The sequence below is a fragment of the Vicia villosa genome, unplaced genomic scaffold, assembly GCF_029867415.1.
Source record: "Vicia villosa cultivar HV-30 ecotype Madison, WI unplaced genomic scaffold, Vvil1.0 ctg.000863F_1_1, whole genome shotgun sequence".
Classification (NCBI taxonomy): Eukaryota; Viridiplantae; Streptophyta; class Magnoliopsida; order Fabales; family Fabaceae; genus Vicia; species Vicia villosa.
In genome coordinates, this window is record NW_026705390.1 from 82,819 (window position 1) to 204,389 (window position 121,571).

A 121,571-nucleotide genomic window follows, 5' to 3' on the forward strand; every position below is an offset into this window, starting at 1 on the left:
TTGGATTGTTTTGGATTTGAACACCCCTAGTAAGAAATAGACTGCAATTATCAAGTAGTGATACAAGAAGAGATTCAAATAATCTAATCTTGTCTTCCAATCGATTTTATTCTCATATTTTTAATTTCCTTCTAAAACCTTCAAATGAATGCTAAGCATGCCCCCTCTCTCCTGTTAGACGCTGGCCTGAGGATCTAGAGGGGGGGTGAATAGATCTCATAGAGTTTTTCGGAATTATTTCGAACTAAAGCGAAAACGGTTCTGAATCGACTTGCGTCTATTCCGGACCGTTATTGCAAGGGTCGTATATGTGACAAAACCACAAGATAATTGATATTAACGATGAAGTGATATGTTATCGAATCAATACGTTTCACAGCTGAAAATCAATTAACTTCTAAATTGACAAACTTTGGTTTGCAATGCAGTAATAATGGAATAAGCAAAAAGACAAACACTTGGTGATAATGTTCAAATTGATGATGATTCAAGATGTGGTGAATTGTGATGTTTATGCAGAACCTTAATTCACAATTTTAACACTTGAATCGTTAATCAATTTAGCAATTATGACCAAATATGAACAGAACGTAAATGAAAAGATAAAAGCGACAAGAACACGATATTTGTTCAGGCAGTTCGTCGATCGTCCTCGCTACGACTACGTCTGCCCCCAATTCCAAATTGAAATTGGGAAATCTTCCATTAATGTTGAAAGTAGTATATACAAAGAAGAAAGCAAAGCGATAAACAATAAACCGAATTTGTCGATCCTTTGAATCTTCTTCCCCCTTAATCTTGAACCAGATCAAGGTGATCCAAGAGCTTCACTTGATCCCTTTTCTGCAGTGTCTTGAATTGCCTTGAACCCTTGTTCTTCAATCTTCACACTCAGATGGATCCTCGATGAAACCTCTTGATAAAAACCCCCAAGAAACACCTATCTTGGAGGACAAAACCCTCGGATTTTATTCACCAAAAACCCCACAAATCTTCACCCACTAGGAATCTTCAATTCCGTTCCATGGACGTTATCGAACTCGATCACTAACCCTCAACGCAAGAATGATTATGTGTAATTGTGTTGGAGATGACGAAGAACGAAGATGAGAAGACTTTGTGTATCTTTCAGTCGTTGGTGTTGTTTTCAATAATTGAACCTTGGACAATATATATGAGAGCTTTTCAGTTGGAGCAGAGAAAACCAGAAATTCTGGTATTTTTGATCAGATAGGTCGACCTCTTGTGATGCTTAGGTCGACCTAACAGAGCTGCATATTCTTTTTGATCAGATAGGTCGACCTCTTGTGGTGCTTAGGTCGACCTAACAGAGCTGCATATCCTTTGGATGTTATTTGTTCCCAGTTAGGTCGACCTGTTAAAGGAGTAGGTCGACCAGAATCCACTTCAGATGCGTTTTGGGGACATTTCCTCAGATTAGGTCGACCTAGTTGATGTGTGGGTCGACCTAGCAGAAGTGTATGAGATTTTCTCCATTTTAGGTCGACCTGGGTTGACAGTAGGTCGACCTAGCTGCTGCTTTTCTGCATTTTTCTTGTTTTGCTTGTGTTGAGTCGACCTATATGCATAGTAGGTCGACCTGCTCTGTCATAAGTGACCAATGCTTGCTTTTCTTTTGAGTTCTTCTGCTTGTGCCTTGTTGCTTGTATGCTTGTTGAGTTTGCCATGAATCAAAAACATCTTTGTGAGTGTGATCTTGTATTCACATACTCCCCCTTTTTGATGATGGCAAACCGGTAGTGGAAGCTTTGGCAATGAGTAGTAAAAGCTCCCCCGTACACTCAGCATCTATTCACTCAGCTGAGCTCCCCCGTACACTCAGCATCTATCTCCCCTGAAGGATAGAAAAACACTTAGAAAGGGGGGGGTTTGAATAAGTGTAGCTTTAAAAAACTTGACAGATAAAAATAAATTGCACAGTTATTTTTATCCTGGTTCGTTGTTAACTAAACTACTCCAGTCCACCCCCGCAGAGATGATTTACCTCAACTGAGGATTTAATCCACTAATCGCACGGATTACAATGGTTTTCCACTTAGTCAGCAACTAAGTCTTCCAGAGTCTTCTGATCACACACTGATCACTCCAGGAACAACTGCTTAGATACCCTCTAAGACTTTTCTAGAGTCTACTGATCAACACGATCACTCTAGTTACAATCTGCTTAGTTCACTCCTAAGACTTCCTAGAGTATTCTGATCAACACGATCACTCTAGTTCCTTACAACTTAATGTAATCAATTATAAGAGTTTACAAATGCTTCTTACAAGCGATAATCACAACTGTGATATTTCTCTTAATCGTTTAAGCTTAATCTCACTAATATATTACAACAGCAATGTAGTGAGCTTTGATGAAGATGAAGATTCTGAGTTTAGATTTGAACAGCGTTTCAGCAAGTTTGATATAAGTTGTTTTGGTGCAGAATCGTTAACCTTGCTTCTCATCAGAACTTCATATTTATAGGCGTTGGAGAAGATGACCGTTGAATGCATTTAATGCTTTGCGTGTTCCGTACAGCATCGCATTTAATGTTATACGCTTTTGTCAACTACCTCGAGCCTTGTTCACGCTGTGTCTACTGACGTAGCCTTTAATAGCTTTTAACGTTCCTTTTGTCAGTCAGCGTAGCTTGCCACTTGTACTTCCTTCTGATCTGATGTTTGTGAATACAACGTTTGAATATCATCAGAGTCAAACAGCTTGGTGCATAGCATCTTCTGATCTTCTGACCTTGAAGTGCTTCTGAGCGTGATACCATCTTCTGAGCTTCAGTGCTTCTGATCTCATGTTCTTCTGATGCTTCCATAGACCCATGTTCTGATTCTGCTTCGACCATCTTCTGATGTCTTGCCAGACCATGTTCTGATGTTGCATGCTGAACCATTTGAGACAAAGCTTCTGAGCGCTGAATTATGCGTACTCTTTATATATATTTCCTGAAAGGGAAATTGCATTGGATTAGAGTACCATATTATCTTAAGCAAAATTCATATTATTGTTATCATCAAAACTAAGATAATTGATCAGAACAAATCTTGTTCTAACAATCTCCCCCTTTTTGATGATGACAAAAACATATATAAATGATATGAATTTGCGATCAGAAAAAATAGAAGGCAAAAGACAAATTACACAGCTATAGCATAAGCATATGAATATGTCTCCCCCTGAGATTAACAATCTCCCCCTGAGATAAATAATCTCCCCCTGAAATAAATACTCGAAGAACTTTAATAAAAGACTTCCCTGATTATTTCGGTAGAGACGATCATATAAGCTTCTTGTCTTCAGAGAATTCATAGCTTCTGACTTCTGCTTCCATAGGACAGCTTCAGAACTAGAATTTCCTTAGATCCTTAGAACACTCACAGCTTCTGATTCCTGCTTCCATCTAGGACAGCTTCAGAACTTGAATTTCTTTGATCTTCTGAACATTCACAGCTTCTGATTTCTGCTTCCATTCAGGACAGCTTCAGAACTTGAATTTCTTTGATCTTCTGAACATTCACAGCTTCTGATTTCTGCTTCCATTCAGGACAGCTTCAGAACTTGAGTTTTCTGGATCTTTAGAACATTCGCAGCTTCTGATTTCTGCTTCCCTCGGATAGCTTCAGAGCTTTGAATTTCTACCAACATCACTTCATGCTAGATTTGTATCAGAACATTGTTGAATGTACCAGAGCATCATCTGAGCATCTCTACATCCTGAAATGTTACAGAACAAAAACTAAACGACAAAAGTCAGCATGAACGAGTTAGAACATAAAATGTATGTTAGAACACATTATATGTATCAGAGCCATAACATTATATGTATCAGAGCAAATAATATATCAGAGCAAATAGAATTTTGTCACATCAAGTAGACAAATATAGATCAAATTCTATTATCAGTGCTTCTGATTCATTCTTCTTTCTTGCTTCTGATTTCTGAAGCTTGACAGCACTCGGCTTGCTTCAGTTTCCATGGTTTTGCTTCTTGTGTTTGCTTTGAAGATTCTCTTCACTTCTTTATACCTGCAAAACACTTAAACCATGTAGAACTTGCAGTTCTTGTTAGTGAATATGTGGGAGCTTTACCCAGCAACTGATAGATTAATCAAATCATTTATCATTTATCTTCTCCCCCTTTTTGTCATAACATCAAAAAGAATATTTCAAAAGATTCAGATGCATAAAACGACAAATAAAATCACTGGAATGTAAAAGCAAAGAAACTTTTTCATTGATAATCAAAACAGGATTACAAGAAAGGAATGCAGGAAAACAGATGCAACAAGGAGAGGAAACTACAAAGACCAAAAGACTAAGATCCTAGCCTACGCAAAATCCGTGCCAGAACATCATGAATCCCGTCAGTGCTTGTAGCTTGCCTTGTTATGAAGGAACGAAACTCAGCATTGGCTGCTTCTTGCGCGTCCAAACGAGAAGCCAGCATAGCTTGATTCTGATGAAGAGTTTCCAAGGTCTCCATCAGAGCTGAGGTTTCACCAGAAGAAGAAGCAATAGTATTTCTGCCCAGAGGGACAGCAATCTCAGCAGGGTGATCTTCTGGAAGATCTTCAGCTTGTGCATCTTCCATTTCCTCATCTGAGTCTGACTCAGAAGTAGCCTTAGCATATTCTGGTTCAGGCAGCTCAGAAGTTCCATCTTCCAATGCTTGAAGAATAGCTGCTAGATTTGTTGGAGGAGTAGGACCAGCAACTTCAGCACGATAAACCACTACTGGAAAGACCATGTGAGGTGCTTTTTCAGACGGGTTCATTCTGAACCAGTTGAACAGCCACTGAAAATCTCCAGTCAGCACAGGAAACCATGGTCTCCACACCACGATGTCTCTGCAGAGATTTTCTTCCAACTCATCTGCTGGTATCTTCCTTTCAAGAACACTTCTGTTCCTGATGAGATGGTGATGGCTGCTTTCACCAACTTCCAACCGAAAACCACGAATACCAGGAGCTTCAGACATAATCCTTCTCTGAGTGTCTGTAGCCTTAGCCAGAAAATCCTGACGAAAGGTATTCCAAAGGTTGTTTGTGGCATACTCATCCAGATGATGAAGGTGAGCAGCACCCAGAATCTCCAACCAGCCATTTACATCAGCATGTAAAAGCTCCAGATATGTTTGAGTGGTGGGAGTTGGAGGGTTGACAGTGAACCTGGAGTCGGGAAGAACAACACTGTAGGGATTAGGTGTTCTGGTGGGAAAAGGGTGTGAGAGAGATGAAGGAATATCTGATGGAAGGGTTGAAGGAGAGGAGATATCAGATGGTGAAGAAGGTGGTTCCGAGGGGATGAATGAGGAGGAAGAGGTGGTGGAGGTCTTTGAAGAGGGAGGTGATTGAGGGGAACCGTCAAGGGGTTGATACACTTTGAGAGGGTCATAAGAGATCCTTACTCTTTTTGGTTTGGTTTCTGGTTCAGCAGTTGCCTTTCTCTTTTGTTTCCGATCATTATCTTGATTCCCAGAGCTTGACGATGGATTCATGATGAATTTGCAGATATTGGAAACTGCTAGGGTTTATGATATGAAAGCAAAGAGAGAGAACGAAAAAGAAAACTGAATGCAAAGTGATAGAAATATGAGAGGGAAAAGAAACGTTTGAAGAGTATAAAAAGAAAACTGAAAGAGAGTAAATGATGAAAAGCATTTAATGTTACGTGACATGAGGAGAGATAATAATGACAAAAGACGTGATTTGCACAGTTACCTAAGTAGACGTCCCCTCAACTGCACGCACGCTTGTCCAGGAATAGTGAACACGTGTTTACCATCTGGATAGCCAGTTACAGCTGTTTTGCTTTTATAGAGATTCTGAATCAACTTAGACACTGAAACGTTAGTAATAACTGAATCACAATTTCTAATTGATTTCTATCAGAACTTCTTAAAAAAATTTCATTTCAAAGGATACTCATACGTAAGAATTTCTCATCTTCTCATTCTGAGCTTGTTTCTGAAGACCCAATTTGTGCCGATTATATTGAATCCATCTGGTCTAGGAACAAGATCCCAAACATCATTCCTTGTAAACTAATTCAGTTCTTCTTGCATAGCAATTATCCAGTCTGGATCTTCTAGAGCATGATCAACAGAAGTTGGCTCGATCAAAGATACAAGACCTAATTGACAGTCTGCATTGTTCTTAAGGAATGCTCTTGTTCTGATTGGATCATCCTTCTTTCCAAGAATGACATCTTCTGAATGACCAGAGATGAGTCTGGATGATCTTCTGACAGATGGTTCTTCAGAAATACTTAGATCCTCCAGAGAAGCTGATACTTGATCTTCAGATTCTTTGCTTCTGAGAAGCTCTGCTTCTGATGCGTTGCTTCTTGGCTCAACAACTTCTGATATATCAATATCACAATCTGCAAAATTATCAAACTGCTTTGGTTTTTCAGAACCAAGCTTATCATCAAACCTGATATTGATTGATTCTTCTACAATCAATGTTTCAATATTGTATACTCTGTAGCCTTTTGAGCGTTCAGAATATCCAAGAAGGAAACATTTTTGTGCTTTGGAATCAAACTTACCAAGATGATCTTTAGTGTTCAGAATAAAGCATACACATCCAAAAGGATGGAAATATGAAATGTTGGGCTTTCTATTCTTCCACAATTCATAGGGAGTCTTATTTAGAATAGGTCTGATAGAGATTCTATTCTGAATATAGCATGCAGTGTTTATTGCTTCTGCCCAGAAATGCTTAGCCATATTGGTTTCATTGATCATGGTTCTGGCCATTTCTTGCAGAGTCCTATTCTTTCGTTCTACAACCCCATTTTGCTGTGGAGTTCTAGGACAAGAGAAATCATGGGCAATACCATTTTCTTTGAAGAACTCTTCAAAGGATCTGTTCTCAAATTCACCACCATGATCACTTCTGACCTTTATGATTTTACACTCTTTTTCAGATTGAATCTGAATGCAGAAATCAAAGAACACTGAATGAGTCTCATCCTTGTGTTTCAAGAATTTTACCCATGTCCAGCGGCTATAATCATCTACGATGACTAATCCATATTTCTTCCCTCTGACAGATGCTGTTTTGACTGGGCCAAACAGATCAATGTGCAAGAGTTCTAATGGCCTTGAGGTAGAAACAACATTCTTGGACTTGAATGCAGGTTTGGAGAACTTGCCCTTCTGACATGCTTCACAAAGAGCGTCTGATTTGAATTTCAGATTAGGGAGTCCTCTGACCATATTCAGTTTGTTAATCTGAGAAATCTTTCTCAAACTAGCATGACCTAATCTTCTGTGCCAGACCCACTGCTCTTCAGAAACAGACATAAGACAAGTCACCTTCTGACTCATAAGATCTTGCAGATCTGTCTTATAAATGTTGTTCTTCCTCTTGCCTGTAAATAGGATTGAGCCATCCTTCTGATTTACAGCCTTGCAAGACTCTTGATTAAAGATTATATCATAACCATTGTCACTTAATTGACTGATAGATAAGAGGTTATGTGTTAATCCTTCTACAAGAAGTACATTAGAAATGGAAGGAGAGTTACCAGACTTTATAGTTCCAGAGCCAATTATCTTGCCCTTCTGATCTCCTCCAAACTTGACTTCTCCTCCAGACTTAAGCACCAGGTCTTGGAACATAGACCTTCTTCCTGTCATGTGTCGCGAGCATCCAGAGTCCAGGTACCATGACATGTTGTGCTTTGTCCTTTTTGCAGTCAAGGATATCTCTTCAGAATCTGATTCTGATGTAGATTCTGATTCGTCATCTTCTGTCGCCATCAGCGCACAGTTGGCCTGCTCATCTTCTGAATCATCTTCTGACTCATCCCAGGTTGCCATAAGACTTTTCTTCTTATGAAACTTCTTCTTGGGATTTTCCTTCTGAAGATTTGGACATTCATTCTTGTAGTGTCCAGGCTCATTGCATTCATAGCACATGACCTAATCTTCTTGTCAAATCTTCTGTCATCAGAAGATTCTCCACGTTCAAATTTCTTTGAACTTCTGAAGCCTCTGAACTTCCTCTGCTTGGTCTTCCAGAGTTGATTTAGCCTTCTGGAGATTAAGGACAGTTCATCTTCTTCTTCAGATTCTGATTCTTCAGGATCTTCTTCTCTAGCCTGAAAAGCGTTAGTGCATTTCTTGATATTAGATTTTAATGCAATAGACTTACCTTTCTTTTGAGGCTCATTTGCGTCCAGCTCTATTTCATGACTTCTCAAGGCACTGATAAGCTCTTCCAGAGAAACTTCATTCAGATTCTTTGCAATCTTGAATGCAGTCACCATAGGACCCCATCTTCTGGGTAAGCTTCTGATGATCTTCTTTACATGATCAGCCTTGGTGTATCCCTTGTCAAGAACTCTCAATCCAGCAGTAAGAGTTTGAAATCTTGAAAACATCTTTTCAATGTCTTCATCATCCTCCATCTTGAGGGCTTCATACTTCTGGATTAAAGCAAGAGCTTTAGTCTCCTTGACTTGAGCATTTCCTTCATGAGTCATTTTCAAGGACTCATATATGTCATAGGCCGTTTCCCTGTTAGATATCTTCTCATACTCAGCATGAGAGATAGCATTCAGCAAAACAGTTCTGCATTTATGATGATTCCTGAAAAGCTTTTTCTGATCATCATCCATTTCTTGCCTTGTCAGCTTTACGCCTCTGGCATTTACAGGATGTTTGTAACCATCCATCAGAAGATCCCATAGATCACCATCTAGACCCAGAAAGTAACTTTCCAGTTTATCTTTCCAGTATTCAAAGTTTTCACCATCAAATACCGGCGGTCTAGTATAACCATTGTTACCGTTGTATTGCTCAGCAGAGCCAGATGTAGATGCAGGTGTAGGTGTAGTCTTTTCACTTTCATCAACCATCTTTTACTGAAGCGTTTTTCTCTTCCTGAATCTTTTCTAAACACGGTTAAGTACTTGCACCTTAGAACCGGCGCTCTGATGCCAATTGAAGGATAGAAAAACACTTAGAAAGGGGGGGGGTTTGAATAAGTGTAGCTTTAAAAAACTTGACAGATAAAAATAAATTGCACAGTTATTTTTATCCTGGTTCGTTGTTAACTAAACTACTCCAGTCCACCCCCGCAGAGATGATTTACCTCAACTGAGGATTTAATCCACTAATCGCACGGATTACAATGGTTTTCCACTTAGTCAGCAACTAAGTCTTCCAGAGTCTTCTGATCACACACTGATCACTCCAGGAACAACTGCTTAGATACCCTCTAAGACTTTTCTAGAGTCTACTGATCAACACGATCACTCTAGTTACAATCTGCTTAGTTCACTCCTAAGACTTCCTAGAGTATTCTGATCAACACGATCACTCTAGTTCCTTACAACTTAATGTAATCAATTCTAAGAGTTTACAAATGCTTCTTACAAGCGATAATCACAACTGTGATATTTCTCTTAATCGTTTAAGCTTAATCTCACTAATATATTACAACAGCAATGTAGTGAGCTTTGATGAAGATGAAGATTCTGAGTTTAGATTTGAACAGCGTTTCAGCAAGTTTGATATAAGTTGTTTTGGTGCAGAATCGTTAACCTTGCTTCTCATCAGAACTTCATATTTATAGGCATTGGAGAAGATGACCGTTGAATGCATTTAATGCTTTGCGTGTTCCGTACAGCATCGCATTTAATGTTATACGCTTTTGTCAACTACCTCGAGCCTTGTTCACGCTGTGTCTACTGACGTAGCCTTTAATAGCTTTTAACGTTCCTTTTGTCAGTCAGCGTAGCTTGCCACTTGTACTTCCTTCTGATCTGATGTTTGTGAATACAACGTTTGAATATCATCAGAGTCAAACAGCTTGGTGCATAGCATCTTCTGATCTTCTGACCTTGAAGTGCTTCTGAGCGTGATACCATCTTCTGAGCTTCAGTGCTTCTGATCTCATGTTCTTCTGATGCTTCCATAGACCCATGTTCTGATTCTGCTTCGACCATCTTCTGATGTCTTGCCAGACCATGTTCTGATGTTGCATGCTGAACCATTTGAGACAAAGCTTCTGAGCGCTGAATTATGCGTACTCTTTATATATATTTCCTGAAAGGGAAATTGCATTGGATTAGAGTACCATATTATCTTAAGCAAAATTCATATTATTGTTATCATCAAAACTAAGATAATTGATCAGAACAAATCTTGTTCTAACATCCCCCTTTGACAACATCAAAAGAGATACAAGAAAAACAGAAGAGTAACGAGAGAAACATAGATAACAATACCAGCATTCATAGTAATAGATAAAAATGTAGATAGCAAAACCATGAGAATCAAACATGTTTAAGGGTACACTTTAACATACATGATAATCCAAGAGATTAAAAAAAAGTACGACAATATGTAAGAACATAACATAAGGATAATGAAATGAAATGTAATAATATGATGATATGATGGAGAATGCATCCTAACGCCTGCCCCTTCTTCCTCTTCCTCTTTGAAATGTATGAGGACGATCCTCTTCAACTTGTTCCAACAGATCAAGCACGGAGTGGTTTAGAGTATTGAAGCTTTGACTTATATTTGCATGACGATTCAGTGCAGTCTCCTCAAGTTGATTCTGTCTTAGAGTAGAGTTTGATGCAAACGTCTCAAAGTCATTTTTGTGGTCTTGAACCAGGCTGTATAGAGATTGATATTGACGTTGTTGTTCGTCATATCGATCTTGTTGAAGTTGTTGCATGTTCTGGAACTGAAGCTGCTGTGTGTCAAAGTGTTGTTGCTGTAGGAGTTGCATATTTTCAAGCATGGAGATGATGTTGGACTGATCCGGCGGAGGTGGAGCCGTATATCCCCAAGGAATTTCTTCCTCTTGAGGAGGTACATATTGCCAATTTGAGTCCGTGTCATGAGCTACATCTTCCATGGTGTGATCCTCATCATTTGCTATTTCTTGATCATTTCCTTCTTCTTCATTCCCTGCAATGTGACCAAATTCCGTAGGATCATCATAGTTGTAGATGATCTTTCCGGTTCCCTTTTGAATGAGATAGTAGGTTTTCTTATTTGGATCCCAATGGTATCCCATGAGGGTTAAGGTTGTTTGGGAGAAGTCTTGATTCTGTTTCATGTGAATGTAGGACAATCCATCGAGTTTCATGCCGAAATGGTTCACGATTGTTTGAATGATTGAGCCATAGCATAGAGCAGTAGTCTTCTGCTTTACCTCTTCAAACTTGGCAGTTAGAAAGTGTGGCCAGTGCACACGTGTCCTGTTTTGAATCAGGTACATTAACACAACCTCATTTCGTTCAATCCTTGAGAATCCGCCTGCTCGTGGTCGAATGACTCTTGAGATAATCCAGTTGAGGAGCCTAGGATCTCTTTTTAGGTGAACGGCTGTGATGGATTCATTTTGCTTGTCAAAGACGGCAGGGTCTTTGAGAATAGATTTCATGTAGGCGACATGATCATAGTTGGCCGAAAAGTCACCGTCTTCTATACGAACTTCATCTCCTAAGAGTGTAAGACCAAAGATACTTATCCAGGCTCGTTTGTCAACAATATGGGATCTCGACCCCATCTTAAACCTAAAATTACAACCTTCCTCTCTTGTGAACCCGGTTGAGAGGATGATCCAGATGCGATTTCCTTTCCCTTTCTTGATTTTGGAGGCATTCTTGCTGATGATTTGTGTGAGAGGGATGATTTTTGACAACCTTTGGGTTTGAGGAATTAGGGTTGGCCATACACAATGATGTGAGAATGAGTGGGAAAGAAAGGAGGAATGATTATGAATGAATGGGGATGGGTCGGGTCGACCAACAGACCCAAATTTGGAAATTTTTGACGCAGTAGGTCGACCTAAATGAAGGCTGGGTCGACCTAACAGAGAAGCCTTTAAAAAATTGCAGATTAGGTCGACCTAAAAAGAGGGTAGGTCGACGTAACTGGGCATTTTTGGTTTCTGCTGAAAGTTTTCTTCTGTAGGTCGACTCAGATGCAGGTTAGGTCGACCTAAGTTGCTTCAAATGTTTGAAATGCCTTAGGGATGTTACTATATGATGCATTTATGCTTAGTCACTTGCTTGTATGCCCAAAACATGATATGTTATGAATGGAGATGATAGACATATATATGTAATTGAGATATATAGATAAACATATATGAAGTCACTATAAGCATGTTAATTGATAGCATATTATAGTATCAATAAAATTTTTGGAAGTGAACAATAAACATGTTACCGCTTTCTCAATATGTAGGTGTTTTGTCATCATTGTGTGGAATCCTCTTGTCAGTGTGCCATACTCCTAGATTTGATGATGAATTTTCTTGATAGAATGTTTCATAACTTGATTGCTTGATTTTGCGAAAAACTCATCTAGTATCGATTACTTGATGTTCTCCCGGATGCGGGACAGGGTCCCAAACATTATTCTGCTTAGAATAGATTTAAATTTCCTTGCAATGCAACTTGCCAATTGCACATCAAGTAATGCGACCTTTGTGTTTTTCGGGTTAACTTGTATTTGTGATGTATCTTATACATTAGTGGTGGCCAGGTCACCTACATTTTCTTTGCCAAGTATAGTTCTTCGATTGCTGTCTTCATAGATGACATACCAAGAGTGATATGTCTTCCTTTATGTGTCTTGAGCATCAGCTATCAAGGGATCATCACCTTTCGGCGATGTCAAGACACTTTTCCTGCAAAATTAATTTAGAATGGAAGGTCCCCAATCTTCATTGGGTCCTAGGTGGTGAGTACAGAGGTTGTTGCACTTAGGCAACCATTGAAATACTCCTTTAGGAACTAAAATTCTCCTAAATTTGCATTTTTCAATGGTATGTCCCTTTTTGCAACAATAATGACAGGTAATATGATGAGAATATGCTGTTTTGCTAGTTGATACTTTTGGTACAAAAGTGTATTTACTATATAAAGGAGTATACGCTCTTTTGAACTTATTTGGATCAACCGCAAAGGTCACTTTTGGTTGTAGAGCCTTGTCTAACTTGGCTTTTAGATCTCTTACTTCTTTTTGCCAAATGTGACATGTCTCACAACCAAACCATGATGTAGGATCTATTTCAACTTTATCCTTTTGAATGTCTAGCATAGATTGTTTTAAAGCTTCCATATCCTTTTCGGTTTTCTCAACTTTTGATTCAAGATATGAAAAGATTTTTTTTTTATTTGAGGCCAAAAGTTTGAAAGCTTTAATTGCATCTCTATGTAATTCTTCAAAAGCAAGTTTTAGTTGAGAATGAGATACCTTATCTACGAGTTCAGGTTTAAGATGACTTACAGCTTTCTTTTTCTTGTGTTGATGAGCCATAAAACATAGGTTTGCTGATTTTGCTTCATCGCTTGATGAGCTTTCACTAGATGAATCACTTTCCCATGCTATGTAGGCTCTCTTAGATTTGTTATGACCTTTGCTTTGGTTCTTCTCTTTTTCCTTCTCAAGGTATGGACAATCCGGTTTGTAGTGACCGGCTTTCCCACAATTAAAGCAAGGGCCTTTGATTTTTCCTTTGTTGTCGTCATCTTGTTTGAACTTGTTTGATTGCTTTCTATAGTTGATCAAGCCTTTGTCAGAATGTTTTGCTCCATTTTTCTTTAGATATTTGTTGTATCTTCGCACAAACAGTCCCATTTCCTCATCATCGGAGTCTTCGTCATCACTTGTATCACTATCCTCTAGCTCTTGTCTTGAGGTCTTAGAGCTTGAAGCTTTTGGAGCTATTGACTTCTTCTCTACCTCTTTCTCCATGTTCTTTTCTTTCTTTGCCCTTTTCTCATGCATGTCAAGGCATTTAAGGTGTTGTTCATGTTCCTCTAGTTTACCAAAGAGAGTGGTAATGTCTAAGGTGTTTAGATCATTTGCTTCCTTTATTGCTGTAACCTTGGGTTGCCATTCCCTGTTCAAGCATCTTAAGATTTTGTTAGTAGCAACTGCATTGGAAACAGGTCTATCAAGAGAATTTAAACGATTTTTCAAGTGAACGAATCTCTTTTGCATGTTTTCGATGGATTCACCATCTTCCATGTGGAAGAGTTCAAATTCTTGAGTTAACGTATTGATTCTAGCTAGTTTGACATCATCCGTTCCCTCGTGGGTAACTTGCAATGTGTCCCACATAGCTTTAGCGGATCTACAATGGGAAACGCGGTAGTATTCATCAACTCCTAGAGCTGAGATTAGAATGTTTCTCGCTTTCCAATCGTATCCATATCTCTTTTCATCTTCAGCATCCCAAGCATTTTCTGGTTTTGGAACAACTGCACCAGCTGCATTTGTCATGGTGATCTGAAAGGGACCATTGACAATAGCTGTCCAGATGTTCCTATAAATTGCATTGATGTGGACACACATACAATCCTTCCAATAGCCATAGTTTTCACCGTTGAAAACTGGAGCTCTATTGTGAGCCCCTTTAGATCCGGAAGCCATCTTTCCAATAAGTGTTTCACGTAGCACGGAATAAACCAGAGCTCTTGATGCCACTTGTTAGACGCTGGCCTGAGGATCTAGAGGGGGGGTGAATAGATCTCACAGAGTTTTTCGGAATTATTTCGAACTAAAGCGAAAGCGGTTCTGAATCGACTTGCGTCTATTCCGGACCGTTATTGCAAGGGTCGTATATGTGACAAAACCACAAGATAATTGAGATTAACGATGAAGTGATATGTTATCGAATCAATACGTTTCACAACTGAAAATCAATTAACTTCTAAATTGACAAACTTTGGTTTGCAATGCAGTAATAATGGAATAAGCAAAAAGACAAACACTTGGTGATAATGTTCAAATTGATGATGATTCAAGATGTGGTGAATTGTGATGTTTATGCAGAACCTTAATTCACAATTTTAACACTTGAATCGTTAATCAATTTAGCAATTATGACCAAATATGAACAGAACGTAAATGAAAAGATAAAAGCGATAAGAACACGATATTTGTTCAGGCAGTTCGTCGATCGTCCTCGCTACGACTACGTCTGCCCCCAATTCCAAATTGAAATTGGGAAATCTTACATTAATGTTGAAAGTAGTATATACAAAGAAGAAAGCAAAGCGATAAACAATAAACCGAATTTGTCGATCCTTTGAATCTTCTTCCCCCTTAATCTTGAACCAGATCAAGGTGATCCAAGAGCTTCACTTGATCCCTTTTCTGCAGTGTCTTGAATTGCCTTGAACCCTTGTTCTTCAATCTTCACACTCAGATGGATCCTCGATGAAACCTCTTGATAAAAACCCCCAAGAAACACCTATCTTGGAGGACAAAACCCTCGGATTTTATTCACCAAAAACCCCACAAATCTTCACCCACTAGGAATCTTCAATTCCGTTCCATGGACGTTATCGAACTCGATCACTAACCCTCAACGCAAGAATGATTATGTGTAATTGTGTTGGAGATGACGAAGAACGAAGATGAGAAGACTTTGTGTATCTTTCAGTCGTTGGTGTTGTTTTCAATAATTGAACCTTGGACAATATATATGAGAGCTTTTCAGTTGGAGCAGAGAAAACCAGAAATTCTGGTATTTTTGATCAGATAGGTCGACCTCTTGTGATGCTTAGGTCGACCTAACAGAGCTGCATATTCTTTTTGATCAGATAGGTCGACCTCTTGTGGTGCTTAGGTCGACCTAACAGAGCTGCATATCCTTTGGATGTTATTTGTTCCCAGTTAGGTCGACCTGTTAAAGGAGTAGGTCGACCAGAATCCACTTCAGATGCGTTTTGGGGACATTTCCTCAGATTAGGTCGACCTAGTTGATGTGTGGGTCGACCTAGCAGAAGTGTATGAGATTTTCTCCATTTTAGGTCGACCTGGGTTGACAGTAGGTCGACCTAGCTGCTGCTTTTCTGCATTTTTCTTGTTTTGCTTGTGTTGAGTCGACCTATATGCATAGTAGGTCGACCTGCTCTGTCATAAGTGACCAATGCTTGCTTTTCTTTTGAGTTCTTCTGCTTGTGCCTTGTTGCTTGTATGCTTGTTGAGTTTGCCATGAATCAAAAACATCTTTGTGAGTGTGATCTTGTATTCACATCTCCCATTTGTACAATCTTACTAGTTTGATGATTGTCAAGTTATATAATAAGAACAATCCTTCAGATGCAAACTTAGACCGTAACACACTATATTATACTATTTAGAATCGTAGTACGTAAAGCGTTAAATTTTTAGTGCCGAAACAACATCACCTAAATGACATCCAAAAATTTACTACATCAAGGTCCATAATACATAAGAGATAATACATCATATGTCTAAAATAAACTAAATATAGAACACATTGGAAAACATCAATCAGACAACACTAAATCTCTCTGACCACCTCAAGTTGTAAATGTCAAAAGTGAGAGTTGGTGAATGATGGAGGAGGTGTTACAAAAGCTAATTCATGGTTTGGATAGCTTCTATATGATGTATATGAGGTGTATGAATGGTTGGATTGCAAGGAACTTGCAAGGATGGTGAAACTCAAAGAAATGGTTTTTGAGCTTCAAGAGAAATTATAATTTTTGCAATTCCGAGTTAGAGATATTTGAGAGGTATTGAGGCTGTGAATTCATATATTTGAAGTGCAAAAATGACCTCTATTTATAGGAGAGCATTAGGGTTTGGAACTGATCATTTTGAAGCTTATGGCTTAGAAACTTAGTTGTGAAGTAATTTGAAAAACATGGTTCCAATGCATAGTACTAAGGCTTCTAAAGTGGTTGGATGCTTTAAACATGTTGCTTCTGAGTTGCTAGGTTGAGTGTGGGCATAGGGAACAAGTTAGAGGCTCGAGGAGTGGACTTGTGCAAAAAGCTTCCTTTTCCAAAATGGCAATGGTGCATTTCTCCCCTAAATGGCAAGTTAACTTGGACAAGGCTTGAATGAACTGGATAATAACTCAAAAGCTTATGTAATATTCTGATTATGGATATATTTTCAAGTTAATGGAACTGTAAGTAAAGATTATGCAGATTGGGTTGGGTTTGCAACTTGATTCATGTCTTGCAAGTGACCTATAATTCAAGTATGTATGTCTAACTTCATCTTTTTGAATCTTGCAGCTCAAGTATGCTAAGAATGAGCTCTTGTACTTTTTGGAAAGCCTTGAACATCCTCTACAACTTTGGTATTTGGTGTTTTCTCAAATTCTCAACAGATCATTGTTGAAAATGACCTCAAAGTTAGTTACTTTTTAAGAACAATGTTGCCTTAAAAAAATTCTAAGTGTTGGCAAATAAGACATCATCTTCATGGCTTCATAACTCAAAATCCTTACATCTTTTGGGAATTCCTTCTCAAGGACAAAATTGTTGTATGAAATGAGATCTTTAATCTGATCTTTGGGGCACAAAAGATGGTGACTTGATGAAGAAGTTACAAGCTTCCAAAGTTGAGTGCTTGAACATGTAAAAACTCCATAACTTAGAAAAATATTCAAAACCCTAATTTTGAATTTTGAAACTTTTGATTGATTTTCTTGATTAAACTTAATCTAATGGATTCAATAATCATATATTCATGATTTTTTAGCTTAGAAGTCCATAGTTGACCAAATTTTCCAAAATGAATGATATGAGTGAACTATAATGAAGAACATGTGATCCTTGAATCATGTTTTGAGCCATAATACTATGCTTTGAGCAAAAGACAACTTCCTTAGAGAATTAGGTCAAAACCTAAATTGGTGTACCAAATGAATTTGAAAGTTGTTGAACTTGGCTTGAAGAATTCTTGAGTTTGAATACTGATTAGGGGAACCCTTGAGCATATGAGAAGCTTGAGTCTCTTTGAGAATCTGAAAACCTTAATTGCTTGAGCCTTTTGATCAATCACCCATCTTATAAAACAAACAACAAGCAAACACAATTTTTTATATATTTTTGGTTAGCAAATAATGCATGAATGATTTTATATGAAATGAATGATCATAATGATGATCACACTCTTTTAGATTTAATGCAAATGAAGTGGAATCTTAGGATAAAAAATTGGGATATGAAAATCTTTACAAAGCCTCTTGCAATCGAACCATTTTTCAACATTCGAAGGGAATTAGGGATACTTGATATCTCAAATGTTGCCTAAATATTCTTGATGCATGCACTCTATATACATTTTCCCAAACTCTCATGTGAGAGCCTCATATTATGTGAGTGCATCCTCCTTTCCTTTCATTTATGAGGCAATGTCGTTCCATTTTCTCCTTGAAAGTAATTATTTTTATCATTGCAATGTTGTTTATGTCCCAAATGTTTGATATACTCAATGTGTGATATATTTCATGGATATTCACTTCCAAAAATTCCGATTGACAACCATGGTGTGTTTTCAATTTATATGCTTGCAGTGACTTTGTGCTATTGATTCTTTAACAGTTGAAATATACGTTCTTGATGTATAAGCATGCTATGTACTATTATTCCTTGCATAGTTTATGTAAGCATGTTTTCTATCTATTTTAACATGAATTAAATTGAGTATGTTAGTGAAAGTGTAATTCTTAATTAAGTCATCTCACATTTTATCTTAGCATCTTTAGTTTTGGTTTTAGTGGTGATGAATTTTTTAACAAGTTAGGCACATGTGTCTGCAGCATCGGGAGCACCAATGTGAAGAGTTGCGTAAACATGATGTTTTTGAAGCAATTCAAGAGTTTGACATTGCATTGCATTCATCTTCTTTCATGCTTTGGTATTTGTTATTGAGATGATTTGTATTTATGCTTCAATTTTTGCATCACTCAATGCATCTGGGTATATGTGAGTGTATGTTCTTATTTTTGTAAAACGCCTATGTGTGATATTTTAGTATTTGTGTAATAAATGATAATTCTCATGGCATACTTTGCCTCTTTTTGATGTTGTCAAAAGGGGAGAAACATATGTAAGTTGAGATGCACATATTCAGAGGGAGCCTTCATGAAGACACGAAATTCATCGTCGAAAATTTTGCCATCATCAAAAAGGGGGAGTATGTGAGTGCACTTTCCCGCTACATGTTTTGCACGATGTCAAAACTAGGAAAACTTTAACATTTATGTTTATTTGGTAGTATCTCCAAGTCGTTATATGCAACTTTGCATTAAGGATCTAAGAACACACTTAGAACATGTTTGGAAAGTGTATCATGCATTAAAAATCAATTTCATCGCATTAAAAATCAATTTCATGCATTAAAAATCAATTTTTTTCTCAAAATACACATCTATGTGTCAACACATACGTTGTATAAGTCGATACATGTGGGTTAACAATAAAGCATGTAGATATCATAGTGAAAATTGTTATTGCTGAAACTGTGTATGGCATATGGATGTATCGTAACGAGAGAATCTTCGGTTCTAATACGAATGAAGATACTACCAAAGTTATTCACAAAATTATAGATACCATAGTGTATAGATGATGGCTTAAAGATAAGTATAGGAGAAAGATAGCTTTGCTTATGATGTAATAGTCTTTGAGTTGCTGAACTTTTGTTAGCATTCTTGTACAGTTTCTTTGAAATAATATATATTCTTTTATTTCAAAAAACAAATAATAAAGCATGTAGCTTCTATTTAAATGTGTCGACACGTACAACCTCTCAGGTCGACATGTACTAAAACAATTACTTTTATATGTCGACACATGCAATGGACAGGTCGACACATGTACTTGCATTTTTAAAGCTTGTAGCTTCTGTTTCAATGTGTCGGCACATAACCTTACACGGGTCGACGCATGCATTAATGTGTCGACACATGTTGTAGTTTTTCTGAAAAATTGATTTTTTTTCAAACTTCTAGGTTTCCCTTTTTCCTCCAACTTACACACTTATAAATACTTCATACATGCATAGTTTTTTATTTGATGAAACTATAAAAACATACAAGGATTGCTCTTCATCTTCAACCTTCCATTTATGCATACACACGAACAAACTACACATAATCATTTTTTATTTTGCTGCCATCTAGACCTTGTTGATAACATCCAATTTAGGTCGGTGTACCGGTGTATTAGGTTGAGAATCTTTGAGGGTTTCATTAGAAAAACTGTGAGGGTTTATCCTCCAAGACCATGGTGTTGATTTGGAGGTTTTGACAAGATCTACGCAATTTGGATTCGATCGAGTGAAAGATTTAAAGAACATGAGGTTCTTGCAAAGGAGTAGCGTGAAACGGTGAATCAATTGGTGATCTTGGGTGACAATAATTTGCAATTTGGATTAGACCTAGTGAAATCTTTGAAGAACGGTGGTTCCTTGTAAAGGATTAGCGTGAGACGGTGAATCATATTGGTATTTTTGGGTGACTTGATCAAACTCGAATAAATGGAAGAGAAGTCTAGGATCAAAATCAAACATTGAGTTTGTAGGGTTGTATTGCTACATTTCTGTCGTAAAGGACTTTTTGCAAAGTAAGATTGATATCTCGATTCCGATTGGAGTTGGGGGAAGACGTAGCCATAGCGAGGATGATTGGTGAGCTGCATAAAAAAATCCTTGTGTCCTCTCTCTCTCTCATTTACATTTCACAAGCAAATTGTTAAACTCATTAATTGAGTAATCTATTTGTATAAATTTATTCTTTGATTGTTAAACGTTAAAGAGCTTTGTTGATTAAATTACAATCTATTGGATTGTAAGTGGTATTAGATATGAACAAACTCAAAAGGAAAATCTAAAAAAGGTTATCATTGGGAATAGGTTATCTTAGTGAAACTATTAAAACGATTGATTGAAAACTTGGTGTATTAGTTACTTATCATTGTTATACATTCCATAGGGTATTGCACATATCCGAGTTTCCAATAATCGGTTCGGTTTATACGACTTGTACAATCTATGCTAAATCTCCTGTTTGCCATAATCTTTGCACGTTTCAAAAACAATTTTAAATAGGGAATTTTACCTTGGGGATCTATTCACCCTCTCTAGATAAGTTGTTGTTGTCTAACATTTCGCTCTTTGACTCGGGTACTCTAGTGGTATGGAAAGTATGTATGAAATTTTGCGACTCTTATTACATTGGATGAGTTTGCTATTTATTTTATTTACAAAATAACCGTCGATGACAATTCCACCCACTACGGAACTAGTGTGTTTTACTCCACATTTGATCTCCAGGTTCTCATTAGTGTGCATATGTGTCACCCAAGATTTCTTCTGTTTACAACCCATGTTGAGTTATAACGGCTTCAAGCGTCCCCATATTCGCTTCAAACTTCCCCGGGAAGTTCTGATAATAACTGCTCAACGTGATTTCGACGTTGCTTACGAAGAACTATAAACTTGTAAAAATAATAAGTCTTTAACCTTTCGTGGTTCAGTCGACTGGTATATTTGTTGCATAGAGGGTCTTGTCGATTGCCCTTTTCAAGATTTTGGACATGTTTCAAGATGATCATAATCTTGTGGATTTGTTCTTGAGATTCCTCTAAATCATATTTTCCTTCGTCGACACCTTGATTGATGATTTGTTGACGCTTCATCATTAATGTTCTTAAAACACTTGATTGACATATTTTTTGAATTTCTTCTAGCTGAAAATCCAAGTGTAACACTTGGCCCTCCCGAAGATCTTGATCACTTATTCTTAATCTGCTGATTGCTTCTCGCGTTTGGGATTCTATGCTAAATTGACTCGGTCTTTCTCTTATGTAGCTGCATCAAGTAATAATGGCACAATGCTTGATTTCTTTAACTGCTTAGCATGTATTTTAAATAAAAAGTTTCTTCTTCTGATTTGATTGTCGATGGTTTGATCTATTTTGTTGGGAAAAAATGATGTTCTCTTTAAAGCGGGCCAAAAGGTTATTTCTGATATCGTTTTTCTAACTAAGAAACTAGCTTAACAATGGTTAGATGCTAAGTTGTTGAGGCCTCCAGACTTTGATTTGGAGGATTGGTTTAGAAATCTTTTCCCTTGTTTTCATTAATTTTGTTTTCTATGTTCTTCTTATTCTCTTTGTATAAGGTTGAGTATCCTATAATACTCAATTTCAATATTCAATACATCTTTGCTTATTTAAAAAAAAGTCTCCTAACTTCTTAGAAAATATTCCCTCCGTTTTTTATTATAAGTCGTTTTGGAAAAAAATTGTACTATAATATAAGTCATTTTACAATTCCATTGAATAATTAGTGATATGTTTTCTATTATATCCTTAAATTTTTTTCACATGTCATTAATAAAAGACAATTTTATAAAAACTTTCATAATATTTAATTTTCATATAACAATATTTTTTTTTGATATGTGTGAATAGTCCAAAACAATCATACAATATAATAAAATAAGATGAGTTCTTTGGCAAGTTTGCCAAGTGACATCTTCTTAAAAGTCTTACCATTTTAAAACTTGCTATTAATAGTAATCTTACTATAATTATTTTTAATTGTTTTATTATTATTTAATTAATTATTTCACTAATTTCTAACCACTATTTTTTATTATTTATTATTTATGATTCATTATTTATTAATTGGCCTTGGAAATAAACGGAAGTCTTTATTTTTTATATTATTGAATAATTTCTTTATTGTTCCTAACTATTATTTTTATTTTTTATTATTCATTATTCATTATTCATCAATATAAGTATATAAAATGTATAGAATTTGGAAAAATCATAATCTTTGATTTATATTGATTTGACAATAAATACCACTTATGTGTCAACACCAATTTTTTTCCAACAATTTAATGTCTTTATAAAATACATTTGAATTGGATATAATAGAGAAAAATACTTAAGCATTTTTTCATTTAGAATTTGAAATGCAATCAATTGAAAAGTTGCACGGTACATTGGATTATTAAAAGGCTGCTTTGAATGAACCAAAAGAAAACATTCTCATATTGTGTCTACCTTTTAAGTTTTCTATTTTCAGTCTCAAACATATAAACTCAAAAATGCCAAACGAAAATGCCACAACTTCTCTTCTTCCATTCCAATTGATCTACGCAACTATCTTCTATATTTTCCACATTACAGCAAGTACCTTTCTCACAACCATGGCCATGTTACACACTATTAACATCAATTCCATAAACTAAACTAAATTCACACTCAAACTATCAATTCAAATGTCAAAACCATGAGTCAAATACACAACCACAAATCAAAACCATATTGATGATAAGCGCAGAAGAGAGATCCAAAGCCGAAGTATACAACAACAACTCACTTGCAGCAGCCGTAATACAAAAAAGCATATACAAAGATCACAAAAAAATAGAGTTAAAAGGTAGTGCACTGACAGTGTAAAATAATTTTACACTGTCATCCAATAGAAAATCATAAATATGCCATGTCATTAAATTTGTTTTTAATAAAAAATGATTTAATTAAATACATGGGTAGTGATTGGTTGACAGTGTAAAAATATTTTACACTGTCAGTGCATGACCCCTTTTCTCAAAAAAATATACAGCAAACTCAAGTTTTTCGCCGCCAACAGATTTCCAGAAAATTCCTACGACAAAGCTGCATCTACCGGCCTCCGACACGCCGCTACACATATACGCTGCAACAACAATGTCGATAAGCCATGCAAACGCGCAACATACAACCAGTCAACCTCCACGTCTCCAGTCCACCGCCGCGCAACTGCCAATATCGGGCTCCTCCGACGAAGTGTTATCCGGCTACCATCGAGCAAATCACTACCACTTTATTATCCATCGATATGTATCTAGTCTTTGATTTTTCCTTGTCATGTTTTATTCTCATGTTACCTTAGGGTATGTTTGGTTCGGGGTAGATGGAGGGGATGGGAGGGGAGGGGAGGGGAGGGAATATTTTTAATTAAATGTGTTTGGTTCAAATTTTATGAGGGGAGGGGAGGGAAGGGGAGGGGAGCAAAACCCCTCCAAAACACACTTTTTGCGTTCCTCCAAATCGGAGGGATTTGGAGGGGAGGGGAGGGAATCTCAATTTTAATATTTTAAAAATTATTATAATTACTATAATATCCTCTGTTTAATTAATATTTTAAAATTATTCATTTTCTTTTGTATTGTTGCTCACTTCTGTGTGATTTTTCTCGATTGCTTCTATCAACTTATTATAATTATTATCTACCTTCAAATTATTTTGAAATTTTTGTCCTTAATATAAATCATAATCATTTCACTTTTTTTATTTTTTTATAACTCTTTATGTTTATTTATATTTTTTCTAATTTTGTTATGTATCCTATCATATTTTCTTTTATATCAAATTTTAAAATTTTCATTTTAATTAATTAATTTATTTTATTAAAAGATTTAAACCATTTATATTTAATAATAAATTATTTTATGTGTTAAATAATTCATTACGATTTCAAAGTTATTATCAACATATCGTTTAATTTGTTTTTGAACATTTTATTCGAATTAAGTAAACTCAATTTTTTAACGTTATGTAGTAAATTATAACTTTTTAGTCACTCAATATTAGAAATTTTACTAACAAAACAATATGTATAGATTTTTTACATTTGAATATCATGTTGTATCACCTATATAAGATAATAAGGGTAAAAATGTAAATTATTAATAAAATTCCTCCCCTCCCCTCCTGAACCAAGCATATTTTTAATTAGAATCCCTCTCTTCCCCTCCCCTCCCCTCGTTTGAACCAAACACCCATTTGATTAAAAAAATCTCCTCACCTCCCCTCCCCCTCTCTCCCCTCCATTAAAATCTCTCCCCTCCCCTCCCCCTCCCCCTCATTTGAGTCAAACACACCCTTAATTTGCTTTTAAGTGAAAATGATAAAAGAATTTGTTGGAAGCTTGGTGTTTGATTGAGAAAGAGTATTTTAAAGAAGAAAACAAAATCTTTTCAAATTATTAAAACAAAACAAAATAATATTAATGTTTTTTTTTTAATATTAACTTCTTAGTACAATTCATGCAATAAAAATGACACAATGTCCTTACTTTATTTTTATATAATATTAATATTTAAGGTTTAGTTTTTCCTTTTGACTTTTTTATTTTTATTTTTTAATGAAAATAACTACTTCAATAAGAATGATCAATTATTCATATTATAATATAATTACTTTTAAAAATATTAAATAATAATTTGAGGAGTGTTATATAAATCTTTGAATAGTGTATTAAAGCTAATAAATCTGTGAATTATTGTGATTTTTTTAATATTAACTATATTATGGTCCAATGAATTGAGATATTTAAATAATTTAATATTTTTAATTATTTATAAACATTATATGCTTAAAATAAATACTAAATAATCATAAGCGAAAAAATTTATATTTTGAATAATGATAAGTGAAAAAAAATTTTAAAAATCATCTTAAAATTAATTATTAATTCTTTAAAGATTATTGACTTAGTTTGTATTCAATTAATATTGTTTTTATAATAAGATTTAATTTAGGTTTTTCAGCAGTTTAATAATTTGTCAATTATTAATTTAAAAATGAAATATGAAATTCAATTTAAATTTGTCAAGTATATATTTTAGAAATATATATATTCATATTGTATGAATGTAATTAATTAACTTTTAATAAAAAAATATATTTTATTTAAATCTCAATTATATTATAATTATTAATAATAAATAAATAAATATTTAATTGTGTAATTAAAAGAAAATACAATCTTTCTAAAAATAATTGAAAGATAATCTTTAGTTTATTATTGTATAAGTAGAAGATGTTGACACATAAATTTATTATGGTAAATTCATACTTTTATGCGAAGATCAAAAGAAATAAGTGTTATTTTTTACACTACAATATATAGCTAGATGTTTAGATATTATTTTTATATCGGTTATGCCAACTCAATATACTCAATTATTTTAATCTTTTTTTAGGGGTGTTCAAAACCAAATCGGTCCAGTAAAAAATTATAAAATCGAACCAAACCAAATCGAAATCGCAAAAAACTGCATTTGGTTCGGATGTGTTTGGGCCATTTTTTAACAAACCGTGCGGTTCGGTTCGGTTTGCAGTTTGTATTTTACAAACCAAACCAAACTGCATTATGTTACAACCCCCAAACTTCAATTAACTTATATGGAATCAAAACTCAAACCTATTATGCTTTAGCCTTACAATTACAAATGATTTTCTCTTCCTCACACTTAAGGTTTTAGTTTAAGTCTTCTCAAATCTCTCCTACCTGTACTGCACCTTCTTCTCATCTTCTTTTCCAAATACATATCACATACTATTTTCTAGTCTTTCATCTCTTAAATTCTTTCTTTTTCATCTAATTATTTTTATTCTATTGGTCTCTCTTCCAATTACGTTTTTAATGTTCCTCTTCTTATCTAATCGTGTAACATCTGTAACTTCGTAAATTAATTTAATTGAATTTTTAATTTAATTATTTGGATTTACCAACTTATGCGGTGATTAAATCAAAAATTGGAAGAATTATGAGGATGAGTGCTATTGGGCTTGTGGTGCTGTTAGCAGAGAAGGGGTGTTAAGTGATATAAAGGCCCTACTAACTTTTAATTCATTTTCATAAAATAAAGGAAGTTGTGAAAAAGAAATAGAAAGCAAAAGGGAAAAGAAGAGCAAAGTAGAGAGAAGACAGAGAACGTGAAAGTGCGAAAGAGGAGAAGAAGAGGAAGAGAGCTTTCAAGGATCCCAAACTCTAAGGTAAGGGGGACTCTTCCGATTAACCTCTATTATCGGGTTGTAGATGATAGGATTGATATTGTATGCTATTGATTCGATAGAGAAATGGATTCTAGGTTGGGGTTTTGATCATTTAGGTTCAATTTGATAGATTTTGTGTAACTACATGTTTGTGATTATTGATGATGTTGGATGTGTTGTTTAATTGATGATATAACATGTATTACCTGTAAATTGGCTCTGTTTTTCGTGTACAATCGTAATGGTTCGATTGGGTGGTGTTTGGGGAGCTTAAGTTGCTGTAAAAACTGATTTTTGGGGTAGCAGGTACGCAGTAATCGGTTACTGAGATTGGTGTAACCGATTACCACTGTGCGGAAAGGTAATTGTTGCTGTCTAGGAGGCAGTAACCGGTTACTGAAAGGGGAGTAACCGATTACCCCTATTAAAAATAGAATTCTGAGTTTCGTGAGATACGGTAACCGGTTACTGGCATTTGGGTAACCGATTACCACTGTAGGTTTTTGAAAAATATTATTTTTATAAAAATCATATCTTTTGAACCGTAAGTCCGTTTCAGGTGCCGTTTTGGGCGTCGAATCGATAATTTTATTTTCTACCTACTTAAACATATCAAAAAGCAGTAGCTCATTTTTATTTTATAAAACCAGTATTTTTTTCGAATGATGAAATGTGATGGATGTGTTGTATGTGGTATGGTGATGATGTAAATACCCTGTTGCTGTTATGTTGGTTAGTTGTACTTGGTACACGATTGTGAGAGGTGTTATTGTCGTTTGCACTGTGTGATGAATTGAATTATGATAATGTTGTTCATATGATTGAAGTGGTGATTAGCATGTGATAGATGATGCATGCATTTCTTAATCATATGGTGGTTGTATTCTAATGGAGATGGATCAGCGGTCACTAATTCCCATTATGTGGAATTAGCGATGGAGGTAGTCATATCCTTGATGATGATGGATCGGTGAGATGGATGTAACCTATGATTGGTACCACATGCATATAGCTGCATTGCATTAGGTGTATGAATCATTATAACGTGGATGTAAGTAGTCCAATGTTATAATGTTTTGTGTTTGATTAATGGTTGCATTTGGTGGATGTGTATATAATCTGAATGTATTTGCTATTTGGTGAATATTATACTGTTGATATTTTATCGTTTATGAACTGATAACATTGTTTAATTGTGAATGAGACTCACCCTTACTGTTGTTATTTTTCAGATTAAAGTGTAGCGGCTGCCTTGGTGAGGATAGTTCGTAGGCTGTCTCGGTAGTTTTAGAGTCGTGTCATGCTCTGGTCTTGTAACACTGGGGAACGTTTGTCTTTAGGGTTGGATATTAACTCTTGTTTTGGTTTTATTGTTGAATGATGTTGTTTACGTTTTGAATGTGGTAGACGATGGTTTTAATTATTCAACCGATGAAGTATTCCGTTGTGTTTTAAACATGTTGTAGTTGATTATGTTCCTCGGAATAGCATGACTGATGTTTTGTTTTATATGAAGTAGTTGTAACGCTCTTAATTGCATGTTTACTCTGAAAATATTATTTAATTTATCGGGAGTTTAGAAGGGTATTACAAATCACATTCTGCTCTTTCTTTTTCTTCTTCTCTAACATTTCATCTTCTATTTTTTTTCTATTTTATTATAATGTCTTTGATATTATTTTATGCTACTATTTAATGTTTTTTATTTTTGTATAATAAATGAAAAGTTGTTATTCAAATATGATGAATTTTGTTGTTATTTGATAACGCATAAATGACTAAATACAAAGTTATATTGTCATCAATATGTGTATGTATGGTTCAATAAATTTTTGTAAAAAAAACCGAACCAACCACACCAATCCAAATCACATTAGTTTGGTTTGATTTGGTTTGGTTTTATTTCTAAAAGTCAACCGAACCACACACTTTTTCCTCTTGCGGTTCAGATGATTTTTTACGTCAAAACCGCCCAAACCGCACCGCAAACACCCCTACTTTTTTGTACAACTATTTATAATGGTTCAATAATACAATCAAATTTTTCTTTACAATAAGATTATATAATCATTGTTAAATAGTTAAATTATTTATTTTATAGGTAGGCTTAAATACAGTTTTGGTTCTCCTATTTTGTCGAATTCACAAAATTGATCCCCCTATTTTAAATTTAAACAGTTTTAGTCCCCCTATTTTAGATTTAAACAGCTTTGGTCTCCTTTTCATTCTTTTGCACTTAAAATTAACGATATTTTTATTTTTTAAATGACATATTACTTGTAAAACATGACAAATCATCGTATATATATATATATATATATATATATATATATATATATATATATATAAACATATTATTGAGCTTTGTAGATAAAAATATAAGTTAAAAAATAAAAAATCTCATTGATTTTCTTTGAAAAAATATGAGAGGGAGACTAAAACTGTTTAAATTTAAAATAGAGAGATCAAAACTGTTTGAATTTAAAATAAAGGGATTACTTTCATAGATCACACAAGATAGAGAGACCAAAACTATAATTTAACCTTATATGTATTACTAATAATTTATCCACTTATTTTTATTTTTAATGTTATCATAGTTTCATTTATAAGTTTTAAAAATAATTATAAAGTAGTTCTTTAGCATAAATTTTTTTATAGAGGCACAGGTATGCTTACTAGTTTATAATAAAAAAAAAGAAGCTAATAAAACATAGTTGTTACATTACATGTTGTATCCGGTATCCCCGTTATTTATTAGTCATGGACATGGCAGTGCCGGTTTATTCGTACCTGACCCATAATAACGCCAATATCTCCTAAATCATATTATCAATAGATGAGTTAAATCTTAAAGTCAAATGCAACCAATTGCCAACCTTCTGAATTAAATAACTATCCATTTTTCTATATACTCCTATCAATTAATACAAAATTTCGGCGATCTTTTCTCTCTATCAATTAATACAAAAAAGTCAGCAACCTTCCAGCATAAACTAACATTGCAGACTAATACCCAAAAATCAATATTGAAACCCAGACATTTTCTAAGTCAAACATTTCTCCAATACAAAAATGAAAAGTGCAATATAATCAAAAGGTCAAGTTCAGTGGACGTGTACTGTGCAAGTACCTAAAGCAGTTTGACTTTATAAAATTTGTGTTTGGTATTATTGCGGAACAAGAAAGATTAGGCTATACCTCTCGATCTTGAATTTTTTAGTTTTATGAAACAATCAAATAATCGATTTCTTTAAATCGAAATAATTTTTTAAAATTCATGCAATTTAAATGATTCAATAGAAGTCTTTTTATTTTAAATTTTTTAATTTAGATGAGGTGTTAAAATTATTGATTGTTAAATTTTTGAAATCTTGTTTATAAAAATTAAAATTTGAGGCCAAATTTAAAATTTGAAAAATAAGAATTAAGTTAGAATTCAAAAAATTTAAAGGGATCAATTTGTAAAATTGAAAGAATATTAAGGATCAATTTGCAATTTTATAGAAAATTTTAAGGGTCATTTGTAAGTTTTGGAAAATATGAAAACCAACTTGTAAATTTTGAAACAACATTCACATTATAAGAAGTATGAGAAAAAAGTTTAATTCTTTGATTTTATGTATCATTTAAATAGAGGGTTGACATGTGGCCTAAGTGCGGGCGGTCTCTTGGGGACCCTTTGGGGCGGCTTGGTCAGGCGACCATGCTGAGATCCTCGATTTAAGTGGGAATAAGGTGTTTTCACCTTGGTGCGAGTTACTCGCCTCGTCCCGGCGTAAGCTAATTTTCCTGATTGTACATAGTCCCCCAAGTGTGAGGCGTACATGGACGAAGCGCTTAAGTGAAGTAGCCTTGAGGATTTCGGGAGTCGCCTTTGTGGAAGCCGCCCCGAGGCTTATGGAGGTAACATATGAGGAGGGATCAAATTACACCTGAAGAGTTACGCTCGCTCAATAACTTCATTTTGAATAATTTTAAAAAAAAATCAATCGTTGGATTGAAACATACTATCATATAGATTATACCCATAAAGTTTGAGATTAATCTATAATGATTTACTATGTCATTGAATTACATCAAAATTTACATTATATGAAAGTTCATTTTGACGTTAACCTTTGGATATCTTGATTTAATAGTAAATCATTATAGATTAATCTCAAACTTTATAGGTATGATCTATATGATATTTTGTTTCAATTCAATGGTTGATTTTTTTTATAAAAAAAAATATTTGAAATGAAGTCATTGGGTGAGGGTACCTCGTGGTGTATTTTTTAATTTATAGGGTATCTAAATAGGATCAGTATAACACAATATTATACTTTAGAACATAAGATTACTATTAACCTAACTTATCCCATGTCTCTTGATCAAGATAACTATACATATTAGTTTTATGAACAAAATTAGGCTTGGGATTATAATATAATCAATTGTGAGTTATGTCTTAAAGCCCCTCCAATGCAACATATGAAATCCATCTCTTCTTTATGGTGAATGGGTGAACCCTCGTTTGTAGGAGGGGTGTTGGATGAATCTTGTTTTTTTAAGGTGAATGGGAGAACCCTCGTTTGTAGGATGGGTGTTGGATGAATCGGCCATCTATCTGTTTAAACAAAAAATAATAAAATCAATAATAACAACATTAAGCTTTCAATCTCAATAACAACATTAAACCTTCAATCTCAACAACATTGAATATTTTACTTAACACAACATGAACAACAACAACTAACATTGAATCTTTTACTTAACACAACATGGATAGTGTAATTTACATATCAAAAATTTCAATCTCAACAAAAATAGCAACATTAAACCTTTAACTTAACAGAACATCAATAAAAACAACTAATGTGACTTAATACTTCTTTTACTCGTTACATGCATAGTTACATTAACCTTTTATAGTCAACAGTAACAACATATATTAATATCATAGATAAACCTTCAATCACAACATAAAATATTGTACAACAAAAAAAAGTAACATTTCTATGTTACATGCATGGATAAAGTGATTTACGTACTAAAAACGTGATGAAGAAGAAAATGACAATGGTGGAGGAAGTTTCGTTCGATTTTTGTTGTCTTTCATTTGTTTCAAGTTCCGTTGGTGTGATCTTCAATGGCTTTAATGGCGTTTTAAGGGGAGATTAAGTTTTGAATATGTATGTGTGTTGGAAGAGATGAAGTATGTAACACCCCATTTCTACCCGGCAAATAATATAAAATCAGAGTTACAAAATTTCCAACATGACATGGGATGCTACACTTTCAACGTAAAAACAATGACATTTAGATACATAACACATAATTTCGGATCAACCGATAACAACATGTTTAGTCTTTAAAATAAAACAACTTTCATCACTACGCAGCGGATTCATAAATTCAACTGAAAATACCATATCTTGTCCAACTAAAAACAACTTTAAGACATCAAGTCTTCAATGAAACAACTTAAAAATTCAGCAACATAATAAAACTAACAATAAAGAAACACGCGTTCATCCCCCCGAGTGTTACGTATCAGAGCGACCAACACCTGACTCGAACTAATAAAGTAAGCAGCCTTCACTCTGAATTACCTGCACGTTACCAGCATAGGGGTAACATTCAAACAAAAGGGGTGAGATATCGAACCATATAATTGAGTGTATGATAAACAATATATTAGAATTAGATTATATAAAATCACCACTTCAACAACCTTCAAACAACATCCGTCATCACAATTCAACAACACAAACATCCTTATATTATAATAACAACAATTCAAATATGCGACATGAAATGCGACTTGTACAATGCACATGCATGTGATACCAATGGAGCAAAACTCCCATTTTAAAGTCCTCCCGTTAATAGAGGCGTCAACAAGGCATAAGCCTTCAACTTAATATTTTCCAATCCAGACCAACTTACTGAGCATCAGCTCCCAACTTGATATGCTATGTATGCGACAACAATGAATGCGACAACAACAACAACGAGGTTAAACCACAACATAACAACAACATCAACATTGACCATAAGCTTACAACTTGATATTTACCAATAATCAAAGGAAATTCAACAAAATTCAACGTCACCTGAAATCAGTGTTTTAAAAACCGGACCGGTCATCAAACCGGTGAGGGTACTGGGTCACTAGTTCATTGGTTAAACTACTGAGTCATTGGTCGAACCGCATGACTAAATCAGATTAAACTGAATAACTCGGTTGAATAAACTGGTCTCCATTGCAATACTATATATTTATTAAATCGGTCGAATCGGATGACTTAGTCTCTAAAAAATATCACAACACCTTCAAAATTTTACAATTTTAAAATATCATAGTTTCACATGTTTATTTTTTACATTCGAATTCTAAATATAATCATCACTCACAACAAAATAATACAAAATATAAATTTAAATAAATTTTAAACCAAGAATAATTGCAAACAGGGTAAAAGTTGTTCTAAATAAGGTTTGAATAAAGTCTAATTATATTTTAATTATATTTTGTTTATAAAAAATCATGAAAACGACGTCGTTTTGTGCGGGAAAAAAAGAGGGTATACATTTGAACCACCTGTTTTTTAAAATCGTCGGTTTTGGCCGGTTCTCACCGATTCAATAGCATATCTGGTCCAACAATCAGACCAAGCCGGTGACCCCTTCGGTTCTTGGTCTGATTGGTCCGACCGGCCAATTTGGTCCGGTTTTTAAACCACTGCCTGAAATTTCACATTTTTCAGCAAGTATACAACAAACCGAATCAACCAAAATATGCGACAAATATTCCGTAATTACTCGGACAATTCAACTATACCGGCCAATTAATTATCGGTTACGAATTCTACTATTTCTACTTAGTACTAATATGTCTTATTAAGTTTTTGTTAATTAAATAGGTCTACGACTTATACTGTTATATAATATTAATTTCCTAAAACTGCTACTGATAAGTATGTATCAATCCTGCTATTTAATTGCTTCTGCTATTATTGATCATCTGCTACTGCTATTGTTTGCTAATTATATTTAACTAACCAAATTTTGTGTGCCATTACTTACTCACCATCACCATGTATTCTCATGTTAATTATTATCAAATCCCACTTAATTTACTTAGGAACCATACTTAAACATAATGGCACTAGGTAGCAGACTACATTAAAAAATGGCTAAAAGTTTGGTGGCACTCACCACACTCCCAAGGGTAAGCGCCCCTTCTCTCAATTCCCTCTAGGGGTGAGCGCCCCCTTTCCTTGTTCTAGGGGGTGGGCGCCCCCTGTCCTTTTTTTTTTTTTCTTTTTCCTCTTTCGATCAACATTTTCACTGTAATTCTCAGGCCTCAGACAACATATAACAGATGGACTGTAACATCACGGAATATTTTTCAAAAACCAAAATTATCAATTTGTAACACTACAATTGCATTAAAATTGTGAAAGTACCAACACCAATTTTCCAGAACAACAACAATTTCACAGCACGGTGATAAACAGATAGGAAGACATAGATTCTGTACAAATTTGAAACATAATCAAACACACAACAACAACAACAATTTTAACAACCTAAATCCCACATACTATCCATCATATAACCTATTATAGAGTTAGAGCCTCACCCTTACCTTGAATTGAAGGTTGCTCTAACTCTCCGATTGCACATGGCTTTGCCTCTTCGCTTGCAACTCTACGTATTTCTCTCCAAACCCTTATTTCTCTTTTCTGATAACTTAAAACTCTTTCTACTGCTACTTTCTAATTTTTCTTTTTAATCTAATTAACCATATAATATTATTTCTATTCTATTATTCTTAATGGGCCTAATTCCTACACCCCCACTTTGCTACACACAACTATAAAATAAGCCCAACGCCATTAATCTCTTATATTAATATTATTTCTAATATCAATAGTACTGAATAATACTATTAGCAATCGACCGACTAATCAATTAAATAATCAACTTAGCAACGCAATGCAATCTTATAATAACTTATCAACAAATAATCCAAAATTAATTTAATTAAATAATTAATTAAATTACGGGCGTTACAAAGTATCGTAATACATTTATGGGAGCCAAGTTTCGAGTTTATGGCATTTCGATGAAAAAGATGAAGATGAAAATTGTCTAGGGCATTGTTCCATTTAGGGACTATTCGGTATCACAAGAGAAATGAAGATGAAAATCAAAATTGTAAAAGTAAATGAAAGTTAGAGTTTTGTTCTGAAAAATATACCTGAAAATGAGATTTTCTCTTGGTTGGTACTCCCAATCGAGAATAGATAAATTTAAAAAAAAAATGATAGGATTCGAAGCTTGGTTTCTAAGTGAGGTTTTCTATTTGTTGGTTCCCCAAATTGAGGGAGTAGATTATTTTTAATTTAAAAAAGAAAAAGAAAAGTACCAATTAAAAAATAAATAGAAGTAAAAATTATATGAGCTAATAAATATTCTCTCAAAAAATTATTAAGAATAAATAGTAATTAATAAATAATGACATGTAAATATACAATGATATGGTACCAAATCATCATTATCATGTATATATCATATGATTAATGAAAAGGACGTGTCATCAAATCTTAAAGGGAAAGAAATTTTAGACATATTAAATTGATGGGAAAAATTCAGAGTTGTTAAAAGAGAAAATAATTAAAGAGTATTTGAATAAGATAGCGGGAGTCTCTTTCAATTTAATTAGAGATTTTGAATTCTGGCACAGATCATTTTAAATTTTTTAATGCGCAATAACGTGTAGAGAATATTTGATTTATACCAAAAATTTAATAGTAATTAATTATTTTAATTAAAATAGAGAGATTAAAAACATATTTAAACTTAAAAGAACTATTTTTAATATTGACGTGAGTAGTGCATGTGGGATAGGATATGCTTGGGGAAACACAAAGAAACATTAATGATAGGAATGCATTAGACGAGGGGATAGATTGAGCTTGTTAGAGTACAAAACAAATTGCTCCTAAAACTTATCTATTGTGAACAATTAATCAATTTGCAATCCCTTAGTCCCAAATGATATTGGAATGCAAATAAGATGACGTTGAACATATAGGAACAAATTGACAACTTGCACTCACCACTCTAGTCAGTCACAAATGTCGACCAAAATTATTTGAGCAAATTGATAGATGAAACAAAATGCATAGCATAGCCATATATGGCTGCTCAGAGGTCCCATACACCTATTAAATTCATAAAGTCTAGTAGTAGTAGTACTACTAACCACTCTTTTGTAAATAAACAAGCTTTTAATATAATGTTGTCTTATTCTAATTATACTATTTATTATAAGAAAAAGGGAACAATTTTAAGCGTATGTGACAGTTGCCTACGGTCTAAGGCAACGCCCTTTAGTTCTGTAGGCACATTATTAATAAGCGTTGTCTATAATATGTGAATGGGAGAAGCTTTTTCAATATACCTAAGGCGATGCTTTTCAAACGTTTTTATATCCACCAATAATTAGAAAACGTGGTCTAAATTTTAAAATAACTTTTAAAATATATATTACGGACTCGGTTTAACTATGACAAAAGAGTATGAATTCGAATAAATTCTAAAGCCATGCTAATGAAAAAGTGATAAAATATATACTCTTCATAGTTTATTGATAAACATTAAAAAAGCTAAATCATTTATATACAAATGAAAGGATATGTCAGACTATCAGCCCTAACAAAATTCTTAACTAAATAAAGGATTAACTAACTCAATTTTTAAGAAAATAACTTTTCTTCCACTCGATATGGAAGAATCATCAAAGTCTTTAAGTTGCATGTAAAGAAGAAAACACCTCAATAAACTAGCTTACTCTTGGAATCTTATGTTTGTGTATCTGACACTTGCACTAACTTTTCAAAACGAACGTCACTATTTGCCTCTAGGTATGTTCAATGTTGAAGATTAAGGATTTTAGGGTTTATATGATTTGTTTATTTGGGGTTTTCTTAGGGTGTTGGTTTTCTGAACTGTGTTGTTTTAGGCTTTCTACATGGCAAGACCGTTGGAGAACATTTTCTTTTTCCTCTTCCTCTTCGTCTGCAGTAAAACACATTCCATCTCAAATTTTTGTTGGTGAATTATTAGTTATGAGTTATGTCGCTTCGTATGGAGTTGCCGGTTTGGTTCCACCGTTCGTATTTCACCACCAACGTTGCTATTTGCCTCGAGGTATGTTCAATGTTGAGGATTACGGGTTTTAGGGTTTATATGTTTTGTTGATTTGGGGTTTTCTTACAGTGTTGGTTTTCTGAACTGTGTTGTTTTAGGCTGAAGATGATAAATATAATTATATTGCAAGGATTGCTGAGTTCTTTGAATATGAAGACAAAGTTCTATAAGGATACATCGTTCTGATTTTGGTATGGTTTATTGCTCTTTCAGTTTATAGAGATTAAATTGATAAACCTTAATCCCTAATCTTTTTTGGTTGTTTCCAATTTCTCCGCTTCGTTTCTGATTTACATGTTGTTTCCACGTGGATCTTTCTGATGCCACCGATCATATTGGATTCAAGTCTAATGAACTGTTATAGTTGAGAAAAGGATTATGTTGTTGTTAATATATATTTTTTGTTCCAGGTTTTGATGTTAACTGATTTTGGAATGTCCAAAGAAATTGAGGAATCCGAGAGATCTAACTCTGTGTGGGACTACAAAATATATGGCTCTGGAAGGTAATGAAATGATAACATGGAAGGTAATGAATTAACGCAATTCGCGAATATTGTCTCTTGAATTGTTTAGCATGACTTATGTGTCAGCTGTGTGTGTGTATGTATATGAATGGGTTATCTTTGTTGAACACATATTTACAGTGATTTCTGGTAAACAACCGTTAGTCTTCCAAATTATTGAATATATTTTGGTTACTCGCAGGATCGACTAGATTGATCCTAGGACATGTGTCGAAGAGTGTCTTTCATGATGATTGGATTCATATTTTTGAGTTTTACTTCTAAAAGAAACACTTTAATTTATGGTTTGATGTAAAAGACAATATAAAGTGCAATGCAAAAAAAGAAATTGCATAAAGGAATTCGAAAGTAATTTGACTGTAAATGGAAATGACTTAAACTAGAAATGTAAAGGTATTTAAATGACTTGTATTTATAAAATAAAGACAATTATTAGAAATACAAATGGTGTTACACGTACATTCTCAGCGAAACTTTTTCTCTTACGCTTGGTACTTGAGTTATTTGTGAGTAATTTGTACAAAATGAACACCCCTGGATCCTACCACTATGATCCTTATTTATACTAATTCGACCCTAACGGTCTTACTCTAATGAGACGCCACGTTGCTTGTTTGCATGCGCTTCGAGTTTCCTGGAGTTCCACGCGTCCTTCTGTTTCAAACGAAGCACTTTGAAATTCAAATATTCCCGCTTGAAATTCTCCAAAGCGAAAACAACGTGTCTTTCATAAGTAATTGAAGACATATCAGAATATTCTAAGTCTTTTATTCCTTCGATTTTGAAGATAATCCATTTATGCCTTATCTCGACTTAGGAAATAACTCTGACATATAGTAACTCTAAAAATAGCCATCTAAAGTCGTTCTTTCTTCAAGGCATATGACTTCGAAAAACATAGCCATCCTGTCGAAATCTCCAGCTAACAACATCTTGAATTGTATGTGGGAATACAATGACATTATGAAATGCAGTTATAACCTATATGTGTCTGATAATCAAGTGTGGAATTCAAATTTGTAGTCGTATGTTATAAGGGAGAACATTGAGAAGGTATATTAAGAAACCTTTTTCTCATTCATAATCACTAATGTGCGTTGACTAATGATGGTTGTTGAAGTTTTTGAATTGGATTAACTGTAGAACTAATTTTTCTCGTCAACTTTTGTGGGCAAGATATTGAAAGAGAAAGGATGAGAAGTGATAATCTCGAGGCTATGAAAAAAGATAATGAAGATGACGAGGTGGTTGAAATCAAATCATGTTATTGGTTTTAAAATGAGTTTAGTATAACTGGAACTGCAAGGTTTCAAGTGTATATTGAAGTATGTTATTGGTCCTGTAGTAAATTTGTAATTGAAATTGCAATTTAGGTTAGTTTTAAATATGACTTATCAGTTTGAATTAAATTATGAGTTTGATGACAGTTACGGATTTGAGTTATTGTGAAATGTGAACTATTATCTTGAAATTGATGTTGATGTTATATGGTTTATGTAGAGTTGAACTAGTCTTTGTTAATATAGGTTGAAGTGTGGTAAGTCTCTAACATCCGCGTTTGAACTCAGATAAGTACCATTTTGCTTCTCCGATTTTAATTCATAAGTTGAATTTTAGTTTCTGGTTTTCCTGTAAACAACAGAGAACCTTTAAAGTGAAGACACTTTGTTTTTTATGACCTGTTTACTGTGAATGTAAAATGTTCGATTAAATGTCTTGTGTACACTTCCATCCACGCTTTCACTCAAACCTGTTAAACTGAACTTTCTTGCTTATGCTTTTTGGTGTTAAAATTGATAGTGTTTCATACCATTTCTTACATTTATGGTGTCTGTCATCTACTTCTCTATTAAATATCTTGTATGTATTCATATATTTGCTTACTGTCTTCTCAGTAATTTGAAGTTATCCCTTTGGTACAGGGGATATCAAAAGCTGAAATGACAGAAACTCTAAACATTACAGAGAAAAAAATCTATCTACCTGATTAACCAAATTCCCAAACAATGATACTGCTTTGCTTTTTGGATGCTTTTTCTATGCTTTTTTACCTTTAAGGATATAATCACATAGGTTTAATATTATTTGCGCTTTATGTTATCATTTTCTTTCAACATGGTTATGTTACCTTTTTAACAAAAGGTAATTTGCACTTATAATTTGCAAACCGTTTTACATCAGAAAAATAATATATTGGTACTTTTCAACAATTCATTTCAAATATTTCCAAGTCTTCATCTATATATATATATATATATATATATATATATATATATATATATATTTCAACACTTCATTTCTAAATATTCACACTGCTATATCTTTTATGTCAAAATCATGATTTTGTTATAATCTATAGTAGATTCGAATAGTTGCTATGGAATTATATTCTAAAATTGCTAAACAAATTATAACATTGGTAAACATCAATATGAACTAAATATCATCATACATAATTTCACTAATTTGCCATCATGAAACTTTTTAAATGGAAAGCAAATAGACTATGACTACAGAGTATGCAATTTTATTCCTATTTAATTAGTATTTTTTTCACGAGTACCAGATACTTTTCTATACATTCAATTTTTTGCACGGGTACCAGACATTTTTCTATACATTTAATTATTATATTTTTACGGGTACCAGACATTTTTCTATACATTTGATTTTTTTTATGGGTATCCGATATTTTTCTATTGAATAAATTTATATCTGAAACAAATGCGTGTCCCGTACGAGAACATGTGCGAATCCACGGATTTGTTACTAGGTTATATACAAATGAAAGGATATATCAGACTATCAGCCTCTAACAAAATTCTTAACTAAATAAAGGACTAACTAACTCTATTTTTAAATAAATAACTTTTCTTCCACTCGATATGGAGGAATAATCAAAGCTTTTAAATTGCATGTAAGGAAGAAAACACTTCAATAAACTAGCTTACTCTTGGAATCTTATGTTTGTGCATCTGACACTTGCACTAACTTTTCACAACAAAAAACATAAGAAAACTAGACTCTAAGAATGTAATTTGACAAACCATGTTTTTCATTGTTCGTGAAAAGAGTAATACAAAAATATTTTTAAGGATAAAAAAAGCACATCACATTATAAAGCACGCATCGAACTACATGTTATACTAATGATAAGGAAGTATCTACTATAAAAGTGAGTATGTGCATTTTTTTAATCTTCCCTTTCCAAGCATATAATAAATGATATTCTTTCATTTTAAACATTGTATGGAGCAACATGATCAATTTTAGATGCAAGTTCATCTTTTTCAAAATAATCAATTCTATAAGCAACATGATCACTTCAATAAGCTTTTATATGATATATGAGTGATCTATTATGCATAAAATCAAAAATACAAAAATAATTCCAACCAATCTCTTAACATTTATAACACTAAACCATAAATGATAGGAGTTATACAAACAAAATAAACTAATTTTGAGTGACACAATAACTTAAATCGCAATTATAGCTCTATTGATTCATTATAAAAATACAAAACAAAATTTCATTTTGAAGATTAGATATAAATAATAGTAGTTGTACTTGCTAAAAATATAATACCTGACAACCCTTGTCTAATAAAGTTGTTAGCGACTTTAAGGCTTGTTGTGGGGTTTAGAGCTAGCTCACGTAGGGAGATGAGAATCTTTATGTATTTAATATTTGTGTGAATATCACATTATTCATCTCAACTTCAAGGTTAAGTTATTTATAGTTGTATTCGGCCTGGATCCCAGGCCCTTGGGAGTAGCGACCATTTTTAAAAGAATGTGGGAGTGGATAGTTATCCTATGTTATTTAAGAGAGCATGGTCAATTTTCCCTTGACTTCTTCAATACTATTATGGACCAAGGAAATGTCATTTTCCACGTTTGCACGCTTTGAGCGAGTCGCCCATAAAATGGGCCATGTATTCAAGGAAAGGGCGTCACATCTAGTAAATGGGTGCTCGATCTAGGAAATGAACGATTAGGAAGACATTTTAGGTGAGATGTTACATCAATTGTCTCACATGTATCCCCTTTGCGGGCCTTTCACAATTCTATCAATATACAGTCCCGGAAGCACAGAAGCTTTGGAAGGGAAAACTAATTTAGTCACGTTGTTTCACTCTCTATCTGGTAATCCCTATAGCATTCCTGGGGTGAGTTCCTCTTGTATAAGGCGAGCCCTTCTTGTATGAGCAAATACCTCATACATGTGGTGAGTCCCTCGTACATGGGGTGACGTTGAGATATGTCTCCAGGTGTCAACAATGTGAATCATGTGTCAACTGAGGGAAATATACAAACGTTAGTTGATGGAAAAACATGTGAGGTATTAAATGCAATCACTGATGATTTAGTCTTGGGACAACAAATTAATTTTATTCTTTCACTTGTGTCAGTAGCATGAAATAATAATTAAATATTAAATTAATCATATTTTATAATTTTATCAATGTTTTGTCATAAAAATGATATGTCATAAGAAAAGACATTTAAAAAATAAAAATAAAATTTACAAAAAAAAAAACATAAATTTAAATTGATCGCATAGATTTTACAGGATCAATTTTTTAAAATTAATAAAATTAAAATTGAAATTAGTATACTTAGTGTTAAGTGAAAATTCATAATTCAAGTGTTGTAAACGATTATCACGGGGGTGTAGCTGGTTACTGTTATGCAGAAAAGCAAAATAATTCGGAAATAAATTATTTTTTAAGGGTGTAACTGATTACACATTCACAATAAATAATTACCAGTGTTATGTTTTTATATGTAGCAACTCTAATCAGTTACAAGTTTTGTGTAACCAGTTAGAGGTAGTTAATTTATATTTTCAGCTTGGCTTACTTATATCACAATCCATTGTAAGTTGTATAAATACCTTGGATGTATCAACATCAATTGTTAATGAAAGTTCATATTCTCACCCTCAATTATACTCTCTCTAATTCTCTCTCTCTCTCTCTCTAATTCTTTATCTCTCTATCTCTCTCTCTCTCTCTCTCTCTCTCTCAATTACTCCATTTTCACCAACCTTGTGATTCCAAGTTCTAACATTTCTCATCAAGAGCCTGGTTTGATCAACCAAACACTATGTGCAGTATGAATTTTGTCTCCAATGAAAGAATCCCTACAAACATATCCACCTTGATGCAAAGAATTATGACAAATAGTACAAACAAATGAAAGTATTGTTCGATTACCAAGATGTTCTTGAAGTGATCAAGAATGAGATGAGTCCTCTTGTCAAAGGACCAACAGTTGTATAACGAGCTATGCATAAGGAAGAAAAGAAGAAAGATTTCAAGATGCTATTTTTGATCCATCAATGTGTGGATGGTGACAACTTTGAGAAAGTTGGTGATTGTGAATCGTCAAAGCAAGTGCGGGAAATCTTGGGAAGCGTATGCAGGGGCTGACAAGGAGAGTTTGTGAAGTTACAAAATCAAAAATGTAAACTTGAATTAATTCAAATGAAGGAAAAGGAGATGATCAACGATTTCACGATGAGAATTAATCGGTTGGTAAATCAAGTAAAAGCATGTGGAAAAACGGTTATGAAGCATAATGTTGTTGCAAAAATCTCGCATTCTTTGACGGCAAGATTCAATAACATTGTCATAACGATTGAAGAATCGAAGGATCTTGCAACGATGAACAAAGAGGGTCTAAAAAGCTCTCTTAAGGCTTATGAGAAAAGAAGGGTATTGCATTTCAAGCTCGTCTCAATGAGAAAGACAAGAAGTCGAAAGGAAAATGGCCCGTGAAGAGTAAAGGGAATTTTTAAAATTTTGGTGAAAGAGAATCCCAAAATCTGAGAATTCGACTTATCAAAAGGGTGAAAACAGCTGCAACAAGAATAGTGGTCAAGAAAACTTTAGAGGTAAAAGGAGAAGAATTGACAAGAGTAATATACAATACTTTGTTTCTCAAAAGTTTGACCATTTTGCAATAGAGTGCAACACGAACAAGCAAGAACCTTAAGTGGAGGAAGTCAAAGTTGCAAGACAAGAGCTTGATAAGGAGAACACATTATTTATCATGATCAGAAAGGAGGAACGCAGCAGTAATAGGCTACAGGACAGTAGCAACAACAATTTTGGAAACGCTGCAGAAACATAATGTAACTAGTTACGTAAAAGTTATAACTGGTTACAGGCAGAATAAAATTTAAAGGTAGCTGTGAAAGAATCAGTTCGGTGCTGCGAGGAATGATATTTGGAATCCATGTGTTCTACGTATATGACGAGGAGGAAATATTGGTTTGTCAAAACCAATCGTGCCATGAAGAGAAAAATGAAGTTCCTTGATGACACAACTCTAGTGGTGGAAAGGATCAGTGATGTATCAATCGAGAGAATGGATGGTAGATATTCTTTGATAAAGGATGTGTCGTATATTCCTGAAATCAAGTGTAACCTTCTAAGTAAATGCCAATTACTTGAGAAGAGTTATAAGATTCGTATGGAGAACAAGGCACTACGCGTTATGGATGTAAACGAGGTTTATATCCTTAAAGCTCCTATGTCTACTAATAAAACTTTCATAGTTGTGTTGAATTTTATGGAGTATATGTGTCTTGATACATCGACTAATTGAAAAGAGTAGATATGACTCTATTATCTTGGACATCTCAATTTCCGAGATGCCAATGCATTGCAAAAGAATAAAAAGGTAACGGGATTGCAATTGATCAACACAACGAATAAAATTTGTGAAGAACATGGGCAAGAAAAGAAACATAAAGGTAAATCAGCAATGATGTAGGTTGTAGAACCAACCATCACCTTGAGGTAGCGTAATTCGATGTGTGAGGACCGATGCAAGTTGATTTGATTGGTGGCAATAGATATTTTGTCGTATTCGTTGATGACCATAGTAGAAAGCTATAGAAATACCTAATCAAGAGAAAGGATGAGGTATTCAAAATGTTTAAGAAATTCAAGTCCACGGATGAGAGGCAAAGCGATCAAAAGCTCAAAGTTTCAAAATGGATGGTGGAGGCAAACACGTCTTAAATGACTTTGGGAGGTTGTATGATTAAGAGGGGGATAATACATAAGGTAGTACCACCCTATCCACCGCAGCAAAATGGTGTTGCCGAAAGGAAGAATCAATTGACTATGAACATGGTGGGAAGCATGTTAAAAGGGAAAAACTTGCGAAAAGAGTTATAGGGAGAAACGGTGTTCACGACTGCCTATATTTTGATTAGGTGCCCAACAAAGAAGCTTGAGAAGATGCACATGAGGAATCACGGTTTGAATTCAAACTGAATTTGAATCACTTGAGTTTTTAGTTTCGTAGCGTATCGACATGTGTCAGGGAAGCTTAGAGAAAAGTTTGACGACAAGGGAGAATTGATGATACACATAGGGTACCATTCTACCGGTGGTTACAACTTGTACGATGAAGCAAATAGAAGGATTGTGATCAGCCAAGATGTCATTATCGACAAAATTAAAGGAGTTGCATCAGCCTATAGTTGGCTACCAGAAAGCTGTAACTGGTTACAACATTGAAAATTCAGTTTCTGCAGAATTTGATAGTGTCAAAACATCCCCCGTCGAAGCCTGAGTTGAAGAGAATGTGAGAAGATCAACAAGACAAATAGGTTTGCCTCCAAGATTCCAAGATTGTGAGTTTTTTTAGACAACAAAGTCAATGATGATGGTGATTTTGTCCATCTTGCAACTATAGTTGAATCCAAACTTGTTAAGATGGAAGAGGCCTTGAGTGATCCAAAATGGATTTGTGTTGTTAAGGAGGAGCTGGAATCGATTGAGAAGAACAAGACTTAGGAGTTAGTTGATCTATCGGAAGGAAAGAAGTTAATTGGTGTAAGATGGATGTTCAAAGTGAAGGCAAATCCCAAGGGTGAAATAATCAAGCATAAAGCTCGATTAGTTGCAAAAACATTTTTTCATAGAGAAGACATAAAGTTTGAAGAGGTATTTGTACCGGTTGAACTGTTATATTTTTAGATTTTGTAGCAGCTGTAATCGGTTACAGAGCCCCCTCCCGATCGTAGTTGTGGGGGATCGAACTGTGGTCCTCCCTACCAAGTTCAACGCCAATCACCACTGAACCAACTAACGATTAGTAGTTAATTTTTGTTTTTATCTTGACTTACTTGTAACTTAATTGTAAGTTGTATAAATACCTTAGAGATATCAACGTTAGTTGCTAATGAATATATTTTCACCCTCAATTATGCTCTCTAATTCTATCCCTCGCGCTCTTTTTCCACACTCAATTATTCTATTTTCACCACCCTTATAATTTTGAATTCAAACAATTAGGAGAAAAACTGTGAATTCTAAAATAAAGTTCAATTTCATAGTCAATAAAAAAAAGTGATCAATGATTAAGTTTTAAATATAAACCAAAAAATGACGTTATATTCCTTGTTAACCTACAAATTATTGTACGTTAGTTGAATTTAAAATTATAAAAATAGAGTTGAAAAGAAGAAAAAGAAAAACAAATCGAAAGTGAGCATGATGGGACATAAAGCTTAGATGTTCATTCACATGACTTTTTGTTTTCTGAATGTTTTTTTTGTTTTCGTTTTCTGATTGAGATGTTCATTAAGTTCACATGATGACATTACAATATACTATTTAGTTATATCATAATAATGTTATGGAAGAAGAAGCACCATTGAAAAAAAAATCTCCTTGGAAGGAAAAGTGCTTAGCAAAACCAGGCTGCCCTTGAATTTAATTAAACTATAGTGACTTTTCTTAGCCGAAAGCACATTACCACTACTCTCATTACTCATCATTAGGCGCAAACTAAGCTATGAAATCAAAGGAATGATTCGAGATCTCAATTGTTTATGATGAATTGAAAACTTTTCTACTAAAAAGTTTAGTATATTAATTTTTAATATATACAAAAGATTTTTCAATAGAGGTTTTCAATTCCATTACAATCAACAAGATTAATTTTGAAGATATAAGTGTCCTTCTAAGGTCCCAACCTTTGAGACATTAATCATCCCTATATAACACCTTAATATGTGAAATTATACTATTAATTGTCTTTGAGTGCAAAATGACTTACACGTAGGTTTCACACTTTTTATAATTAAGTTATGAAAAAAAAATCTCTTTACGCATATTATATGAATAATTTACATATAAATAGAATTTCTTTAAAATATCATACGACTAAACTCAAGCTAAATTCAACTTTTTACGCATGTCTCATAAGGTTAAAACGATTTTGATTACAATCAAATAGTTCAATATGATAAATAGTATAATTAGGGGTGACAAAATAGATCAGGTGATAAAAAAAAGCTCTAATGTTCAATAGAGAATGAGAAATATTTGTTTTACTTAAGGATTATAACTCTTAGGGTCTGCTTGTTTTGAATGAAATACATGTGAGAGAAAGAGCGAAGAAATATATTATTTCTTCTGCTTGGCTTACCAAAGAATTAAAAGAGATCGACTAAAATAGCTGAGACCCACCAACTTTTTATTTCTTCTCTCATATGTGAAGAAACAAGGAGAATTTGTGCTAATTGTATAAATTTAAGATTACCATTATTTTTTATATTTCAACTTAACAATTCTAAAATATTTTTATGTGTTCTTTTAGAGTCTGTTTGGTTTCGAAGAGAAGTAGGTAAGAGAGAATGAGAGAAGAGAGAAAAATATGAGAAATAGAGTAGATTTGATGTATTGTTTGTTATAAGAGAAGTATGAGAGAAATAGAAGAGAAAAAAGTGTTCAATATTTTAAAAATACTAAAATGCTCTTAATTTAAAAAAATTTAGTCAAGATTAATTTTATTAAATTATTAAATAATGTTAATTAGTTTCATACTCATTTAAATAATAAAATTAAATTTTAAAATTATTAATATATGATTAAAATAACACATAATTATTTATAATAAAATTTTTAATTATGTGTTATTTTAATTATATATAAATTTAAATTTATTATTTAAATGAGTATGAAACTAATTAACGTTATTTAATAATTCAATAAAATTAATCTCGATTAAATTTTTTTAAATTAAGAGCATTTTAGTATTTTTAAAATATTGAACACTTCTTTCTCTTCTATTTCTCTCATACTTCTCTTATAACAAACAATACATAAAATCTACTTTATTTCTCACATTTTTCTCCCTTCTCTCATTCTCTCTTCACAACTTCTCTTCTAAACCAAACACACCCTTAATTGATATTGGTCCACTTACTATTTCTTTTAGAAAATTTCATTGTACACTCCCTTTCACATTTTCACTTATTTCGGAGATGCATCTTCTAAATCACTCTTTTTTAGTTTTTTCGAATATGCATCTTCGAAAATATATTTTTTCCAATTTAAACGTTAGATTTAAAATGTTAGGTGTTTTTTAGGAGATGTATATCCCAAAAAACCTTTCCAAATACAATTTGGAATATTGATTAATTTGGATATGCATATCCGAAGTATTCTAATATTCTAAAAAAAAAAATATTTTATTTTGAAAAAATATTTATTTATAACATAGTTATAATATAATTAGAGTGCGTTATTATTAATAAGAAATAACTTAAATACAAATTGTTCTAGTAATAAAAAGATTAAATAAAATTTTAATTTTGTAATAATTTATTTGTCAATTTTTTTTAAATTATAAAAATAATTATTTTTTAAATGGTATATGTTTAATATGCGGTTAAATTATAAAATAATTAATTTTTTAAAATAATAAAATTAATTTGTCGCAGTATTATGCGGTTAAATATTTTAATTAATTATATATTTTGATAAAAATGATATATATTTAATTATATATCTTTATTAAAATGATATATATTTAATTATATATTTTAATTAATATAATTAATTATATTATTAATACAATTGATTGACTTTGATTTTAATTTTTTAATAAATATTGAATTTTTTCGGATATGTATATCCGAAAAATCCCAAGACCGAAAATTGGGTTATTTCGGATGTGCATCTCCGAAGACACTTTTTTTATAAAAAAAAGGCTTCTTCGGATGTGCACATCCGAAATCACCTTTTTTTTAAAGAAAAATGTGCCTTTAGAAATGCACATCCGAAATATAGGGGTATTTTTGAAATTTCGCAGCAGGTTTGTAAGAAGCCATATGAGTGTATAAAGAAATTGTTTTCTTTTATTATGTTATATTCAGCCCAGTCCATTAGTATATGGTCAAACCCTAGTATTTATACTATAATGTTGTTTCCTTTTGAAGATATGAAATGAAATTATGTTCTAGCTGTTTTACGTTTCTCTTCATTTAGCTCTTAGATATGAATGTTATCTTTACTATAGATTGTCATTGGTGCTTTCGTTCCTTGTTCTCATGGATCCTCCCAAACCACCTAACCCTTCTTCACGTGAAATAGTTGATGAGACTGTTCATATTGTTGTCCATACAGCACAGCTCCATCTAAATAATGTTTTACAAGATACCCAACAGCAATTGGACGAACGATTTGAACAATCTAATTCGGACTTGCAGCAACAAATCAGACAGCTTCATACAAGGTTAGACAACAAAAATATCAACTCGCAAACTCTAGGAATAATTCTCTCATATCCATTCTAGCTAAGTAAGCAGAACAACGCGCGGTTTAACCCAACCCCCCCTTTCTAGTCCTTCAGTTTCAAACCCAACTTCAAGGGTTCTGACCCCTACCCAAACACCCATGCGTCATTCAACCACCTTCTCACACACCCTACCACAACCTACTGTTTTGATTAACCCACCACATACAGCGACCCAAATTCCACCACCCTTCCCACTGTATATCTCATCCCCCCTGCTTTTATTTCAACTCCCAATACACTATCCCTATTACTCAATAGATCCCTTACTCCCAAATGTCTCACATACCCCATTTACCCCCTTTTCGAACCCCAAAACTTGAACTTGCTCAATTTGATGGTTCCAACAACTTGGAATGGTTATTCCAAGTTGAACAATTTTTTAGTTTCTACAACCTGCCTCCTGAAAATAGATTATCCTTAGTTTCTTTCTATATGAAAGGCGATGCGTCGGGCTGGTTTAAATGATTACATCATAATCATTTAATCACATATTGGTTTTCATTTATTAATGTGTTGCAATTACGGTTTAGTACTTCTACTTTTAAAAACCATCAGGATGAGTTGTTTAAATTAAAGCAAGATCGGTCAATGGTAGATTATCATACTAAGTATGAGAAGCTTGGTAACCAAGTTGTAGATTTTCCTCCCGATGCTATTGTGAATTGTTTTATTTCTAGTTTAAAACTTGAAATTCGCAATGAATTCGCCATTCAACGGCCTGTTTCTATTTCACAAGCAATTGGTCTTGCGAAACTGATTGAATCTAAATTCATGGATGCCAAACCAAAATTTCAAAAACCCTTTCCCACACCCTTCAACAAACCAAATACCCCTATTTCCAATACTGTCAGCAAAGACCATAAACATCCATCTTCCCCTCAAATTACCAAATTACCCATAAAACGCCTTTCTAATGCGCAAATGCAAGAACGTTGCACTCAAGGCCTTTGTTTCGATTGTGATGAAAAGTTCATTTCGGGTCACAAATGTGCTTCTAGCCGTTTTCTTTTACTATTGGTTGAGGATGAAAACCCGGATTTGCAAACCGAAAAGGATACCTCTCATGAAGAGGATAATGATACTGAAGCAAATGACACCTATTTTCAATTATCGACCCAAGCATTGACGAGGCAGTTCTCTCCACAAACACTCAAATTTCAAGGCCTTATTGGTGTACTTCCCGTGATGGTTCAGGTAGACACGGGCATTACTCACAATATTCTCTAACCCCTAATTGCCTACCACTTTCATCTTTAGACTACTTCAATCCCTCAACTTTCCTTTATGGTTGGTAATGGTTCCCATCTTCAATGTGAAGGTATTTGTCACAATGTCCAGCTTACTCTCCAAGAAAAATTGTTTTCACTTCCTTTTTACCTATTACCTACCGAAGGTGCAAACGTCGTTTTAGGAATGACTTGGTTATGTACACTTGGACCTATTCAGGCAGATTTCTCTATTCCTTCTATGACATTCAACCATAAAAATAGCCAAATCACCCTTACAAGTGACCCAAATACCCTACCTACACTAACCACCTTCCACCAGCTTAGAGAACTCATCCATACAGATTTCATTGCTTCTTTTCACCTAATGACTTTCCACCCTTTTGAAGTCCCACTTAAACCTTGCCCAAACCACCAAACAACAACTCTAATGGACCATAACATTGTAAGCCTCATTAACCAATACCCCACGGTTTTAATGGTACACATGGTTTTCCCCCTTCGCACCCTAATGACCATCACATCCCTTTATCACCAAACACCCCTCCCATTATTTCAAACCTTACCGATACCTCACTCCTAAAAAGGATCCATGTCCTCCCTCATTCATGAAATGTTGCACGAAGGATTAATCGTCCCTAGTAATAGCCCATTTTTCCCTTGTCTTTCTTGTTAAAAAGAAAGATGGCAGTTGGCGTTTTTGCGTAGACTATCGTACACTTAACGCAATCACAATAAAAGACTGATTCCCCATCCCAACCATTGATGAACTCCTAGATGAATTAGTAAATGCTAAAGTTTTTACCAAGATAGATCTACGGTCAAGATACCACCAGATTCGACTTTCATCAGAAGAAACTCATAGAACAATGTTTAGAACAATTGATGGCCATTATGAATTCCTAGTTATGCCTTTCGGCCTAACAAATGCTCCCTCGACATTTCACGCAACAATGAACAAATTATTGTGTCCTTATCTTCGCCAATTTGTTTTAGTGTTCTTTGATGACATTCTCATTTACAGCTCTTCAAAGAGTGACCATTTGGTTCATTTAGATATCATATTTAACTTGTTAAAATCAAATTATTTTTGTGCAAAATTTTCAAAGTGTGTTTTTGCAGTGCAAAAGGTGAATTATTTGGGCCATATTATCTCACAGGGTGGTGTTGCTGTAGATCCAGATAAGATTCAGGTAATTTTGGATTGGCCTATTCCACGTTCTGTCACGACACTACGCGGTTTTCTCGATCTCAACGGTTTTTATCGATGCTTTATGCGCCACTCTCGCCGCTTCCCTCATCGATTTATTGAGTTCCACTAAATTTTCATGGAGTACAGAGGCTAGTGTAGCCTTTATAGAATTGAAAAACAAAATGACTGACGTGTCGGTGAAATTTCGCCATTACATAAGCCGTTAAGAAGTGGCGTCAATACCTCATCAGTCACCCCTTCCAAATTTACACAGACCAAAAAAGTTTAAAAGACTTGTTATTACAAAGAATACATACACCATAGAAACAAAAATGGGGTTCAAAACTTCAAGGTTTCAACGTTGAGAAAAGAACCATTAAATGGACGACAAATATTTGTTAAGGTCAGTGTATATAGTATAGAAAAAAATTTAACTATGACATTGGTCATGACAAATTACTGAGGTGAATGCACATTTTTTTATACTATATTATTTTCAAAGAATATTAAAAATACATTGTATACAACAAATCTTCGATGATATCAAGATTTAGATGCTAGTGGTTCCATTGTTTGGTTATTTTATTAAAAATGTTTCATTTCATCACATACACCCCAAATTGGATGAAACAAAAAATGGGGGAATTGGATGAAATGTATTCCATCATGTTTCATTCCATTCCATCCATTATTTATTTATCCAAATAATGGATTCTTGTTAATTACCACTCCGTTCCATTTCATTCCATCCCATACCAGCAATCCAAACATACCTTAAGTCTCGAATATCATGACAATAACAATAACAACAACAGCATTGGCAACAACAACGACTACAAATACATCAACAACAATGTGGAGAGAGTTTTACAAACTGAAAAACTCATGAGTGAGTCAAATAAAAGTGTTGGTTTGAGGTTCGAGCTTCCCTCCTCCTTGGAGAAGATGTTGTTTGAGTTTGTTTGGTGCAGAAAATGATGTTTTGTTTGCTATGGCATAAAAAGTGAATGAAACTTAACATTCTGTTGAGTGAGTAAAATATTGTTTAGAGTTTACATTTCGGTTTTCAGAAAAACTGAGAGAACATAACCGAGGTAAAAACTATGTTCAATTTAATTATAAAATATTAATCAACATTTAATGTCATTTTTATGAGAAAAAAAACTTAGGGATAAGATGATTTATAAATAAAGGCAAAATTTTGGTTAAAAATAAAGCATAAATTTGCAGAAGCTGGGAATGAAAGCTCAAACCCTGATCTATATATCTTGCCGGTTTTCTACAAAACTGGTAGATAAGATTAAACTTTAAAAAAATAACGCGTTTCAGGTTATTTGACATCGGATTTTCATTGACTGAGGTGAAAGCTTTGTCATGAAATGTATTATTTGTAGTAATTTCATTAACTATGAACTTGTGGAATCTTCTGATGTCGCCATGGTAAGTACCCTAGTAGTAGTGGGAAGTACGAGTGATGTTAGATTGGAGGATGAGTTGTGAATCTCTAGCCTAACCTTCATAAAATCGCCTTTAGACTCTGACGTAACTTTACATATGGATCTAAGATTATTCCTTTTGATATTTTGTGGAGTTCTCGAGGGAATTAGAGATCTGAATTTTGAGGAATTGGATCAAAAATAGTGATTGATCGAATCGACTATGACAGATCTCCGTGTTCGCTTTTGAGTGTTTCTTGATTCTGAGATCTTAGGAAGTTGCAAACGGTGAAGTTGGAATTGTGAATTTGTGAAAAGCATGGAAATCGAAAGTTAATTTTTTCTTGATTCGTTGACACCAAATCTCAACCATTAAAAAAATTGATCAAACGGTCATATAAATAGCCTATCTTTTAGACGAAAAATTAGGCTATATATTTTTTTTAATTATTTAATTTAATTTAATATGACCGTTAGATCAATTTTTTAACGGCTGAGATTTGGTGTCAAATTAAACGTTGACGCCTTGGTATCATTTGATCATATCCTATATATATATATATATATATATATATATATATATATATATATATATATATATATATATATATATATATATATATATATATATATATATATATATATAAGGATGATCAAATTACACCATAAGAGTTACATCACGAGTTTCACTCGTTCATAACTTCATTTCGAATAAATATTTCTTAAAATTAATCGTTGGATTGAAACATACTATCATATAGATCACCCTTACTATAAAATTTGAGATTAATCTATAATAATTTACTATATCATAAATATATTCAAAGACTAACGTCAAAATGAACTTAATAACCATCTTATAATTCCTATCGAGAGTTTTCATATATATATTTTATAGAATTATTGCATTAAGAAAAACAATAATGCAGGGGCATTGACTTTTTCATTAAGAAGTATAAAAAGTGAGTTGAATTCATGTACATTGCAAGCAAAAGCAACTCATGATGCATAGCACTTTCCAAACTCAATTTTATAATCCTTAAAATAACATGTTAATGTTAACAACTCCTCACTTCTTCTCCATCATATCATAAGTTGTTGAAAACCCACTTTTTCAACCATAGTTTCTCTCCTCCACCTTCAACCACGTTTTTGCTTTTCTCTTTTCCCATAATCTCTCCATCTTCGAAACTAGATCACAACCTTCATCACAAGCTTTCTCCGATTCTATTCTAACCTTAACAACAACAACATCATGCAAGTTTGATCCAACCTCTAAATCTTCATATATATGTTCAACTTCCCTAGCACCTTTCTCTAGCTTATTCTACAAACCTGGGTCCTTCTTTTCCTTCCATTCCTTAGAAACAAATTTATAAAAACCAACCAATTATGTAACTGTACCCTTTAGCACCTTAAATCTCCAACAACAACAAAAAAAAAACCAAAAAAATTGTTTTTCTTTCACTTGGAAAATTATGTAGTGTTGTTATTTTCACTAATATTTATCCAGCTATCTTTTTTATTGTTTTTTTAACCAAAAAAAAGAAAAGAAAAAAAAAAGGAATGACGGAATCGGAAACAGGAACCCCAACGGCGGCGTCAGTGCCACCAACACCGGAAACTCCGGGAGGGCCATTATTCTCGTCGGTGAGAATTGATTCACTTGACCGTGAGTCTTTTGCAATGGGGAGGTGCAACATGTGTTTGCCGGGTGCTAAAAGCAATGGTTGCATCGGTGTTCGAATTCCCAGTGTCTCTCTCACTCAGAAGGTAACATCTCTCTCTTTATTTCATCTCTTTTTGGTCAACGAGTTTTTTTTTTTCTTTTTTTTTTAATTTCTTTTTTTTATATATATTTTTTTCTCATGCCACCGCCCATAAATTAATTCGATTTGATTTATATCTAGCAATGTCAGATTAAATTAACTGTTTCATGTGAGTTATTTATTAAGAAATAAAAACAGTAAACCTTGACTAAAATATAATAGATAACATTTTATATAGTATAGTGTGTATTAATATTATTAGTTTTATTAACAGTTAGGCATAGACAAAAATAATTTGGTTGTATTTAATGATTTTTGAGAGTTTGTTTGTATGTTACGATGTGATGAGATGAGATATGCATGATTGGGATATCATCAAAATAATGCAAAATATGTGAAGTAGTATTCTTTACACGCGTTGTACTATATTCTTTGGACTCTTTAATATTATTAATACTCTTCGCTGTCTTTTTTATGTCAAATAATTAAGTAATGAAATATTTATTTTAAAATTCTACTGCCTTTGTTTTTTTAGATGGCCTCCCTTTTAATTTTAAATATAAATAAATAGCTTAATGTATTTAATTTAAAATTGAAGTGAGAATGTTCAATTTTTTATTTATATTTAAGATCAAAAGGATTATTTATTTTGCAAAATTATATGAAATGTGTGACATTTGAATTAAATATATGTAACCCTCAATTTTGAAAAAAGAATTTACCCTTAAATATAAGCTTATTTTAACTTTGTAAATATATTTATTGAATTTACTCTTTAAGTAATCATTTAATTAATATTTCTAAATTTTCTAAAATATGAGAAGTTAATATTAGCTATATAAATATATTTAAAAAAGTGTTTTAGGTATATATAATTATAAAATAAATACAATTATTATATATTTATCTTAGAGACTTGAGAAGTGTTCCCTATTTATTTTTAGATTAATAGTTATATATTTTAAATCTAACACAATTATACGTTTGTCGATGATGTTATTTTATTTATAATTAATATAAAAATTAAATATTTTTAAATATAATATTTATGGTTAACTGATCGTCCTGACATTAATTAAATTTTAATTTTTTTTTATAAAGGTTCCATAACTATTTTTATTGCGGTATCTAATCATTTCCAAATTATTATAAGTAGGGGTAGTGAATGGACATGTCCATTTCTGTTTAAGTCCGTTCTACAAATGTCCGCAAAAAAGGATTTGATGGGACAATCAAAGCTGAGGGTGCATACCTAAAACTTTAATCCATTTTACAAAAAGTGAGGGCGGGTAGACTAAACCCGCAGACACTGCATTTTTTAAGACTAAAAATGCAAAATTTATGTTAATGTATGTGGCGTAAAAATCCGCGTAAAAAACGGGACGAGGCGGAGCGATCACACTAGAGGATGAGGATATAAAACTTTGGCCAGCCCTGCACAAAAGTGCGGGTAGAGCAGATATGCCCAACAGACCGAATCCGTTTTGCCACCCCTAATTATAAGTCATCTTAAAATAAATATTGTCTCGTTTCATGTCTCTTAAATCGTTTTTTAAATATGTTAATTAATTCATTAAATAATTGTAATTAATATGAGAGAGTAGTTAGTAAAGTATATAATATTTGTTATTTCTTCTGTCCCATAATGAGTGATCTATTTGGTCATTTTACGTATATTTAAAAAAATTGTATAAGAGTAAGAGAGCATAATATTTTTATTATAGTGTCTGATAAAAATTTTATAAATTAGAAGATAGAATTGGAAAAAATATGTCAAAAATTGAAATGAATCATTCATTTTAAAACACTATTTTATTTTAAATAAATCACTCATTATGGGATGGATGGGATGGAGTATTATTTTCATTTCTTAAAACTAAATATAAGACAAACATTGTTGTTAATTAATTTTATGTATGGTTGAAACTGTTTAATATTACACGTACACTTTATTCTTATTTTCACCCTCTAAAGGTGTGCTACATCCATTGCCCAATTGTAGCATTTGGACCACTCAATACTCAAGTATACATGTTACTTCCTCTATTATTTATTATAAATTATTTTTAAAACTTATATTTTTAATTTATTTGTATAATTTTACTAGAACTATTCTTCAAATGCATTTCTTATTTTAAAATATATTAAAATATACTCCCTCCGTCTCATAATAAATGTCCCATTTGCAGTTTTTACTTGTCTCAAATTAATTGTCCATTTACAATTTCAATGCATCAATCATTGTTATTTTTCCATTATTATACCCCTATTTATTAACTTTCACGTTATTCAACTACTATTAATAGGGGTATTCTAGTAAATGACATTAACTTTTTTACTAAAACCAACACATCCAATCATTTTCTTAAAAACTGCGCATTACTCAAATGGGACACTTATTATGAGACGGAGGGAGTATTATTTTGAGCAGAGTTATCTTCAATTTCACACATTTCAATATATTTTTGTCGGAAGGAATGCTACGTGTACACTAACTTATGACACCATATGGATTTTACACCGTAGCTTGTAATGTTGTTTTCATTTTGACTCAAATTTCCATGCACCACAAAATAATAAAATAAATAAATAAGTAAATTGAACCATTTATATATACGGTGTATGTAAAAAATAAATGTAAGTTTAACATTTCTCTTTTGTCTGCCTTCAAATGTATTTTCATACAGATAAGGTTATGAATAAAAGCAAATTCATTTGAAATAAAAAACAAAAGATGGATTATGGCTTATGAGTATATAGGATTTCATATTTAATCTAATATATAGAAATATAAATTATTTAAAGCATTTTAAAAAAAATATTGTTGAGGTTGAATAAATTAGTTGATAACTCTATCGATATTTATATTAAGTAAGTTGGAATATCAATATCACTTTAAGTTTAAGTCGTAAAGAATAAATATCAATTTTCTCTTAGGTTGTTAGTATTTATATGGTTTTGGAGGTTCAGTCTCCATAAGACCAATTGATCGATCAAAAACACTGCACTTTTATTTATGAGTTTGAAGGGGGAGAGAGGAGGAGAAAACTTTTGAAAATAAAATTTTAAAAAATATATAAAAAAATATTTGACATTTTAAAAAAATTGTTTAGAATGATAAAAAATTTATTATCATTTCTATATTTTTAATTTTCAGAATATTATAACGGCTTAAAAGATATTTAAAAAATTTACGGAAGTCCTCCAAAATCCTGTAAAACCCTCACTTCAATACAATTTTTTAGTTCTACAATTTTATGAAATTTTTGGTATGAACAAAATCAAACCCTCCAAAACCCCTTACTTTATATATTAATATTTTATTTATATTAAATTTATTTTAATTCAAAATATTAATGTGTAATAAAAAAAATCTAATTAAACTTAAAGTTTATAATAATAATAATTAAAGTAAAAATATTATAGAAGTGTTAAAGAAAATTAATTTTTATTAAATAAAATAATTATTTATAAAAATTTAATATAAAATAAAGTTAATATATAAATATTTGTAAACAAATAAATTATTAAAGATAAAAATTGAAAAATATAACGAAAGAAAACAGATTTATTATTTGTTAAGATCGAAGAACGGTATCCAAATTTTATGCTACATTTGTCATTGGAGTTACTCTTATGTTTCCTTGTTTGCCTCCGGTCTATTAATAGGAATGAATTCGCTTTTCTTTCTGCATGGACCATAACTTATGACTATTAATGTGCCTTTAAAGCTTTGAATTTGTGAACATTCCTACTAGCCATCGGACCCGCCTATATTACTTACTCCAACTTGGTCCCGCCTCATGGGATACATTAAAATCGGAATGGATTCTCCAAATTTTGGGTTTAGACCCGACCTAAATTTCTTATTATATACACGGTCCATCAAATATGAGGTCTGTATATGCAAGATGCTTTTAAGTACGAATCAGATTGTACACCGTTCCTCAAGTATGAGACCAATAAGGCGAGATGCTTTATGTGAGAAATGAATTGTACGCAATTTCTCAAGCATGAAACATATAGATGCGATATTACTTTATGTGAAAAGTCGGATTGTACACAGCCTCTTAAGCTTGAGGTCTGTATGTGAGAAACCAAATTGCACACTATTTCCAATCGGGATAGACATTTGTCTTTCTGAAGTCGCGGTCGATCTTATATGGATTTTCTTCCTGTCCCTGAATCTCATACTTTTACTTGGGATTTAGCTTAGTTAGCCTTAATAATTACTTAATTCTTCAGGACTCACATAGAATTCAGATTATCATTAAGCATGAATCCCTAGAAATGATGTGACTGGAGGATCACTTTTTTCATCAAACATCGCTAAACCCGTGCGTCCTAAATATCTGATGTTAAGGATAGCAATCCGCAGGGTCTTTAAAATTGTTTTAGATCATGCAGGATAGCACAAAAATATTGCAGCACAAGTCTCTCTATAAAATTGTTTAGAAAAGCTTATAAACAGTGTCTAAAAGTTATTTTCGTAAGCTTTGTAAGTAAAGACTAAGTGTGTTTGGGTATAGATGGAATGTTCTAAATGTAGATTTTTCATCTGTATATTTCCAGAAAAATCATACTAATTTGTATGGTTCTTTTCACAGATTGGAGCAGAGTTTGTAGGAACATTCATACTGATATATGCAGCAACAGCAGGACCAATAGTGAACAACAAATACGCTGGAGCAGAAACACTTATGGGAAATGCAGCTTGTGCTGGTTTAACAGTCATGTTCATTATTCTCTCAATCGGTCATATCTCAGGTGCACATCTCAATCCATCCCTCACCATTGCGTTCGCGGCGTTTCGCCATTTTCCATGGGCACATGTTCCGGCCTACATTGCAGCACAAGTCTCTGCATCGATCTGCGCTTGTTATGCTCTCAAAGTTGTTTATCACCCTTTCCTTTCTGGTGGTGTAACTGTCCCTACTGTTAGCATTGGACAAGCTTTTGCATCTGAGTTTATCATCACCTTTATTCTCTTGTTCGTTGTCACTGCTGTTGCTACTGATACTCGCGCGGTTGGTGAATTGGCTGGTATTGCTGTTGGAGCTACAGTTTTGCTCAACATTCTCATTACAGGGTATAGAAACTTTTCTATGACATAATGGAATATTGATTTGTATTTTGATTTCATATTATTCTTTGCTCTTGTTTTAATATTATAAGTAATGTTTTAATTTTAGGCCAACAAGTGGAGGCTCGATGAACCCGGTGCGCACCTTAGGTCCAGCAGTTGCAGCAGGAAACTACAAGCATATCTGGATATATTTGGTGGCGCCGACGCTTGGTGCGCTTGCTGGTTCTGGAGTTTATACGCTTGTCAAGCTGCGTGACGATGAAGCTGAACCGGTGCAACCGGTTAGAAGCTTCCGTCGCTAGATCTGTCTGCGACACTTCTCTTTATAGTCTACACCCCACTGCTCATGTTTCAAGCTTCCTGTATAATAGTATATAGTTGAATTAAATAAAAAGTGGGGATCTCTATGATTGTGTGTGTGTGTGTGAATTTGTGTGTTTTTTGTTTGTGTTATATAATGTGACATGGTTGGTTTGTTTGATTGATGTGGATTTTCTAAGGGGCTAGTTATAGCCATGGTTTGTAATATGATTGATGCACCTTATAATGAATAATGTGTTTTGTTGTGTGTAACCTTCTTTTTCTTTTGCCTTGATACTATTTATTTCTTTAAACTGCCATATCATGTGAAGTAAACACGTTCGCTCTCAGTTTTATTAATTTCATCAAGTTAGAGATTGATGAACAAATTGAAGTTAATTCTATCGCGCCTTTAGAAGTTATTATAAAATAAATACATAAAAAACAAACACTATCTTCACCAAAACAGGAGAACTAATCATAACCATCACACACATGATGCTAGTGCTAGAGAATCCTTTTACAGGTTCAATTTGTGACACAATGGTCGTGTCTAATAAAGTAGGTTTCTTTAACCATTATTTTTCACTAGAACAAATATAAATTTTTCAACGAGTTTTCACCTCAAATATATGTAAAGTTATTACGCGAAATTTATCTCTTTGATAAAGAACCACAACCGATGAAAAATCTATTCCAATAGACACTTTTTTTTAATTAAAAAAAATCATATCTCTCTCTTTGATTGATAAGCAATTTGTTCTGTTCGAAAATCAGAAACCGATGTTTCAGCTTCACGAAAGAACTAGAAATGATGAGAGTATTATAATAATGATTTTGAATGGTGACTCTGATCTCCTTTACAACATTGCAGGATGGACTTGCATCTTTAGCACTTCAATGCTCTAGTCAGTTCTAGATACAAGATGAGTATACTACAATTCGAGATCAGAGATCGTGTAACTTTTCATCGCATGTGAACTGTTTTTATATTTGGATCGAGTAGAGTGGACCTTTGATGGATCGGGCCTTAATCGATTTGGCCTTTACCCGGTCCAGAACAGTTTTCCCTAAGGCTTGATCGGACGCTGAAGGATCCTGGGTAAGCCTTAAATACCATTGATCGGCCTGTACATCTTAGTCCAGTATGAAATAGAACTGAATCGTTGAGGATCGGTTTTAAAAAGTAATGAGAAACATGCGCATTTAATGCGATTTTATCACAGATACTCTTAGTTACCCATTCCTAACTCGTGCGATGGCGTGACCAGTTAGGGTATGGAGCAGTTCGTAGAGTGCTTGAGTGCACCTGAGTTTGGCGTGTTTCCGTGTGTTGAACTATAGTAATTGATCTTGAGATTTTTGTTCATAGTTGGTCTTAGATCTTTCAACTGCCATATTTTATAAATATGGTGAGTTAAACAATTGGAAGTTTTTCGCACCCTACTAGCTTTCAATTTTTCGTTTACTCTTCTAGAGAGATGTTTTCGTTCCTTTTTTTCTAAGAACACCATCAGAAGTTACTCAAAGTCTTTGCTTAAAGCTTTTGCCTTTTTCTGCTTCATCAATCTCTTTAAACCATGTACCCTCCTAACTTGAGCTTTCTCATCGGCCTTTCTTGCTTTTAGTTAGGATGAGTGATAACGTTGTTGATTTAGTGAGTGATTATAAAGTGGAAACTTCATTTGGATCATCCTATGGTAATTCTGATGATAGCGGTGACACGGGGAAAAAATTATATCTTTATCTAATGATTCAGGGTCAAAAGAGATGTATGAGGTTTCTTTGGAGTAAGAAAACCCTTGTTTTGGGTCGTTGGACGCCCTTATAACGAATGTTTGCGGGGAATAAACCACGTCAAAATCCAAATGCCCTTTCATGTTTTATCGAAGGAGGAAGTATTGGCTAATTTGCGAAGGAGGGAGCGTGCTAAAGATTTCCTTCAAGTTTTTTTAAGAACTTGATGTTGTTGAGGTGTTAGAATGCTTAATCCTTTGACTGGGTCGGGAACACCGATTTATGATTGGATAGATGCAACATTGGCAAGCACCTCTTTGGCTCTGAGCACTAGGACCACCTTGCATGATGCTGACGTTGTGGTTGGTGATCCTTCGGAGGAGTTAGTCCTTTTGGTTCTAGAGGATAGAAGGATATGTCGTACTTTTTCTAACTACATGGCTTCGTTCTATGAGTGCTTGTTTACAGGAATATGACTTCAGCTGCCCTTTTCTGAATTTTAGATGTCCAACTACATTCGGAGTCGTGGGCGTATGTGAGGGTTTTTCAATTGTGTGTTGAGTATCAGTCTTGGAAGCCACTTATTCGCTTATTCTTTGATCTTTTTCTTTTGAAGCGTACTTCCCTAGATAAATTTTGCAACTAGGGGCTTCTTCAGCTTCACTTAGTCGTTCCTTGGTTCGACCCTTTTATTATAGATGAGAGTGATTTTTCTAAGATGGTTTTTAATGATGAATCCTCCCTCTTTTGCGGCTTACACCGTTTTTTACTATTCCCTTCCAATTCTCCTCAAGATTGTTGAATTTCGTATCTGAAGTATTGGACTAAGATCCACTTCGACCAGAATGTTGGCTCTTATTGTACCCAGTCGGGTTCTCTTTCTCCGGTCGAGGTGACAATAGGGGAGGAAAAGCATGCTTGGTTTAGGGGACTTATTTATAAGGACGATTTCGTCCCTGGCTAGGTGCCCCTACCAAAAAGTGAGGAAAAAGTTGATTGATAATCACACTATCTTAAGTGTAGTTAATCTTGAGGAGAGGAGAAAAGTCTTTGGTGAGAATGGGGTCTTCATGTGTTTTTTTACATTCGTAATCTTGTTTTGTAGATAGCTTGGACAAACTAAGTAAGCTGAATATGTTCTTTCTCCTGAAAGATGCTTCAGGAATCCTAACTAAGATGAATATTTGAACTTTTTCTTTTGCCTTTGTTCTGACTCCGGCTCATTTTCCTGTCCCAGATATAGAAAATTTTGTTTCTGTGTCTGAGGTGGGTCATCTCGCGGATGTTGCAGAAATTTTGACAATGGTGGAACCATCTTTGCCTCTAGTTTCAACTAAAAGGGGTAGGGATGGAGAACATTCGTCTCTCAGGGAGGAGGTTTCTCTAAAGCAGACTCACATTTTTTAGGATAATACTTCTAGGGAGATGACTCCCTTTATAAAGGTGCCAGATATTTTTTCTTCCCAACTTCCACGCACTCATGAGGATGCTTCCGCCACTGTTTCAATATCAAATTTATCCTTCTTCCATAATCTTCCTGAGGGAGATAATATGAAAATGGCTTATGAACTGGATCACAACATGTTCAAAGTTGCCTCTATTTTTTCTCACGTCTATGCTGGTTAGGGTGATGTATTGGCTCTGGGCGATCCCTTTAATGAGAGGGATACTTGAAAAAGAAATTTTTAGGTTATGGAATTGAAGTGCGTTTATATTAAGAAGGAGCTCCTTGCGTTGTAGGAGGAAGTTAAATATGATAACTCTTTGAGAGAGGTAATGTAAATACATGGCTCTCCTTCGTCTCTGGCGGCTCGTTTGATTAAAATGGAATGATCTCTTCAAGACGCGGAGAAGCGATATAAGGTTTTTCTGGTTTTGTTAAGGAGAAAGCTCGTCAAGTGGAGAGGCATCGAAAAACCTCTATCTAGGAGACAGACCTTGAAAGCTCTTTAGGATGAAGTGGTCGGTATGAGGCGGGTGCTCCATGATTCTCTTCAGCAGACAATGCGAGTCGTACTCGAAGTTCGCGAGCGGGTTATGCAGCCGGTAATAAAGTTCTACCTGGGATTAATAATTTTTTATGCGGAGCTAGACCCATTCAAGTCTGCTTCTAAGCGAATCAGAGAGGTGGTTTTGGTGCCTCTGCTTCGAATGCTTCAACTTGATCTGATTTTTGCCAAATTTTTTATTTCTTGCAAAGTTTCCCGGGATTTTTCGTGCTTCGGATGTAATAATTTTGATATTTAATGAAGTGTTTACCTTGTCTGTCTCGAGTATTATTAGCTTTAAAGTCTCGTGTTGGCCTTTACTTTATCAATATCACTGTTTATGGATAGTTGTAGTCTCAGGAAATTCTTTGACCCTGCAAAGTTTTTACTTTACTTTTAGAATTTGGGTCGGACGACCAGTGATCATCAGCGATGGTGGAGCATTTGTTATGGGCGTGACTCGTGAGAGCCTTGATTGCTTCACTTTATAGAAGAATCAGTGCGTGTTGATGGTGATAGGGTTGCAGATATGCCCCTGGGATCTTCTTTGTTCTTTAGCAACTTCCTACACTAATTGGTGTCAGCTATCATTTTTTGTTTTCCATATTTGATCGTTGTTTTCGGAGTTTGTTGTAGTAGTACATCGCTTTGGAGTAGACCTCTTCTCATCAGGAAGAATAAAGAATGTATGAGAGAAGAAGATAGGAAAAGGTGGTGGAAGAGATATTTTCTTCAATGTTGTATAGGGTTGTTTGATGGCTTCTGTGATAAGCTTAACTTATTCTTTCAAACATAATAATATTAACAAAAGCATGACCAAATATGAGCAAACATAATATTTTTGGAAAAAAAGATATCCATTTATAGAGGAAGGACATACATCCATAGAGAGAGAGGGAGAGATTATTGCAAGCAAAAGCAAGTCATGATGCATATATAGCATTTTCCAAACTCATTTTTACAATCCTTAAAAATAACATGTCAATATTAACCATTCCTCACTTCTTCTCCAGCATCATAAGTTATTGAAAACCATCTTTTATAGCCATTAATTCTCTCCAAAAATCTAAATTGGATCACAACCTTCATCACAAATTTTCTCCTATTCCATTCCAACCTTACCAACAATTTTGATCCAAACTTACACCATGCAATTTCCTTAGCACCTCTTTCTACCTATTTCTACAAACCTGGTTCTCTTCTCTTTTTCCATTCCTTAGAAACTGTTTTATAAAAACCAACCAATTATGTAAAATATACCCTTTTGCCCCTTAAAATTCCAACAACAACAACATAAAAAAACCAAAAAAAAAGAAGAATCCTTTCTTCTTACATTTTGGAAAACTTATGTAGTGTTGTGTTGGTATATCCATTGTTCTATCTAACTAAATAGTTTTCTTTATTCAATTAACGCAACAACAACATCAAAGAATTTTTTTTAACAACAAAGAAATTCTTTTATTTATTCAATTACCGCAATAACAACAACAAAAGAATGCCGGAATTAGACAGAGGAACATCAACGGAGTTGCCGGTGACACCGGACACACCGGGAGGACCATTATTTTCGTCGGTGAGAATTGATTCTCCTGGACGTGATTCTTTTGCAATGCCGAGGTGCAACATGTGCATGCCCAAAAATATGGGTGTTCGAATTCCGAGTGTTTCTCTAACTCAGAAGGTAATATATCTCTAATATTTTTATTTTTTTTTATACTTCTTCTCGCCATTAATATAAGCAAATATTTTCTTCATTGAATAATTAATGTATTTGATTTTTTATGTAGATCAGATACATTTAATATTTGCTTATAATTCAGGCCAGAGACAGTAGTAATTTAATGGCTAAAATTTCAGCGTCTGAGATTTGACCTTGTAATTAGAGTTTGAATTTTAAACTTCACAATTGTTATTAGCCTATATATTAACAAAGAAATATTCACATATAATATTTCATTGTAAAATTCATACTAATTTGTATGGTTCTTTTCACAGATTGGAGCAGAGTTTGTAGGAACATTCATTCTGATATATGTAGCAACAGCAGGACCAATAGTGAACAACAAATACGAAGGTGTAGAGACACTTATAGGAAATGCAGCCTGTGCTGGTTTAACAGTCATGGCAATTATTTTCTCAATTGGTCATATCTCAGGCGCACATCTCAATCCAGCACTCACCATTGCGTTTGCAGCGTTTCGCCATTTTCCATGGGCACATGTTCCTGCTTACATTGCAGCACAAGTCTCTGCATCGATCTGCGCTGCTTTTGCTCTCAAAACTATTTATCGTCCTTTCCTCTCTGGTGGTGTTACTCTCCCTACCGTTAGCGTTGGACAAGCTTTTGCAACCGAGTTTATCATCACTTTTATTCTCTTGTTTGTTGCAACTGCTGTTGCTACGGATACTCGCGCTGTAAGTTCGTGCACTCGCTCATTTCTAGTCTCTAGTTTGCAGTTCATGATTATTAAATTAAATCAATTGATTTGTAATGCAGGTTGGTGAAATGGCTGGTATTGCGGTTGGAGCTACAGTTATAGTCAACATTCTGATCTCAGGGTATGGAACCATTTCTATGACATTATTGATTTGAATTCTTTGTTTTAATATTTTGATTCTAAATTATAATATAACAAATGATAGGCCAACAAGTAGTGGTTCAATGAACCCGGTTCGCACCTTAGGTCCAGCCATTGCAGCAGGAAACTACAAAAATATCTGGATATATTTCGTGGCGCCGACGCTTGGTGCGCTTGCTGGTTCTGGAGCTTATACGCTTGTCAAGCTGCGTGAAGAAGACAACAACGAAGCTGAACAGCAGCCGCTACCGGTTAGGAGCTACAGTCACTAGATCTGCCTGCAACACTGCTTAATACACCCCACTCCACATGTTTCTAGCTCCTTCCATAATAGTATAGAATTAGGTTAAACGCACCGGTTGAGACTAATCTCTCAAGCCAGGATATTTTACCATCTCATCCGGATATTTTACCATCTCTTCCAGATGCTCTTTAGTATCTATGTGCGTTTTTTGTTTGTGGTATATCACGTGACATGGAAGGTTTGTTTGATTGATGTGGATTTTCTAAGGGCATGGTTTGTATTATGATTAATGCACCTTATAATGAACAATGAATAATGTGTTTTGTTGTATCATGTTACATATAGCTCAAGCCTATTGATAAATATAAACACAATATACAAAATCCGAGAAGGATCGCACATAAAAGATAAATATAACTATTATTATTTTCATTCGTAAAGGCTTGAATCCGAGACATTATTTTTCCTTAACCAAATTACTCGCATTTAGATGCTGAGTAAAGTACTAAAACTATTGCAAGAAAACATAACCACGCTCATTCTCAATTTCATTTCATCAATCTCAAAAGTGAGGAATTGATGATCAAATTAAAGTTAAGATTGTCAAAAACTAATTGCACATTGTTAGTGACAATATCTTATTTACAGATATAGATGTCGCCGTCGAATATATGTCTCGCACGCCTTTAGAAGTTATTATGAAATCAATACATGAAAACTAAGATTAACTTCACTAAAACATGGGAATTTAGCATCAGAGAAATCACACACATGATGCTAGTGGTAGAGAACCATTTACAGTTTCATTTTGTGAAACAATGGTTGGTGTGTCCAATAAAGTAGGCTTTCTTAACCAGTATTGTTGAAACCTTTGCCTTGCATATTCCTTGTAATCAAACTCAATTTTGTTCACATAACTCTGCAATTACAAGTAAAAAATTATGTTATGAGCATATAATATATAGTTATATATTTAGATAACAAGTACAAGTAACACGAAAAAAGGCTTACCGAAATAAGTCCCCATAAGCCCCAAAATAGATGGTTTGCAAGAGTGTATTTTTCCACAGCAGTCACAACTTGGTTCACTTTAGCATTGTTCGGTTTCTTGCCTTCAGAGCTGAGATAGGCGCGAATAAACCTTTGACGCTCCTCGAGTTCTGGTTCGCCATATATAAATTAGTATCTCAGCATGGTAAAGTGATGTAAACAAAAATAATAACAAAACAAAAACTTTACCAGGATATTTGGTATAGTCAAGAACATGAGGTGTATCGGTATGGTAATCTGCTGCCATTTCACTGAAATGATTTGCGAGGTCATACGCAATAGGATTGTAACTCGCGTATTCATAGTCCTGTATCACAAAGATAATCAAAAATTAGAGAACTGTAATGCAAGTAACTGTAATGTTTTGAAAAGGCCAAGAATGAATACATAACCATTAGCTTACAATTAGAGTGATTGAACGAGCCTCTTCGTCCATCATAATGTTACCGTATTGTAAGTCATTGTGACAGAAACCAATCTCTTGATATCCTTCGCATAACTCCTTCTCTAGGAGATTTATCTCATCGTCTAGATTCTCTAGCCCGAATTTCTTTGCATCCTTTGGGGAGCATAAACTTTTGGCTTCGCCAACCCACTTCCTCATTCTCTGCCAAATATGAGCCTTCTTTGTACCAGGCATGTGAAGCTTATGGAAATCTCTCATCTTAGATGCTATCAGAGGTGATATTTCGGGGTCACGGAGGTCACGAGCCGAGAGAGTCTAAAAAGCCAAAAACAAGAGAAGTAAGAGAAATATTGCAAAACTAGTATGCTGCAACTAGTTGAGTTCCATAATTCATGTCACAGTCAAAAAAGGTATATAATATTTGTTTGTTAACTATTATTGATAGAATCAATAACTTGGAGAAAGGAATTAGGGAAAGAATGGTAACCTGAGAGCACATGATTCCATTCCATTCCATTGAATTTTTTAAAGATGGTTCTTAAATAATTAATCCTTAATAATTAAGAGACCCTCCATTGCTCCAAAAGATAAAGGGAATAGAATAAGAAAAAAGGAAGTACTGTACTAGTTCAAAAGAAAAACACTTTTGACTAGAGAACAAAGTAAATCTACTTTTAAACTGAGTATAGAATCTCAAAAACTAAAACATGAAAATCAAATATTCATTGCAGCCTTCATTTTGGGGGATAGTATGTTATGTTTGGACTCACATAGGCCTCTATACTCTAACAGGATACCTATAGATGATAGCAGAGAGTTCTCTGGTTCTCTGTAGCATCAACATCTCTAAAAAAAAGTGTCCGACACCAATACATGTGATTAAATTCCTTTTTTTCAAATTTTTTTCAAATTATTATTGGTTAGTGCTTCATAGTATTTGTTGTTATTAATTATTTTCATTACCATAATTTGACGATGTTGACACCAGTAATAAGTTGAAAAATAAATAAATCTATCAGTATTTGCCTTTTTCAGAGGTGTCAGTGCTCTAGAGACTTTGATTATTATTCAATTATAGATATGAAAAAGAAAATCACATACTCTGGCATGAATGAACTCCTCAACACGACCAGTAGTAAAACGAGCAAGAAGACGAGGCCCCTGACCATGCTTCGATATACACTCAAAGGTTCGAATTTCCTCTTCCCTATTAAAGAAAATCTCAACACCTTCTCCATACAATCGAACCAAAACCTTTCTAAGATCAGAACCATTTCTTGTTGGCCAATTAATCTGAAAAACCTCATTGGTCATTGCACCTTTCAATGGAATCACTTCCAAGCTCTTCACATCATCAATCACATCACCTAAATCCGAAGCCACGGTAGCAATCACTTCCATTAATTCTTCTTGGGATGCACACCCTTTCAACAATTCAATCGTCTTAATAGCCATCTCGAATTCGATTTATCACTTTGGTTCAAAAAAACAGAGGAATCTGAAACAGAGTAAAAATCTTGTTGAGAATATTGCATGCATAAATAAATTTAAAAAATGAAACTTTTCACAACCCATTTGAGAAAAACATCAGAATCCAATTGGGTTATTCATAAAAGTAATTATAACAACAACAAAAATTGAATTGGGTTTTTAGAAACTCATCAATTTTGAGTGAAAAACCAAAAAACAGAGTACAAAAACAGGGGAAATGCATTTGAGAATCTCTTGCAATGAAATTTCATGGGAAAGATTATAACTTTTCGATAACCCAATTGATAAATAGAATCAACAATCAATAATCTGTGAATTATAATGCAAATATTAGAAGCTAGCTAACCTAGGAAACAGAGAAAAAAGCAGAGTGAAGATGAAGAACGTGGTGGTTCTGTGATAAAGACAGTGATATTATGATATTAAAATTGTGTGTGAAGTTTGTGAAATGTTGAGGTGTAATATATAGAGAATGGGAGAGAGAACGTGTATGAATATAAATTCTGTTAGAGAAGTGTGTAAGCCGTTTAAAGTGCTTATTTGTGGTGTTTTGTTGACTATAGAGATTCTGCTTTTTTTTTGGAGAAAGTAGATTTTTTATATTGTTGCTTTTGGTATAAGGTTAGCTGTTAGGTTTATTAGTCAAAATTGAAGATAACTACTAGTAGTTAGTATTAGTATTGACTAATGAGAATCAACAATTTAATGTGTGATAAATTAGTGTTATATTAGGTAATATTAATTTTTAAATAAATTAAATTTTAAATAAAGATAATATCTATGATGTAAGCGCGACTGGTTAAATCTCATCATCAATCATTATCAGGGTAGAATAATAAAATAGGTAAATTTTATCACGTTAAATTTATAGAAAATATGACATGTACGTTAATGTTTTAAGATATTTGGTATAGAATGTATATTTTTTCATAAAGGTCGGACTTTTCGTTATCTTAGAGATAATATATATAAAAACAGAATTATTTAAAACTTTTTTACAATAAAAAAATAAAGACGTAATCTAATTTTTGTCACACAGAGCAAAACAAATGCACATTGACTTCCAATGCTTCTCATAAAGAGACCAATAACTAAGTCTAACATGAAAAGGAGAAAAAAAATAAGAAGAGACAATAACTCTGATCTTATCTATTTGTCATAATGAGGACTCACTTTTTTATATTATTGAAAACTCTTACTTTTTCGTCTTCATATTTCGCAATATAGGAGTATACTACTATCTTGCTATTATCGTTAATATAAAATAAATAAGAGTTCTACTTTTTAATTTATCTTGATTTTAAGATATGTAATGAAAATGAAGTTAGATAAAAGCGAATAAGGGTGTTTCTTAATTGAGCTAAAAAAGGTAAAATTTGTGTGTATGATAAACCGTGTTAAGGTGGAAACGTATAATTGAAGTGAGGACGAAAATAACGCCGTTTAGAATCAGTCGGCTAACAGTAACACGGCTCCAGTTGGACACCTGACGTGATAGTTTTTTCTTTTTTCTTTTTACAAAGTTTATAAACTAAATATTCCTAATGTGTGTTTGGTTGTGGGATGATCAAAATAATTTTGTTCTAATTATAAATACAAAATTTTACTCTTATACTCAAATGATACGCTAAACCGTAGAAAAATTCTTAGTTGGACACATACCTAAGAAATTGTTTTACACACAATCAATCACAAAATTTTAATTAATTAAAAATTAAATACTAAATTTTCTTTCTCCTTCATAATCTCAATCACCCATGAATTCAATTAAAAACAAAATTAAAATTAAAATAAATTAAAAAATTACTCTTTCTTATTGGTTGTTCCTAAGAATATGAATTTAGAGTCGTGTCCATGCAAGAATTGCTCCTAAACCGTATTCATATTTTGTCAGAAATTCGGCTATGATAATCTTGGATAACTTCGAAGAATCGTGTTCGTACACTTTCCGAACAAAGTATTTCGACCATATTCTTTCCTGGGTTCACGAAATCTTTGTGGGGATAATTCTCGAAGAGAACAACCTGTTTCTGACAAAAGAGAACAGATCAGGAATGTAGAGAGGAAGTATTATTTTTCGTGTAACCAAAACCGAGACCAAATGACTCCTTATATAGGAGATCAATAACGAGAACCGAAAAGACACAACTGTTCAGAAAACGGTCATGTCTGTTGAGAAAGGGTACAACTGTTCGGAAAAATTTTAGGATGGGGCGCTGCCCCGCACGCCGCCAGGGGCTCTGTCCCTTGGACCCCGACGGGACGCTGCCCCGCACCCCGCCAGGGGCTTCGCCCCTTGGAACCCCGTTTCAATTATTCGTATTCAATTACACGTTTGGCTCGATGAGCGTGCACTCCGCACTACCCTAACTCGTTTCAAGCTTAATGCATAATTGCATCGGCCTATAGTAAATTACATTACTACCAAAATACATTGATGATACTAAAATCACCAACATATTCACTAATACGATGAGCCGTATTTTATTAAATAAAATAATAATTTTATAAAATAAAATAATAATTGTTTTAAATTAAAAAAATCAATATAAAAATTGTATGATTTAGCAATTACATCACTTCATTAACTAACATTTTACACTTTATTAATCAATTTTGTTTTACTACTAAAAATTATTTTTAATATTTAGACGTTTATTAATTAACTTCATCCATTCATTAACCAATTTTATTTTAATACTAAAAATTATTTTTAATATCTGAGTGTTTATTAATCAACTTCATCACTAAATTAATCAACATTTTACACTTCATTAACCAATTTTATTTTACTACTAAAAATTATTTTTAATATCTGGGAGTTTATTAATCAACTTCATCATTTCATTAACCAATATTTTATACTTATTTAATCGATTTAGTTTAACTACTAAAATTATTTTTAATATCTTAGCGTTTATTAATCAAACTATAAACTATATTAACTTACTTTTTACACTCAATTAATCGATTTTATGTTACTATTGTTCATGCACCGTTCATATCACTACTCACGACCACTATTCACATTATTATTCATTATTCATGTCACTATTTACAGTATTTATTAACAGTGAATTGGATGTAGGTATAAAAAATGGTACTCCCTCCGGTCTCAATTATAAGCAAACATTTAATTTTTAGATTCATTCAACAATCAATGTATTTAGTCTAATAATAGACTAAATACATTGATTGTTGAATGAATCTAAAAATTAAAATTTTGCTTATAAATGAGACCAGAGGGAGTATATGATATTATAAATATATTCTTATGAATGGACTACATATTCTCTTAAATTAATTATTTATGTTTGAATATTATGTTTTTAAAAATAAATATTATATTATAAACAAAAAATGTTTATAATTTTATATTGTAAATCAAAAAAAGAATTTTAAAAAATTGTATTAGAGAGAAACAATGATGAAATATATTGAAAAAAATTGAGAAGGAAAAAAAGAGAATGAGACTATAAATGATGAAAGTAAAAGTTAGTTCAATAATGTGAATTTTATTAAAACATTGCTATATGCAACACAATTTCTTCAACAAAATGTCAAAGCATTCTAACAAAACTTTTGAAGAAAAAAAAACAACTAATTATGTTTCTTGAATAAAGTAAACTAAGAGACCTAACAAACTTAATAACACAAATAAAACTATGCTTCCTAATGCATATCTTTAATTTAATTTGTTGTTGAAATTCTTTCTTCAAATAGGCTAGCCACTAACAGAGTGGTTAACAAGTCAACATTTTGTTTCTCATATCAGCAAAATTGTAATTTAAAAATTTTTTTATTTACTTTATCTCTTAAATTTTAAAATTTAGTCTTTTAAATGTTTGCTCCTACCATGAACAATCAAATGTTTAATAAAATTAATTGTTGATTTTGTATCCACTAGTACTTTTTCTTAGCATTTTCCTTTAAGTTCATTTACTACAAATATATTCGACATGCGGTCATGAAAGTTTCTATGTATTCAACTTTACAAGATTGATCATGTATAATATTAATCACAGGAAATGGAAGTTTAAATTGTGACTCTTTTAAAAAAAATTATATCAAAAATTATTTCGCAAAATAAACTTGGAGTCAAAGAAATTGTTAGTGATTGAACCTCATGAAATATTGTATCCTTCTTAAAGATAGATTCTTGACTAATTAAACAATCAACCAATTCTTGACTAATTAAACTAATTAACCTTTAATTAGTTTAATTAACCTTTACCAATCGTTAGTTGGTCCAGTGGTGATTGGCGCTGGATTTGGAAGGGAGAACCACGGTTCGATCCCCCGCAACCCAAAAAAAAAAAAACTAATTAACCTTTTTAAAGGTAAGTTAACTAGAGGTCAGATGAACATCATCTTGGATATTTCAGTGGGTTTTTTTATCTTAATAAAGTAAAGTTCACAATTTACTTTTCAATAGATTTTGAAAAGAGTCTTTAGTGAGAAACAAAACATGTAACATGTGTCTTATATTGATCACTCAAAAACACAAATTAGATTACAATAAGAATCAAATTTTTTTTAACTTAAATCACTTAAGTTTGATATCCTTGAAACGAATAAAGAATTTTGTCTCAACAATCATTTTTAGCGCATAGTGATAATACTATTATTTGTATGATTTAAAGCTCCCCTCAATTAAATGTGTAAACTTAAAAAGAAAATGAGACATGATAATATGGTCTGAAAAATAATGCATTGCATTTATAGAGTATGGTACATAAGATACAATAGTTAGCACTTTGATCATACGAGTAATCATTAAAAAAAAAAGTTATAGAAAACTTCATTAAACTTGATTATGTTTTTCTTAGTGACAAAAAAATTAAAAACAGAAAATGTAAATTCTAAATGTCATCCCCCTTTTAACAAAATAAAAAAGGCACAAGGAAACAAACAAAGTCATTTAGTATGAGAGGAGTCTTTAGAAGAAGAAGTAGATGGTTTAAACTTTAAATAACTCATCTCTTAATAATATAGGAACAGGAAGGATTTTTCAAATTTGTTTCAGATTGAAAAACTGTATTTTAATTTTTTATTTATTTTTCTATTTTATAATTTAATGCATAGAATAGTAGCTTCTTTGTACATATATTTGAATTTTCACAATCACTAATAATAGCTTAATGCAAATAAAGAAATTACTGATCAAGAAAAGACAAGATTACCGAGTATTAGATTTTCAATTAGAAATTTCAAGAAAATTTCTTTAGCCACCTCCCTATGGGGTCACCCCCAGCGAAAATTCCAAAATACCCCTGCTTCGGAAATGAACTTCTGAAGCGCATGTTTTTTTTTAAAATTTCCACAATTCGGAAGTGCATCTCCGAAAACACCTCATGGGGGGTGTCTTCGGAGATGAACTTCCGAATTATGCAGCTGTGTTTTTTTTTTTATGTTTTATCTAAAACAGTCTCGCATCGCTCCTGTTGAAAAAAAAAACAAATAAACGACATATATTAAATAAGCGACATGATCATGATTCTCGCGTAAAACGCCTTCAGATATTGCTTCAGAGAAATTTGAAGCATGTTTCATTTCATCGCCGCGAACACTATCCATCTTCTGGATTATAAACATAGAACTTTGACTTTCCCAGCGCACCCCTTTGTTTGATTTTTTTGTAATGACGTCCCCTGATGATAATGATAAACTATAGCTTACATTGATTGGCTCCTTTGTCTCGCGGAAACTCAAGTTGACAAGACTTTGAACAACTTCATGTCTCTTACTTTGTTCCATTTTCAGGCTACAACATGCAAGAAAACCAAGAATAAGCTTAACCAACCCCCTTAAGTTGAGAATATTATTTGGATCAACATGCTCGAGTTCAACATCATCATTCACAACAGATGATTCTTCTTTGGATAGTGACTCAGAGATATTTCTAGCACCAACTTTTCTGTAAATATCAGATAGTTTACTCTTGAACAATGGTGTCATGTTATGCTTAGGATACCATACAAAAACTTTCTCGCTCTCAAAAAGCTTTTTTTTTTATGTTTTTTCTTAAACAGTCTCGCATTTTAATTAAACGCAAACGGCAAATAAAATAAGCGACATATAAACAGAAAATACTAATATGATAAAAAAAATCCAAAAACACTGTGCGAAAGATACAATCCGAAATCAAAACAAAACAAAACACGTCAAACAAAACAAAAACACGTTATTCTGCCCGACGAGCGTTACAAAATACACATCAAACAAAACAAAAACACATTATTCTGCCCGACGAGCGAACTCCTCCGAATGAAGATACTGATACCAATCCTCATCCCACTCAGTCTCAGAACCATCAGCATCAACCACGACTCTCACGCCAGATAGTTGAGCTTGAGCATCCGGGCCCCGGGCCCCCTGGGAACGAGAAGTAGAGCCGGTCGAAACCGTCTTCTTCTCCTTCACCTCCTTCACTCCGCGAGAGCACGAAATAGAGCCGGTCGAAACCTTCTTCTTCTCCTTCACCTCCTTTTTTCCCTTAGCGCCACCCATTCCTGACATGTTCCTGTAAACAATTGAAATCGATTAATATGCGAGACAAAATAAAAAACTACAAAATTTGAACTTCTGATACAATTCGGAAGTTCATTCCGAAAACTGGGATGGAGGTGTTTTCGGAAATGAACTTCCGAAACACCCCTGCGATAGAGTTTTCTGAAACTTCCATGGCAGACCCCAAAATCAAACATAAAACCAATTCAAAAAGTTTCTAAACAACCTAAATACTACTAACAACCAGTCCATATATCATTTATGCAATTGAAACCCTAAATAACATGCATTTGAATAATGAATCTAACAAATTTAAAACTTACAAATTGAGTGATTTGTGGGCTTTTGAGTGTTGTATAGCAATGTGATTGGAGCCTTGGTGCAGCCTTGGAAGTGTGTTTGCACAAATTTTCGCCTTTGGTTGTTTTTGATTTGAGTTAGGGTAAATGAATTGGGGGAGGGGGAGTGTTTTGATAAATCTGCAGAACGCGCAGTATTTCGGAAGTGAACTTCCGAAATGTTGTTTTCGCAAATAAACTTCCGAAATAAGATAATTTTTTCAAAAAAAAAGGAGTTTTCGGAGATGCATCTCCGAAAACACCTTTTTCTTGCATTTCGAAAGTTCATTTCCGAAATCAGGAATAGTATGGAGTTTTCACCAGAGATGGACTAGAAGGTAGGGAGGTTGGCAAAGAAATTCTCCATCTCAATATCTATGATATCAGTTAGGGGTGGCAAAATGGGCCGGGGCCCGCCGGGCCGCCCGCGCACCCGCCAAAAATTGGCGGGTTGGGTTGGGATTTTAGCCTCGCCGCTCGCCAAAACCCGCCGCCCGCCATACCCGCCCCGCCAAAGCCCGCCGCTCGCCAAAACCCGCTCCTCCTCCAAAACTCACTCTTTTTTTAGTTAATTCTAGTAATTGCAATTCTTGATGGTTTATTTTATACATTTATTTATAAATATATGTAATATTTTTTAGAGTAAATTTGTTAAAAAATTACTTTTATAACAAATTGTTTTAAAAAATAAGTGAAAAGTTTAATTAAAAGATAAAAAAAACATATTAATCTATTAAAAACATATAAATAAAAATAGGTGGGTAAGCCCGCCGCCCGCCAACCCGCCATCTTGGCGGGGCGGGCATAATTTTGATGCCCATTTTACTTGGCGGGCATAAGGCGGGGCGGGCGGCGGGCGGGGCGGGCGGCCCGTTTTGCCACCCCTAATATCAGTCCTAACAACATGGTCACACACCAAAAGGATATCTAGGTAATTTGCTTATGCTAAGTCAATTTGTTATGTAGAAAAGGTTAAAATAAAGGTGTGGAAAAAGACATTCAAGCCATAGAAAGAAAACAAACTTAAAATTTAATCTCATTACAAGCACACGAGAAGACAGTTGCAATCAAGTGGATATACAAAGTCAAAAGCATAAGGTATGACTTGTTGCAAATGAATTCTTGCAAAAGCATACCTTTGGTTACGGAGAAATTTTTGCTCCAATGGCATGAATTAAATATTTGAGGTTAGTAGTTGATGTAAAATATCAAATAATTTTAAATTTTTATAAATAGTTATAGAGACAGTCAAAATATAAATATATTTTGACTTAGGCTCTGTTTGGTAAAACTAGCTGGTTGTTGGTAGCTGATGACTTTTAGCTGGTAGCTGGTAGTTGATAGCTGATAGCTGGTAACTGGTAGCTGATAAATTAATTTGAGTGTTTGGTAAATTAGCTGTTATACTAGCTGATAAATACAAAATGACATAAAAGGACATTTTTTATTAAGACATTGATAGTCTCATTATATTATCGTATTAGATAATTAAATTAATTTTTATAAAATAAAAATACATATATTAGCAAACACATGCAAAAAAAACTAATATAATATATCGAACAATTATATATAAATTTTTAAATGAACTTATATAATAAATTTTATATATAAATTTAATAAAATATATAAAATAACGTCATTACGATTTTGAATTCAATTATACTAATTTAAAATAATAATCTCTTAATGTTTCACAAATTTAAAAATTAGCAACACTATCTCTACATTCATTACAAGACATTTAATTACAAGACATTTAATTTTAATGTCGTTAAAAAATATTAAATATTTCATTTTTTTTGTTGATCGACACAAATATAATTATATAACGCAAAAATTGTTTTAAATATATAAGGGTAAAATTGTATTTTTGTTAAAATAATATGGGTATAAATGAAATAAAAAGTCACAAGCTAAAAGCTAAATGCTCAAAAGCTACTTTAAATAGCTTTTGAGAAAAAAGCTAAAAGCTAGTAAAAAAGCTACAAGCTAAAAGTTAAATGAGAGTAACCAAACAGAACTTTTTTATTAATATAAGCTGAAAAGCTAAAAGCTAATAGCTCTAAGCTCTTGTTTTTGGTGTTACCAAACAAACTCTTAGAGTCTATTTGGTGAGGCCAAAAAAAGAGCTTTTACCTTTTCAGCTCATATAAATAAAAAAAATTTGTTTGCTAACTGTTTTTAGCTTTTAGCTTTTAACTTTTTTACTAGCTTTTTCTTTTTTTTTTTTTTTGAAAAGCTATTTGAAGTAGCTGTTGAGTTTGTAGTTTTTACCTTGTGACTTTTTCCTCCATTTATACCCTAATTATTTTAACAAAAATCTATTTTTACCCTTCGATGTATATAGTATGATTCAATGTTTTAATGTTTTTTTAATCTTTAATGTTTAGCTAAAGTATACAATAAATTTTAAAATAGTGTTGATAATTCTCAAGTTAGTGAAATGTAATCGAAGAATCAATGAGATTAACCGAGACGAAGAAAATTAAAATTTTTGTTATATTTTTATGGTATAATATAAATAATAAACTTATTTTTATCATTAATTTTGATTAATTTAACTGAATTCAAATTTCATGTATTTAAATGTCATTAAATTTATGTATATAATTTATATACAAATTTAAAATATTTTGAAGTTTCTTAAATTTTTCACATATATTAAAATTGCTTTGTAAGTTTGTATTAATATATTTATTTTTATCAAATATAAATTAATTTAATAATATAATTTGATAAAATAAATAAATCACAAATTTAAATGTCTTTTTGTGTCATTTTGTATTTATCAACTAATGTAACAGCTAATTTATCAAACACTCAAATTAACTTATTAGCTATCAGTTACCGGCTACCAATTATCAGTCACCAACTACCAATTATCAGTTAACAATTAATTTTACCGCCTTAACCGTTTAGATTTTGTGGTTACTATATGTTACATTTATTGTAATGATTCAACATTTGAAAGAAAGAGAGATTATTTTGTGGTGCCTAGAACCTTGACCAAGTATTTATTGACATTTTTATCAAAGGTTTCTTTGCTCTTATCTATACATTATATATGTGATATGTCCCCATTAAATAAGCTCTTGTGCGAAAATATTGATTTGACAACTACTTGTTTGCCATTTCGAACATTACTGTCAAATGTCTTTTCATTTCTTATATGTAATTCAATGATATCTTTAATCAGGCTGGAAAAATGAGGCTGTCACGGTGGCCCATACAAAAGAAGAGTTAGAAAAAAAAATATAGACTATAAAATACTTGGAACGTGAAAAATGCAAGAAATGGTTGAATTATGTAGAGGACGGTGACCATTCATTTGTGTGTTTGGATAATCAAGTGACAGCATAATTTTGAATTTTATAAAATTAATTATTAAAATAAAGCTTGGCACACTCATGACTTTTCTGATCTCAATCATATTTTCTTCATATTAAAGAACTTGTTTGAAAGTTTAAAAGAGAAAGAAAAACAAAATAAAAAATAGGAAAGAAATGATGACTACTCCCTCCGTCCCACAATGAGTGGAGTAAGAATCCATTCTATTTCTTACACTCCATTTTTTTTTCTATTATTATAGTTTTTTTGTGTATATTACACGTATTTCTAAGACATGTGACACATATTTATTATTTTTATTTAATTTTATACACCCAAAACTATAGTAATGAAAAATAAATGGAGGATAAGAAATGGAGTGGATCCTTACTCCAATGAGTGGCCTATTTGAAATAAAATGGTGTCCCAAAATAAATGACCCATTTCAATTTCCAATACACTTTTTCCAATTTTACCCTCTAATTAATAAAAGTTTCATCATTTCCAAGACATAATAAGGGTAGTGTAGTAAAAATAATATTATCTATTGAAGAGTAATTCAATATTCAGAAGATGAGCATCAGAAGTTCTGATGTGGGCTGATCTTCTGATTGTTACTCAAAAGATGTTGTTGACCAGAAGATGTTATCTTTTGGGTCCCATTAGCTTAGCTGTTTAGTAGTAAGGGTACTTTAGTATTTTGTAGTACTGTACTGTTTGTATCTTAGACTTGTTCACTAAGTTTACTATTTTAGGGCTTATGTGGCAAGATTTTCTTTTCCTATAAATAGCCTTGTAATAGCTATCATTAATAGTAGAATACAACATTTATTCTCTCATCTCTTTTGCGCCGTTATTCTATTATTCTCTTTGTCATCATCTTTATTCATTGTGCACCAACAATTGGTATCTAGAGCTCTGGTTCCAAACACAGGGAAACACGAGTGAACGTGAGTTTGTGTGACTGTGTGATTGATTTTGTTTCTGGGAAACAAAGTTGTGTTGAATCACATTTTTCTTGATTGTTTGTGGGTTGGGAAACACTGTGTGAGTGTGAGTGAAATCTGATTTTTCTGCACAAGTTTAAAGATGAGTGGAAGCAACTTGAATACCAAACTTCCAGTTCTTGATGGTAAAAACTGGAATAGGTGGATGATTCAAATGCGTGTATTATTTGGTGCTCAAGATGTTCTAGATCTTGTCACTAGAGGATATGTTCCGGTTGCAGCGGATGCAACGGAAGAACAAAGAGAAGCGCAGAGAGAAACGAACAAGAGAGATCAAAAGGCATTGTTCTTCATCCATCAGTGTGTGGATGTGAATGTGTTTAAGAAGATTTCTGATGCTATGACGTCTAAGGAGGCGTGGGATATACTGGTCAGGTGTTACGGTGGTGGCGTATCAGTAAAGAAGGTGAAGCTTCAATCCCTAAGAAAGCAATATGAGAATCTCAACATGAAGAACAATGAGAAAGTCTCTGAGTATATCTCTAGAGTGATTGTGATCACTAATGAGATGAAGGCTTGTAGAGAAACCCTTTCTGAACAATTAATCATGGAGAAGATATTGAGGTCTCTTACTCCTCAATTTGATTATATTGTTGTATCCATTGAACATTCTAAAGATCTGGAAACCATGAGAATAGAAGAGTTGCAAAGCAGTTTAGAAGCACAAGAGTTGCGTCTGACTGAGAGAACTTCTGAGAGAGAAGTTGAGCAAGCTCTGAAGGCTTCTTTTGTCAAGAAGGACCAGAAGCATAGACGTGGTGATAGATTCCAGAAGGAAGCCTCAACTTCTGAAGAGAAGAGATATCAGAAGGGAAAGGATAAGAAGAAAGTTCAATGTTACTGTTGCAAACAGTTTGGCCATTTTGCTAGAGACTGTTTGGCAAACAAAGGAAGGAGATCAGAAGAAGCAAATATAGCCAGAGGAGGATCAGATGATGAACCTGTGCTATTGATGGCTTCAGAGTCTGACGAAAGATGTTCGTCAGAATGGTGGTATATGGACACTGGGTGTTCAAATCACTTGACTGGAAACAAACAATGGCTGATAGACTTTGACTCTGAAAGGAGGACAAAGATCAGATGTGCTGATGATAAGTATCTTTATGCAGAAGGTATGGGAAATGTCAAAGTCAAAGTGAAGAATGGAAAGACTGTTCTGATCAAAGACGTTTGGTATGTTCCTGGAATCAGAAGCAATTTGATGAGTGTGGGTCAGCTCATTGAGAAAGGTTTCTCAGTTGTTATGAAGAACAATCTCTTGAAGTTGTATGATTCCAATCAGAAGTTGATTATGAAATCTGAACAGGGAAGCAACAGAACATTCAAGGTGAATGTAGAAACAGCTGAAACAGAGTGTCTGAGTGCTGAAGGCTCAGAAGGTGATAGTAAGTTGTGGCATAAGAGGTTGAGGCACTTGAACTATAGAAGCCTGGGGCATCTAAGTTCTAAGAAGCTTGTACATGGCATTCCAAATATTGTGAAGCCTGAGAAGTCATGTGAGGTATGCATGAAAGGCAAACAACCCAGATTGCCATTTGTATCAGAAGCTGCTCCAAGAGCAAAGCATGCTCTGGGAGTAGTGCACTCTGATGTGTGTGGACCATTTCCAGAACCTTCACTTGGAGGAAATAGGTATTTTGTGTCTTTTGTGGATGAGTTCACAAGAATGACGTGGGTAACACTTATCAAGTTTAAGACTGAGGTGTTCACAGAATTCCAGAAATTCAAGGTGAAGGCTGAGAAGCAGAGTGGTCAGAAGATAAAGATTCTCAGAACGGATGATGGAGGTGAGTATAACTCTACAGAATTCCAGAAGTTCTGTGATGATAATGGAATTGAGCATGAGGTTACTGCTCCTTATACTCCTCAACACAATGGTCTTGCTGAACGTAGAAACCGTACTTTGCTTGATATGACGAGAAGTATGCTAAAAGAGAAGAAGCTTCCTCATAATTTATGGGGAGAAGCTGTTGCTACTGCAGCATATGTGCTCAACAGGTGTCCAACTAAGAGGCTGAAGGAAATTGTTCCTTTAGAGAAGTGGACTAAAGAGAAGCAAAGTGTTAGTCATCTGAAGGTTTTTGGTTCTCTGTGTTACAAACACGTTCCAGAAGCTAGAAGGAAGAAGCTGGATGATAGGAGTAGAGTGACGTTATTGGTGGGGTACCCCAGTACAGGTGCATACAAGCTCTATTGTCCAGAAACTAACAAAGTTGAAGTCAGCAGAGACATCATTGTGAAGGAATCAGAAGTTTGGGATTGGAGAGAGTCTCAACCAACTTCTGATGTAGAGATAACTTTTGAAGAAAAGTTAGAGTCAAAAGATGAAGCATCTTCTGAAGATGAGTCAGATGGAGAATCTGATTCTGATCCAGATTCTGATGATGATCCAGAGTCTGGTGGTAGTCATGATTCTGGAAGGGAAAACTCTAAAGACATAGGGTCTGGAGGACAAGCTTCTGGAGATGATCATGGAGGTGGTGACTCTGGAGTAGCTGACTCTGAAGTAGCTCAGCGACCACAAAGAGTCAGAACTATACCAAGAAGGTTTGCAGATTTTGACATGTTGCAAGACACAGAAGTTGACTCAGAAGGAGATGTCATTCAGTGTGCCATGTTAGTAGATTCTGAACCAGTGAGTATAGAAGAAGCGTTCAAGAAGAAAGTCTGGCTGAATGCCATGAAAGAAGAACTTGAGGCTATAGAAAGAAACAAAACTTGGAAGCTGACAGAACTTCCAAAGAAGAAGAAAGCCATCAGCGTCAGATGGGTTTTCAAGGTAAAGCTGAAGCCAGATGAATCAGTTGGTAAACACAAAGCGAGGCTAGTGGCTAGAGGTTTTCTTCAGAAACCTGGACTAGATTATTTTGAGGTGTTTGCTCCTGTAGCTAGACATGAAACAATCAGACTGGTGATTGCGTTAGCTGCAAACAGAGGTTGGTCCTTGATGCATCTGGATGTAAAGTCTGCATTTCTGAACGGTCCATTACAAGAGGAGGTATACGTGTCACAACCCCCTGGCTTTGTGAAAAAGAATAAGGAAGGGATGGTGTACAAATTACACAAAGCTCTGTATGGATTGAAGCAAGCGCCCAGAGCTTGGAATTTGAAAATTGATTCATTTTTCAAGAAGCAAGGGTTTTAGAAGTGTGAGATGGAATATGGAGTCTATGTGCAACATTCTGGAAGCAATATGATTATGTTGTGTCTGTATGTTGATGACATATTGTTTACGGGGAGTTGTACAGAAGATCTGATGAAGTTCAAGAAGGTGCTGATGAATGAGTTTGAGATTACAGACCTTGGGAAAATGTCATATTTTCTAGGGATGGAGATTCTGTATTCAGAAGATGGTATCATTCTACATCAGCTGAAGTATGAATTAGAACTTCTGAAGAAATTCAAGCTGGAGAATTGCAAAGCTGCTGTTACACCGTCAGAAACGAATCAAAAGTTGGACTCTGATTCTGAAGGTGAAGATGTTGATGCTACGATCTTCAAACAGCTGGTTGGTTCTCTAAGGTATTTGTGTAATACCAGGCCTGATATATGCTATGCAGTTGGATTGGTTAGTAGGTTCATGAGTAAACCTAAGTGGTCTCATTACCAAGCTGCTGTCAGAGTCTTGAGATATGTCAAGGGAACTCTGAAGTTTGGCATATTGTTTCCTTCTGGGAGAAAGGAAGAATTAGAGTTATTAAGTTATTCTGATTCTGATTGGTGTGGAGACAGAGTTGATAGAAGGAGTACTTCTGGATATTTGTTCATGTTTCTAGGAGGTCCTATTTCTTGGAGTTCCAAGAAGCAACCTGTTGTTGCTCTATCAACCTGTGAAGCTGAGTACATCGCAGGCGCTGTAGCTGCATGTCAAGCTGTGTGGCTTCTGAATCTATTAGAAGATCTGAAGATTAGAGTGAAGAAGCCTCTGAAGTTGATGATTGATAACAAGTCTGCAATCAATCTTGCCAAGAATCCGGTGTTACACGGAAGAAGCAAGCATATTGAGACTAAGTATCATTTCTTGAGAAGCCAAGTCCAGAATGGAACATTAGAAGTTGTGCACTGTAGCACCCAGAAGCAGATGGCTGATGTTCTGACGAAGGCGATCAAGACGGATCAATTTCTGCTCTTGAGGGATGGAATTGGCGTTGTCAGCTTTGAGTGAAGAATATGAATTAAGGGATGGTATTGAAGAGTAATTCAATATTCAGAAGATGAGCATCAGAAGTTCTGATGTGGGCTGATCTTCTGATTGTTACTCAGAAGATGTTGTTGACCAGAAGATGTTATCTTTTGGGTCCCATTAGCTTAGCTGTTTAGTAGTAAGGGTACTTTAGTATTTTGTAGTACTGTACTGTTTGTACCTTAGACTTGTTCACTAAGTTTACTGTTTTAGGGCTTATGTGGCAAGATTTTCTTTTCCTATAAATAGCCTTGTAATAGCTATCATTAATAGTATAATACAACATTTATTCTCTCATCTCTTTTGCGCCGTTATTCTATTATTCTCTTTGTCATCATCTTTATTCATTGTGCACCAACATTATCTCTCTTACTTTTAACCACTTTTCTTAATTTGTGTGAAATGGTGGGCTGGGTCACTCATTGTGGGACGGAGGGAGTATTAAAGTTAAAACTGTTCACGTCATTTTTTTAATAATATTGTTCAGGTCATTTTAACCTAACTCATTTGAATTTACTATATCCTATGCTATCCTATTTTTTTCTAATTGATTATATAAGTTTTATATTGTTTCAAGTAGTAATATCATCGATATTGCCGGATTTGATAGGAAGTATCATATTTTGATTCATTATAACTGTGATCGAGAAGGAACTAAATCTATTTATATTAAAAATGACATTCGAATCAGATTAGTCGTCAATAGACTGATTATTAATAGTAAAAAAAAATTATTATCAATGTTCATTATTCAATACATTTTTACTGTCTTTTAAAAATTATATGTGATATTAGAGAGATGAATATTCCACTCCATTTTTATAACATACTATTTTTAAAGTGTTTCGTCAAGTTGTCATTAACTAGTCTTTATTTTTTTAGTTGATTAATTTACTTATTTTTTATCCTTTTTTTTCATCTTCATTAATATTTTTATAATCTCTTCACTCTATATTTTTAAAATTTTAAGTTTGGCTTTTAAAGTAAGCAGCTCAACATAGATTATTTAATTAGTGATGCAGTATATTTGACCTGAGATAGAAAAAATATCATTCCATTAGAATATTGGGTTGTACCATGTAACAACAAAGGTCATTGATCTTCTTCGGCCTTAATTTTAGAGTTCGCTCAACGCATAAAGTCTAGTAAAATAAAGAGAAAATCAACTTTATGCTCATCGTCTAAAAAAGGTTAAATGCCTTAAGGAGCAAGCACAAACTTGCTCTATTAAAATACTTGGTCCAAGCAAATGATAGAAGGGGGACTGTCAGATGATAGAACAAATCATATTCTAACACTTGTCCACTTGAGAGGGAAAAAAGTCGTTTATCTCCAAAAACCCTAAAAGGACTTCGATGTGAGAGCAACAAACACCAAAATAAAGGGCACGCTCTCGAAAACCTAAAAACATTCTTATTCATTTAATGGCTTAAACGTCAAAGTGTTTGCAAGTACTGTTTCGAGTTGGTCGTGGCCTCAAGGACGGTAAATCCCAATCACAATGAAAACCTAATCCAAGAACGTGCACGCCAAGGCATTAGACGACTGATCACGCGAGGACATCTCTAATTCTCTACACTACATAAAGTGGATTCTTGGTGAGACTAATTGCATAAGTATTACCACACTTAATTGGAACACATCATAGTTTTAAATCATAATTTAATAATTGTTGTTTTAGTCAAATGACTTGTGCACAACATTTATCAGCAACTACATACTTGGCCTTGACTGTAAAAATAGTAACAATTAATTACTTTTTACTGTGTAAGCAACTAACCGGTTTTAAAAAATGTGACAAATATTACTAATATTTTTTCTATATGATTTGCATAATGCAAAATCAATGTTAAAGAAGTCTATCAATCTACTCTCAACCATTGAATTAACCACATAATAGATAAGTGGATATAAACAACAAGAGATGGCCTGGTTTTCAAATTTGATTTGATTGGAATAAGAGAGATAAAAGAAGAAGAGAAACTAATGAAAAAGAATAAATAATGAAATACAATGTATTGTCAAAGAAAGATAATAGTTTTCTCCCAAGATTGTTAGTTCGTGAATCCGTTAGTGGCTGTTGGTTCATAATAGTATTGAATTAACCGGTATTCTCAAATAATAGTATTGTATAAGATTTAACAATGTGATATTTGACAAAAAAGATTAAATAAATAAAATTAAAAAATGAATGAGTTTTATTTTTATAGGAGAATAATTTATTTTTCTGCTAGACTCTCCATTGCGTATCTAAAGATATAGCACGTGCGTATAAACCCAGAGAAACCCTGTCAAAACGTCGTCGTTTCAAGCTTCTGCATCTTCTCACTCTCAGAATTTTGGTTCGTTTTGATCTTTGCACATTCTTCACGAGCTTCAAATCTTCGATTCAATTGGTATACTCTCTCTACAACCCCTTTACCTTCACTACTCTACTTCTTTTTTGCTCAAACTTTATGCATTTTTATGATTCATTATGCCTATTACCAAATCATGCTAATTTGGGTTTCCCTCAAAATTCAATTTCATTTTTAGCCTTAAATCTAGTTTTTGGTTTATGTAGTTCATGAAATGAGTCTATGATAGTATTTAATTTACCTGTTCATCTAAATTTGCAGTGTAATTTAGTTCAAGAGATTTTTTCTTGTGTGTTTGCTTGCTTATGTTGAACAAATGTCTTGTATATGCAGAATTGCAGATGCATTGATGTTTAAAATGCCTCCTCAAAAGGATCCAGATAAGTTCTTCATGTCTATCAGTAATGGAGAGAATAAGCATGTCGACTATTTACGCGCTTTATATGGTAACTTTTTTTCAATTTAGATTCAAAATCCTTGTGTGAATATCCTTGTGTTGTATGACATACTTATGAAAATTGTAGAGGGTTGCATTGCTGGAGGTGTTGCTGGTGTTGCTGTAGAGGCAGCTTTATACCCCATTGATACCATCAAAACACGCCTACAGGTGAATTCAATGTATCGAGTGAAGTTTTGTAATTCTACTTTGTGTGTGTTGTCAAGTTTTATAACATTTTTCCTTTCATTGATTCTCCAATATCTAATTTTTATTGCACTATCTTTTGATTTTATATCTTATTCCATTTTATATCAGGTTGCTCGTGGTGGACTAAAAATTGATTTCAAAGGTTTGTATTCTGGATTGGCTGTAAACCTTGCTGGTTCCTTACCGTGAGTAGGCTTTATTTCCATATACACCTCCCCTTTTTCAATTCATGCTGCATTCATTTCAGTGTTCTTTATCCCGTTCTCTGCTTTTTTTCTTAACATACTTCAACAACTAACATGTTTGAATCAAAGCTAATTAGATATTACGATGTACGTGTCTTGAAACTCAATTATATGCAGTGTATGTATAACTGGATATTCTTCCTCTCTTGGCAGAGCTTCTGCAATTTTTATTGGTGTGTATGAACCAGCAAAGCAGAAATTGCTGCAGATCTTCCCTGAGAATCTAAATGCTCTAGCTCATATTGTAAGTTGGCTTTCTTAGTAATAAAATTGATAATCTATTCAAATTATCTAGACATGATAATGTTCAGGGCTATTATTAGTTGAGATAAATCATGGCATACACAAACCGGGATTGACCCAAAACTATCCTGACGTGGCCAAAAACTCAAGAGCATAGTTCTTTTACTGGCCACCTTTTCTGTTTCAAAAACCATAGACTTACAATGATATCCAATATTTTTTAGTTATTCGACAAATGTATAAGAATTTTTACCAAAATTTATTTTCAATCATTTATAATATTTGGCAATAGCTTACAGCATGTGCTTGACAGTAGACAACTTTTAGAATACATCAGTCTTCATAGTTTGAGTCAACCATTTAGTTTCACAAGCTCATCTTGAGCAGTAAAAGAGTTTGAGTCTAGGCTTGTACTTGGCTTGAAAGGAGATTTTCTAGTTTGATTTGTACCTATAGTCCTATACAATTTGTGATAGAAGTTACATATAAATTTTTGTTGCTCATTTGGCATGAAGTGCACTATTTTTAGTTCTTGTAAGCAAACAAAATGATTAGCACACAGGCAGTTTAGCCTAGCACAGAACTGTGAGCAACGGCATTTCTATTATAATTCGTGTTATGATAATACTCCTAATCTGAGTACAGGCTGCAGGTACTATTGCAGGAGCCGCTTCTTCGCTTGTTCGTGTTCCAACTGAGGTAAGTAATTTTACTTTTGACTTTGCCAATTATTTTCTACTTCCTTGAGGTTGAAATTGATTTCGTGACTTTCTAGGTTGTTAAGCAAAGGATACAAACCGGTCAGTTCAAATCAACCTCGTCTGCTCTCCGTCTTATCATTGCTAACGAGGGTTTTAAAGGTCTTTTTGCGGTATGTATCAATTTCATGTCATTGATGACCATTTAATTAGTCGTTCTTTAATTTTGAGGTAGCATATGATAATTTCTGTTTTAAAATCTTACTCTAGTAGGTAATACTTACTCAATTTCCCTCGTTAGTGGAAAGAGATGCAATATTATATATATGCTGACTTGGGTTGTTATTTTGCCTATCTTGACCTGTACTTTTGTTTCTGAGTGATTGTAGGGATATAGATCTTTCTTATTGCGAGATTTACCGTTTGATGCGTTAGAATTATGCATCTACGAACAGCTCCGTATCGGGTATAAAGTAGCGGTAAGCTTAAATTTGAAGTGTCTATTATTCTTTATGTATTTTTATGAAGGCAGCTTCAATTTCAATTCATCTATAAAATGAGATGCATTCTGTTTCATGTAAAACTGTAGTTTGGCTGGTATGAATATAAACGCTCACGCCCTTAAGATTGTTTGTGACATGGTTGTGTCAAAATTCTCTTACTCCTTAGGACGTCTCTTTGCACCTAAACTTTTTAAGGATAATATTATTTTGATGCTTCTCTTCTGTTTTCTGCTCAGTTCTATTTGTACTTCTATCCACCAATAGAACCTTGTAGAAGTGCTCAATAGTTTCTGAACTTTTTGTTTTTTGCAGGCAAAAAGAGATCTGAATGATCCAGAGAATGCTATGATTGGGGCCTTTGCTGGTACTTCTACTTCAGAACGATTATAAATTCTCTAGTGAAGTATTTTAGAACTCCTTATAATATGTTTGCATATGATTTCTTTAAACAAAACCAGCATGCAGTGAAAGGAATGACACCCTTCCTTTCATTTTAAGTGCTTAGAAAGGCAAAAAAAATGCAGCATTTGTATATATTCTTTTCACTCATGCTTAATATAATGCCGAGCTTTTGTTGGAACTGAGAATGATAAATATAATACCTTACAGCTGCAATAACTGGAGCAGTTACAACTCCACTTGATGTAATAAAAACCAGATTGATGGTTCAGGGAACACAAAAACATTACAAAGGCATTTGTGATTGTGTTAGGACAATAGTTAAAGAAGAAGGACCTAATGCTCTTTTTAAGGTATGCTTATGCTTATTTTGTGAAACTTTGTATTCTTAACTTTCTTTTAACCATAAAGCTTTCTAAAAAGCCTAAAACTATTTGCAGGGTATGGGGCCAAGAGTGCTGTGGATAGGAATAGGGGGTTCGATATTTTTTGGTGTTCTTGAGAAGACAAAGAAAACTCTTGCTCAGAGGAACCCTCAAACTGATGCTGAGAAGTGAGTTTTTCAAATTAGGATTAAGCTGATGATGATGCTGCAGTGTATCTTAATCTTTTCATGATTGCATGGAGTCACTTCTTTTCATGATTTGGGCCATTGTGGAGCTTTCTCTCAGAGGCTAACACATGCATTGTGTGTTTAGAAAATTGATTTTAATCGAATTGAGTTTGGTAGAATTGATTTTGAGATAATTGAGTTTAGCATAATTGATTTATATTTGAATATATTTATGTAAAAGTGAGTTGAACAACAAATTTCAGTGTAAAAATTATGTTTAAACTCAGAAGCTATAAATTATAGCTTCATGTAGAATAAATTCTAAAAGCAGAATCAATTCTACTTTAGAATAACCAAACACCTCAAAATCACATGATCAATTCTATACCTCTAGAGTTGCTTTTGGTCATTTCAAAAGTCAATCCAAACATACTATGGCAAATGTAAATTCATTTATTTTTTCCTAGAAAGTGATTTATTCTAAAACAACTCTAAAAAATTTTAAAGTAAAGTTCTATGTTAGTTAAGTGATTTGAAATCACCAATATTAGACTTAAAATTAAAGGAGATGTTAACGAGTGTCCCGGAAAATTTTTAAAATGGTAAGGTTTTTTGAAAATGCGTGTGTTAATTGTATTGAAAAATTGAAATAATTGATATTTTTTTAAATAATATTTTTTTGATTTGGTATCTTTAAAGAGTGTTTCGGAGCACTCGTTAGCATGATCTTAAAATTGATATTTAAACAAATTTTTCTTGAATTCTCATAAACTCAGTTTCAGTTTCCATCTTGTTTTTCAATTTAATTTTTTTCATAATTTTGATTACTAAAAAATATCTCTTTCTTGTCGAGAGATGAAAACTAGAAAAAAAAATTATTGAGATGAATAGTTGCCGCATTCATTTGAGTTAGCTATAAAAATTCTTAAACATGAATACAGTAGTTTATCAACAAAAAAATGTTTTGAAGTTAAAATTGCAAATGAATCTTTTTTTTGGTTCATTAAAATTCATGGGATGTTATTTGTTAAGTAGAGCAAATATTATAAGGGTGTGTTTGGTTCGAGGTAGATGAAGGGGATGAGAGAGGAGGGAAGAGAAGGAGATATTTAAAATAAAATGTGTTTGGTTTAATTTTTAGAAGGAAAGAGAATGACCTTAAATATCACAACTTTATAACTATTCTTATGAGACAAAATGCAACTTCAAGTTAGCAAAGTCAAAGAATTCAAAAAGTCATCTCGATTCTTCATTTCTTGAAACTTTAACGGTTTTGGATTTAGAAAATATAATTTCTTCGTCTTTTTATTTCTCAAAAGTTTTTCTCTCGAACAAAATGGAAAAATTAAAAAATCAACAACACAATAGAGAAAAAAATCAACATTCCACAAATCAATAAGAAATCATCATTAAACAAACTAACATTCAACATTTAACATTCAACAAAAATATAATCTATTCAACACGAGATGAGCTTTCAACTATAATAAAATTTAATTATCAAATAAGAAAAATAACCCAACAATATGAAAATAGAAAAATCTAAAAAAACTAAATCTAAGTTACTTAATTGTTCTTGTATAGATCGAAACTCAATTCATTTAACATCACAACATCAAATATATGAGTGTGGATAACTCGTTATTGGTCATCTAACCAAAATCGATAGATCAATCCAACAGTTCTCTACGATAAGTGAAAGTCGTCGTACCCAAAGATCGATTTAGGATCTTGGGATTTTAGAGTAGTCATGTCTTAGCTTCGTACTAGATTAAAACTATCCAAACATCCAAGAACCGTCAGATCAGATGGACAATTGGATCCAATGATATCAGTCAATTGTCTCAAAATAAGGTATCAGTCCATTGTCTTGAAAGAAGGTTTTAGTACCTTAGAAACTTTAATTGGTCATGCACTAAAAGTACACTTGATCAGAGATGGCTAGTCTTGGAGACTGTCAAATAATACTCTACGAGATCCTCCGACATTTTTTTCTTGCAACAGTTGTCTTGAGCAAAAGGTTCTAATAATTCGAAATCCTAAAAGTCTACTATAAAAGCATGATTGTGAATTAAATTCAAGTACATGTGAAAGCATGATTGTGAATTTAATTCAAGTACATGTGATTTGTACTTAAATTATTCCAAAATCAATTTTACACATTTTATAATTGCTTTTGACATATCCAAAAATTAGATTAGTACATGGACACGTCCTAGAAGCATGCTTTATTAAGGTTGATCGAATCATAGAAACTATTACAAGAAAGAGATAGAAGGATATAGTGACAACTACCTTTAGAAACAATTGTTCTGAAGAAGGTTCTAAGACTTCTAAACCTTTATTGTAAAATCTAATAATTCAAGGTCAAATATACAAGACGTTTTTTTTTTACAACATATGATGCATATTTATACAAGTTTTGAAAACGTATAGACCATGCAAAGTTGTCGGTGCAATCACAACCCTACAAAAATGTCGGCAAAATCTCAACCGTTAAAAATTAAGACTATTGTGTTTGGTCATCAATTTGGAGGTCAACACGAGAGAGCAATATTCATTAAGGTCATTCTTTATAAACAACACACACCTTGTGAAAGACACACCATATACTCACCCAAAACTATAAGGTAGTGTGTGAGTTCTCTCACTTATAAATGATCAAATCTCTACTTTTCTAATCAATATAGGACTTCCCCACACTTGTTTCTCCCTTAAATGTGAGTTTTACCTTAAGTGTGAGTTTATCAACAATGATCCTCCTCAAGCAAAATACCTTTTTCAACATAACATACCTACTACCCACCACCATACCTACTACCCACCACCGTGCGGAGAGGACTAAACTCATAGAACATACCTACCCACCCCTATGTGGGGAGGACTAAAATCATATTTAAAGCTCTTTTCTAATCACTTATCACAAATATATTCTAAAGACTTCCTCCATTAAATCTTCATTCCAATAAATATAAAACAGAAAAAAAAATGTGAAATTTTCTAAAACTGACATTAGTATACAACAGAGTTTGATACAAATAAGTTACCAAAACCTCAAACCACAACAGTTCTTAGTTTGGTGGTTGAATGTTTGACTTTCTTTCTCCTCTGAAATAATAAGCATAAAAATCCTAAAATAAGAATTAAAACAAAGAAAACTTCTAAGTGGGATCCCCAAAGAAACTCAACAAATTCTAGTTTGCTTTTACTATCACAGTTGCAATCATAAACATTTTGTAGTATACTCCCTTTCATACTAACTTCAGGATCAAGAACAAAATCCAATGTCATAGCTCCTTCATCTAACCAAATAGTGGTATTCCTTGACTTGTAGCCTGGCATGGTTGCCACTACTGCAATTCAGATTCACAAATTTTATTACACAAATTCACAAGTAGATAATTGTGTAATCTTACGATGAATAACCCAGAAGTATGATATAATACCTTCAAATTTATCTCTCGGGGCTAGTAAGCGATGGTAGTCCGCAAAAGTTCTTCCGGCCCTAATCTGTTGATTCAGAATTATAAAAGGCGAAGTATGTCATTAAAGTGAAGCTCAAAATAAAACATGCAGTTAAACAGATATGCCAACGCGACGTTTAGGAGATTTTTGCACTTCGTTGAAAAATCTAAATGTCATTATGTAATTGAATGAAAATGTGCAGACACTTTATCACTCTATTTTTCAGTATGAAACAGAAAATAACCGAAATGTACTTTCAGACATACTGTGTAATTTATTCCGCTGACAGTAATAGAGGCTGGTAATGGCCTTCCATCTCCTGAAGAATATATCCTTCCATGCACTCCTGTCTAGAGAGTAGAAAACAAAACAGCTTATCAATCTAACAAAAAGCAATGGAATCGAAAACCTCAAAAATAGGAACATATTTGAATATTTCTGTGCACATTGAAAAAGGCTTCACTCACAGCCTTGGATGGTGGTAATATTTCATAGTAAGTATTCTATGTTTTTCCATAAACACATTCGTTATTTTAAAATACCATACAGATACGCAGAAACAGTATACCTTCACGAGGCTTGCAACAAGATTAAGCATACTCATTTTGTTGTATTTCCAAATAATAGGAAGCTGCAATTCATATAAATAAACAGAAGTCAACACAATTCATTCTGTTGTATTTTCAAATATAATAGGAAGCTGCAATTCATTTTGTTGCTCTGATTCGAAGGTCTCACAGACCTCTGCAGCAATAGGCCATTTATTGTCACTAACTTCCAAGGTCAATTCGAAACAACCAGCATGTATATAGTTCCAATCTTGCATTCCTCCGTATAAAGGGTACCTGCATTGATATCTTTAGTAATTTATGAACATATTGAAAGAACATAGACTCCAGTAATGAACTTCTCTACGGTACTTTCAAATAAATAATCATACCATGCTGCTCCGTTTGTGATTCCATCTACAAATTCCTTGCTTGAAGACATGTTGTAGTGGGAGTGGCTATAGATACTTGCCATGAATCGAAATGTTTCATCGTCGGGACATCCATAGTAGAACGTCCTGTAATTTATTCATAGAAATATATACAAATTCAATACAAGAACCCAGGTCGGGAGGAGCAGGTCATTGAACATCTTATACTAGAATAATTTACCACCTTTTATCATCGGTACCGTCCCAAGGATAATTCGCAACAAGTGCACCCTGAAGTAGTAAAATAAAAAGACACCATTAATGAACAAATTCTGTATATAAATATGATAAGAAAAACTCTTTTATTAACATCAACCCTCAGATTATGGTTAAGAATACAAACGTAGAAAGCTTTATTAAAAAAAAGGTATTTATGGAACTTTACATTGCTGATCTATGTAGCACCGCTGAAACCTCTGAAAAAAGACGTGTTTGTATCTGTGTCGATATTAGACACTTGCACTGACACTTGTGATTACGTTTAATTTATTCATTTTTTCAAATTGTTACCAGTTCCGACGTGTCAGCGCCGAGTTCAAATTCGGGGTGTCCGTGCTTCATAGTTGCAGATGTAATAAAATACTTTCTTTTCCAATAGAAACTTTTCAGCTATGTATTATCTACCTTGGCCTTAAGGGATAGTGTATCTACTAATAGAGAAAACAGAGATATTATATTGAAGAATAAAAGCAAGGTCCTTGATGTATGACATGACCACCATAAAGTAGAACAAAAAAAACTTGAAATAAACAGCTCAGCAAAGAGTAGAGATTATTATGAAAAATCCAAATAAGTACCCCGTGCAATGTTGCAGATGCTGTAAATCGTATATCTCTTGACCAATTCATTATTGCTCTTGTTTCTGGTTGCCTGGAATCCTCATCATCGTTTATAAATAAGAACTGTTGTTTCATTTGAGACAGTTATAGCAGGTTAGTTCTTAGATGATCTCTAGCCAGAAATGGCAGTATCTAGAACCATAACAACGTGATATGAAAAACCTAACATTAAAATTTAAATTGAATGTAAAAGTTAAGCGAAGAATCTGGGTAAACATCTAGAAAGTAAAAGCTTGTTTCCTAATCTTAACAATACGAATAAACAGTGACACAGATTTAACCAAAGACATTAACAAATATAACCAAACAATATAATAATCGCAGATATGACTATAATAGTAAAAGCTCAGTCATAAAAGTAAAACAAATAAGAATGAATTTTTATGTGAAGAGTTTTATTTCATGGTAATAATGAGCTTCAAACTAAATTTTTAACATATTGTACACAGAACATTATAAAAAAATACCTGGTCAGGAAAATCCCGATTCAGATCAATATTGTTTGCATTACCGCGCTTCCTCAAGGTAAAGCCATCAGGATTCATTGATGGGAGTAAATGAAGGTGAACATTCTCCACAATCAATGTGGCCTGAAACATTTCCCTAAAAGGTAAGACATTGTAAAAGTAAAGACTGAATCATAAAATAACAACAGTTTCCCGGAAAAATACAAGACTCAAACTTGTGCTCAAAAATAGATATTGCAACCATTTTTGTCCCAACAACAAATGCGAGGAAAAAAATTAGAATATACTTCTGAAAATAAAGAAAGGAAGTGAAACATACCAGAGGATCTTTTAAATGGTTATCACATAACCAATTGGCCAAAAACATAATAAGTTCACGGCCCACAGGTTCGTCTCCGTGCACATTTCCAATATACTGCATCAGTATTATACTGGTGTTACAAAATTGCTGAAAACAAAACTACCAAATATATAAGATAGTGAAGTTCACTCACCTTAAATGCAGGTTCGGTTTCTTCTTCTCCTGGCTTATCAGAAATCTCAATCACCCACTATACGGAGGAAAACAAATAAGAGAAGCGCCATTCATGCAACCAAGACGAAAAACCATAACAATTTTAAGATAAGTTATGAATGAATTACAAAAGGGAGAAAAAATTTACCAAAGGAAATCCGTTCACACTCTTCCCAATACTAGTATCCCACGCAAAGAATCCCTCAAAGAGAGAAACAAACAGTATGTCAGTTTAGCAATGGCAAGTAGTGCTTCCTTGTGAAGCTATTCATTCATTCATAAAGATATGACAAACAAAAATTATGCTACTGGTTTTGTTTATTCGTAGCAAGGCTCGAGATAGATTAAAAAACGCAAAATGCAGGTATGAGGAATCACCTGTATATTCTAGAAATGTTGCTGCATCTTTGTCCAAATTCCTTGACGGCCCTTTCAAGGTCAGAATTGCTCATATAACCTTTTGTCAAATCAACACTGCTTCAAAAAACAAATCAATAAAAAACACTATATAAACAAAAAAGCATCATTTCAGGTTACAAACACAATGAAAGATTCATATATGCAGTAGAAGATCCGTTGTTTGGATTACCTAGTACGCGACCGAGATTCAATTTCTTCAAGCAAATGCCTTGCACGGCTCACATTACTCTGATGACTGAAATCTTTTAATACCAAAACAAATCAGCAGTTAGAAGTTAGAAACTTCAAATCTCCATAGCACTAACACCTCTGGAAAAATGTGTATGTCAGTGTCGATGTCAGACATCGAAATCAACACTTGTGATTACATTTAATTTATTCAATTTTTAAATTATTACTGGTGTGACATGTCAATGTCGTGTTTCAGGTGTTTGAGTTTCATATATAGCTTCAAATTTCCAGCTTTCAAGCTAAACATAGAACTTTATCAAGCTAATTATCATAATCATGTAGACTCTTTTACCCCTAAGTTGCACTCTTTCACTTCAAAGATATATAAAGTAAACATATGAAATTGAAAATTTTCCACATTAAGTAAAAAAAATCTGTTGAATCTAAATAATTAATAAAAATCTTAAATGCTAAATCATAAATGTAAGTTAAATTCCTAAAAATGCAAAGTAATAAGATTGGTTGAAGCTAAGAATAAAAAGTCAAAGAATGAAGAAAACCTGATGGAAGAAGGGTTTGAAAGGAACCCCTGGCGAGTGAAGAGGAAAGTGTGGAAGCAAGAAGGAGAAGAGAGAAGACAGTGATTGTGTTCATGATCATCGACGATGATGATGATGTGGGATTGAAGGTTAGATTATTTGGTCTGATTCATGATGCATCGCCATTGGTGACCATCATTGTGATTCATGACACTCCGTGAAAAATCGAAAATTTTCATTTTTAAGAAAAATTGGTCTCCTCTTTTTAGGCTTGGGCTTGGACTGGGTCACTGGAAAATTTGGAGAATTTATCTTACCACCTCCGAATTATCCATGCCATCCCCCATTTAACATTATTTCCGAAATGCTTCTAACACTGTTAATTCAAAAAATTTATCTTTTTTAAAGAAAAATTATTGTTGCCAAAATCATAAAAAAAAAAAAAAATCTTGGATGATCCAGAGTAAATTTTTAATATTTTTTTTTGGCCGATCTTGAAAATTCTTTGTTTTTTAAAAAATTTCAGTATCCATTTACCGGAAATTTCAAAAATTTCGGTGTGATTTACAGGAGATTTTAAAAATTCTTGTTAGTTTTACAAAATTCATTATTCTATCCCGAAAATTTTACATACTTCCGGTAAAAAAACCAATACCGAAAATTCTAAATTAACTAAATTTCTTTAAAACCTGAAATTTTCGGTAATTTTATGAACCGAAGTCACACCGAAAATTTAAAATATCTTGTATTTTTTCATATACCGGATATTTCAAATTTCCGTTATTAATTTTAAATGCTACATACTAGAAATTTGAAATATCCAGTATCGGAAATTTTAAATTTCCAGTATATAATATCAGACACGGTAAATTGGTAAATCCAATAAAATTTCTGGTACTTATATGAAATTTCTAATACGGTATCGAAAATTTTAAAAAAATCTAATATTTTACGGGAATAATTTGATAAAAACGCAAGAGATGACATGTATAAAATAGAAGCTGGCAAGATAAATTTTAGAAAATTTGTCTTTCCACCTGTTCAATTTTATCTTGACACCCCCAAACTTTTCTAATACTAAAAATTTCTCTCTTATTATTTTCATCAATGAATGCTGAAAATATTCTCTCGCATAAAATATAGTTATGTCATTCAAAAAATCTGAAGTAATATTATGCAAACAATATTATAAAAAATTAAAAGTAATTCATTTTCCATTGTGATAACTCTACAAATTTTGCAAACCATTGATAGGATGAACCTGAAGATTTCAAATTAAAACTTGGGATAAATATGTTATATGTCTTGTAAATATGTCAAAATTTGGTTTTAGTTTCTCTAATTTTTTTTTTTCAAAGAATCGTCCCTATAAAGTTTTTCGTCTCTATTATTCATCTTTGTCATCATTTTCACTTAACGGACACAGACGTGGATAATAATTTGACATTTTTTTAATTTTTTCGTGAAGTTGTGTTGAGTTGTCAATTCCACATATTTATTTGAACTGAGTATACCTTACTAGGGGTGATCAAAACCAAATCAACCCAATAGAAAACCGCAAATCAAACCAAACCAAACCAAACCAAACCGAAACCGCAAAAAACCGCATTTGGTTTGGATTAGTTTGGGTCAGTTTTTACAAAACCGCACGGTTAGGTTCGGTTTGCGGTTTGTATTTTGTAAACCGAACCAAACCGAATCAAACCGCACTATGTTACAACCTAAATTTTACTAACTCACATCCAACCCAAACTTAAACTTATTATTCATTAGCATTATGATTACGAACAATTTTCTCATCCTTACACATATAATTTCAGTCCCGATCTTCTAAAATCTCTAATAACATTATCGCACTTTCTTTGCCACATACATCTTCCCTCTTCTTCTATAATCTCTACTCTCTTATATTCTTTCTTTTTCACCTTCTCATTTTTATGTAAATGTTCCGTATTTCAGTTTCGTTTTTATCGCATATCTTCTTCTCTAATCTCTCAACACTTTTTTTCCTTTTCACTTTCACTAATCTTTCGTCTCTTCTATTTTTTTGTTTCGTTATAATAATTTTTATATTGTTTTATGCTATTATTTTATGTTTAATATTCCACTTTTGTCTAATTTAATTTTTACATATTAAATGGAAAATTGTTGTCAAAATATGACGAGTTTTGTTGTTATTTGATAGTGTATGAATGTATAAATACAAAATTATGTTATCATCTATATGTGTGCGTATGGCTCAATAAAATATTTGTAAAAAACCAAACCAACCGAACCAAACCAAACCGCATTAGTTTGGTTTGGTTTGGTTCGGATTTTTTTTAAAAGCCAACCGAACCAAACCAAACCGCACTATTTTTTCTCTTGCGGTTCGGATGATTTTTTTCGTCAAAACCGCCCAAACCGCACCGCGAGCACCCCTATACCTTACCAACACATTGTCACTTAGGCTATGAAACCTTGTTTGATTATACCAGAAATAGGTAAGGAACATGTCATTGAAAATGAGTATCTACTTAATATAAATGTAAAGAAGTCATGATGGCAACCCTAGACACATGTCTTCTTGGTAATAATCCTCGCCACATGTCAATTAATAATAATTCTAAATAAAACCCTAATTATACAAACTCTATATATTAAAATAAATAATAATAATAATATAATACTAAACTAAACCATTATTAATAATAATAATAATAATAATAATATCTAACTAATAAAAATATTAAAATAATAATAAGTAGATAATTGTCATTTGATAATAATTTTAAATATGAATCCTAATTATACAAACTCTATAATAATAAAAAAAAAAAATACTAAACTAAATCATCACTATTAATAATAATAATAATAATAATAATTAATATATAACTAATAAAAATATTAAAATATTACTAATAATAATAACAATAATATAATATAATAACTAACTACCACAATTAATAATAATAAAAATAATAATAATAATAATAAAATAATATATTAAACTAACACTATTATATCTTATTATTCTAATTCTCTTTTTTTTTATACAAAAACAATTTTTAATTATCAAATAATGATAATAATAATAATAATAATAATAATAATAATAATAATAATAATAATAATACAAATTGTTTTAATTAACACTATTATATTCAACTAACATTATTATATCATATAATCCTAATTCTCTTTTAATTATTTTTTTAATTATCCTCTTTTAATTATTCTGTTTAATATTAAGATTATATTTTTTAAATAAACGTTGAATTACTTAGTTTTTCTAAAATATTATTTCCACATATCATTTTAATTTAATTATATAAAATATAAATATATTAAATTATTATAATAAAACATTTAATTTAATTATAAAACATAAATTTATTAAATTATTATAATAAAGTAGTTAAAAATTAATAACTAATCAATAATAGTAATAAGAATAATTTCTCAAAAATATAGGATATTAATTTCCACATATCATTCTAATTTAATTATAAAATACAAATATATTAATTTATTATAATAAAATAGTTAAAAATTAAAACTATTCAAAAATATAAATATAATTAATTTTTCAAAGTAAAGGATATTAATTTCCACAAATCATTTAATTTAATTATAAAATACAAACTTATTATAATTAATTTATGATTTGTTTGTAACATTTTTTAAAATGGCATTTTATAATGTTATATATTTTATGGTTTAATTTGTTTATTTTTGAAATTCAAAATAGATTCAATTAGATTGAATGATTATATTTTATTAATAACTAATTCTTTATACGTAGCATTTATTACAGATAAAATAAATCTTAAAAAATAATTACAATTTAATAAAATGTTATTTTATAGCAAAAATTTATTCAAAAATAAAAATAATAATAATATTTAATTCTTCAAAATAAATCATATTAGTTTCCACATATTGTTTTAATTTAATTATAAAATATAAATATATTAAATTATTATAATAAAGTAGTTAAAAAATTTAACTATTCAAAAGTATAAATATAATTATTTCTTCAAAGTAAAGGATATTATCACAAGTATTCAAAAAAAATATATTATAATTAATATTATTTGTTTCCTAAATATTTTATGTTTAGATTTATGATATTTTTTGTTACGTTTTTAAAGAAATAATTACACTTTAATAAATTTTTATTTTATAGAAAATATTTATGAGAAAAAGGGATATGCACTGACAGTGTAAAATATTTTTACACTGTCAACCAATCACAACCATGTATCCAATTAAAACACAATTTTAATTTAAAAAAATTAATATGACATGGCAAGTGTAAGGATTTTGATTGGATGTATATGTAAAGTTTGTTTACACTGTCAGTGCACTACCTTTAAACTCAATATTTATTCAATAATAATAATTATTAATTCCTTAAAATAAAGGATATTAATTTCCACATTTTAATTTAATTATAAAATATAAATATATAAAAATGTTATAATGAAATAGTTAAAAATTATAACTATTCAAAAATATAAAGATAATTATTTCTTCAAAGTAAAGGATATTAATTATAAATATTAAAATATAACTAATATTATTTATTTCCTAAATATTTTATGTTTAGATTTATGATTTTTTTTGTTATGTTTTTAAATTGAATTTTACAATGTTATATATTTTATGGTTAAATTTTTTTATTTTTAAAATTCAAAATAGATTCAATGATTATATTTTATTAATAACTATTTCTCTATACATAATTATTTACTACAAATTTAAAAAAGTCATAAAAATAATTACACTTTATAGAAAATTATAATTCATAATAATTATTGTTTTTATTGCAGTTACTAAACATTAAATAATTAATAATTATTATTATATTTCATAATGGTTATATTATATTATACTTAAAATAATTATTAGAATATTTCGGTTACTATTATAATAATAATTACTCTTATTGTAGTTACAAAACGTTATAGTTTTTAATGACTGTTTTTAATTACTAAAATTATGGTTACACTTTCTAATCAGATTTATTATCCTATTAATAGGTAAAATCACATATATAAATACATAATTTGTTGTATGGATTTATCTACCATCAGATTCATATGAAAATAGGTCTTATTTTTGTATTGATAGTTTTATTATTTTTTCTTAGTTCTCACTTATATTTTAACTCCCTTTTGATTTATGTTGCAGGCTAATGACTCTGATTTGTGTTGCAGTCCTTGACTCAATTTAATCTATGTATCAATTATTTAAATATTTTATCAATAGTGTTATGTAATAATTTGTTTTGAGAATCAATATAATATTTCGTTATTTACTTTTATAATTTTCTCTCTTCTTTTTATTGTTTATTTGAATATAACTATTTTTGCTATGTGAATGAAAAAAAGAGGATAAAGAAAATTCTTATTGTTTCTACTTTTTCATCCCTCCTACTTAAAAATCTTGAGAAAATTCTCATGTAAGTATAATTTTAACACTAATCTTTGAAAGAAGTGTGTATTTGATTTAAATTTATTTATTTAATTATATTAGATTTTCGATAAACAAAAATGAGAGTGTGAAAAGAATTTAGAAATAAAAAATGTCTTATTTATTAATATTTTATTGCGTTCAAGCCATTTGTGATTCACTTGATATCATAATATGATAAAAATGATTTACATCACAATTACTTATGTTTTTTTTTCTCATGTAAGATTGAAGTTAATTTGACATAATATTTCTTTTTTATCTTATTATTCACATAAATTTTTTCTCATAAAGTATTTTTTTTTGTATCTCATAACTTTAATTTTGCTTTTCAATTCTATTTTATTTAATTTACATTTTAATAAAAAATAAAATTGTAAATAATACAATATATATTGCTGATAATATATAAACATTAAAAACAAAAACAAAAATGCGTTTATAATTACTACTCAACAAAAATTTTAAATAAAAAATTCAAAAATAAAAAAAGATAATTCTAAATGAGTTAAATCCAATACATATCAAATTTATTATTTTCTCATTTAAAGATAATATTTTGAAATGTTTATTCAAAATAAATTTACTATTTTTTATTAATTGATAGAATAATCAACTTTTAAAAAACGATAAAATTGTAATTAATTATTATTATAAATATATAACAATCTCTTTTTTATTCCATAACCACCTACCACCTTTTGTTTTTAAAATTTTTCCTATTGTTTTAATTTTTCATTAAAGGTGCCATAAAATACTATTTTAATACAATGCTTTATTTTTGTTTATCGGTTACTATTTTTTTTAATTGGTTACTATTTTTTTATTTAATTGGTAAAATAGTCAGATTTTAAAAACACACAATCACATTTTATTTGGAAGAATTTCTCAGGAACCCTTTTGACCTCCCAAATTTATATTTTTCCTATTTTTAATTTATCTTTTCAATTTTTATTTGTTTTGTTTTTGTCATATATTTTTATTTTTTCTTTCATTTGTTAATTTAGTGGGTTAGGTCTTGCCCTCCCACAATTGTGATTTTATTATTTATTTTTTCCGTTAATTTAGATTGAATATATAATTAAAAAAATTTATATATATTATTGATAAGATGTAATTCAGTTTATTATTAATTTAAATTCGATTGGGGAGCTTACAACTACTAATAAAAATATTGATATGGTGTAAATCAATCTAATGAACAAAAATTGTGACTCCTTAATAAACTCTTAGTATTAAATGTGTTTATATTATATTAATTTAAATGTTTTAATTCACATTTTAAGTTGATATATTAATATTAAAGAGAATTATATTACATTGATAATAGTTTGTTTTTTTCGATATCATGGATTAATAGATAACGTGGGAGATTTAGAAGTATTCTAAATTAAAGATGAGTGGTATAAGAATAAAAATATATATATATTTTTAAATGTCTAATATCATTATAATAAATTTTTAGTGTTGAATATATATTTATAAATTATAAACTATTAAGTTATTGTTAATTAAATAAATATGTGAAATTGACAACTTAGCATAGCTTAAAAAAAAAAATTAAAATGCCAAGTCATTGTCCACGTCTGCATCCGTTATGTGAAATTGACGACAGGGATGAATAACAGGGAATTAAGGACGAAAATTTTTATAGGAACTATTCTTTAAACAAAATTGTTAGAGGGACTAAAACTAAATTTTGATATATTTACATGGATTAAAAAGATATTTAATCCTTAAAATTGTGACAAAAATTAAATGTTCACAAACACTCACTCAGTTGATCTATTTGCAGAGTTGATAATTAATGCAAATGATGATTTTGCACTTTTAATACACAGTTAATCTACACATTTCTAATGCCGGAAACTTTTGGACAAGTTTCTTGACATTCAAGCTAGGTGTAGAATTTTCAAGATGACTAGAAATTAAAAGGAGTAAGGGTTATAGGATCAATACTGACATTTATATACTAGTTCAACCTAATCATCCTCTCTACATCTTAGTCCAGTCTCAACACTATGGATAGATGGATTTTCTTCCTTTTAATAATGTATCAATTATTTGGTGAAAGGTTATAAGGGTTTACACAATTTCTTGAGTCTAAGAGCCTATAACTCCACTAATCTTCAAGTCTTCAATTGTTCAAAAAATTTAACTTCAAACTTCCACCTACTTGAGATTTTAACCTTCCTAATTCTTCACCAGCTTCATCACCTTGAATGTTTGTAATCTCAATTGAATTCCAACGCAACATGCACAACCATGAAGTAGAAAATACTCTTAATTCTAATCCTCGTAGTAGAGAAAAAAAAATCTATTCTCAATCTTACTTTTTTCAATGTACAATTGACACCTCAATTCATACTATGACTCACTTTATAGATTTCAAAGATTTATGCTCAATTCAGGTCTCTATTTATAACTCTTTTTTTTTTTAAGGAACAATTTAAAATAACTTTGGGGCTTATCTGTAGCAAACAGACATGTCTGCTCCGTTTAGATTCGTTCCGCAAAAACCCGCAAGAAATCGGGACAGGACGGAGCTGCCATAGTTAAGAGTGCGGATTTAAAATTTTGGTCTGCCCCACAAAAAATGATGGCGGGGTGGGCTAAGCCCGCGAACACTGCACTTTTAAAATTAAAAATCTAAAATTTATGTTAATTCACATGTCTGCAAAAATCCGCATAAAAAACGGGATGGACGGAGCGGTCACACTAGAGAATAAGAGCCTAAAACGTTGTCCCGTACAAAAATACGAGCAAAACGAACATATCCAACGAGTCAGTCCCGTTTTACCACCTTATCCACGAGCTATCATGTTTTTTTAACACTTTTTGCACATAGCTCATGGACTCCACTTATGAAAATAACATACGTAAATCATTTTTGTTATTGTTTGTGTCACTTGAACATTGATGACATATTTAATTGCAATTACTTTTATTAATTGTAAAAAAGAAGAAAATAATTACTTTACTTATACAGATGTGTCACAATTGAAAGATCGAAATAATACGCCATGAGTAATTATCATAAATCGCCATATCATACTCATGAATGTTGTTGCAAAAAAAATCTAACTTCTACTTCTTTAGTATGTCATGTCGCATTTTAAAAAATTTAAAATCTAACTTCTACTTCTTTAGTATGTCATGTCGCATTTTAAAAAATTTAAGAGCTAGGAGTAAGTTGCATAAAACCAAACATCTCAATCCTAATAACAAAAGTGCAAAAAGTGTCAAACTAGAATAAATGTGAGATATCATAAAGAGTGCATAAGTTGTAGTAGAATCTCTCACAGAACAAGCATGTATTGACTTTGTTGAATAGTTTAGAAATGTGTGTAAAATTTTCAATGATCCTTTTAAAAGGAATCCTAAGATGGCCAATTTTCAAGAAGTAATGTTGTTTGCAGTCAATCACCTTAGTGGGGGTTATACATGTAAGCACTCTAATGCTCAGGTAATTTTTTTTAATGGAATGCAAGAGATATTATATGTCAAAAGTGTGTTTACCTTTATTTAACATTTTACTCCTCCTTTTATAAGAGGTCTCTAGGATTTATAAAGGCCTAAAACCTTCCAAAGTAGGATTAATGTTCAAATAGGCAACTGTCACAATATAATTCTTCTTCTGTCATTTAACTCTTATATTTCAATCATTTATCTGAATCATGTGTTTTTTAGAGCATGGTTAACTTAAAGCTGAGGGCAATGCATCTTTATCATGCATCACCAGCCTAACTTCTTAATGATATGTCCATTTAAACGATCACTTGACTTTATCAGTTCGCTATTGGACTGCATGCATTATTAGGCCATGAATATTGTTAATTATAAATTTTTATATTGTTAGAGATTAACCTATTTTTACTTTTGAAATGAGATTAATATGGTCTTAAATGGGGAACAAACATATAATAGTATAACTTTCGAAGTCGTCCATTATAAAAGTTGTGGCTTTCACTTCACTTCATCGAAATATGAGACATGTTCTCGTTTTCTCTCCATCAGAAATGAACTAGTTAGTTAGCTAAACGCCTCCAAAATCATTCAAACTAGTGTGATACCCGTGCGTTCGCACGGGTACCTGTCGTTTTCGCGCATTTGGATTGAGGCAAATAAAATGTATTAATAACAGATTAAATTTGAGTTAAAATAGAAAAAATTATAAAAATACTAATATTAAAAAAATTGAATATTAAAAATAAAAATTAATTAATAAAATAAAGTTTATATTATTTTAGATTGAATATTGAAAATAAAAAGTAATTAATAAAATAAAGTTTATATTATTTTAGATTGAATAATACATCTAAGGATGCATTTAAGAAATGTAACTTCGTGTTCTTGTTAATATTTAATATTTTGATCAGTAATTCATGTTCTCGTGAATATTCAATATTTTATTAAGTAGTTTCATTGTTCCGTTAATATTCGATATTTTGATCAGTAATTTCATATTCTCGCTAATATTCATTATTTTCATCAGTAACTTCGTATTCTCGTTAATATTCCAAAATTGTTTCCATTAATATTCAATATTTTGATCAGTAATTTCATGTTCCCGTTAATATTCATTATTTTGATCAGTAACTTCGTGTTCCTGTTAATATTCATTTTAAATCAATAACTTTGTTTTCCCGTTAATATTCTGAATTTGTTCCCGTTAATATTGAAAAAATTTATCAGTAACTTAATGTTTCTGTTAATATTCAAAAAAATTATCAGTAACTTCGTGTTCTCATTAACATCTAATATTTTGTCAATAACTCCGTGTTCCCGTTAATATTTATTATTTTGATAAATAACTTCGTGTTCCTGTTAATATTCAAAATTTGTTCCCCTTAATATTCAAAATTTGGATAAGTGACTTAATGTTCCGATAATATTCAAAATTTTGATCAGTAACTTCGTGTTGTCCTTAATATTTAATATTTTAATCAATAACTTCGTGCTCCCGTTAAGATTCAATATTTTGAATACTAACGGGATATTGGTGCATTCGCACAAGTACCAGTGTGATAATATTTCAAAATTTTTATGAATATTTTTATAAATATTTTTATGAATATTTTTATAAAGTTATTCTTTTTATTATTCAATATTTAATTAAATGTGTTAATATCAGTAGATTCATGTTCCCCTTAATAATCAAAATTTTGATCAGTAACTTCATGTTCCCGTTAATATTCAATGTTTTGATCAGCAACTTCATATTTCCGTGATATTCAATATTTTGATCAATAACTTCGAGTTCTCGTTAATATTCAATATTTTTATCAGGAACTTCATGTTCCCGTTAATATTCTATATTTGGATCAGTAACTTCATGCTCCCGTTAATATTTAATAGGGTTAAATAAGTTTTTGGTCCCTATAAATGTCTCAATTTTGGTATTTAGTCCCTATGAAATTACTTTTGCACTCACTTTTAATCCTTCTACAGGGATTAAAAGTGAGTGCAAAGTAATTTTATAGGACTAAAAGTCGACTTTTTTATAGGGTCTAAAAGTAATTTTTGGTAATTCTATAGGGACTAAAAACATATTTAACCTTATTTAATATTCAATATTCTAATCAGTAACTTCATGTTTCCGTTAACATTCAATATTTTGATGAGTAGCTTCTGTTCTCGTTAATATTCAATATTTTCATCAATAACTTCGTATTCCCGTTAATATTCAATGTTTTGATCAGCAACTTCATGTTCCCGTTAAAATTCAATATTTTGATCAATAAATTCTTTTTTCCGTTAATATTTAATATTTTTATCAGGAACTTCATGTTCCCATTAATATTCTATATTTTGATTAGTTACTTGTCTTTCCACGTTAATATTCAATATTTTTATCAATTACTTCATGTTCCCGTTAATATTAAATATTTTGATCAGTAATTTCATGTTCCCGTTAATATTCAATATTTTGATCAGTCCCGATAATAAGAATTAAGAATTTTTAATAATAACTATTAGATTTAAATTAATGACTTAGATTTACCTCATATTTTAAATATATATTACATAAATATTTTATTCACTTAATCATTAATTAAGTAGTTATGTTATTTGAAATAAATTAATTGAAGCTGAAAATTTATAACTTGATTACTCATTTTTTTTATTAAAATAATTTCATTACTTATTAATATTACGATGGTGGTGATGAAAATATACCATTACTTTTGGTCTTTTGCTCATTTGCTATGTTTTTTAAAATGATTATAATTTTTCTAAAGGATTAATATGATTAATTACTTTCTTTTTTAAAAAAATTGTTGCTTTTTTAATAACTGCTTGTTTAAGCAATTAGGTTATTTATAACCACTTGTTTTCTCATATTTCTCGTGATATCCATAGGTTGGTGTACCCATCCAATGTTTCATATGATCAAAATAATCTGCCACCGTTTTCTTTATGAGTGTACTAACATGATTATTAATTTACTACTTCGGGAATTTTACAAAATGTTAAAATATCCTAAATTTAACAGCCATTATCACAAACAAACACAGGCTTTTCCTTTTTGTAGCATGAAAAGAACACAAGAGAAAACCTCCTGCTCCTAAAAAGCACTACTACTACAATATTGCTAAATGTAACAAACTCTGATAAGATTAGATTTTTGCACAACTCACCATCCTCTCAAATACCACTTCTGTCAAAACTGTAATGATCGCTACAAAAACTCGATCCCACAACTAAGAGTTGAATCCTCCCTGTCCATTCCTCTCCAGGCTTCAAATTCACTGGTTTCTCAATCACTGCACCATCTACACAAAGCATATGTTTGTACTTCTCATCACCAAAATCCACCATTGCCTTCTATTTCTTCTCCCACAGATTCCACACAGCTGCACACACAAGAAACAAAGGTGTCACCAACATCAAGGAAATCACCATAAAAACTACATATACAATAGATGAAAGTTGATGCATAGCTAACCAACATCAGGAAGGCTTTCCTTTCTTATAATGAATGTTCGTTTCCTCTCATGATCTATAACTGCAATTATGTTTGGAGAGCTAAGATAAAGACGATCCACCTGCTTAGAAGAAATTATCAGTTTTGAAAGGAATGAAGAGGAACGAAAATTCATCATTTCCATTGCATATGTAACTCGATAATCTACAATTAAAACGCTCTACCAGCTGACGAAATAAAAAAGAAACAAAAATCAAACATTTCATACTTCAAATTAGATGAGTAAAAAAAACTGAGAAATCTACGGTTGCTGCGCTGCAATATGGTTCTACACTTGTAGAGACTATTGTATTAAGAGTTCCAAACTCTAACCTTAACATTCTTTATATCTCGTTGCAATATGGTGCGGCAACTATAAAAATGATTAGATTTATAGTGGGAATTGTCGAAATGTTATTATAGAACTCTAGACCTAACAATCCTATTCTCTTAGATGATTCAATTTTAAAATCAATATAGGACAAAGCAAAACACAGTAAAGAAAGGAAATAATACCATATTTGCAACAGCATTTCCTGCAGTGACTTTGCCCGGTCCATAAATAAACCCAGGAACCAGGATAAAGAATGGTGATTGGCACACCCTCAGGTTCAATAAGTTTGGCATCTTCTGATTTGAATACATCACCTGCATAAGAGCAATCATTATTTGAGCTCAACAATAGAATATTTAACCCATCTTCCTGAAGTACAATAAATTAGTAAAAGAACTGAAAATTAAAATTGAAATCTAAAAGCATTGAAAACAAAATAACTACAATCATCACATAAACATATTTTCACCTTATATAATTAGTCTGCCTTTACATACGATGATGCCAATCAGCTCTTCCAATGAAGTGACGTTTTGTGAAACACTGCTTCAACTTGATTTTTTTGCTCCATGGCAAATTATTCCTTGGCAAAAACACGGGAAATTATTCATGCGCCCTAAATCTGTAAGACGCCTTTCATCACGCTCCATAGAATCTTCATTGTAGTTTCCATCCTGTAAAAACACGGGAAACAGGTTCTTAGCAAACAAAAGGATTCCTAAACTATAAAGCTAAAAGGTGTCATATGTACCATAGCCCTTTTGGTACTTATTATAATAAACCGGGCTACTAAAAATACCATTCCAAATGTCGAATATATATACCTCAACTATCAGTAGGTTAGATTTGTTTTGTTTATTGCATCCTTTCCCAAAATGAAACCCTTGGCAAGCATGGTACTTATCGCATCTTCAACCTTCTTAACAGCAGCCTTACTTTGGTTTGTCTATAGAGAAGAACATTGTACATTGAAACTCTACCAGACTTCAATAACATGCAATAAATAAAATAGGATAGGATAAAATAAACTAACAATTAAGAACTTACAGGACTCGACGGAAGAAAACTGCTGTCTCTTCCTCATATAACATGTGTATATATGAACGTACGGTCAAGAGAACTGTTGTCTCTACTCCCTGCGAATCCTTAAAGGTAACATAGGAAACCTAAGTGCAGTCAGATTCCCTGCAAAATTGCAGCATAAGACCGACAGCGGTGTTTACACTTTGTGGTTCAAAGTAACATTGTTTTTGGTTTATATTAATCTTTTCACAGATTCCACAAGTAATAAAACATCATCTGCTTTGTCAACGTTTTCCTTAATCTACAAAGGACGATATAAAACAGATTAATGCAATGCAATAAAATTGGGACATGGTAACAATAAGAAGAAATTATAATTTAATAATGTTGCAATACTTGCAAGACCGATGGTGTGAAAGCAGATTAAGATGTCGTCTGTTTATTAGAAGCAGAATAAAAGAACACAATCGGTATGACTACAATAGAAGATTGAAACAGATTGGAATGTCACCTTTTCATAAAACTTTATGTTGCGTTAAAAATCACCAATTACAGATCTTCGACTGAGTTGTAAATCAACTATTTAGTACAAAGTGTTGTCAAATAGCAGCTATAGCACCGTTATGACAGTATTCATTGTGTAATCTAAATAGTCGACTATTTTCTGATCTCTACGATTGACATCATTGATGAAAAGGTGAATGAAAGTGCATATTAGTAGCAACCATCGCCTTACAACGTCAAATTCTTTAGGGTTTTCTAGCATATAGACGCGAGCATCTGAGAGATGAGAATCTACTATTGGAATTCTCTCCTTGTCATTGAATTGAATATTCCTTCTGTAAGCTTCAACATATTCTACAAAAAAGAAAAATTCAAGAATAAGCATGCAGATGCATGTGCTTAATAGTTAAAGAAGCACTTATCTTAAACAAAAGTAGCATCTTTAACGGTCCAAACTTTGTTTTTTACAAACACTGCTTTTATTTGCATCTGTGTAGTAACAACAACAACTTTACGTCTCTATTAAACAATATCAAGAATAGTAGACCATATAAAAAAACTGAGAAACTACATAAAGGTAGACAACTAATAAAAAAGCATAATCCTTTACAGTTTCGTGGTTCATCCGCATGAGTAATCGCCATCTTTTCCCAGTTACTACCGTCACCAACCGTGATATGAACAGGACCGCATGGATCCAATGTGTAGTTATATACTCGGTTTGATATTTCATAGGCATGAACCTGTTTAATGTTGTCATTAGAAATTCGCGTAAAAATTATTCGAAATGAAAATAGCAATATGCTTACTTGTCCATTGAATATGTAGGATTCGTATTTCTGAAAACCAAAGACGCTGATGCCATGGCTACTGTAGTTTCACCTGCAACATCTGATCCGGAAGAGGATGTGTTCACTTGTAAGAGAGGTCGTTCCCCGTTAATTGACTCGGGTTTATTCCAACAATTGTGATCTGCAGCGGGAGGATTAAAACGTAGGACGACCACAGTAAAGCCCAGAACAAAAAAAAGCACAATTGGCCTCCTTGAAATCATGAACTTCAAGATTCTTCCTTTGCAGGAATAACTTCCTAGGGGGAGCATCAGGGCCATAACCAAACAACAGTACTACCTGTAACATAAGATAATATATGTATCTACAGATAGATAAAATGATAAATTAAGATTATGTTGTAAATGCTACTTAATGGGTTGGAACAACAACATACTGGGATAATAAGGATTGTCGAGTACAGAGACAAATGAGTAGCTATGATCCACCCAAAGTTAACTTAATAATGGTGTTACATATTAGTCAATACGACCAGGTCGTAACAAAGCATGATCAAGACTTTCAATTCTGTTGGTAGCCATAATCACTTTTACATTTCCTCTTGAATCAAAACAGGGAGAGACTTTGCATACAGATTATTGTAAGGCTAAAAATGAAAATTTCAATGTCCCGTTCTTACAAAAATTCCTTTCAGTAACCATAAGTAATATATAAATAGAAAATAACTATAATAATAATCCCCGAGAGAAAACCAAAAAGAACCCATACCTTGTCACCTTCAAAACTCACCGGTAAAACTCGATCTAGTTTATAACCTGAAAAACAAACCACAAAATCATCAAATTAACCACAAAAACCCTAACTATAGAATCAAAACCCTAAGTTTATAAGAACCCTAACTACAAAATCAAAATTCTAAGTTTATAAAAAATCAAATAGAACCCATACATTGTTAGCTTCAAAACTCACCGGTAAAACCCGATCCAGCCTATAACCTGAAAAATAAACCACAAAATCATCAAATCAACCACAAAAAACCTAACTACAGAATCAAAATCCTAAGTTTATAAGAAAACCAAACAAAACCCATACCTTTTAAGCTTCAAAGTTCACCGGTAAAACTCGATCCAGTCTATAACCTGAAAAATAAACCACAAAAGAGTTAGAAGAGGATGGTGATGATGTTGTTACAGAATGAAGGTGAGGAAGAAAAAGAAGGGGGGAGGTTAAGGAAGGTTGAGGAAAAGGAAGAAGAAGAGAAGGGGAGGTTGAGGAAGAAGACTCAGTTTTCGTATAAAAAGAGAAGAGAGAGAAAGAGAAATAGAAATATTGAAACAATATGAAAGAAGAGAAATAGAAAGAAGTGATGTAGCAAGAGAGAGAAGGCATTGCAAAAACCAGAAATCGTAACATTTCAAAAATAGAATACTGTACTAACATGATTATTAATTTACTACTTCGGGAATTTTACAAAATGTTAAAATATCCTAAATTTAACAGCCATTATCACAAACAAACACAGGCTTTTCCTTTTTGTAGCATGAAAAGAACACAAGAGAAAACCTCCTGCTCCTAAAAAGCACTACTACTACAATATTGCTAAATGTAACAAACTCTGATAAGATTAGATTTTTGCACAACTCACCATCCTCTCAAATACCACTTCTGTCAAAACTGTAATGATCGCTACAAAAACTCGATCCCACAACTAAGAGTTGAATCCTCCCTGTCCATTCCTCTCCAGGCTTCAAATTCACTGGTTTCTCAATCACTGCACCACCATCTACACAAAGCATATGTTTGTACTTCTCATCACCAAAATCCACCATTGCCTTCTATTTCTTCTCCCACAGATTCCACACAGCTGCACACACAAGAAACAAAGGTGTCACCAACATCAAGGAAATCACCATAAAAACTACATATACAATAGATGAAAGTTGATGCATAGCTAACCAACATCAGGAAGGCTTTCCTTTCTTATAATGAATGTTCGTTTCCTCTCATGATCTATAACTGCAATTATGTTTGGAGAGCTAAGATAAAGACGATCCACCTGCTTAGAAGAAATTATCAGTTTTGAAAGGAATGAAGAGGAACGAAAATTCATCATTTCCATTGCATATGTAACTCGATAATCTACAATTAAAACGCTCTACCAGCTGACGAAATAAAAAAGAAACAAAAATCAAACATTTCATACTTCAAATTAGATGAGTAAAAAAAACTGAGAAATCTACGGCTGCTGCGCTGCAATATGGTTCTACACTTGTAGAGACTATTGTATTAAGAGTTCCAAACTCTAACCTTAACATTCTTTATATCTCGTTGCAATATGGTGCGGCAACTATAAAAATGATTAGATTTATAGTGGGAATTGTCGAAATGTTATTATAGAACTCTAGACCTAACAATCCTATTCTCTTAGACGATTCAATTTTAAAATCAATATAGGACAAAGCAAAACACAGTAAAGAAAGGAAATAATACCATATTTGCAACAGCATTTCCTGCAGTGACTTTGCCCGGTCCATAAATAAACCCAGGAACCAGGATAAAGAATGGTGATTGGCACACCCTCAGGTTCAATAAGTTTGGCATCTTCTGATTTGAATACATCACCTGCATAAGAGCAATCATTATTTGAGCTCAACAATAGAATATTTAACCCATCTTCCTGAAGTACAATAAATTAGTAAAAGAACTGAAAATTAAAATTGAAATCTAAAAGCATTGAAAACAAAATAACTACAATCATCACATAAACATATTTTCACCTTATATAATTAGTCTGCCTTTACATACGATGATGCCAATCAGCTCTTCCAATGAAGTGACGTTTTGTGAAACACTGCTTCAACTTGATTTTTTTGCTCCATGGAAAATTATTCCTTGGCAAAAACACGGGAAATTATTCATGCGCCCTAAATCTGTGAGACGCCTTTCATCACGCTCCATAGAATCTTCATTGTAGTTTCCATCCTGTAAAAACACGGGAAACAGGTTCTTAGCAAACAAAAGGATTCCTAAACTATAAAGCTAAAAGGTGTCATATGTACCATAGCCCTTTTGGTACTTATTATAATAAACCGGGCTACTAAAAATACCATTCCAAATGTCGAATATATATACCTCAACTATCAGTAGGTTAGATTTGTTTTGTTTATTGCATCCTTTTCCAAAATGAAACCCTTGGCAAGCATGGTACTTATCGCATCTTCAACCTTCTTAACAGCAGCCTTACTTTGGTTTGTCTATAGAGAAGAACATTGTACATTGAAACTCTACCAGACTTCAATAACATGCAATAAATAAAATAGGATAGGATAAAATAAACTAACAATTAAGAACTTACAGGACTCGACGGAAGAAAACTGTTGTCTCTTCCTCATATAACATGTGTATATATGAACGTACGGTCAAGAGAACTGTTGTCTCTACTCCCTGCGAATCCTTAAAGGTAACATAGGAAACCTAAGTGCAATCAGATTCCCTGCAAAATTGCAGCATAAGACCGACAGCGGTGTTTACACTTTGTGGTTCAAAGTAACATTGTTTTTGGTTTATATTAATCTTTTCACAGATTCCACAAGTAATAAAACATCATCTGCTTTGTCAACGCTTTCCTTAATCTACAAAGGACGATATAAAACAGATTAATGCAATGCAATAAAATTGGGACATGGTAACAATAAGAAGAAATTATAATTTAATAATGTTGCAATACTTGCAAGACCGATGGTGTGAAAGCAGATTAAGATGTCGTCTGTTTATTAGAAGCAGAATAAAAGAACACAATCGGTATGACTACAATAGAAGATTGAAACAGATTGGAATGTCACCTTTTCATAAAACTTTATGTTGCGTTAAAAATCACCAATTACAGATCTTCGACTGAGTTGTAAATCAACTATTTAGTACAAAGTGTTGTCAAATAGCAGCTATAGCACCGTTATGACAGTATTCATTGTGTAATCTAAATAGTCGACTATTTTCTGATCTCTACGATTGACATCATTGATGAAAAGGTGAATGAAAGTGCATATTAGTGTTTACGGTGATTTCCGGTAAACAACCGCTAGTCTTCCAAACTATAATAAATACGATTTGGTTACTTGCAGGATCGACTAGATTGATCCTAGGACACATAGTCAAGAAGATTGTTATCAATGTTCATTTGAATCATATTCGTAATTTGTCCTCTTCGATGAGTATTGTTCGATTCAAGAATCTTGGTAATTGCTTCGTTATATGTAATTATAACTCCAACAAGAAAGATAAATAACATAACATATGAAACTTAAAGATTGTTAAAACATAAAGAATCTTAAACTGCAGAAACGTTAAAGACTTTAAAAGTAAATGATCATGAAAGTAAATTCGAAAGTAAAATAAAGATACAGGAATGTAAATGACAAGAAATAAATAGAATGCAGTAACTCAGAAATGTATTCAAAAATGAAATATAATACACATGTATTAAAATGGTGGTGTCATACGTACATTTTCTCAGCGAACTCTTTCTCGTAACATTTGATACTTGAGTAAATATGTGAGTGATTTGTACAAAATGAACACACGGAATCCTAACATAAAGACCCCTATTTATACTAGTTTCGACCTTAACGGTCCTACACTAATCTGCTGCCACGTTTCTCATCAGAACTTCTAGCGAAGCCATCTGTTATTGAACGGTTACGAAACCGTCTTCGAATTTCAAATCTTCCCGCCTGAGTCCGTCTTCGACGCGTGGCAGTGTATTAAACAAACACTACTAAAAAAAACACGCTAAGTAGTAATACTTGAATACATATTCTATGAATTTTATCTAAGTCCCGAAGACATATGCTTTCATTAGTCTTTCAGTGTCCACTATCTTCAACGAACTTAGAAGTCTGTATCTTCGAGGCATGACCATCAGCAGCCATTCTCTCACTTTTTAAGGGATGGCCATCAGTAACCATCTTTCCTTCAATTCTCAACTCCTTCGAAGGACAAACAATATAAAACGAAATCTTCAGCTAACAAATTGCCCCCAATAAATGCCTGTTTCGAGAATCAACAGAAATAGGCGTTTCTTGTCATTATAAGATTTCGTTTTTATGATCTTTGAAAGTTCCAAGACTGCTGACTAACGTCATAATCACTGATAACACTGTTTCCGAAACGTCTTGTCATTTTCAAAGATGTCTTCTCATAACTTACATTCCCACGTTTTAACCTCACTTACTGATCATTATTCCTATATACTAGGAGTAAGGCTAACTTATTCAATTTCGTAGGCATTGTTCGAGAATACTTTTAAGATTCGAAAGGATCCTTCCCAATGTGGGGACCATTTACCAAGTGCCTGATTCTTTCGATCTATAGGTAGAATAACTTTCCAAACTAGATCATTATTAACAAAAGTTTTACCTTTCACCTTTTTGTTATATGCTCTGGACACTCTTTCCTTTTGCCTCTTTATCATTTCCAATGCTCGAAGCCTGTCTTCGTCCAAATCTACTAACTCGTTCATCATTAATTCCCAGTATACGTTGGGAGGAATGTCTGCTTGTCTTTGTATTCTTACTGATTGCAAACATATCTCAATTGGAAGTACTGCGTCATGTCCAAACGTTAACTGAAAAGGAGTTGTATTTGTGGCTTCTTTTGGAGATGTTCGACAAGCCCAAAGTGCCTGATCTAAAGTCTTATGCCAATTCTTGGGTTTCTTTCCTACATGTTTCTTAATAAGGCCGATTATTACTTTATTTGCTGCTTCAACCTGGCCATTTGCTTGAGCATAATAAGGTGTAGAAGTAAATAACTTGAAACCTATTTCTCTGGCAAAGTCTTGCATTTTTCGTCCAGTAAAGACTGATCCCTGATCCGTTGTTATGCTTTCTGGGATTCCAAACCTATATATAATATGTTTTTGAATAAACTCAATCACAGCCTCTTGATCCACATTTGCCAGCGGTATTGCTTCGACCCATTTTGTGAAATAGTCTATTCCCACCAAAATGTATCTTTGACCTTTAGAGGACTTGGGGTGAATTTCTCCAATCAAATCTAGTGCCCGTCCCCTAAAAGGCCATGGTTTCACTATCGTACTTAGTTCGTTTGCTGGGGCGTGTTGGATACCTGCGTGTTCTTGGCATTCTTGGCACCCTTTTGCAAATTCTATGCAATCTTTTAACATCGAAGGCCAATACATCCCATATCGAAACAAAAGCCATTTCATTTTGTGCCCTGCTTGATGTGCACCACATGCCCCACTATGTACGTTCGAAAGAGCCAAGTATGCTTCTGCTTCTCCCAAGCATTTTAACAATACCCCTTCAGGAGTTTTCTTGAACAATTCATTTCCCATCAGATAATATGACAAGGCTCTATACTTGATTTTTCTGTCTGTATCCGTCGAAGGATTTTTCAGATAGTTAAGAATTGGACTCCTCCAATCTGTGTCTGTTAATGAATCTATATTCAGTACCTCGAATTGTTCTTTGTTGGCATAACCCAATCGTGAGTTCTCCAGATCACTTGGCGAAAGTTTAGTAAACATTGCTCTTCCTCTTACTTCAATCAATTCTTCCAACTTTTCTTTTGATACTTTATATCCCGAGGCTAATTGTGCCAAGTCGTTTGCTTCCTGGTTATTCACTCTTGATACGTGTTTTAATTCCACATATTCAAATTTCTTGAGTAGCCTATTTGCAATAACAAAATACATGATCAAATTCTCTTTGATACACTTGTACTCTTTTGTCAATTGCTTGATGACCAATTCGGAGTCCCCTTTAATTTAGACTCTGGTTGCCCCCAATTCTAACAAAGCCTCAAGTCCAGCAATCAATGCTTCATATTCAGCTTCATTATTGGAGCATAATGGACCTTCAATTTTATACTTGAGCTTTGTTGGAATTCCATCAGGAGAAATTATCAATATTCCAACACCAGTACCCTCTCTATGTGTTGAACCATCGAAATATAACTTCCAAGGTTTCAAATCCACATAATGCTGATGATTCTCAACCACCGCATGGTCAACAATGAAATCTGACACAATTTGACCTTTCATTGCCTTGAGAGGCTGAAATATTAATGAATATTCTGTAAGGGCTAAAGCCCACTTGCCAATCCGACTGTGTAGTATTGGCTTAGATAACATGTGTTTAATAACATCACAATGAGATGAAACGTAGACGTCAACTGGCTTTATATAATACTTAAGTTTGATACAAGAGAAATACAAACAAAGGCAGAGTTTTTCTATATCAGTATATCTAGTCTCTGCATCATTGAGTACTCTACTTAAGTAATAAATGGCTCTTTCGATGCCGTTCTCATCTTCTTGGGCTAACATGCTGCCTATTGTTTTATCTGATGCTGAGATATACAGGCGCATGTGCTTCTTCCCATTCGGGGGAATGAGAATTGGTGGACACGTCAAGTATTGCTTTATTTGATCGAAAGCTTCTTGATGTTCTGCACTCCATTCGAACTTTCCTTGCTTAAGCCGTAATAGGGGCGAGAAAGCTTGGGTGCGTCCACTTAAGTTAGAGATAAATCTTCTCAAGAAATTTATCTTACCCAATAAAGACTGCAATTCTTTCTTCGTGGATGGAGACTTGGTTTCCATAATGGCTTTTGTCTTGTTTTGATTGATTTCTATCCCTTTTTTGTGGACTACGAAACCCAAGAAATCACCTGCCTGCACAAAGAAAGCACATTTAAGGGGATTCATCTTCAAGCCATATTTCCTCATTCTTTCGAATGATTGGCTTAGATGGTCGAGATGACTCATACCCGAGGTAGATTTTACCACGATGTCATCTATATACACTTGCATGAATGTTTCTATAAAGTCATGAAATATAGAATTCATTGCTCTTTGATAAGTTGCCCCAGCGTTTTTCAGACCAAAAGGCATCACAATCCATTCGTAAGTGCCTATTGCTCCTGGGCAACGAAATGCTGTCTTGGATACATCATCTTCTGCTATAAAAATTTGATTGTATCCTGAATATCCATCTAACATGCTTAAGTACTCAAAACCTGCGGCTGAGTCTACTAGCATTTCTGCTACAGGCATAGGATACTCATCTTTAGGAGTAGCTGCATTAAGGTCACGAAAGTCTATGCATACTCTTAATGAGCCATTCTTTTTAATTACAAGTACTATATTAGCAATCCACTCGACATACCTTGTAGTTCGGATAAATTTGCAACGCAAGAGTCTTTCGACTTCTGTCTTAATCTTCGAGTGAATCTCTGGCGCGAACCTTCTGGGAGTTTGCTTTATTGGCTTCTTCCCTTCTTTTATTGGTAATTTCAATTCGACTAAGTCTCTTCCGAGACCAGGCATCTCATCGTAATCCTAAGCAAAACAATCTCTGTTGTCTTTCAACATTTTGATGATTGTTGCTTTCAACTCAGGCTCTAGTTTCGCGCTGATATATGTTATTCTCTTTTGATCATTGTCTCCAAGATTTACTTCTTCAAGAGGATCTTGGGCCAACATCTTTATGTTCGACGCCATTGGGTCTTTCTCGAATCCCAAAGGTTCTTCTTCGTATATTGCATCTAACCTCTGACTCGGTTCTTCTCTTATGATCTCTTCAACTGG

At 32.8% G+C, this 121,571-nt stretch overlaps 5 protein-coding genes and 2 long non-coding RNA genes across 8 annotated transcripts; 3 read left to right on the forward strand and 4 right to left on the reverse strand.

The window, feature by feature from the left end:
- Positions 1–53,805: 53,805 nt before the first annotated feature.
- Positions 53,806–60,273, forward strand: LOC131631774 (probable aquaporin NIP5-1). Of its 2 annotated transcripts, none has more exons than XM_058902536.1 (3): positions 53,806–54,598; positions 59,202–59,683; positions 59,787–60,273. In XM_058902536.1, the coding sequence occupies exons 1-3, from the start codon at positions 54,392–54,394 to the stop codon at positions 59,980–59,982; spliced, it is 885 nt and encodes a 294-aa protein (XP_058758519.1). In that variant the 5' UTR covers positions 53,806–54,391; the 3' UTR covers positions 59,983–60,273. The 2 variants fall into 2 exon arrangements, with proteins under 2 accessions (XP_058758519.1, XP_058758520.1); XM_058902537.1 differs by lacking the exon at positions 53,806–54,598 and adding an exon at positions 58,057–58,490.
- A 4,476-nt stretch (positions 60,274–64,749) lies between these two features.
- LOC131631776 (probable aquaporin NIP5-1) lies at positions 64,750–66,858 on the forward strand. The gene is made up of 4 exons (XM_058902540.1): positions 64,750–65,386; positions 65,701–66,120; positions 66,203–66,264; positions 66,349–66,858. The coding sequence occupies exons 1-4, from the start codon at positions 65,201–65,203 to the stop codon at positions 66,554–66,556; spliced, it is 876 nt and encodes a 291-aa protein (XP_058758523.1). The 5' UTR covers positions 64,750–65,200; the 3' UTR covers positions 66,557–66,858.
- A 71-nt stretch (positions 66,859–66,929) lies between these two features.
- LOC131631775 (probable choline kinase 1) lies at positions 66,930–69,971 on the reverse strand. Its single transcript, XM_058902539.1, has 6 exons — positions 69,822–69,971; positions 69,086–69,482; positions 67,982–68,299; positions 67,768–67,885; positions 67,540–67,688; positions 66,930–67,447 (listed from the first exon to the last, which is right to left on the reverse strand). Exons 2-6 carry the CDS (start codon positions 69,437–69,439, stop codon positions 67,292–67,294), a joined length of 1,095 nt encoding a protein of 364 aa, XP_058758522.1. The 5' UTR covers positions 69,440–69,482; positions 69,822–69,971; the 3' UTR covers positions 66,930–67,291.
- A 17,113-nt stretch (positions 69,972–87,084) lies between these two features.
- LOC131631762 (S-adenosylmethionine carrier 1, chloroplastic/mitochondrial-like) lies at positions 87,085–90,912 on the forward strand. The gene is made up of 11 exons (XM_058902524.1): positions 87,085–87,239; positions 87,534–87,646; positions 87,725–87,807; positions 87,955–88,031; positions 88,245–88,335; positions 88,980–89,033; positions 89,110–89,205; positions 89,422–89,511; positions 89,848–89,899; positions 90,145–90,287; positions 90,375–90,912. The coding sequence occupies exons 2-11, from the start codon at positions 87,550–87,552 to the stop codon at positions 90,489–90,491; spliced, it is 900 nt and encodes a 299-aa protein (XP_058758507.1). The 5' UTR covers positions 87,085–87,239; positions 87,534–87,549; the 3' UTR covers positions 90,492–90,912.
- A 2,564-nt stretch (positions 90,913–93,476) lies between these two features.
- On the reverse strand, positions 93,477–98,099 carry LOC131631807 (carboxypeptidase SOL1-like). Its single transcript, XM_058902577.1, has 15 exons — positions 97,903–98,099; positions 97,341–97,413; positions 97,130–97,225; positions 96,900–96,930; positions 96,732–96,788; positions 96,557–96,652; positions 96,238–96,360; positions 95,729–95,833; positions 95,116–95,162; positions 94,893–95,018; positions 94,695–94,797; positions 94,521–94,583; positions 94,219–94,302; positions 93,934–93,997; positions 93,477–93,840 (listed from the first exon to the last, which is right to left on the reverse strand). Exons 1-15 carry the CDS (start codon positions 98,000–98,002, stop codon positions 93,542–93,544), a joined length of 1,467 nt encoding a protein of 488 aa, XP_058758560.1. The 5' UTR covers positions 98,003–98,099; the 3' UTR covers positions 93,477–93,541.
- Positions 98,100–110,835: 12,736 nt separating this feature from the next.
- On the reverse strand, positions 110,836–111,803 carry LOC131631806 (uncharacterized). The gene is made up of 4 exons (XR_009292815.1): positions 111,690–111,803; positions 111,467–111,588; positions 111,112–111,316; positions 110,836–110,956 (listed from the first exon to the last, which is right to left on the reverse strand). It is a non-coding gene; the product is annotated as an uncharacterized LOC131631806 (long non-coding RNA).
- A 1,143-nt stretch (positions 111,804–112,946) lies between these two features.
- Positions 112,947–113,948, reverse strand: LOC131631805 (uncharacterized). Its single transcript, XR_009292814.1, has 3 exons — positions 113,909–113,948; positions 113,397–113,775; positions 112,947–113,299 (listed from the first exon to the last, which is right to left on the reverse strand). It is a non-coding gene; the product is annotated as an uncharacterized LOC131631805 (long non-coding RNA).
- Between the last annotated feature and the right edge of the window lie 7,623 nt (positions 113,949–121,571).

Excerpts from the sequence above, each read along its gene's own strand:
- LOC131631774 (XM_058902536.1), top strand. The coding sequence starts at position 54,392 with ATGACGGAATCGGAAACAGGAACCCCAACGGCGGCGTCAGTGCCACCA. Across the intron at positions 54,599-59,201 it reads GTGTCTCTCTCACTCAGAAG|ATTGGAGCAGAGTTTGTAGG; the intron begins GTAACATCTCTC and ends TTCTTTTCACAG. Across the intron at positions 59,684-59,786 it reads CTCAACATTCTCATTACAGG|GCCAACAAGTGGAGGCTCGA; the intron begins GTATAGAAACTT and ends TTTTAATTTTAG.
- LOC131631776 (XM_058902540.1), top strand. The coding sequence starts at position 65,201 with ATGCCGGAATTAGACAGAGGAACATCAACGGAGTTGCCGGTGACACCG. Across the intron at positions 66,121-66,202 it reads TTGCTACGGATACTCGCGCT|GTTGGTGAAATGGCTGGTAT; the intron begins GTAAGTTCGTGC and ends TTTGTAATGCAG. Across the intron at positions 66,265-66,348 it reads GTCAACATTCTGATCTCAGG|GCCAACAAGTAGTGGTTCAA; the intron begins GTATGGAACCAT and ends AACAAATGATAG.
- LOC131631775 (XM_058902539.1), bottom strand. The coding sequence starts at position 69,439 with ATGGCTATTAAGACGATTGAATTGTTGAAAGGGTGTGCATCCCAAGAA. Across the intron at positions 68,300-69,085 it reads AGGAGTTCATTCATGCCAGA|ACTCTCTCGGCTCGTGACCT; the intron begins GTATGTGATTTT and ends TTGGCTTTTTAG. Across the intron at positions 67,886-67,981 it reads CTCGTTCAATCACTCTAATT|GACTATGAATACGCGAGTTA; the intron begins GTAAGCTAATGG and ends TTTGTGATACAG.
- LOC131631807 (XM_058902577.1), bottom strand. The coding sequence starts at position 98,002 with ATGATCATGAACACAATCACTGTCTTCTCTCTTCTCCTTCTTGCTTCC. Across the intron at positions 96,931-97,129 it reads AACATTTCTAGAATATACAG|TATTGGGAAGAGTGTGAACG; the intron begins GTGATTCCTCAT and ends GTGGGATACTAG. Across the intron at positions 93,841-93,933 it reads CCCGAGAGATAAATTTGAAG|TAGTGGCAACCATGCCAGGC; the intron begins GTATTATATCAT and ends TCTGAATTGCAG.
- LOC131631762 (XM_058902524.1), top strand. The coding sequence starts at position 87,550 with ATGTTTAAAATGCCTCCTCAAAAGGATCCAGATAAGTTCTTCATGTCT. Across the intron at positions 89,206-89,421 it reads GTTTTAAAGGTCTTTTTGCG|GGATATAGATCTTTCTTATT; the intron begins GTATGTATCAAT and ends GAGTGATTGTAG. Across the intron at positions 89,900-90,144 it reads TATGATTGGGGCCTTTGCTG|CTGCAATAACTGGAGCAGTT; the intron begins GTACTTCTACTT and ends AATACCTTACAG.